This window comes from Microtus oregoni, unplaced genomic scaffold, assembly GCF_018167655.1.
Source record: "Microtus oregoni isolate MIOR12 unplaced genomic scaffold, Mior012 000018F_ref0000195, whole genome shotgun sequence".
NCBI lineage: Eukaryota > Metazoa > Chordata > Mammalia > Rodentia > Cricetidae > Microtus > Microtus oregoni.
In genome coordinates this window covers 41137012-41281190 of record NW_024543077.1, presented here as the reverse complement: position 1 = coordinate 41281190, position 144179 = coordinate 41137012, and the positions used below count along the sequence as shown (strand labels likewise).

The 144179-nt window shown below is 37.0% G+C and overlaps 11 protein-coding genes and 1 pseudogene across 11 annotated transcripts in view; 6 read left to right on the top strand and 6 right to left on the bottom strand.

The window, feature by feature from the left end:
• LOC121458863 (olfactory receptor 5W2-like) overlaps positions 1–1209 on the bottom strand; it is a 2422-nt gene extending 1213 nt beyond the window's left edge. Inside the window, exon 1 of the mRNA XM_041668187.1 lies at positions 1196–1209. The gene's annotated coding sequence lies outside the window, so the exon portion shown is untranslated. The remainder of the gene's footprint in view (positions 1–1195) is intronic.
• Positions 1210–6272: 5063 nt separating this feature from the next.
• Positions 6273–7205, bottom strand: LOC121458857 (olfactory receptor 5W2-like). Its single transcript, XM_041668182.1, has one exon. The coding sequence runs from the start codon at positions 7203–7205 to the stop codon at positions 6273–6275; it is 933 nt and encodes a 310-aa protein (XP_041524116.1).
• Positions 7206–53818: 46613 nt separating this feature from the next.
• Positions 53819–54751, top strand: LOC121458858 (olfactory receptor 5W2-like). The gene has a single exon (XM_041668183.1). The coding sequence runs from the start codon at positions 53819–53821 to the stop codon at positions 54749–54751; it is 933 nt and encodes a 310-aa protein (XP_041524117.1).
• A 5063-nt stretch (positions 54752–59814) lies between these two features.
• Positions 59815–62238, top strand: LOC121458864 (olfactory receptor 5W2-like). Its single transcript, XM_041668188.1, has 2 exons — positions 59815–59828; positions 61305–62238. Exon 2 carries the CDS (start codon positions 61309–61311, stop codon positions 62236–62238), a length of 930 nt encoding a protein of 309 aa, XP_041524122.1. The 5' UTR covers positions 59815–59828; positions 61305–61308.
• Positions 62239–76946: 14708 nt separating this feature from the next.
• On the top strand, positions 76947–77882 carry LOC121458862 (olfactory receptor 5W2-like). The gene has a single exon (XM_041668186.1). The coding sequence runs from the start codon at positions 76950–76952 to the stop codon at positions 77880–77882; it is 933 nt and encodes a 310-aa protein (XP_041524120.1). The 5' UTR covers positions 76947–76949.
• Positions 77883–91811: 13929 nt separating this feature from the next.
• LOC121458853 (olfactory receptor-like protein OLF2) lies at positions 91812–92750 on the top strand. Its single transcript, XM_041668179.1, has one exon. The coding sequence runs from the start codon at positions 91812–91814 to the stop codon at positions 92748–92750; it is 939 nt and encodes a 312-aa protein (XP_041524113.1).
• Positions 92751–93631: 881 nt separating this feature from the next.
• Positions 93632–94431, top strand: LOC121458859 (annotated as a pseudogene).
• Positions 94432–100549: 6118 nt separating this feature from the next.
• Positions 100550–101482, top strand: LOC121459017 (olfactory receptor 5W2-like). Its single transcript, XM_041668487.1, has one exon. It carries the CDS (start codon positions 100556–100558, stop codon positions 101480–101482), a length of 927 nt encoding a protein of 308 aa, XP_041524421.1. The 5' UTR covers positions 100550–100555.
• A 4802-nt stretch (positions 101483–106284) lies between these two features.
• On the bottom strand, positions 106285–107214 carry LOC121459021 (olfactory receptor 5W2-like). The gene has a single exon (XM_041668507.1). The coding sequence runs from the start codon at positions 107212–107214 to the stop codon at positions 106285–106287; it is 930 nt and encodes a 309-aa protein (XP_041524441.1).
• Positions 107215–117347: 10133 nt separating this feature from the next.
• Positions 117348–118292, bottom strand: LOC121459066 (olfactory receptor 10AG1-like). The gene has a single exon (XM_041668576.1). It carries the CDS (start codon positions 118290–118292, stop codon positions 117348–117350), a length of 945 nt encoding a protein of 314 aa, XP_041524510.1.
• Positions 118293–128640: 10348 nt separating this feature from the next.
• On the bottom strand, positions 128641–129612 carry LOC121458852 (olfactory receptor 10AG1-like). Its single transcript, XM_041668178.1, has one exon. It carries the CDS (start codon positions 129610–129612, stop codon positions 128641–128643), a length of 972 nt encoding a protein of 323 aa, XP_041524112.1.
• Positions 129613–137016: 7404 nt separating this feature from the next.
• Positions 137017–137973, bottom strand: LOC121458707 (olfactory receptor 10AG1-like). Its single transcript, XM_041668017.1, has one exon. The coding sequence runs from the start codon at positions 137971–137973 to the stop codon at positions 137017–137019; it is 957 nt and encodes a 318-aa protein (XP_041523951.1).
• Between the last annotated feature and the right edge of the window lie 6206 nt (positions 137974–144179).

Genomic DNA, 144179 nt, shown 5'->3' with positions numbered 1-144179 from the left:
GTCTGTCTGTCTATCTATCTATCTATCTATCATATATATATATATATATATACCCACCTATCTACCTATCTATTTATATTTTTAAGACATGATCTATATGACTTGTCTTTATCTCCATCACTCATCATTCAGTAAAATGTGTGAATAAAAAATCCTCATTTATGATCTCACGTAGTGTGAAGAAAGTGAAAAAATTACAGACAAATTTAACATAAGATATATTTTATACAGTCTTATTATAGTCATAATCAGTATCATATTTTTATTACAAATTTTATATGTATCTATACATATTAGCAGACAAAAGATTAAGAGATTTGGGGTACTATTTCAGTTTTTTAGGTGTTTACATAAAGATGAAAAACAATTTCTTATTACCTATCAATCATCACTAACTACTGTCTTTCTAAACTTTTTTATTTACTTAAATATGCTCAGATGACAAAACCTTTCACAAATAAACCAGAACTTGCAAGAAGTGGCAACAGTTGCTTATAGCAAATATTTTTGCTCAATTTAACTCTTAACTTGACTTTAAGATTTAGATGTAAATGCAAGTTAATTAGAAAAATTGTACAAACAAAATCTTTATATATTTAGTGTTTACTTGAGCAGTTCTATGTGAATTTTCTGGTTATTTTTGTGTTTTATTATTTTTATACAAAAAGTGGACAGAGGAGAGTGAGAGAGGACACATGGAAAAAGAATGAATCATAGAATAACAGTTTAAAGAGATACTTGATATTCTTTATATAGAACAAAGGAAGAAACAAATTCATTAACATATAATAATAAAATGTTGCTTGTAGATACTAAGTAGAATTTACCTAACTACCTAAGCAGAAATAAAGCTACTTATTTATTTTCTCTTGTACTTTAGATCATGTCCAGGAAAGACTATAATACTTTTTTCTTGTATTTTTTTACAAATAACCACTTAACCCACCTGTGACAAGAGAGTCTTCCTAGCCTTCCTGTTGTACTTGAAGATAAGTTCATCACATTTATATTCATCTGAGACTGTTGAGATTTAATTCTCCTGAGGCTCTGACTCTTCTGAGTTATTCCAATGTGATTAATTACACTCATCTCTCAGTGCTTTTCTTGCGAATATACAACCAATGCACCCATAGTTATCATATTCACTGCTTATCCTTGTCTGCATTTTTAGAGTGACATATTAATGGTGACAGACTTTTTTTTTAGAAATTTTAGTGAAATCAGTCACTCAATGAAACTGAAATTGAACTTTAAGCAATGGTGTCTACATTCTTCCTTATTTGTTTCGATTCTTCCATGTCCACGGCAATTTCACCCACAACCTACTTTAAAATGTGCTAATGTAAACTGTGAAAATAGTAACATTCCCACCTCTTCCTTCCTCCCTTCAAGCATTATTTCTATGTATCTCCTTCATTCTCTTTAAAAGTAATAGCCTGTTTTTTTAATTATTGTTACACACATGCACACATATGCAGACACATGCACCTGCATGTGCACATGTGTGAGAGCACACAGTTTTGAATCCATTCCATTTTGACTAAAGGTCAGAGAATTCAAACCTATTCTTGCTCCTCAAGGACAGATAGCAGGATATTTGGCCAACAGTGCGACTACTGGATGTCTTGCTACTCAAAGATTAAACAACAGGACTTAGGGCATGGTTACTAGGCGTTTTGAGATGTAAAGAGCTAATTAAGCTTGTTTCTTTCTTGTATTATGGGAAGGAGTCTTTTGCCTTCCCCTTTTAATTGGGGAACATAAGGACTATCAGTAATAAACCTGACGGTGTTACAGTATTCCCTGAAAGCCCTTCCAACTCTTACCTTCTGTCCCTTATATTTCTTTCCTCAATCCTCACTCCCCTTTTCAGGAACATGTGAAAAAGTTGGCCAGTCCAACACAAAGGCATGCTTGAATACAAAAATTGCATCTGCTCTCTCTGCATACCATTATTTGTATGCCTATTTTCAGGACTGAATATTTGGTACAGGGTAGCTAATTGTGTATTCTTTCCTGAGGAAAACTAATTTTTCCACTCTCAAGATTCTTTGTTTGTTTGTTTGTTGTCCAAGGTTTCTGTCCTGTCCAGTTCCTACAGTCGTTAAATTTCTAAGAAATCACACAGAGGTCCACATTACCTATAAACTGATTGGTCCATTAGCTCAGGCTTCTATTAACTCTTATAACTTATATTAGTCCATTATTCTTGTCTATGTTAGCCACGTGACTTGGTACATTTTTCAGCATGATAGTCACATCTTGCTTGCTCTGTGGCTGGATCAGGACTGCAGACTAGGACTTCCTTTTTCCCAGAATTCTCCTGTTCTCATTGACCTACCTCTACTTCCTGTCTGGTTGTCCTGCTGGGCTACTGGCCAATTAGCATTTATTTAAAGTATAATTGACAGAGTACAGACCATTGTCTCACATGATTTGTTTGTTTTCATATTTTGTTTTTTCGAGAAAGGATTTCTCTGTAGCTTTGGAGCTTGTCTTGCAACTTGCACTGTTGACCAGACTGGCTTCAAACTCATAGACATCTACTTATCTCTGTCTCCCAAGTATACACTCTCAGCATTCTTTAATTACATGTGTTTCTTTGTTTAGTGATGATGCCTCTTGTGATACCCCTGTCAATATTTGCATGTCTACTGGTGTATTCTTTGTTCAGGTCATGTTTATCCTGTCATGTCAGTGACATTTTATGAATATAGGTCCTGACATTCTCGGAGATCCAATGACAAAGTCAAATCATTTTTTCCTTTGACTTTTACAATCTTTCCACCCCTCTTTCACAATGGTTTCTGAGTCTGAGGTGCAGGAGATGTATTGTGGTTGATTCAGTTGAGATAAGCTGACACAATTCTCCATTTTGATTTTTTATAATTTTCTATAATTGGCTCTGCTACAAAGATAATTTACCTTTTAAAAAAATCAAGTTTCTGATTTTTACTCTTAATGTTCTCTGTCCAAGAAACCAAACATTTTGATTGATTGTAATAGTATCAAAGAGTTCCACAGTACTCTGGATTGGTTTATTTATTTAGGGATAAACTCACAGTAAGGATAGCAATCTGCAGTCTTCTGTATGAGCTGGGAACTTTAAGTGAATCCAGCAGAAAAAGGGGCATACTTTTCATCTGAACTTTTAGTACATGAGACCATACCCAAAATGGGCTAGTATCTTAAAAACTATTGACAGAAGGAGTTCCCACAACAGTCAGTAGTCCTTTACCAGTGCTGATGGTATAAGAAAACCCTACAGTGTGCCTGATCATGGTTCACTGTGGAAACCTGAAAGACATTGAGTATCATACCCAGACATGAAGAGTGCATCCATAGATATGCTCACACAAGAATAAAAGTACCATACGCGCACGCCTATATCAGTATCTTTTTTGACTCCAATTTCCTTTCATAGGGACACCCAGAGCAATGGATAACACCATTTATATTCTGAAGGGGTTGTACAATACCTTCTACTAAGCAGCCTCCCATATGACAATATCCTCTGGAATGCTGGCCAAACACATACATAACTGTTTCCATAGGCTTTAGTTGTCTAAGAACAGTCAAATTGAAAGCCAATTGCCAATATCATATTTTATTGAGGAAATAAATTTAAAAAGCCATTTCTCGCCCCTCACCAGAAGAACTTTACCAGTGAGCATGAAATAACAATTTTAAAGAATAATTACTTCAATGTGGAAAAAATTGCACATCATCACTAATTAACCAACCTTTGTATTTGAGCGATAAATCAAAGAAAAAGAAGTGACATTACATGGAAAATAACAAATTATCCTTTAGATCTCCAGAAATTAAATTGATGCTTTCTATTTCTACTATTCACTATTTACATATTATTCCCAAAGAATGGAGTTGTAGTCCACTATTTGGACATAAAAAATTATTCATCTGGTACAAATATTTTTGATACAATAATGGGATATCAAAATATTGGAATATCAATTTGTAGATAGATTATATAGTGCACAGAAAATCCAAAAACACTTAATACTTATTTTCTATGCTTTGTAAAATAAAATTAGAGTAGACTGTGATGCATATCACATATGTCCAAACAGATCATAACATTTAATTCTTCATAACATTTCATCTTCAGCAACAAGAATGAAGGACAAAAGTCATATGTACAAACACAATTAAAAAATTTTAAGGCCAACACCCTAAGTGTATTTAATGACTTGACACTTCTACTGTCTTTATGACACATATAAGAGATGTTATTTTAGAAATTAAGTGTGGAAGGAAATAATGAGAGGAAAAAATTGAAGACATAAAAAGAGTGATTTTAGGTACAACAAAGTATGTAATATTCTGTCTCATTAGAACAGCATCTGTCAGAGTTTCCATGTCAGGCTTTAATTTCCTAAAGTATTCCACCAAGCAATATATTTATCAAAATAACAAATTCAGAAAGATGATTTCATAAGTCAGATATGTTTTGTTTTACAGTTTGAAGTCTCTCTTCACTTATTCCACAATCATTGTAATGTCTAATTTTGACTGCCAGTTTGACGGCTTTGAAATCAAGTAAAACTAAAGCAGCCAGGTTTATCTGCAGGAGATAGTTTCAATAACGTCATGTAAGGTATGAAGGCTCACCCTAAATTTGGGACATACATTCTGGGGACATCCCACCTAAAATGGCAATGATGAAGGTAGATACATGCCCGATTTCTCTTACTTCTAAAGGCAAGTTCATCTATCTTGTTCCTGAGGCATTCCTTCACTGGCAGCCAAACCTGCTTCTTCAGATGCAAATGGAGAATGAAGACCAGCTGAATCATTCAGCTGTGTAGATTAAACAAATACCAGATTCTTTCAGTCAGACACACCCATTGTTGAACTAGTTGCACCACAACCTGTATGTCAGTATAATAATTCCCTTTTGGAATAAATACGTGCATACATACATACATACGTTCTCTCTGTTATTTTCCTCTTCCTCTAAGGAAGTCTGACTAATGCAATCACTTTAACAGATAAATGGCTACACCTATGTGGATACAAGTATGGTTTACATGCCTTAATAAATAGGATATGTTGTAGTATGAGGGGCGGGGCTGCGTCCCCAACACCCCAGCCGCCTGCTCGGCTAGCTTATGTCCGAAATAATTACATGGAAACTTGTATTCATTTAATCACTGCTTGGCCCATTTCTATCTAGCCTCTTCTAGGCTAATTCTCACATATTAATTTAGCCCATTTCTAATCATCTGTGTAGCACCCCTAGGTGCGCTTACCGGGAAGATTCTAGCCTATGTCCATCCTGGGTCGGAGCTTCATGCGTCTGCCTGGGAGTTGGGAGCATGGCATCTCTCTGAGGTGTCTGCTCCTGAGAGGAGAGCTGTCGAGTCTGACCTCACTTCCTCTTCCTCCCAGCGTTCTGTTCTGTTCATTCCTCCCACAGGGCCAAGCAGTTTCTTTATTGCTTAACCAATGAAATCAACAGATTGATATATGACACTCCCACATCAATATGTTTATAGAATAAGGCTTATTTCCATGAATACAACATCTTCTAAGTTAGTGACGATAACTTGCCACACCATTTGTTATTTTAATGTATTCCTCTGAATGAATTCTGCCAAGAATGTCAATTGTCTCCACATCTTTCTGACTTTTTTACAGAAAATGGCATACTTGAGGTCAAGGTCGCTTTTCAGAGGTAGATCACAGTTCTGGAAGATGGTAATCTAAAGTCAGTGATCTGCACATGGTGTCAGGAGAAAGCCTGGAATTTGGTTCATAGATTTACCATTTCTTAGTGTCCTCATTTGGTATGAGACACCAAGAGTCTTTGATTTTATAGAGGAGCACAAATTTCTTCGCTAGAGGATACCTTCATGATTTTTATCACTTCCTATAGTTCTTGCATGCCAATATCATAGTTAAGTGGATTGATTGTCAACACAGGAAATTTAATATGAGTTTTGGTTAAACAAATCATATTAACGGTTAATGGTTATGTTAATAGTCTAATGGAAACAAGTCCTTCACTACTAATTATTAATTCATCAGGGTTTTTAAAAATTCTACCTTGATACCTTTTTTAAAATAGAGTACTCTATATTCTGAAAGTAAATAAATGAGTAAGACACATACATTGGTCTCAACCTGCTTCTTATTATTAAACTTCAGCACACATACTTAGTAAATTAAAAAACTGATATTATCAATTTTGTTTTGTACAGTAGAAAGCCAATAGACATGATACATTTCTGTGTAGTCAATAAATTCCCTTAGAACCACATTTTATTTCTGAGCCTGACCAGGGCTTCTTTCACATCCTTGTTCCTCAAGCTGTAAATCAGAGGGTTTATTGTGGGAATAATGAGGAGGTAAAAGACTGATGTCATTTTGTCTTGGTCTAGAGAGTAGGCAGAACTAGGTCTGAAATACATGAAGAGCATGGTCCCCTGGAAAATCCCAACTGCAGTCAGGTGAGAGGCACAGGTAGAGAAAGCCTTGGAACGACCCCCAGCAGAGCTGATCTTTAAAACTGAGGAGATAATGTAGCAGTAGGAGATAAGGACCCCTGAAATGGTGCTCAGTTCAATGAAACCAAAAAGGGTGAACAATACCAGTTCATTGACCTGTGTATCAGAACAGGAAAGTAATAAAACAGCAGGAAAATCACAGAAGAATTGATTAATATATGTAGAGCCACAGAAACATAAGCTGAATGTCAATGAAGTATGTATCAAGCCATCTATAGTTCCCAACAGATAAATTCCAGTTAAGAACTGGTAACAAACTCTACTGGACATGTCCACAGCATACATCAGAGGGTTGCTGATGGCTTTGTACCTATCAAAGGCCATCACTGCCAGAAGCATGCACTCAATATCTATAAAGATACATACTAATAAGAATTGCAGGAAGCAGGCTACAAAGGAGATTGGATTATTCTCTGCGAGAAGGTCCAACAGCATCTTTGGTCCCACTGCGGTGGAATAGGATAAGTCAGAGAAGGCCAGGTGGCTGAGGAAGAAGTACATTGGTGTATGAAGCTGGGAATCCATTCTGATCAAAATGATCATTCCAACATTTGACAGCAGAATAATAATATAAACAATAAGAAACACAAGAAATAAAACCCCTTTCATGTCAGGGTTACTGGAAATTCCCAGGAGGAAAAAGTCGGGTAATAAAGAGCAGTTTTCCATTTCCATTCTTCATTTTTCGCGGTCTAAATGATTACAGAAATTTTCAGTGTCATGATATATTAGACTTTTTATTTCTCAATATGGTATTGTATAATAAACTCAGGAAAATGTAATATAATTGCTAAATGGAATGATATGTTGAGATATTTGTGTATGATGTACACTAAGAAAACTGGCTCAGTACATAGCAGCATTTTCATTAACAAAAAACCCACTAAATTAGGTACATAATCAACATTCTTTGAAATATATACATATATTTCATTTTCTTTCTGACTTGCCTAGAAATCTGACACTCATTTTTAGGCAATGTATTTGAAATAAATAGGATATTATACAGATTTAATATAATAGAATATTTAATGACCAATAAAGCCATACAGAACATCTCGTCACTTAATCAAAAGCATCATTGTCATTATATTTGCTGCATTCACTATTCTATTTGTTACAAGTTAGTTATGAAACAAAATCAACTTTTCAGGGAGTCATAAAACCAAATTAATGTGGAATTGTGTTAAAATTCTACTTATTTGATTAATATTTAAACATGACCAGCTACTCCCTTTCACTGGAAAAACCAATCTTTCCAACTTTTCAAATTCTATGTAAGTCAAATAAAAGTAGCAGAATATACTAAACACTCACTAGAACATGTCCCTGATTATTAGGATACAGATTTTATGACACTACAGAATCAGAATAATCTATGTGTTTTTTATTCCTCAACTGACTTCCTCATATGTTCAATAAAAGCAAAATTTTATTTTTATTCTGTCTTAAGCCATAAGTGTACCTGAAATAAGGCAGTCTTGCTGTCATTTCTCTAGTGCAGATGGACCAGGTTGATCACATTTATTTTCAATAATACTATTGCAATTAAATTCTCTTGAGGTTCTTTCTTCCCATCATCATATAAACCTAACATGACTAATTAGTGTCTGGGCTCAGGAGATTTTTTTTTTCCTGGGCATCCTGAGACAACCATCCCTATGGCTGTTATTTCAACTCCTCACGCGTCAATCAATTTGATAATTTATGTTGACCAGAATTTTTAGTAGAATGAGACACATAATAAAACTAAAATTGACCTTTTATTAGCAATTTCCATATTCTTTATTATTTATCACAACTTGTCCATTTCTTAGACTACTTCCCCAAAATTCAATTTTGAAAAATTAACAACCTTATAGACTCTTTACTTTATTTGATTTTCATTGTATATTCTTTTCATATAATATTTTATCAGGATTTCCTCTCCCAGAAATCCTTCGAGGTCCTTCCCACCTCTTCAGCCATGCAATTCTATGTTCTTTCCTTCTTTTTCTCATTAGAATACAAACAAGCAAAAAGTTAAAATAACAGATTCTTTAAAAACCAAAGAAACACACAAATACAAGCAAAAACCATATGAAAAAAAATAATATAAAAGTGAAAGAGCAACAAGACCCTCCCCAACAAGAAAGATCAAACAAAGCAGTATGTAACAAAAGATCTCCAATAATATCATTGAATTAATTTTGTTTCGTCCATCTACTGCTGGGAATAGGGTCAACTCTTAAGAGGATTTAATATAACCAGTGAGACTCTATTGGAGAAAGCTATTTTCTTTTTTGCAAGCAAGTTTCAATTGCACACAGATTCTTGGTGAAGGGCGGAAGCCCATGTATATTTCCTCCTGTCAGAGTTTGAACATCATCTGGTTTGAACCTGTGCCTGATGCCACATTTTCTGTGAGTTCAGATGTGTATCAGTCATTTTGTGTCTAAAAGACACTGTTTCCTTTGAGGCACCCATCCTGCAGAGGCTCTCAAGCTCCTAAGGGGAGAAATTTGATAAAGACTTCTTGTTTACGACAGAGTTTTCTAAAATCTCCCAGTCTCTAAACCTTGTCCAATTGTGTGTATCTGTGTTAGTTTCCATCTACTCTTAGAGGAAACTTCTCTGATGATGGCTGAGGGAGGCACTGATCCTCTCTCTCTCTCTCTCTCTCTCTCTCTCTCTCTCTCTCTCTCTATATATATATATATATATATATATATATGTGTGTGTGTGTATGTGTGTGTGTGTGTGTGTGTGTGTGTGTGTGTGTGATTAAGAGTCATTTTATTGCTATGTTTCTTTAGCAGAACAAAAGTATTTGGTTTCACCCTAGGCCCCTGGACTATCTAGTCTAAAGGCTGATAGCTTCACAGTGTCACAGACAGTATCAGATATTTTAGCCTAATTCTTGACACTATTTGTGTGTACATTTCTCTCACAGTTATGTATTCCACTTCTCCCTAGTATATCTGTTAAGTTTTGTTTCTAGGATGTTAGGGTTTTTAATACTTCAGTTAGTTGTGTGTTTTCCATTATCTACATGCCTTTTTTTAATTTATTTATTTATTAAAGATTTCTGTCTCTTCCCAGCCACCGCCTCCCATTTCCCTCCCCCTCCCCTAATTAAGTCCCCCCCCTCAGCCCGAAAAGCAATCAGGGTTCCCTGTCCTGTGGGAAGTCCAAGGAACCCCCCACCTCTATCCAGGTCTAGTAAGTTGAGCATCCAAACTGCCTAGGCTCCCACAAAGCCAGTACGTGCAGTAGGATCAGAAACCCAGTGCCATTGTTCTTGAGTTCTCAGTAGTCCTCATTGTCCGTTATGTTCAGAGAGTCCGGTTTTATCCCAGGCTTTTCCAGACCCAGGCCAGCTGGTCTTGGTGAGTTCCCAGTAGAACATCCCCATTGTCTCAGTGTGTGGGTGCACCCCTCATGGTCCTGAGTTCCTTGCTCGTGCTCTCTCTCCTTCTGCTCCTGATTTGGACCTTGAGAATTCAGTCCTGTGCTCCAATGTGGGTCTCTGTCTCTGTCTCCTTTCATCGCTTGCTGAAGGTTAATATTCAGGAGGATGCCTATATGTTTTTCTTTGGGTTCTCCTTATTTAGCTTCTCTAGGATCACTAATTATAGGCTCAATGCCCTTGGTTTATGGCTAGAAACCAAATATGAGTGAGTACATCCCATGTTCCTCTTTTTGTGTCTGGCTTACCTCACTCAGGATAGTGTTTTCTATTTCCATCCATTTGTATGCAAAATTCAAGAAGTCCTTGTTTCTTACTGCTGAATAATACTCTAATATGTATATATTCCATACTTTCTTCATCCATTCTTCCGTTGAAGGGCATCTAGGTTGTTTCCAGGTTCTGGCTATGACAAACAATGCTGCTATGAACATAGTAGAGCATATACTTTTGTTGTATGATAAGGCCTCTCTTGGGTATATTCCCAAGAGTGGTATTGCGGGGTCCAGGGGTAAGTTGATCCCAAATTTCCTGAGAAACCGCCACACTGCTTTCCAAAGTGGTTGCACAAGTTTGCATTCCCACCAGCAATGGATGAGTGTACCCCTTTCTCCACAACCTCTCCAACAAAGGCTATCATTGGTGTTTTTGATTTTCGCCATTCTGACAGGTGTAAGATGGTATCTTAAAGTTGTCTTGATTTGCATTTCCCTGATCGCTAAGGAAGTTGAGCATGACCTTAAGTGTCTTTTGGCCATTTGAAGTTCTTCTGTTGAGAATTCTCTGTTCAGCTCAATGCCCCATTTTATAATTGGGTTGGTTAGCCTTTTACAGTCTAGTTTCTTGAGTTCTTTATATATTTTGGAGATCAGACCTTTGTCAGTTGCGGGGTTGGTGAAGATCTTCTCCCAGTTAGTGGGTTGCCTTTGTGTCTTAGCGACAGTGTCCTTTGCTTTACAGAAGCTTCTCAGTCTCAGGAGGTCCCATTTATTAAATGAGGTCCTTAATGTCTGTGCTGCTGGGGTTGTATGTAAGAAGTGGTCTCCTGTGCCCATGTGTTGTAGAGTACTTCCCACTTTCTCAATAATCAACTTTATATGGAAAAACAAAAAACCCAGGATAGCCAAAACAATCTTATACAACAAAGGATCATCTGGAGGCATTACCATCCCTGACTTCAAACTCTACTACAGAGCTACAGTATTGAAAACAGCTTGGTATTGGCATAAAAACAGAGAAGTCGACCAATGGAATCGAATAGAAGACCCTGACATTAACCCACAACCCTATGAACACCTGATTTTTGATAAAGGAGCTAAAAGTATACAATGGAAAAAAGAGAGCATCTTCAACAAATTGTGCTGGCAAAACTGGATGTCAACCTGTAGAAGAATGAAAATAGATCCATATCTATCACCATGCACAAAACTCAAGTCCAAATGGATTAAAGACCTCAATATCAGTCTGAACACACTAAACCTGATAGGCACCAGACCTCATTACAGATGGTTGTGAGCCACCATGTCATTGCTGGGAATTGAACTCAGGACCTCTGGAAGAGCAGGCAATGCTCTTAACCTCTGAGCCATCTCTCCAGCCCATGGGGTGGCTTTTGAACTAACCAAGATGACTGGTTCCATATCTGGCAGAGAGGCAGGTGGATCTCTGGGAGTTTGAGGCCAGCTCTTTGTTGACAAGAGCTAGTTCCAAAGACAGGCTCCAAAGCAACAGAGAAATCCTGCCTTGGAAATCAAAACAAGAACACAAACCAAAAAAAAAAAAATAATAATAAAACATAAATTAAATGAGAGAGAGAGAGAGAGAGAGAGAGAGAGAGAGAGAGAAGAAATGTTGATTTGTCGATTTACAGACAAGAAATAAGAAAAAACAAAACCATAATACAAAACCATAATGTTACCAAGATGACAGCCTGGTTTATATAATGAGTTAAAGGTATTATACAGAGAAACCCTGCACCAAAAAAATAATAATAATAAAAGAAGAAAACAGAAAAAAAAACAAAGGAAGAAAAAAAACAAGGAAAAAGGATGGAAGGAAGGAAGGAAGAAAAAACAGGTGTTTTCCTTTTTTTTTCTTTGTTTATCTCAGGTTATTTTATTTTAATTTTTTTTTAATTGCAGCAGCAGCAGTATATTTTGGGCAGCTGCCTAGCTGGGTAATGGTGGCAGCACATTTCTTTATTCTCAGCCCTCAGAAATCAGGAGAGGCAGAGGCAGGCAGATCGCTGTGAGTTTGAGGCCACCTTGTTCTGCAGTGTGAGTTTCAGGACAGGCAAAAGGACAGACACAGAGAAACCCTGTCTTGGGGGAAAAAAGTGTGTTTAGTGCAGGCCTTTAATTCCGGCACTAGGAAGCAGAGGTAGAGGCAGGGGCAGCTAGATCTCTGTGAGTCTGAGGCCAGCCTTGTCTACAAAGTGAGTTCCAGGGCAAACACAGGGAACCTCTATGTAGAAAAAACCACAAATAAACTAATAATAATAATAATAATAATCTAAGAGCTCAATTAATTGACTTCACCCACAATTCAAAAATAAAAAAAAAGAGTGTGTCTGACTGATCAGTGAAAGGACTATGTGGGCCAAGGGGCTGCCACAATTATGGCTTGGTGAGAGGGAGGAACTGAGAGAGGGAGGGAGGGAGGGAGGCCTGCTTTCTTGGGGTTCTTTTTTGGTAGTTGTGTTTGTACAACCCCACACCCCACTTCTCATACTAAATACCGAGTCTGAGAAAATTAAAACAGCCGTGGAAAAATTCCCACTTGGATATCTGTTCCTGCCCTGTAAAACAAGAACCACAACAAAAATATCCATATCTAAGCAGACGAATTAAGTTGTAGCCTCACCCTTTAAAGGTTTAGCAAGGAGTTCTAGCTGTTGGGAAGGGCTGGTGACCTTGAACTTTACTAGTCTCTTAAATCTGCCCTCTCACTTTTACCAGGTGCCCTCAGGGGACAGGAGTGGAGGCCAGGGCCCTTGCTACAGGAGATTTCCTAGATCACCTACAGGCGCTTAGGATTCCTGGGTCTGCTTAGAGAAAGACACACGATACAGGAGACACAGAGAAAAAAAAATTTTTTTTTTTTTTTTTTTTTCTGAGACAAGGATTCTCTGTAGCTTTGGCACCTGTCCTGGAACTGTAGACGACCAGGCTGGCCTCAAACTCACAGAGATCTGCCTGCCTCTGTCTGCCACAGAGAAAATTACAACAGCCATGGAATAATATGAAAAATTCTGATTTATGCCAGGCGGTGGTGGCGCACGCCTTTAATCCCAGCACTTGGGAGGCAGAGGCAGGCAGATCTCTGTGAGTTCGAGACCAGCCTGGTCTACAAGAGCTAGTTCCAGGACAGTCTCCAAAACCACAGAGAAACCCTGTCTCAAAAAACCAAAATAAATAAATAAATAAATAAATATAATAAAAATAAAATAAAATGTTAAAAAAAAATCTGACTTTGATATCATTTCCAGGAATACTGATGCAGTGAATTATTTGGAGCATTTTCACTTCAGACAGAAAAAAATAAAAATGTCATTTTATTGATTTCTTTTAGAGGGTCTCTTTCCCACCAGGATGGTTTGCACTTGCTGGGTTTTGAAGATGATCTCCTGATCCTTGTATTCCCAGTTCCTGAGTGCTGCCGGCAGGACAGACATGGGCTCACTATACATTCGAGTTTTTGATGCAGTACTGAGAACCTGGAGCCCAAAGGACAAGGCTTCAGCTTCCCCTGCCCCTCTGACATAAGCCAGATACATAAATGATTACCCAGATTTTATTTAAATCTCTCAGTGTGGCTTGTGTATGTGGGGGAGACAGGGAAGGTATCACATTTCAAAACATTTTCATAACTGCACTTAGCACTGCATTCTTTTCCGTTTATTTTACTTTTATTTGAGAGTGTTTCCAATTGTGTAGGACTTAGTTAAATTTCTTAAGGAATTTTTTATGATTTATTTAACTTTATTTTATGTGCAATGGTCTGAAGATGTCAGATCACCCAGAAACTACTGAATTTACAATCACTATGAGCTGTCATGCAGGTGCTGGGAATTGAACCCAATTTCTCTGGACGAGCCACGAAACTAGCTCTCCGGGCTCTTAATTTAAAAGTTTATTCATGTGTCTCTGGATGTGCCTGTGCCTGTGTTTGGTTTGTGTGTGTGTTGTGGGGGTGGGGGTGGGGGGTGGCTTTTGACCTCACCAGACAAAGGCATTCAAGAGCACTGGCTCCATATTTAGCAGAAATAGGATCTCTGGGAGTTTTAGGACAGCCTGGTCTACAAGAAAGGAGCTAGTTTTAAGAACAGTCTCCAAAGCAGCAGAGAAACCCTGTCTCATAAAGCAAAACACAAAACCAAATATACATAAATATAGATAGATAGATAGATAGATAGATAGATAGATAGATAGATGACAGCTAGGGCTGTTACACAGAGAGACCATGCCTCAAGAATTAACTATTAAAAGAAGGAAAAAAAAAGCAAGAGAGCAAGAAAGCAAAAAATCAAGTAAGCAAGATGATAAAACACCTCCAAGATCAGGGAGACCAAAGCAGGCAGATCACTGTGAGTTTAAGGCTACTTTGTTCTGCACATTGAGATTCAGGTTAGGCAAAGTGACACAGAGAAACCCTGTTTTCAAAAAAAAAATGTGTTTAGTGTACGCCTTTAATGCCAGCACTAGAAGGCAGAGGCAGGCGGATCTCTGTTAGTCTGAGGCCAGTCTTGTTTACAAAGTGAGTTCCAGGGCACACAAGGATACACAAGGAAACCGCGTGTTGCAAAACCACAAATAAACAAACAAATAAAGAGATAATAACAATAAAAATATTTGAGAGTTCAAATAATTGACCTCATCCACAATAAAAAAATATAAAAATAAAAATATCAAAAGCTCTTGAATGGGGGCTGGAGAGATGGCTCAGCGGTTAAGAGCATTGCCTGCTCTTCCAAAGGTCCTGAGTTCAATTCCCAGCAACCACATGGTGGCTCACAACCATCTGTAATGGGGTCTGGTGCTCTCTTCTGGCCTTCAGACATACACAGAGAAAGAATATTGTATACATAATAAATAAATATTTATTTAAAAAATGCATTTGAACGCATCGGCACAGGAGACCGCTTCCTAAATCTAACTCCAGTACAGAATATCGTCACTAACCCCACATCAGACAGAGGTCTGATCTCCAAAATATACAAAGAACTCAAGACATTGGTCATTTCAAGAACAAATAATCCAATTCACAAAATGGAGGTACAGACCTAAACAGAGAACTCTCAACCGAGAAATCTAAAATGGCTGAAAGACACTTAAGGAAATGTTCAACATCCTTAGTCATCAGAGATAGGTAAATCAAAACAGCTCTGAGATTCCACTTTATACCTGTAAGGATGGCCAAGATCAAAAACACTGATGACAACTTATGCTGGAGAGGATGTGGGGAAAAGGGAACACTGCTGCATTGCTGGTGGGAATGCAAGCTGGTACAGCCCCCTTTGGATGTCAGTGTGGCGATTTCTCAGAAAATTAGGAAACAACCTTCCTCAAGACCCAGCAATACCACTTTTAGGTATATATGTAAAGGATGCTCAATTGTGCCACAAGGACATGGGCTCAACTATGTTCATAGCAGCATTGTTTGTCATAGCCAGAACCTGGAAGTAGCCTAAATGCCCTCTGACTGAAGAATGGATGAGGAAAATGTGGTATACTTACACAATGGAGTACTTACTACACAGCAGAAAAGAATAATGACATCTTGAATTTTGCAGGCAAATGGATGAAGCTAGGAAACATCATTTTGAGGAAAGTAACCCAGACCCTAAAAGACAATTACCACATATACTCACTCATAAGTGATTTTTAAACATAAAGCTCACAAATCACAATCCCGGAGAACCTAGACAACAATGAGGACCCTAAGAGAGACATACATAGATCTAAAATACATGAGTAGTAGAAAAAGACAAGATCTCCTGAGAGCATGGGAACCTTGGGAGAGGGTGGAAGGGGAGACATGGAAGAGAGCAAAGAAAAATGTAGAGCTTAACAAAAATAAATATAAGAAACAAAGGCGGGTGGTGGTGGCACATTCTTTTAATCCCAGCACTTGGGAGGCAAAGGCAGGTGGATCTTTGTGAATTTGAGGCCAGCCTGGTCTACAAGGGTTAGTTCCAAAGCTACAGAGAAACCCTGTCGTGAAAAACCAAAAATAAATAAATAAATAGGCATGGATTTTTTTAAAAAAAATCAAACGCAGGGGGCTGGAGAGATGGCTCAGTGGTTAAGAGCATTGCCTGCTCTTCCAAAGGTCCTGAGTTCAATTCCCGGCAACCACATGGTGGCTCACAACCATCTGTAATGAGATCTGGTGCCCTCTTCTGGCCTGCAGGCATACACACGGACAGAATATTGTATACATAATAAATAAATATTTAAAAAAAAAAAAAATCAAACGCAAACTAAGTAGAAATAACTACTTTCGGTATGCCATTCAAGAATTAGGGAACCCTTTATGGGAGACACATGGGAGACACAGGCAGAAGGACATCTGTGAGTTAAAATCCAGACTCATCTACCAAGTGAGATCACAAGACTCGTGCACTGTCTTATAGGTCCTAAACTCCCATGGTCCAGTTTCTAGGACCAAGGAGACAGTTGATAATGTCTCCTTCTTCTTTCTTTCCTTCCTTTTTTTTTTTTTTTTTTTGTGTGTGTGGGGGGGTGTGTTTGGTTAAACTTTTATATATTTTTTTTTATTTGGGTTGGGGGCCTCTCTATAAAGCCTGGAAATTCACAGATGTGCACCACAATAACCAGGGTCAGTTTCTTGTAGATTTAGTTTAATTTCAAATTTTGTTTGTATCTCTTGGTCTGCACCAAGTGTGTCCCTGTGGGGGTGGGGGGCAGGGAAGTTGTCCTATTTTAGAACATTTTATTTTACTTTTATTTGAGACAGTCTTTCTGGTTGTGTAGAACTTATTTTAATTTCAAATTTTTAAAGAATTTTTTTATGATTTATTTAACTTTATTTTATGTGCAGTCGTGTGAAACTGGATTTACAATCACTTATGAGCTGCTGCCTTGTGGGGGTTACATCTCAGGAGCACAAGAACCCAAATCTGTGCTGTACTCCCTGTCACCAAAAGAGGTCACTAGATCCCCACCATGTGGTTTCTGGACATTCCAGAAATTCCATCTCTCCAGTTCTCATTCTTTCATTGTTCCTCCTGCATGCCTGCATCTAGTGAGAGAGTGGGCAACTTTCCTCCCTGCTTCTCTGTGTCTGTGTCTGTCACATCCTGGATAGCCAGAGTGCCCGCCATCTCTGCCTGAGATAGATGTGGCTGGCAGCCCTGGGGCTGGGGGAAAGGGAGAGAGTGGGTTCCCTGGAGAGCCTTGGGCAGAGGCTCTGTGGATTCCCTGCCGGAGGCCTCACTGCCTCTGAGGAGCCCGTGGGGGAGGGGGAAAGGGAAGGTCAACCAGAGAGTCCTGCCTGGCTTTTGCTTTGCTTTGTTTTTGTTTTTGTTTGTTTGTTTGTTTATTTTATTTTCAGGTACAGCTGTGACCAGGTCTGGATCCAGGACAGACTCAAAAGCTAGAGAGAAATCCTGTCTCAGAAAACAAAAATAAATAAATACATAAATAAACACATAAACAAATACATAAACTAATAAATGAATGGATAGATAGATAGCCAGACAGAGAGAGAGAGATGATAAAACACCTTCAAGATCAGGGAGACCAAGGCTGGCAGATCACTGTAAGTTTAAAGCTACCTTGTTCTGCAGATTGAGATTCAGGACAGGCAAAGTGACACAGAGAAACCCTGTTTTCAAAAAAAAGGTGGGGGCTGGAGAGATGGCTCTGCGGTTAAGAGTGCTGACTGCTCTTCCAGAGGACCCAGGTTCAATTCCTACCACCCACATGGCAGTCAACAGCTGTCTGTAACTCCAAGATCTGACACCCTCAGATAGACATACATGCAGGCAAAACACCAATGCCGATAAAATAAATTATTAGGAAAATAAATATATAAAAAAGGTTGTTTAGCCTTTAATCCCAGCATTAGGAGGCAGAGGCAGATGGCTCTCTGTGAGTCTGAGGCCAGTTTTGTCTACAAAGTGAGTCCCAGGGCATACGCATACAAGGGCACACAACGAAATCCTATGTTGAACAACCACAAATAAACAAACAAATAAAGAGATAATAACAATAAAAATATTTGAGAGTTCAAATAATTGACTTCATCCACAATAAAAGAATATAAAAATAAAAATATCAAACGCATTTGAACGCATCAGCACAGGAGACCGCTTCCTAAATAGAACCCCAGTAGCACAGACACTGAGAGAAACAATTAATAAGTGAGAGAGACCTCCTGAAACTGAAAAGCTTCTGTAAAGCAAAGAACACGGCCAACAAGACAAAATGACGGCCTTACAGAATGGAAAAAGATCTTCACTAACCCCACATCAGACAGAGGTCTGTCTGATCTCCAAAACATACAAAGAACACAAGACATTGGTCATCTCAAGAACAAATAATCTAACTCACAAAATGGAGTACAGACTTAAACAGAGAACTCTCAACCGAGGAATCTAAAATGGCTGAAAGACACTTAAGGAAATGTTCAACATGCTTAGTCATCAGAGAAATGCAAATCAAAACAAGTTTCTAGAAACAAGGAGACAGTTCATAATGTTTCTTTCTTCTTTTCTTCCTTCTTTTTTTTTTTGGTTGAACTTTTATATATATATATATATATATATATTTTTTTTTTTTTTTTTTTTTTTTTTAATTTGGGATGGGAGCCTCTCTCCAAAACCTGGGAATTCACAGAGGTACACCTGTCTCTGTCTCTTGGATGATAGAATAAAAGATGTGCACCACAGTGACAATCCAACTAAGTTTTTAGTATCTCATTCTATTAATTTCATGTACATTTAGTTTCATTTCAAATTTTGTTTGTATCTCTTGGTCTGCACCCAAGTGTGTCCTTGGTGGGGGGGGGGGGCATGGAAGGTGCCCTATTTCAGAACATTTTATTTAACTTTTATTTGAGACAGTCTTTCCAGTTGTGTAGAACTTAGTTTTCATTTCAAATTTTTAATGACCAGGAAGGATGAAAGCATTCAAAAGGACTGGTTCCATATCTGGCAGAGAGGCAGGTGGATCTCTGGGAGTTTGAGGCCAGCCTGGTCGACGAGAGCTAGTTCCAAAGACAGGCTCCAAAGCAACAGAGAAAACCCTGCCTTGAAAATCAAAACAAAAACACAAACAAAAATAAAAAACATAAATTAAATCTCTCTGTGTGTGTGTGTGTGTGTGTGTGAGAGAGAGAGAGAGAGAGAGAGAGAGAGAGAGAGAGAGAGAGAGAGAAATGATTAAACAGGAAATAAGAAAAAAACCAAAACCATAATGTCACCAAGATTACAGCCTGGTTTATATAGTGAGTTAAAGGTATTATACAGAGAAACCCTGTACCAAAAAAATAATAAAAGAAGAAAACAGAAAAAAAAACAAGGAAGGAAGAAAAGAAGGAAAAAAGGAAAGAAGGAAGAAAAACTGGTGTTTTCCTTTTTTTCTTTGTTTATCTCAGGTTATTTTTTTTTTATTGCTGCCGCAGCAGCAGTATATTTTGGGCAGCTGCCTAGCTGGGTAATGGTGGCAGCACATTTCTTTATTCTCAGTTCTCAGCCCTCAGAGATCAGGAGAGGCAGAGGCAGGCAGATCGCTGTGAGTTTGAGGCTACCTTGTTCTGCAGGCAAAGCGACGACAGACACAGAGAAACTAAAAGTGTGTTTAGTACAGGCCTTTTATTCCGGCACTAGGAGGCAGAGGTAGAGGTAGATCTCTGTGAGTCTGAGGCCAGCCTTGTCTACAAAGTGAGTTCCAGGGCAAACAAGCATACAAAGGGAATCCCTATGTGGAAAAACCACAAATAAACAAATAATAATAATGATGATGATGATAATAATCTAAGAGCTCAATTAATTGACTTCACCCACAATTCAAAAATTAAAAAATAAAACAAAAGCCGGGCGGTGGTGGCGCACGCCTTTAATCCCAGCACTCGGGAGGCAGAGGCAGGCGGATCTTTGTGAGTTCGAGACCAGCCTGGTCTACAGAGCTAGTTCCAGGATAGGCTCCAAAGCCACAGAGAAACCCTGTCTCGAAAAACCAAAAAAAAAAAAAAAAAAAAAAAAAAAAAAAAAAAATAAAACAAAGAGTGTGTCTGACCGATCAGTGAAAGGACTATGTGGGCCAAGGGGCTGCCACAATTATGGCTTGGTGAGAGGGAGGAAAGGAGGGAGGCAGCAAGGGCAGTTCCCAGTCACCTAAATGCCTTTCAAAGACATTTCACCATGGCAACCACTCGCTTGCTTTCTTGGGGTTTCTTTTCTTCAGTAGTTGTGTTTGTACAACCTACCCCACACCCCACTTCTCATACTAAATACAGAGTCTGAGAAAATTAAAGCAGCTGTGGAAAAATTCCCACTTGGATATCTTTTCCTGCCCAGTAAAACAAAAACGACTATAACAGGGCTGGAGAGATGGCTCAGAGGTTAAGAGCACTGACTGCTTTTCCAGAGGTCCTGAGTTCAATTCCCAGCAACCACATGGTGGCTTACAACCATCTATAATGAGACCTGGTGCCCCCTTCTGGCTTGCAGGCACACGTGGAAGGAATGCTATACACATAATATAATAAATAAATTTAAAAAAAAAACGACTATAACAAAAATATGCATATCTAAAAAAAACAATAAAATAAAATAAAAAAAATACATATCTAAGCAGACCAATCAAGTTGTAGCCTCACCCTTTATTTTATTTATTTATTTATTTATTTATTTATTTATTTATTTATTGGCTTTTCAAGACAAGTTTTCTCTGTAGCTTTGGTGCCTGTCCTGGAACTCCCAGAGATTTGCCTGCCTCTGCCTCCAGAGTGCTGGGATTAAAGGCGTGCACCACCACTGCCCGCCTTAGACTCACCCTTTAATGGTTCAGCAAGGAGTTCTAGCTGTTAGGAAGGGCTGGTGACCTTGAACTTTACTAGTCTCTGAAATCTGCCTTCTCACTTTTACCAGGTGCCCTCAGGGACAGGAGTGGAGGCCAGGGCCTGTAGCTTTGGCTTGTACATTTACTTCAATTTTAATTTTTTTGTCTTGTTTTTCGAAACAGGGTTTCCCTGGGTAACAGTCCTAGCTAATCTGGAACTAGCTCTTGTAGACCAGGCTGGCTTCCAACTCCCAAGAAATTCACCTGCCTCTGCCCCCTGTGTGCTGGGAATAAAGGCATGTGCCACCACCACATTTATTTAAACCTCTCTCTCGGTGTGCCTGTGTATGTGGGGGAGACAGGGAAGGTGTCATATTTCCAAACATTTTCATAACTGCACTTAGCACTGCATGCACTCTTTTACATTTTATTTTACTTTTAGTTGAGACAGTGTTTCCAGTTGTGTAGTTTAATTTCAATTTCTTAAAGAATTTTTTTTATGATTTATTTTATTTAACCATGCAGGTGCTGGGAATTGAACCCAATTTCTCAGGAAGAGCCAAGAAACTAGCTCTCCAGGCTCTTAATTTAAAAGTTTATTTATGTGTCTCTGGGTGTGCCTGTGCCTGTGCCTGTGTTTGTGTTTGGTGTGTGTGTGGGGGGGTATATTTTGACCTCACCAGATGAAGGCATTCAAGAGCACTGGCTCCATATCTGGCAGAGGCAGGATCTCTGGGAGTTTTAGGCCAGCCTGGTCTACAAGAAAGGAGCTAGTTCCAAGAACAGTCTCCAAATCAGCAGAGAAACCCTGTCTCATAAAGTAAAACACAAAACCAAACAAGAAATTAATAAATTGAGAGAGAGAGAGAGAGAGAGAGAGAGAAAGCGAGAGAGAGAGAGATAGAGAAAGAGAGAGAAAGAGAGAGAGAGAGAGAGAGAGAGAGAGAGAGAGAGAAGAAATGTGGATTTACAGATAGGAAATAAGAATAAAAAGAGAACGTTACCAACAAGACAGCCTGGTCTATAAACTGAGTTCCAGGACAGCTAGGGCTGTTACACAGAGAAACCGTGCCTCAAAAAATACTAAAAGAAGAGAAAAAAAAAGCAAGCAAGCAAGAAAATGCAGGGTTTTTCCCCCCTTTTTTGTCTTTGTTAATTCCAGGCCATTCATTTTAATTTTACTTTTTCTTTTAAGATTATATTTTCAGGGGCTGTAGAGATGGCTCAGAGGTTAAGAGCACTGACTGTTCTTCCAAAGGTCCTGAGTTCAATTCAAGCAACAATATGGTGGCTCACAACCATCTGTAATGGGGTCTTCTGGCCTGCAGTCATGCATGGAAGGAATGCTGTATACATAATAAATAATTAATTAAAAAAAAAAGATTGTATTTGCAGCATAAGTGTTCAGAAAGAAGAAGTCCTGGGCCATGTAGTAAAATAGTTTGTCTGAAACACAAATAAAAAGACAGGTCCTGTCTCAAAAAAAAAAAAAATCAAATTAAAATGTGAAATAAAACAAAGAAGGGACTTTTTGTTTTGTTTTGTTTTCTATGAAACCTGAAAATGGCTGAATTCAACAATTATCCAACTTCAGCAAGAAGGTACTGTTTCCCAGCTTCAACCAGAAAACAGCAAATATGCACATCTAGGCCCTGTCAACAGAAGAGGGCACTAGATTTCCACCATGTGGTTTCTGGAAAGTCCAGAAATTCCATCTCTCCATTTCTGATTCTTTCAATCACTGCAGGCAGGCCTGCATTTAATGAGAGAGTGGACACCACTCCTCGTTCCTTCCTGTTTCTCACGTGTTCATGTCTCACGTGTTCATGTCATAAACACGCGCACATGTGTTTATGGGGTGGCTTTTGAACTAACCAAGATGACTGGTTCCATATCTGGCAGAGAGGCAGTTGGATCTCTGGGAGTTTGAGGACAGCCTGGTCGACAAGAGCTAGTTCTAAGACAACAGAGAAACCATGCCTTGAAAATCAAAACCAAAACACAAACAAAAATAAATAAATAAATAAATAAATGAATAAATAAATACATAAAATAAAACATGAATTAAATGAGAAAGAGAGAGGGAGAAGAAATGTCAATTTGTCAATTTTCAGACCAGAAATAAGAAAAAACAAAACCATAATGTCACCAAGATGACAGCCTGGTTTATATAGTGAGTTAAAGGTATTATACAGAGAAACCAAAAATAAAAAATAATAAAAGAAGAAAACAGGAAGGAAGGAAGGAAGGAAGGAAAAATAGGTGCTTTCCTTTTTTTCTTTGTTTATCTCAGGTTATTTATTTTTATTTAATTTTTTTCTAAAATTGCAGCAGCAGCAGTATATTTTGGGCAGCTGACTACTACCATGGAAGCGTTCAGAAAGAAGTCCTGGGCCATGTAGTGAGATAGATTGTCTGGAGCATAAATAAAAAGCCAATTCCTGTCTCAAAAAAAGAAAAAAAAATCAAGTTAAAATGTGAAATAATAAAATAAATAAGGGTGGGGTTTTTTTTGTTTCTTTCTTGTTTTTTTTTTTTTTTTTTTTTTGCAATGAGTGAATTCAAGTCAACAACTTTCAATTTCCCAACTCCAACAGGAAAGGCTGCAGATATCCATATCAAAGAGGTCCAGTGGAGCTGTAGCCACACCCTTTAATGCTTGTGTCCCCAGGACACAGAGTTTAGGAAAGAAATGATCTTGATCTTTTTTTCAGGAGATCTGAAAACTCAAAACAGCAACCAAACACACACCAAGTAGGAAGAAATGACAGAGAGGCAGGGGGAGTTCAAGGCCAGCCTCACCTACCAAGGACATTCCAGGACTGTTCCTAGATAAACCCTGTCCTCACAAAACCAAACACACACACACACACACACACACACACACACACACACACACACACACACACAAAACCCAGAAGAATAAGGAAAGTGTTCCTGAAACACCACAAACCAGCTAGATTGCACTTAATAGCAATCAAAAGTGGGTGAAACATAAAATGGAGAGAAATTCTTTGATGAAATACAACCCTCTTTCTTGGTCAAAGCTGTACAGCCAATAGAACTAGAGGGAGGGAACATGTGTCCATCTCTCAATAAAAAAAGAAAAATGGCTAGAATCTCACTGTGAGCGTAAAAGATGAAAATCTTACAGCTGACACCATCCAGTCTCAAGTTAGAAAAACTTGAAACGATGCTACAGGAGACAGACAGTTTCCCAATGAACTCTTGCTATTCTCCTGGGGAAGTTTTGTTCCTGAGGGTTTTTTTTTTTTTTTTTGATTTTTCGAGACAGGGTTTCTCTGTAGCTTTGGAGCCTGTCCTGGCACTAGCTCTTCTAGACCAGGCTGGCCTCGAACTCACAGAGATCCACCTGCCTCTGCCTCCCAAGTGCTGGGATTAAAGGCGTGCGCCACCACCGCCCGGCTCTGAGGGTTTTTGGAACAACTAAAATCCCTCTTATCTTTTTGTTTTGTTTTGTTTTGTTTTGTTTTCCATGCCCCCTCAGAGGACACCTGGATGTTTTTTAAGGATTTGGTTTTATTTTATTTAAGTATTTTGTTCCTCAGACATAACTCTGAAAACACTAATACGTAATAGCCAGTTTCTATTCAGTTCAGTTCAGATTTTTACCAAAACCTCCTGTCTGGCATGTCTCTGTCTTTGTTGAGTTCCTGTACTTACAGAAGCCAAGAGATAGCTGGCAGCCATCCATAGAAAATGCCCTCTCCCTTTGAACACGGCCCTCCTTTGGTCTGAGTTTCTCACACAGCTCTGATGATGCAGGAGGATGCCAAGGGCCCAGTTGGTGCCTCAGCCCGATGCCTGCATCTGTGCCTTGGCAGCAGCTATTCATGTCTTGCCACTCAGAGTCAAATTCCCTTAAGTTTAGCCTTCCCTAAGTGCTTGTTCACTTCAGAGGACTCAACCCTCATCTTCCGTGTCCTCCTGGCCTAATTTCTCATATTACTGATTTACTGAGTATGAATCAGTAATATGAGATGTTCCGGAGAGGGAGGAAGGGACATTCATGAAAAAAGTGAGTGTTCAACTAACTAACTCCCCATGGGTGAAGGAAGTAGTGAAAAGATTTTAATGAAGCAGAGAGAAATTTCTGGTTTTGGAAGGAGGAAATCCTGAATGGCTCCCTCTGTGTCGCAGGAGAGACTCCTGGAAAGGAAACCTCAGGTTTCCGGTCAGTCGGTCGGTTGGTCAGTTCGGGGAGAAATATTAGCAACGAGGTAAAGGCCGTGCCTCACGACATCAGCAGTCCCTTCTCTGGAAATTCTACGGTATCCCGGAGAGCTCTCGGAATTTTGTGATGTCACTCGTGTCCTAGAAACGCCAAGTGCCCTCAAGATACACTCTCTCGGTGCCTATAAGACTCAGTTCTAGACATGTTGTCTAGAGAATGGAGATCATGGAGAGGCCAGAGGGAGGAAGAAGAAAGCTGACCTCAGATCTCAGAGGAAAACACGGAGAAATAATTAGTGGTCCTGGGGAAGACGAAGTGAGTTCACCACTAGCAGGGACTAGAGAGATTTCTGGATGTGATGGCTTTGAGACTTCCAGGGCTAGGGCTCAGGAACTGGGAGGTTTCTGGAATGAAATAGGTCTGTCTTGTTTCTCTGAGTTCCTAAAGGGCCAACCCACATCAAAGATTCACGATAGTTGATTTGACAAAGTCGGGAATTGACAAGGAGTGCGGAAGGAGTCAGTGAGATTTCAATACCAGCACTGCACATCACCCCCCCCCCCCCCCCCCCCCCCCCGGTCCTTTTCGTTGTGTAGCAATAATAATAGAGAAAGGGGAGTAGCGCTCTGCCTACTTTTTGTACATCAGGCCATGAATTCGTAGGGAATGGGCTCCAGCAGCTCAGGCTCCTTCCTCGCGAAGTGTGCTTCTCTGGGTTCGCTTGAGCTGAACCCAGGTGCCCTTCTCTTTGTCTTCCTTTTCCTTCTGGTCGTTCTCCTTCACCCGCTTCAGAAAGCTGTCTCTGCTCTTCGAGTGCTTGATGTGTTCAATCCGCACATTAATTCTCTTGGCAAGAATCTTGCCCTTAACCGCTTGTTTACAATGATGCCCACAGCATGCTGGCTGACATTGTAGACTCTTCCGGTTTTGCCGTGGTAACATTTATGGGGCATTCCTTTTTGAACAGTGCCCATTCCCTTGATGTCTATAATATCGCCCTTCTTGTAGATTCGTGGCCAAAGGAACAACTCCATGTTTCCTAAAGGGCCTAGAGAACATATAGCGAGTGCCCCTCCACTTTCCCTTTGTGTTTGTCATTTTGGCGAGTTACTGAAAGATGGCTACCGCGCCCGAAAGGCCCAAAGCCCATATTTTACCATGCCTTATATTACAGCCATTAGCAGGGTTGAGGCATCAAGTGCTGCAGTCAGTCTGACTCCTGTGATCCCCTAAGGTTTCTAGCTTCCCAGTTATGAATGACACCCTGGTCTCCAGTTCAGCTTGAGAGCTCTTTTTTTTTTTTTAATTTCATTTATTTATTTATTATGTGTACAATATTCTGTCTTGTGTGTATGGCTGAAGGCCAGAAGAGGGCACCAGACCTCTTTACAGATGGTTGTGAGCCACCATGTGGTTGCCGGGAATTGAACTCAGGACCTTTGGTAGAGCAGGCAATGCTCTTAACCACTGAGCCATCTCTCCAGCCCAGCTTGAGAGCTCTTTAAGAGCCAATGGATGAGAGAGTGGGAAGAGACTGCCTTTTTTTTTTCTTTTTCCATTTCTTTCTTTCTTTCTTTTGCTGTTTTGTTTTGTTTTTCAAGAAAGGGTTTCTTTGTGTATCTTGGGCTGTCCTAAAACTCACTCTGTAAATCAGGCCATCTTTGAATTCACAGAGATCTGTGTGTGTGCTGTGATTAAAGGCATGCACACACCACAGCCCGGCTGAGACTGCAATTTCTTGTTAGCTCTGGGTAAGTGACAATGGCTCTGTGTTGTGAATCTCTGTGAATCCAGACTATGTTATGTCCTTCAATGACATGAGTCTGAAGCATCAAGCACCCATCCCTATACTCCCTGAGGTCTCTGAAGTCACGGTGCATCCTTAAAGGCTTAGAAAGCTTTTCCCTGGTTCACCTTTGTGTGTGTGTGTGTGTGTGTGTGTGTGTGTGTGTGTGTTTTGTTCTATCTAGGAGAAGCACCATAGCAGTTGCATAGTGACTGAGAAATTTGATTTTTAGGAAATGATTTTTCATATCTGTGAGTGGTCTCTCCATAGCCACTCATCTTTTCTTAAACTTGAGTATAGGAATGAATGAATGATCCCTCCCTCCCTCCCTCTCTCTTCATGGGAACGAGTATCTGGTCTTGCATTGAGGGCTCCCCAGTTCTCAGCATCTCCAGCCCAACCTGTCACAAGCTGATCACACATTTGCAAACTTGGGATATATTCTGCTGAATTTTTGGGATAATGAATTTCATCAACTATGGGACTAACTTTGTTCTGACAGGACACTCACAATCTCTCCTCATCACACCCACATAGTGTAACAACTTTGTGGTTCCTCCATAATGTGCTTATTTCTGTCAGGGAACTGAAAGCCAGCCAGCCAGCCGGCCAGCCAGCCAGCCAGCCAGCCAGCCAGCCAGCCAGCCAACACTATCTTTCCTTGTTTCTCAGTTTGTTCTTATATTCTGTCTCCCCCCCCCCACGTTTAAAAAATTTATTTATTTTTATCTTAAGTGCATTTGTGTTTTTGCCATGGCTCTCGGGCTCCTGGATTACAGACAGCTGTGAGCTGCCATGTAGATGCTGGGAATTGAACCTAAACTATCTCTTCAGCCCGACATGGAGCATCTCTCTCTATAGCCCTGCCTGGAAAACTTTCAGAGTTCACTCTGCCCCCTGAGTAAAGGTGTTATGCTTCCTTTTATTGTATATTTAGTGTTTGTGTTTGTGTGTGTGTGTGTGTGTGTGTGTGTGTGTGAGAGAGAGAGAGAGAGAGAGAGAGATTCATTATGAAATAAAAGGCAGTCAACAACAGCAAATTTTGTATTTATTTGTTCATCCATCCACGTATTTGCTTACTTACATACTTTATTTATTTATTTACAGTGGAAGACTTAATTCAGTAAGAATGATCAGAAGGGTAGGTAGGGTATCCTTGGGAAAAGAGTAAGATATCACGATGACTTTCCCTTCCGAGAGGGAGCTTTCTGGGTAGACGTGAAACTGCAGTTTCAAGCACCTGCTTTCCACAAGACCTTTTCCAAGGTCAGGCATTTCTTAGGTAAGCAAGGATCTCAGTCAGTTCCCTTTGAGGAACTCAACGTTAACGTCTGACTGGTGCCTATTGTCAAGGCCAATGGGACACTCCTCAGCCCCTCCCTGACCTGACGTGACCTGAGAAGCCACACCCCACCCCAGTTCACAGGCCCCTCTTAATCTAACTAACTGTACAGCATAAAACGTGGAATCTCTTCTTAATGAAATGCTGTTGTCAGCCATTCGAAGACTTTATTCTCATCTCAGATCAGATGATCCTGTCCAGCAGGGATGTCTTCTTTCCGTGTTTCTTCTTCTTTTGTATGTTGCAGTCAGTTCAGATGTGCTGGTATATGGTGAGAGAGAGAGAGAGAGAGAGAGAGAGAGAGAATTGCTTTTTATTTATTTGAAGAGTTTTAATGATTCAGCTATTTCCAGCCTTATTTACCAGCACCTTTATTATTACCAGCGAGCACCTTCCTCTGAAAACATTGGAACCCCCCCATCTGTACATGTCATGCACGTGCGTGTGTGCGTATGTATGTATGTATGTATGTGCGAGCGCGTGTGTATCCCATCTATCTATCCCTTCATCAATTTCCATTTTAGGAGCTGCTTTGCTGACACTCACCCAGAACCAGTGACATGGAGGCCACCATTTTCTTAGCCAGTGACAGTCAGGAGACAGAAAGAAAGAAAGAAAGAAAGAAAGAAAGAAAGAAAGGATGTACATTCCCAAAGAAAGAAAAAAATTAAGTAAATTGTAAAAAGTAAAAAAAAAAAATCAAGAAAGTAAGTAAATACATACATAAAAATAGACAAATAAAGAATGAATAAATAATAATTGAAACATTCAATAAGTAAATAAGTGAGTCATGCTAAATCAGCAGATAAACAGATATATGAAAGAAGGAAGTGAAGGAATGAATGAACAAGTAAGTAAATAGGTGGGTCATTTTTTAAAGAAGTAAGTAAATGAGATGGGCTGAACAGATAGATAAGTAAGCAAGCAAAGAAATACACAAGAAGCAAGCAATCGTGAAAAAAAAAATGAGACACATCCATTCAATCCATAAAAGACAAAACATGGAAATAAACATGTAAACTGGTCGACCCACCCACGTTCACTCAGCTGCCCCACCCAAAGCAGGAGGGAGGTCTCTGTCCAGCAGGGCCGTCTTCTTTCCAAGTTGCAGTCAGTCAGATCTCTGGGAAAACAGAAAAGAAAGCAATTGTTTTCTACTTGAACAGTTTTTAATATTATTCGAACGAATTAATAATCAGCTATTCAGGGGCTGGAGAGATGGCTCAGTGGTTAAGAGCATTACCTGCTCTTCCAAAAGTCCTGAGTTCAATTCCCAGCAACCACATGGTGGCTCACAACCATCTGTAATGAGATCTGATGCCCCTTTCTGGCCTGCAGGCATACACACAGACAGAATATTGCATACATAATAAATAAATATTTAAAAAAAAATAATAATCAGCTATTCATTCCCAGCCTTATTTACAACTAGATGACCACCACCGAGCACCTTCCTCTCACAGCTAGCCCCTTCTCCCCCTGCCCCATCTTGATGGATGGATGGATGATAGATAGATAAATAAATAAATAGATAGAAAAGATAGATAGAGAGATAGGTAAATAAATGAATGAATAATAAATAAATAAATAAGTGCTTGACGAGTAGGACGGGCTGGGATAGAGAAAAAAAACAAAAAACAAGCCACCAACACATTAAAAACTGACATCAGTCAATCAAGACATGGAGAAAGACAACTGGTCGACCCACATTCACAAGGCCAACTCGTCGACCTCGGTACTTAGCATTTGAAGGCCAAACATTTTATCGGACAACTGGTCGACCCGCTTTCCTAGTCTGAAAAAAACAAGTGCACAGACAGACAGACAACTGGTCGACCCGTCCGGTCTAGGAAGAGATATCTATATAGATATATATATATATATATTAAAAAAAAAAAAAAAAAAAAAAAAAAAAAAAAAAAAAGAGTCCAGCGGGACATCTGGTCGACCCGCCGCATCCCCGGGGAAAAATGGCCGCCCGGCGGGAGGGACTACTGGTCTACCCCGATCCTTTGGAGAAGGAGGTGGAGAAGGGAGGAAAAAAAAAGTGCGCCCACCCTCCTCCGCCTCCCCGACAGACGCGCCGCGGCGCCACGGCGCGCGAGCGGAGGTCGGCGGCGAGAGGGGGCCCGGGACGCGGCCAGACCCTCGCCCATCCTCCCCCGGGAAGAGGGATGGAGAGAGAGAAAGGCGCGCGCCCGGGCAAGGCGCCCGAGTCGAGCGGGAAAGAGAGGAGATATCCTCCTTCCTCTCACACCCCCCCCACACCCCAGGGGAGAGCGAGCACCTCGAGCCCAAACGGGACGGGCGCGTGCCGAGGCACGCGCGCGAGGCCCGCCATCGCGCGCGGACGCCGCCGCCGACACCGACGCCTCCCCCAACGCCGTACCCACCCGCGGCTTGGCCAAGGCCCGGATGGGGGGGCGCGACGGAGAACGGAACGGGGCCGGCGGGCGCCGCCAACGCCGCGGAGCCGAGGCGCTTCCCCGGAGGAGCGGAAGAAAGAACGGAGGAGCCCGCCGTCGGGAGACGGGCAGAGAGAGACCTCGGCCGACCGACCGACCGGGCGGCCATTTTTCCCCGGGGATGCGGCGGGTCGACCAGATGTCCCGCTGGACTCTTTTTTTTTTTTTTTTTTTTTTTTTTTTTTTTTTTTAATATATATATATATATATCTATATAGATATCTCTTCCTAGACCGGACGGGTCGACCAGTTGTCTGTCTGTCTGTGCACTTGTTTTTTTCAGACTAGGAAAGCGGGTCGACCAGTTGTCCGATAAAATGTTTGGCCTTCAAATGCTAAGTACCGAGGTCGACGAGTTGGCCTTGTGAATGTGGGTCGACCAGTTGTCTTTCTCCATGTCTTGATTGACTGATGTCAGTTTTTAATGTGTTGGTGGCTTGTTTTTTGTTTTTTTTCTCTATCCCAGCCCGTCCTACTCGTCAAGCACTTATTTATTTATTTATTATTCATTCATTTATTTACCTATCTCTCTATCTATCTTTTCTATCTATTTATTTATTTATCTATCTATCATCCATCCATCCATCAAGATGGGGCAGGGGGAGAAGGGGCTAGCTGTGAGAGGAAGGTGCTCGGTGGTGGTCATCTAGTTGTAAATAAGGCTGGGAATGAATAGCTGATTATTATTTTTTTTTAAATATTTATTTATTATGTATGCAATATTCTGTCTGTGTGTATGCCTGCAGGCCAGAAAGGGGCATCAGATCTCATTACAGATGGTTGTGAGCCACCATGTGGTTGCTGGGAATTGAACTCAGGACTTTTGGAAGAGCAGGTAATGCTCTTAACCACTGAGCCATCTCTCCAGCCCCTGAATAGCTGATTATTAATTCGTTCGAATAATATTAAAAACTGTTCAAGTAGAAAACAATTGCTTTCTTTTCTGTTTTCCCAGAGATCTGACTGACTGCAACTTGGAAAGAAGACGGCCCTGCTGGACAGAGACCTCCCTCCTGCTTTGGGTGGGGCAGCTGAGTGAACGTGGGTGGGTCGACCAGTTTACATGTTTATTTCCATGTTTTGTCTTTTATGGATTGAATGGATGTGTCTCATTTTTTTTTTCACGATTGCTTGCTTCTTGTGTATTTCTTTGCTTGCTTACTTATCTATCTGTTCAGCCCATCTCATTTACTTACTTCTTTAAAAAATGACCCACCTATTTACTTACTTGTTCATTCATTCCTTCACTTCCTTCTTTCATATATCTGTTTATCTGCTGATTTAGCATGACTCACTTATTTACTTATTGAATGTTTCAATTATTATTTATTCATTCTTTATTTGTCTATTTTTATGTATGTATTTACTTACTTTCTTGATTTTTTTTTTTTACTTTTTACAATTTACTTAATTTTTTTCTTTCTTTGGGAATGTACATCCTTTCTTTCTTTCTTTCTTTCTTTCTTTCTTTCTTTCTTTCTGTCTCCTGACTGTCACTGGCTAAGAAAATGGTGGCCTCCATGTCACTGGTTCTGGGTGAGTGTCAGCAAAGCAGCTCCTAAAATGGAAATTGATGAAGGGATAGATAGATGGGATACACACGCGCTCGCACATACATACATACATACATACGCACACACGCACGTGCATGACATGTACAGATGGGGGGGTTCCAATGTTTTCAGAGGAAGGTGCTCGCTGGTAATAATAAAGGTGCTGGTAAATAAGGCTGGAAATAGCTGAATCATTAAAACTCTTCAAATAAATAAAAAGCAATTCTCTCTCTCTCTCTCTCTCTCTCTCTCTCTCACCATATACCAGCACATCTGAACTGACTGCAACATACAAAAGAAGAAGAAACACGGAAAGAAGACATCCCTGCTGGACAGGATCATCTGATCTGAGATGAGAATAAAGTCTTCGAATGGCTGACAACAGCATTTCATTAAGAAGAGATTCCACGTTTTATGCTGTACAGTTAGTTAGATTAAGAGGGGCCTGTGAACTGGGGTGGGGTGTGGCTTCTCAGGTCACGTCAGGTCAGGGAGGGGCTGAGGAGTGTCCCATTGGCCTTGACAATAGGCACCAGTCAGACGTTAACGTTGAGTTCCTCAAAGGGAACTGACTGAGATCCTTGCTTACCTAAGAAATGCCTGACCTTGGAAAAGGTCTTGTGGAAAGCAGGTGCTTGAAACTGCAGTTTCACGTCTACCCAGAAAGCTCCCTCTCGGAAGGGAAAGTCATCGTGATATCTTACTCTTTTCCCAAGGATACCCTACCTACCCTTCTGATCATTCTTACTGAATTAAGTCTTCCACTGTAAATAAATAAATAAAGTATGTAAGTAAGCAAATACGTGGATGGATGAACAAATAAATACAAAATTTGCTGTTGTTGACTGCCTTTTATTTCATAATGAATCTCTCTCTCTCTCTCTCTCTCTCTCTCTCTCTCACACACACACACACACACACACACAAACACAAACACTAAATATACAATAAAAGGAAGCATAACACCTTTACTCAGGGGGCAGAGTGAACTCTGAAAGTTTTCCAGGCAGGGCTATAGAGAGAGATGCTCCATGTCGGGCTGAAGAGATAGTTTAGGTTCAATTCCCAGCATCTACATGGCAGCTCACAGCTGTCTGTAATCCAGGAGCCCGAGAGCCATGGCAAAAACACAAATGCACTTAAGATAAAAATAAATAAATTTTTTAAACGTGGGGGGGGGGAGACAGAATATAAGAACAAACTGAGAAACAAGGAAAGATAGTGTTGGCTGGCTGGCTGGCTGGCTGGCTGGCTGGCTGGCTGGCCGGCTGGCTGGCTGGCTTTCAGTTCCCTGACAGAAATAAGCACATTATGGAGGAACCACAAAGTTGTTACACTATGTGGGTGTGATGAGGAGAGATTGTGAGTGTCCTGTCAGAACAAAGTTAGTCCCATAGTTGATGAAATTCATTATCCCAAAAATTCAGCAGAATATATCCCAAGTTTGCAAATGTGTGATCAGCTTGTGACAGGTTGGGCTGGAGATGCTGAGAACTGGGGAGCCCTCAATGCAAGACCAGATACTCGTTCCCATGAAGAGAGAGGGAGGGAGGGAGGGATCATTCATTCATTCCTATACTCAAGTTTAAGAAAAGATGAGTGGCTATGGAGAGACCACTCACAGATATGAAAAATCATTTCCTAAAAATCAAATTTCTCAGTCACTATGCAACTGCTATGGTGCTTCTCCTAGATAGAACAAAACACACACACACACACACACACACACACACACACACACACACACACAAAGGTGAACCAGGGAAAAGCTTTCTAAGCCTTTAAGGATGCACCGTGACTTCAGAGACCTCAGGGAGTATAGGGATGGGTGCTTGATGCTTCAGACTCATGTCATTGAAGGACATAACATAGTCTGGATTCACAGAGATTCACAACACAGAGCCATTGTCACTTACCCAGAGCTAACAAGAAATTGCAGTCTCAGCCGGGCTGTGGTGTGTGCATGCCTTTAATCACAGCACACACACAGATCTCTGTGAATTCAAAGATGGCCTGATTTACAGAGTGAGTTTTAGGACAGCCCAAGATACACAAAGAAACCCTTTCTTGAAAAACAAAACAAAACAGCAAAAGAAAGAAAGAAAGAAATGGAAAAAGAAAAAAAAAAGGCAGTCTCTTCCCACTCTCTCATCCATTGGCTCTTAAAGAGCTCTCAAGCTGGGCTGGAGAGATGGCTCAGTGGTTAAGAGCATTGCCTGCTCTACCAAAGGTCCTGAGTTCAATTCCCGGCAACCACATGGTGGCTCACAACCATCTGTAAAGAGGTCTGGTGCCCTCTTCTGGCCTTCAGCCATACACACAAGACAGAATATTGTACACATAATAAATAAATAAATGAAATTAAAAAAAAAAAAAGAGCTCTCAAGCTGAACTGGAGACCAGGGTGTCATTCATAACTGGGAAGCTAGAAACCTTAGGGGATCACAGGAGTCAGACTGACTGCAGCACTTGATGCCTCAACCCTGCTAATGGCTGTAATATAAGGCATGGTAAAATATGGGCTTTGGGCCTTTCGGGCGCGGTAGCCATCTTTCAGTAACTCGCCAAAATGACAAACACAAAGGGAAAGTGGAGGGGCACTCGCTATATGTTCTCTAGGCCCTTTAGGAAACATGGAGTTGTTCCTTTGGCCACGAATCTACAAGAAGGGCGATATTATAGACATCAAGGGAATGGGCACTGTTCAAAAAGGAATGCCCCATAAATGTTACCACGGCAAAACCGGAAGAGTCTACAATGTCAGCCAGCATGCTGTGGGCATCATTGTAAACAAGCGGTTAAGGGCAAGATTCTTGCCAAGAGAATTAATGTGCGGATTGAACACATCAAGCACTCGAAGAGCAGAGACAGCTTTCTGAAGCGGGTGAAGGAGAACGACCAGAAGGAAAAGGAAGACAAAGAGAAGGGCACCTGGGTTCAGCTCAAGCGAACCCAGAGAAGCACACTTCGCGAGGAAGGAGCCTGAGCTGCTGGAGCCCATTCCCTACGAATTCATGGCCTGATGTACAAAAAGTAGGCAGAGCGCTACTCCCCTTTCTCTATTATTATTGCTACACAACGAAAAGGACCGGGGGGGGGGGGGGGGGGGGGGGGGGTGATGTGCAGTGCTGGTATTGAAATCTCACTGACTCCTTCCGCACTCCTTGTCAATTCCCGACTTTGTCAAATCAACTATCGTGAATCTTTGATGTGGGTTGGCCCTTTAGGAACTCAGAGAAACAAGACAGACCTATTTCATTCCAGAAACCTCCCAGTTCCTGAGCCCTAGCCCTGGAAGTCTCAAAGCCATCACATCCAGAAATCTCTCTAGTCCCTGCTAGTGGTGAACTCACTTCGTCTTCCCCAGGACCACTAATTATTTCTCCGTGTTTTCCTCTGAGATCTGAGGTCAGCTTTCTTCTTCCTCCCTCTGGCCTCTCCATGATCTCCATTCTCTAGACAACATGTCTAGAACTGAGTCTTATAGGCACCGAGAGAGTGTATCTTGAGGGCACTTGGCGTTTCTAGGACACGAGTGACATCACAAAATTCCGAGAGCTCTCCGGGATACCGTAGAATTTCCAGAGAAGGGACTGCTGATGTCGTGAGGCACGGCCTTTACCTCGTTGCTAATATTTCTCCCCGAACTGACCAACCGACCGACTGACCGGAAACCTGAGGTTTCCTTTCCAGGAGTCTCTCCTGCGACACAGAGGGAGCCATTCAGGATTTCCTCCTTCCAAAACCAGAAATTTCTCTCTGCTTCATTAAAATCTTTTCACTACTTCCTTCACCCATGGGGAGTTAGTTAGTTGAACACTCACTTTTTTCATGAATGTCCCTTCCTCCCTCTCCGGAACATCTCATATTACTGATTCATACTCAGTAAATCAGTAATATGAGAAATTAGGCCAGGAGGACACGGAAGATGAGGGTTGAGTCCTCTGAAGTGAACAAGCACTTAGGGAAGGCTAAACTTAAGGGAATTTGACTCTGAGTGGCAAGACATGAATAGCTGCTGCCAAGGCACAGATGCAGGCATCGGGCTGAGGCACCAACTGGGCCCTTGGCATCCTCCTGCATCATCAGAGCTGTGTGAGAAACTCAGACCAAAGGAGGGCCGTGTTCAAAGGGAGAGGGCATTTTCTATGGATGGCTGCCAGCTATCTCTTGGCTTCTGTAAGTACAGGAACTCAACAAAGACAGAGACATGCCAGACAGGAGGTTTTGGTAAAAATCTGAACTGAACTGAATAGAAACTGGCTATTACGTATTAGTGTTTTCAGAGTTATGTCTGAGGAACAAAATACTTAAATAAAATAAAACCAAATCCTTAAAAAACATCCAGGTGTCCTCTGAGGGGGCATGGAAAACAAAACAAAACAAAACAAAACAAAAAGATAAGAGGGATTTTAGTTGTTCCAAAAACCCTCAGAGCCGGGCGGTGGTGGCGCACGCCTTTAATCCCAGCACTTGGGAGGCAGAGGCAGGTGGATCTCTGTGAGTTCGAGGCCAGCCTGGTCTAGAAGAGCTAGTGCCAGGACAGGCTCCAAAGCTACAGAGAAACCCTGTCTCGAAAAATCAAAAAAAAAAAAAAAAACCCTCAGGAACAAAACTTCCCCAGGAGAATAGCAAGAGTTCATTGGGAAACTGTCTGTCTCCTGTAGCATCGTTTCAAGTTTTTCTAACTTGAGACTGGATGGTGTCAGCTGTAAGATTTTCATCTTTTACGCTCACAGTGAGATTCTAGCCATTTTTCTTTTTTTATTGAGAGATGGACACATGTTCCCTCCCTCTAGTTCTATTGGCTGTACAGCTTTGACCAAGAAAGAGGGTTGTATTTCATCAAAGAATTTCTCTCCATTTTATGTTTCACCCACTTTTGATTGCTATTAAGTGCAATCTAGCTGGTTTGTGGTGTTTCAGGAACACTTTCCTTATTCTTCTGGGTTGTGTGTGTGTGTGTGTGTGTGTGTGTGTGTGTGTGTGTGTGTGTGTGTGTGTTTGGTTTTGTGAGGACAGGGTTTATCTAGGAACAGTCCTGGAATGTCCTTGGTAGGTGAGGCTGGCCTTGAACTCCCCCTGCCTCTCTGTCATTTCTTCCTACTTGGTGTGTGTTTGGTTGCTGTTTTGAGTTTTCAGATCTCCTGAAAAAAAGATCAAGATCATTTCTTTCCTAAACTCTGTGTCCTGGGGACACAAGCATTAAAGGGTGTGGCTACAGCTCCACTGGACCTCTTTGATATGGATATCTGCAGCCTTTCCTGTTGGAGTTGGGAAATTGAAAGTTGTTGACTTGAATTCACTCATTGCAAAAAAAAAAAAAAAAAAAAACAAGAAAGAAACAAAAAAAACCCCACCCTTATTTATTTTATTATTTCACATTTTAACTTGATTTTTTTTTCTTTTTTTGAGACAGGAATTGGCTTTTTATTTATGCTCCAGACAATCTATCTCACTACATGGCCCAGGACTTCTTTCTGAACGCTTCCATGGTAGTAGTCAGCTGCCCAAAATATACTGCTGCTGCTGCAATTTTAGAAAAAAATTAAATAAAAATAAATAACCTGAGATAAACAAAGAAAAAAAGGAAAGCACCTATTTTTCCTTCCTTCCTTCCTTCCTTCCTGTTTTCTTCTTTTATTATTTTTTATTTTTGGTTTCTCTGTATAATACCTTTAACTCACTATATAAACCAGGCTGTCATCTTGGTGACATTATGGTTTTGTTTTTTCTTATTTCTGGTCTGAAAATTGACAAATTGACATTTCTTCTCCCTCTCTCTTTCTCATTTAATTCATGTTTTATTTTATGTATTTATTTATTCATTTATTTATTTATTTATTTATTTTTGTTTGTGTTTTGGTTTTGATTTTCAAGGCATGGTTTCTCTGTTGTCTTAGAACTAGCTCTTGTCGACCAGGCTGTCCTCAAACTCCCAGAGATCCAACTGCCTCTCTGCCAGATATGGAACCAGTCATCTTGGTTAGTTCAAAAGCCACCCCATAAACACATGTGCGCGTGTTTATGACATGAACACGTGAGACATGAACACGTGAGAAACAGGAAGGAACGAGGAGTGGTGTCCACTCTCTCATTAAATGCAGGCCTGCCTGCAGTGATTGAAAGAATCAGAAATGGAGAGATGGAATTTCTGGACTTTCCAGAAACCACATGGTGGAAATCTAGTGCCCTCTTCTGTTGACAGGGCCTAGATGTGCATATTTGCTGTTTTCTGGTTGAAGCTGGGAAACAGTACCTTCTTGCTGAAGTTGGATAATTGTTGAATTCAGCCATTTTCAGGTTTCATAGAAAACAAAACAAAACAAAAAGTCCCTTCTTTGTTTTATTTCACATTTTAATTTGATTTTTTTTTTTTTTGAGACAGGACCTGTCTTTTTATTTGTGTTTCAGACAAACTATTTTACTACATGGCCCAGGACTTCTTCTTTCTGAACACTTATGCTGCAAATACAATCTTTTTTTTTTAATTAATTATTTATTATGTATACAGCATTCCTTCCATGCATGACTGCAGGCCAGAAGACCCCATTACAGATGGTTGTGAGCCACCATATTGTTGCTTGAATTGAACTCAGGACCTTTGGAAGAACAGTCAGTGCTCTTAACCTCTGAGCCATCTCTACAGCCCCTGAAAATATAATCTTAAAAGAAAAAGTAAAATTAAAATGAATGGCCTGGAATTAACAAAGACAAAAAAGGGGGGAAAAACCCTGCATTTTCTTGCTTGCTTGCTTTTTTTTTCTCTTCTTTTAGTATTTTTTGAGGCACGGTTTCTCTGTGTAACAGCCCTAGCTGTCCTGGAACTCAGTTTATAGACCAGGCTGTCTTGTTGGTAACGTTCTCTTTTTATTCTTATTTCCTATCTGTAAATCCACATTTCTCTCTCTCTCTCTCTCTCTCTCTCTCTCTCTCTCTCTCTCTTTCTCTCTCTTTCTCTATCTCTCTCTCTCTCGCTTTCTCTCTCTCTCTCTCTCTCTCTCTCAATTTATTAATTTCTTGTTTGGTTTTGTGTTTTACTTTATGAGACAGGGTTTCTCTGCTGATTTGGAGACTGTTCTTGGAACTAGCTCCTTTCTTGTAGACCAGGCTGGCCTAAAACTCCCAGAGATCCTGCCTCTGCCAGATATGGAGCCAGTGCTCTTGAATGCCTTCATCTGGTGAGGTCAAAATATACCCCCCCACACACACACCAAACACAAACACAGGCACAGGCACAGGCACACCCAGAGACACATAAATAAACTTTTAAATTAAGAGCCTGGAGAGCTAGTTTCTTGGCTCTTCCTGAGAAATTGGGTTCAATTCCCAGCACCTGCATGGTTAAATAAAATAAATCATAAAAAAAATTCTTTAAGAAATTGAAATTAAACTACACAACTGGAAACACTGTCTCAACTAAAAGTAAAATAAAATGTAAAAGAGTGCATGCAGTGCTAAGTGCAGTTATGAAAATGTTTGGAAATATGACACCTTCCCTGTCTCCCCCACATACACAGGCACACCGAGAGAGAGGTTTAAATAAATGTGGTGGTGGCACATGCCTTTATTCCCAGCACACAGGGGGCAGAGGCAGGTGAATTTCTTGGGAGTTGGAAGCCAGCCTGGTCTACAAGAGCTAGTTCCAGATTAGCTAGGACTGTTACCCAGGGAAACCCTGTTTCGAAAAACAAGACAAAAAAATTAAAATTGAAGTAAATGTACAAGCCAAAGCTACAGGCCCTGGCCTCCACTCCTGTCCCTGAGGGCACCTGGTAAAAGTGAGAAGGCAGATTTCAGAGACTAGTAAAGTTCAAGGTCACCAGCCCTTCCTAACAGCTAGAACTCCTTGCTGAACCATTAAAGGGTGAGTCTAAGGCGGGCAGTGGTGGTGCACGCCTTTAATCCCAGCACTCTGGAGGCAGAGGCAGGCAAATCTCTGGGAGTTCCAGGACAGGCACCAAAGCTACAGAGAAAACTTGTCTTGAAAAGCCAATAAATAAATAAATAAATAAATAAATAAATAAATAAATAAATAAAATAAAGGGTGAGGCTACAACTTGATTGGTCTGCTTAGATATGTATTTTTTTTATTTTATTTTATTGTTTTTTTTAGATATGCATATTTTTGTTATAGTCGTTTTTTTTTTAAATTTATTTATTATATTATGTGTATAGCATTCCTTCCACGTGTGCCTGCAAGCCAGAAGGGGGCACCAGGTCTCATTATAGATGGTTGTAAGCCACCATGTGGTTGCTGGGAATTGAACTCAGGACCTCTGGAAAAGCAGTCAGTGCTCTTAACCTCTGAGCCATCTCTCCAGCCCTGTTATAGTCGTTTTTGTTTTACTGGGCAGGAAAAGATATCCAAGTGGGAATTTTTCCACAGCTGCTTTAATTTTCTCAGACTCTGTATTTAGTATGAGAAGTGGGGTGTGGGGTAGGTTGTACAAACACAACTACTGAAGAAAAGAAACCCCAAGAAAGCAAGCGAGTGGTTGCCATGGTGAAATGTCTTTGAAAGGCATTTAGGTGACTGGGAACTGCCCTTGCTGCCTCCCTCCTTTCCTCCCTCTCACCAAGCCATAATTGTGGCAGCCCCTTGGCCCACATAGTCCTTTCACTGATCGGTCAGACACACTCTTTGTTTTATTTTTTAATTTTTGAATTGTGGGTGAAGTCAATTAATTGAGCTCTTAGATTATTATCATCATCATCATTATTATTATTTGTTTATTTGTGGTTTTTCCACATAGGGATTCCCTTTGTATGCTTGTTTGCCCTGGAACTCACTTTGTAGACAAGGCTGGCCTCAGACTCACAGAGATCTACCTCTACCTCTGCCTCCTAGTGCCGGAATAAAAGGCCTGTACTAAACACACTTTTAGTTTCTCTGTGTCTGTCGTCGCTTTGCCTGCAGAACAAGGTAGCCTCAAACTCACAGCGATCTGCCTGCCTCTGCCTCTCCTGATCTCTGAGGGCTGAGAACTGAGAATAAAGAAATGTGCTGCCACCATTACCCAGCTAGGCAGCTGCCCAAAATATACTGCTGCTGCGGCAGCAATAAAAAAAAAATAACCTGAGATAAACAAAGAAAAAAAGGAAAACACCAGTTTTTCTTCCTTCTTTCCTTTTTTCCTTCTTTTCTTCCTTCCTTGTTTTTTTTTCTGTTTTCTTCTTTTATTATTTTTTTGGTACAGGGTTTCTCTGTATAATACCTTTAACTCACTATATAAACCAGGCTGTAATCTTGGTGACATTATGGTTTTGGTTTTTTTCTTATTTCCTGTTTAATCATTTCTCTCTCTCTCTCTCTCTCTCTCTCTCTCTCTCTCTCTCTCTCACACACACACACACACACACACAGAGAGATTTAATTTATGTTTTTTATTTTTGTTTGTGTTTTTGTTTTGATTTTCAAGGCAGGGTTTTCTCTGTTGCTTTGGAGCCTGTCTTTGGAACTAGCTCTCGTCGACCAGGCTGGCCTCAAACTCCCAGAGATCCACCTGCCTCTCTGCCAGATATGGAACCAGTCCTTTTGAATGCTTTCATCCTTCCTGGTCATTAAAAATTTGAAATGAAAACTAAGTTCTACACAACTGGAAAGACTGTCTCAAATAAAAGTTAAATAAAATGTTCTGAAATAGGGCACCTTCCATGCCCCCCCCCCCCCCCCCACCAAGGACACACTTGGGTGCAGACCAAGAGATACAAACAAAATTTGAAATGAAACTAAATGTACATGAAATTAATAGAATGAGATACTAAAAACTTAGTTGGATTGTCACTGTGGTGCACATCTTTTATTCTATCATCCAAGAGACAGAGACAGGTGTACCTCTGTGAATTCCCAGGTTTTGGAGAGAGGCTCCCATCCCAAATTAAAAAAAAAAAAAAAAAAAAAAAAATATATATATATATATATATATAAAAGTTCAACCAAAAAAAAAAAGAAGGAAGAAAAGAAGAAAGAAACATTATGAACTGTCTCCTTGTTTCTAGAAACTTGTTTTGATTTGCATTTCTCTGATGACTAAGCATGTTGAACATTTCCTTAAGTGTCTTTCAGCCATTTTAGATTCCTCGGTTGAGAGTTCTCTGTTTAAGTCTGTACTCCATTTTGTGAGTTAGATTATTTGTTCTTGAGATGACCAATGTCTTGTGTTCTTTGTATGTTTTGGAGATCAGACAGACCTCTGTCTGATGTGGGGTTAGTGAAGATCTTTTTCCATTCTGTAAGGCCGTCATTTTGTCTTGTTGGCCGTGTTCTTTGCTTTACAGAAGCTTTTCAGTTTCAGGAGGTCTCTCTCACTTATTAATTGTTTCTCTCAGTGTCTGTGCTACTGGGGTTCTATTTAGGAAGCGGTCTCCTGTGCTGATGCGTTCAAATGCGTTTGATATTTTTATTTTTATATTCTTTTATTGTGGATGAAGTCAATTATTTGAACTCTCAAATATTTTTATTGTTATTATCTCTTTATTTGTTTGTTTATTTGTGGTTGTTCAACATAGGATTTCGTTGTGTGCCCTTGTATGCGTATGCCCTGGGACTCACTTTGTAGACAAAACTGGCCTCAGACTCACAGAGAGCCATCTGCCTCTGCCTCCTAATGCTGGGATTAAAGGCTAAACAACCTTTTTTATATATTTATTTTCCTAATAATTTATTTTATCGGCATTGGTGTTTTGCCTGCATGTATGTCTATCTGAGGGTGTCAGATCTTGGAGTTACAGACAGCTGTTGACTGCCATGTGGGTGGTAGGAATTGAACCTGGGTCCTCTGGAAGAGCAGTCAGCACTCTTAACCGCAGAGCCATCTCTCCAGCCCCCACCTTTTTTTTGAAAACAGGGTTTCTCTGTGTCACTTTGCCTGTCCTGAATCTCAATCTGCAGAACAAGGTAGCTTTAAACTTACAGTGATCTGCCAGCCTTGGTCTCCCTGATCTTGAAGGTGTTTTATCATCTCTCTCTCTCTGTCTGGCTATCTATCTATCCATTCATTTATTAGTTTATGTATTTGTTTATGTGTTTATTTATGTATTTATTTATTTTTGTTTTCTGAGACAGGATTTCTCTCTAGCTTTTGAGTCTGTCCTGGATCCAGACCTGGTCACAGCTGTACCTGAAAATAAAATAAACAAACAAACAAACAAAAACAAAAACAAAGCAAAGCAAAAGCCAGGCAGGACTCTCTGGTTGACCTTCCCTTTCCCCCTCCCCCACGGGCTCCTCAGAGGCAGTGAGGCCTCCGGCAGGGAATCCACAGAGCCTCTGCCCAAGGCTCTCCAGGGAACCCACTCTCTCCCTTTCCCCCAGCCCCAGGGCTGCCAGCCACATCTATCTCAGGCAGAGATGGCGGGCACTCTGGCTATCCAGGATGTGACAGACACAGACACAGAGAAGCAGGGAGGAAAGTTGCCCACTCTCTCACTAGATGCAGGCATGCAGGAGGAACAATGAAAGAATGAGAACTGGAGAGATGGAATTTCTGGAATGTCCAGAAACCACATGGTGGGGATCTAGTGACCTCTTTTGGTGACAGGGAGTACAGCACAGATTTGGGTTCTTGTGCTCCTGAGATGTAACCCCCACAAGGCAGCAGCTCATAAGTGATTGTAAATCCAGTTTCACACGACTGCACATAAAATAAAGTTAAATAAATCATAAAAAAATTCTTTAAAAATTTGAAATTAAAATAAGTTCTACACAACCAGAAAGACTGTCTCAAATAAAAGTAAAATAAAATGTTCTAAAATAGGACAACTTCCCTGCCCCCCACCCCCACAGGGACACACTTGGTGCAGACCAAGAGATACAAACAAAATTTGAAATTAAACTAAATCTACAAGAAACTGACCCTGGTTATTGTGGTGCACATCTGTGAATTTCCAGGCTTTATAGAGAGGCCCCCAACCCAAATAAAAAAAAATATATAAAAGTTTAACCAAACACACCCCCCCACACACACAAAAAAAAAAAAAAAAAAAGGAAGGAAAGAAAGAAGAAGGAGACATTATCAACTGTCTCCTTGGTCCTAGAAACTGGACCATGGGAGTTTAGGACCTATAAGACAGTGCACGAGTCTTGTGATCTCACTTGGTAGATGAGTCTGGATTTTAACTCACAGATGTCCTTCTGCCTGTGTCTCCCATGTGTCTCCCATAAAGGGTTCCCTAATTCTTGAATGGCATACCGAAAGTAGTTATTTCTACTTAGTTTGCGTTTGATTTTTTTTTTTTTTAAATATTTATTTATTATGTATACAATATTCTGTCCGTGTGTATGCCTGCAGGCCAGAAGAGGGCACCAGATCTCATTACAGATGGTTGTGAGCCACCATGTGGTTGCCGGGAATTGAACTCAGGACCTTTGGAAGAGCAGGCAATGCTCTTAACCACTGAGCCATCTCTCCAGCCCCCTGCGTTTGATTTTTTTTAAAAAAATCCATGCCTATTTATTTATTTATTTTTGGTTTTTCACGACAGGGTTTCTCTGTAGCTTTGGAACTAACCCTTGTAGACCAGGCTGGCCTCAAATTCACAAAGATCCACCTGCCTTTGCCTCCCAAGTGCTGGGATTAAAAGAATGTGCCACCACCACCCGCCTTTGTTTCTTATATTTATTTTTGTTAAGCTCTACATTTTTCTTTGCTCTCTTCCATGTCTCCCCTTCCACCCTCTCCCAAGGTTCCCATGCTCTCAGGAGATCTTGTCTTTTTCTACTACTCATGTATTTTAGATCTATGTATGTCTCTCTTAGGGTCCTCATTGTTGTCTAGGTTCTCCGGGATTGTGATTTGTGAGCTTTATGTTTAAAAATCACTTATGAGTGAGTATATGTGGTAATTGTCTTTTAGGGTCTGGGTTACTTTCCTCAAAATGATGTTTCCTAGCTTCATCCATTTGCCTGCAAAATTCAAGATGTCATTATTCTTTTCTGCTGTGTAGTAAGTACTCCATTGTGTAAGTATACCACATTTTCCTCATCCATTCTTCAGTCAGAGGGCATTTAGGCTACTTCCAGGTTCTGGCTATGACAAACAATGCTGCTATGAACATAGTTGAGCCCATGTCCTTGTGGCACAATTGAGCATCCTTTACATATATACCTAAAAGTGGTATTGCTGGGTCTTGAGGAAGGTTGTTTCCTAATTTTCTGAGAAATCGCCACACTGACATCCAAAGGGGGCTGTACCAGCTTGCATTCCCACCAGCAATGCAGCAGTGTTCCCTTTTCCCCACATCCTCTCCAGCATAAGTTGTCATCAGTGTTTTTGATCTTGGCCATCCTTACAGGTATAAAGTGGAATCTCAGAGCTGTTTTGATTTACCTATCTCTGATGACTAAGGATGTTGAACATTTCCTTAAGTGTCTTTCAGCCATTTTAGATTTCTCGGTTGAGAGTTCTCTGTTTAGGTCTGTACCTCCATTTTGTGAATTGGATTATTTGTTCTTGAAATGACCAATGTCTTGAGTTCTTTGTATATTTTGGAGATCAGACCTCTGTCTGATGTGGGGTTAGTGACGATATTCTGTACTGGAGTTAGATTTAGGAAGCGGTCTCCTGTGCCGATGCGTTCAAATGCATTTTTTAAATAAATATTTATTTATTATGTATACAATATTCTTTCTCTGTGTATGTCTGAAGGCCAGAAGAGAGCACCAGACCCCATTACAGATGGTTGTGAGCCACCATGTGGTTGCTGGGAATTGAACTCAGGACCTTTGGAAGAGCAGGCAATGCTCTTAACCGCTGAGCCATCTCTCCAGCCCCCATTCAAGAGCTTTTGATATTTTTATTTTTATATTTTTTTATTGTGGATGAGGTCAATTATTTGAACTCTCAAATATTTTTATTGTTATTATCTCTTTATTTGTTTGTTTATTTGTGGTTTTGCAACACGCGGTTTCCTTGTGTATCCTTGTGTGCCCTGGAACTCACTTTGTAAACAAGACTGGCCTCAGACTAACAGAGATCCGCCTGCCTCTGCCTTCTAGTGCTGGCATTAAAGGCGTACACTAAACACATTTTTTTTTTGAAAACAGGGTTTCTCTGTGTCACTTTGCCTAACCTGAATCTCAATGTGCAGAACAAAGTAGCCTTAAACTCACAGTGATCTGCCTGCTTTGGTCTCCCTGATCTTGGAGGTGTTTTATCATCTTGCTTACTTGATTTTTTGCTTTCTTGCTCTCTTGCTTTTTTTTTCCTTCTTTTAATAGTTAATTCTTGAGGCATGGTCTCTCTGTGTAACAGCCCTAGCTGTCATCTATCTATCTATCTATCTATCTATCTATCTATCTATCTATATTTATGTATATTTGGTTTTGTGTTTTGCTTTATGAGACAGGGTTTCTCTGCTGCTTTGGAGACTGTTCTTAAAACTAGCTCCTTTCTTGTAGACCAGGCTGTCCTAAAACTCCCAGAGATCCTATTTCTGCTAAATATGGAGCCAGTGCTCTTGAATGCCTTTGTCTGGTGAGGTCAAAAGCCACCCCCCACCCCCACCCCCACAACACACACACAAACCAAACACAGGCACAGGCACATCCAGAGACACATGAATAAACTTTTAAATTAAGAGCCCGGAGAGCTAGTTTCGTGGCTCGTCCAGAGAAATTGGGTTCAATTCCCAGCACCTGCATGACAGCTCATAGTGATTGTAAATTCAGTAGTTTCTGGGTGATCTGACATCTTCAGACCATTGCACATAAAATAAAGTTAAATAAATCATAAAAAATTCCTTAAGAAATTTAACTAAGTCCTACACAATTGGAAACACTCTCAAATAAAAGTAAAATAAACGGAAAAGAATGCAGTGCTAAGTGCAGTTATGAAAATGTTTTGAAATGTGATACCTTCCCTGTCTCCCCCACATACACAAGCCACACTGAGAGATTTAAATAAAATCTGGGTAATCATTTATGTATCTGGCTTATGTCAGAGGGGCAGGGGAAGCTGAAGCCTTGTCCTTTGGGCTCCAGGTTCTCAGTACTGCATCAAAAACTCGAATGTATAGTGAGCCCATGTCTGTCCTGCCGGCAGCACTCAGGAACTGGGAATACAAGGATCAGGAGATCATCTTCAAAACCCAGCAAGTGCAAACCATCCTGGTGGGAAAGAGACCCTCTAAAAGAAATCAATAAAATGACATTTTTATTTTTTTCTGTCTGAAGTGAAAATGCTCCAAATAATTCACTGCATCAGTATTCCTGGAAATGATATCAAAGTCAGATTTTTTTTTAACATTTTATTTTATTTTTATTATATTTATTTATTTATTTATTTATTTTGGTTTTTTGAGACAGGGTTTCTCTGTGGTTTTGGAGACTGTCCTGGAACTAGCTCTTGTAGACCAGGCTGGTCTCGAACTCACAGAGATCTGCCTGCCTCTGCCTCCCAAGTGCTGGGATTAAAGGCGTGCGCCACCACCGCCTGGCATAAATCAGAATTTTTCATATTATTCCATGGCTGTTGTAATTTTCTCTGTGGCAGACAGAGGCAGGCAGATCTCTGTGAGTTTGAGGCCAGCCTGGTCGTCTACAGTTCCAGGACAGGTGCCAAAGCTACAGAGAATCCTTGTCTCAGAAAAAAAAAAAAAAAAAAAAATTTTTTTTTCTCTGTGTCTCCTGTATCGTGTGTCTTTCTCTAAGCAGACCCAGGAATCCTAAGCGCCTGTAGGTGATCTAGGAAATCTCCTGTAGCAAGGGCCCTGGCCTCCACTCCTGTCCCCTGAGGGCACCTGGTAAAAGTGAGAGGGCAGATTTAAGAGACTAGTAAAGTTCAAGGTCACCAGCCCTTCCCAACAGCTAGAACTCCTTGCTAAACCTTTAAAGGGTGAGGCTACAACTTAATTCGTCTGCTTAGATATGGATATTTTTGTTGTGGTTCTTGTTTTACAGGGCAGGAACAGATATCCAAGTGGGAATTTTTCCACGGCTGTTTTAATTTTCTCAGACTCGGTATTTAGTATGAGAAGTGGGGTGTGGGGTTGTACAAACACAACTACCAAAAAAGAACCCCAAGAAAGCAGGCCTCCCTCCCTCCCTCCCTCTCTCAGTTCCTCCCTCTCACCAAGCCATAATTGTGGCAGCCCCTTGGCCCACATAGTCCTTTCACTGATCAGTCAGACACACTCTTTTTTTTTATTTTTGAATTGTGGGTGAAGTCAATTAATTGAGCTCTTAGATTATTATTATTATTATTATTATTAGTTTATTTGTGGTTTTTTCTACATAGAGGTTCCCTGTGTTTGCCCTGGAACTCACTTTGTAGACAAGGCTGGCCTCAGACTCACAGAGATCTAGCTGCCCCTGCCTCTACCTCTGCTTCCTAGTGCCGGAATTAAAGGCCTGCACTAAACACACTTTTTTCCCCCAAGACAGGGTTTCTCTGTGTCTGTCCTTTTGCCTGTCCTGAAACTCACACTGCAGAACAAGGTGGCCTCAAACTCACAGCGATCTGCCTGCCTCTGCCTCTCCTGATTTCTGAGGGCTGAGAATAAAGAAATGTGCTGCCACCATTACCCAGCTAGGCAGCTGCCCAAAATATACTGCTGCTGCTGCAATTAAAAAAAAATTAAAATAAAATAACCTGAGATAAACAAAGAAAAAAAAAGGAAAACACCTGTTTTTTCTTCCTTCCTTCCTTCCATCCTTTTTCCTTGTTTTTTTTCTTCCTTTGTTTTTTTTTCTGTTTTCTTCTTTTATTATTATTATTTTTTTGGTGCAGGGTTTCTCTGTATAATACCTTTAACTCATTATATAAACCAGGCTGTCATCTTGGTAACATTATGGTTTTGTATTATGGTTTTGTTTTTTCTTATTTCTTGTCTGTAAATCGACAAATCAACATTTCTTTCTCTCTCTCTCTCTCTCTCTCTCTCTCTCTCTCTCTCTCTCATTTAATTTATGTTTTATTATTATTTTTTTTTTTTTGGTTTGTGTTCTTGTTTTGATTTCCAAGGCAGGATTTCTCTGTTGCTTTGGAGCCTGTCTTTGGAACTAGCTCTTGTCAACAAAGAGCTGGCCTCAAACTCCCAGAGATCCACCTGCCTCTCTGCCAGATATGGAACCAGTCATCTTGGTTAGTTCAAAAGCCACCCCATGGGCTGGAGAGATGGCTCAGAGGTTAAGAGCATTGCCTGCTCTTCCAGAGGTCCTGAGTTCAATTCCCAGCAATGACATGGTGGCTCACAACCATCTGTAATGAGGTCTGGTGCCTATCAGGTTTAGTGTGTTCAGACTGATATTGAGGTCTTTAATCCATTTGGACTTGAGTTTTGTGCATGGTGATAGATATGGATCTATTTTCATTCTTCTACAGGTTGACATCCAGTTTTGCCAGCACAATTTGTTGAAGATGCTCTCTTTTTTCCATTGTATACTTTTAGCTCCTTTATCAAAAATCAGGTGTTCATAGGGTTGTGGGTTAATGTCAGGGTCTTCTATTCGATTCCATTGGTCGACTTCTCTGTTTTTATGCCAATACCAAGCTGTTTTCAATACTGTAGCTCTGTAGTAGAGTTTGAAGTCAGGGATGGTAATGCCTCCAGATGATCCTTTGTTGTATAAGATTGTTTTGGCTATCCTGGGTTTTTTGTTTTTCCATATAAAGTTGATTATTGAGAAAGTGGGAAGTACTCTACAACACATGGGCACAGGAGACCACTTCTTACATACAACCCCAGCAGCACAGACATTAAGGACCTCATTTAATAAATGGGACCTCCTGAGACTGAGAAGCTTCTGTAAAGCAAAGGACACTGTCGCTAAGACACAAAGGCAACCCACTAACTGGGAGAAGATCTTCACCAACCCCGCAACTGACAAAGGTCTGATCTCCAAAATATATAAAGAACTCAAGAAACTAGACTGTAAAAGGCTAACCAACCCAATTATAAAATGGGGCATTGAGCTGAACAGAGAATTCTCAACAGAAGAACTTCAAATGGCCAAAAGACACTTAAGGTCATGCTCAACTTCCTTAGCGATCAGGGAAATGCAAATCAAGACAACTTTAAGATACCATCTTACACCTGTCAGAATGGCGAAAATCAAAAACACCAATGATAGCCTTTGTTGGAGAGGTTGTGGAGAAAGGGGTACACTCATCCATTGCTGGTGGGAATGCAAACTTGTGCAACCACTTTGGAAAGCAGTGTGGCGGTTTCTCAGGAAATTTGGGATCAACTTACCCCTGGACCCCGCAATACCACTCTTGGGAATATACCCAAGAGAGGCCTTATCATACAACAAAAGTATATGCTCTACTATGTTCATAGCAGCATTGTTTGTCATAGCCAGAACCTGGAAACAACCTAGATGCCCTTCAACGGAAGAATGGATGAAGAAAGTATGGAATATATACATATTAGAGTATTATTCAGCAGTAAGAAACAAGGACTTCTTGAATTTTGCATACAAATGGATGGAAATAGAAAACACTATCCTGAGTGAGGTAAGCCAGACACAAAAAGAGGAACATGGGATGTACTCACTCATATTTGGTTTCTAGCCATAAACCAAGGGCATTGAGCCTATAATTAGTGATCCTAGAGAAGCTAAATAAGGAGAACCCAAAGAAAAACATATAGGCATCCTCCTGAATATTAACCTTCAGCAAGCGATGAAAGGAGACAGAGACAGAGACCCACATTGGAGCACAGGACTGAATTCTCAAGGTCCAAATCAGGAGCAGAAGGAGAGAGAGCACGAGCAAGGAACTCAGGACCATGAGGGGTGCACCCACACACTGAGACAATGGGGATGTTCTACTGGGAACTCACCAAGACCAGCTGGCCTGGGTCTGGAAAAGCCTGGGATAAAACCGGACTCTCTGAACATAACGGACAATGAGGACTACTGAGAACTCAAGAACAATGGCACTGGGTTTCTGATCCTACTGCACGTACTGGCTTTGTGGGAGCCTAGGCAGTTTGGATGCTCAACTTACTAGACCTGGATAGAGGTGGGGGGTTCCTTGGACTTCCCACAGGACAGGGAACCCTGATTGCTTTTCGGGCTGAGGGGGGGGACTTAATTAGGGGAGGGGGAGGGAAATGGGAGGCGGTGGCTGGGAAGAGACAGAAATCTTTAATAAATAAATAAATTAAAAAAAGGCATGTAGATAATGGAAAACACACAACTAACTGAAGTATTAAAAACCCTAACATCCTAGAAACAAAACTTAACAGATATACTAGGGAGAAGTGGAATACATAACTGTGAGAGAAATGTACACACAAATAGTGTCAAGAATTAGGCTAAAATATCTGATACTGTCTGTGACACTGTGAAGCTATCAGCCTTTAGACTAGATAGTCCAGGGGCCTAGGGTGAAACCAAATACTTTTGTTCTGCTAAAGAAACATAGCAATAAAATGACTCTTAATCACACACACACACACACACACACACACACACACACACACATACACACACACACATATATATATATATATATATATATATATATATATATATAGAGAGAGAGAGAGAGAGAGAGGGATCAGTGCCTCCCTCAGCCATCATCAGAGAAGTTTCCTCTAAGAGTAGATGGAAACTAACACAGATACACACAATTGGACAAGGTTTAGAGACTGGGAGATTTTAGAAAACTCTGTCGTAAACAAGAAGTCTTTATCAAATTTCTCCCCTTAGGAGCTTGAGAGCCTCTGCAGGATGGGTGCCTCAAAGGAAACAGTGTCTTTTAGACACAAAATGACTGATACACATCTGAACTCACAGAAAATGTGGCATCAGGCACAGGTTCAAACCAGATGATGTTCAAACTCTGACAGGAGGAAATATACATGGGCTTCCGCCCTTCACCAAGAATCTGTGTGCAATTGAAACTTGCTTGCAAAAAAGAAAATAGCTTTCTCCAATAGAGTCTCACTGGTTATATTAAATCCTCTTAAGAGTTGACCCTATTCCCAGCAGTAGATGGACGAAACAAAATTAATTCAATGATATTATTGGAGATCTTTTGTTACATACTGCTTTGTTTGATCTTTCTTGTTGGGGAGGGTCTTGTTGCTCTTTCACTTTTATATTATTTTTTTTCATATGGTTTTTGCTTGTATTTGTGTGTTTCTTTGGTTTTTAAAGAATCTGTTATTTTAACTTTTTGCTTGTTTGTATTCTAATGAGAAAAAGAAGGAAAGAACATAGAATTGCATGGCTGAAGAGGTGGGAAGGACCTCGAAGGATTTCTGGGAGAGGAAATCCTGATAAAATATTATATGAAAAGAATATACAATGAAAATCAAATAAAGTAAAGAGTCTATAAGGTTGTTAATTTTTCAAAATTGAATTTTGGGGAAGTAGTCTAAGAAATGGACAAGTTGTGATAAATAATAAAGAATATGGAAATTGCTAATAAAAGGTCAATTTTAGTTTTATTATGTGTCTCATTCTACTAAAAATTCTGGTCAACATAAATTATCAAATTGATTGACGCGTGAGGAGTTGAAATAACAGCCATAGGGATGGTTGTCTCAGGATGCCCAGGAAAAAAAAAATCTCCTGAGCCCAGACACTAATTAGTCATGTTAGGTTTATATGATGATGGGAAGAAAGAACCTCAAGAGAATTTAATTGCAATAGTATTATTGAAAATAAATGTGATCAACCTGGTCCATCTGCACTAGAGAAATGACAGCAAGACTGCCTTATTTCAGGTACACTTATGGCTTAAGACAGAATAAAAATAAAATTTTGCTTTTATTGAACATATGAGGAAGTCAGTTGAGGAATAAAAAACACATAGATTATTCTGATTCTGTAGTGTCATAAAATCTGTATCCTAATAATCAGGGACATGTTCTAGTGAGTGTTTAGTATATTCTGCTACTTTTATTTGACTTACATAGAATTTGAAAAGTTGGAAAGATTGGTTTTTCCAGTGAAAGGGAGTAGCTGGTCATGTTTAAATATTAATCAAATAAGTAGAATTTTAACACAATTCCACATTAATTTGGTTTTATGACTCCCTGAAAAGTTGATTTTGTTTCATAACTAACTTGTAACAAATAGAATAGTGAATGCAGCAAATATAATGACAATGATGCTTTTGATTAAGTGACGAGATGTTCTGTATGGCTTTATTGGTCATTAAATATTCTATTATATTAAATCTGTATAATATCCTATTTATTTCAAATACATTGCCTAAAAATGAGTGTCAGATTTCTAGGCAAGTCAGAAAGAAAATGAAATATATGTATATATTTCAAAGAATGTTGATTATGTACCTAATTTAGTGGGTTTTTTGTTAATGAAAATGCTGCTATGTACTGAGCCAGTTTTCTTAGTGTACATCATACACAAATATCTCAACATATCATTCCATTTAGCAATTATATTACATTTTCCTGAGTTTATTATACAATACCATATTGAGAAATAAAAAGTCTAATATATCATGACACTGAAAATTTCTGTAATCATTTAGACCGCGAAAAATGAAGAATGGAAATGGAAAACTGCTCTTTATTACCCGACTTTTTCCTCCTGGGAATTTCCAGTAACCCTGACATGAAAGGGGTTTTATTTCTTGTGTTTCTTATTGTTTATATTATTATTCTGCTGTCAAATGTTGGAATGATCATTTTGATCAGAATGGATTCCCAGCTTCATACACCAATGTACTTCTTCCTCAGCCACCTGGCCTTCTCTGACTTATCCTATTCCACCGCAGTGGGACCAAAGATGCTGTTGGACCTTCTCGCAGAGAATAATCCAATCTCCTTTGTAGCCTGCTTCCTGCAATTCTTATTAGTATGTATCTTTATAGATATTGAGTGCATGCTTCTGGCAGTGATGGCCTTTGATAGGTACAAAGCCATCAGCAACCCTCTGATGTATGCTGTGGACATGTCCAGTAGAGTTTGTTACCAGTTCTTAACTGGAATTTATCTGTTGGGAACTATAGATGGCTTGATACATACTTCATTGACATTCAGCTTATGTTTCTGTGGCTCTACATATATTAATCAATTCTTCTGTGATTTTCCTGCTGTTTTATTACTTTCCTGTTCTGATACACAGGTCAATGAACTGGTATTGTTCACCCTTTTTGGTTTCATTGAACTGAGCACCATTTCAGGGGTCCTTATCTCCTACTGCTACATTATCTCCTCAGTTTTAAAGATCAGCTCTGCTGGGGGTCGTTCCAAGGCTTTCTCTACCTGTGCCTCTCACCTGACTGCAGTTGGGATTTTCCAGGGGACCATGCTCTTCATGTATTTCAGACCTAGTTCTGCCTACTCTCTAGACCAAGACAAAATGACATCAGTCTTTTACCTCCTCATTATTCCCACAATAAACCCTCTGATTTACAGCTTGAGGAACAAGGATGTGAAAGAAGCCCTGGTCAGGCTCAGAAATAAAATGTGGTTCTAAGGGAATTTATTGACTACACAGAAATGTATCATGTCTATTGGCTTTCTACTGTACAAAACAAAATTGATAATATCAGTTTTTTAATTTACTAAGTATGTGTGCTGAAGTTTAATAATAAGAAGCAGGTTGAGACCAATGTATGTGTCTTACTCATTTATTTACTTTCAGAATATAGAGTACTCTATTTTAAAAAAGGTATCAAGGTAGAATTTTTAAAAACCCTGATGAATTAATAATTAGTAGTGAAGGACTTGTTTCCATTAGACTATTAACATAACCATTAACCGTTAATATGATTTGTTTAACCAAAACTCATATTAAATTTCCTGTGTTGACAATCAATCCACTTAACTATGATATTGGCATGCAAGAACTATAGGAAGTGATAAAAATCATGAAGGTATCCTCTAGCGAAGAAATTTGTGCTCCTCTATAAAATCAAAGACTCTTGGTGTCTCATACCAAATGAGGACACTAAGAAATGGTAAATCTATGAACCAAATTCCAGGCTTTCTCCTGACACCATGTGCAGATCACTGACTTTAGATTACCATCTTCCAGAACTGTGATCTACCTCTGAAAAGCGACCTTGACCTCAAGTATGCCATTTTCTGTAAAAAAGTCAGAAAGATGTGGAGACAATTGACATTCTTGGCAGAATTCATTCAGAGGAATACATTAAAATAACAAATGGTGTGGCAAGTTATCGTCACTAACTTAGAAGATGTTGTATTCATGGAAATAAGCCTTATTCTATAAACATATTGATGTGGGAGTGTCATATATCAATCTGTTGATTTCATTGGTTAAGCAATAAAGAAACTGCTTGGCCCTGTGGGAGGAATGAACAGAACAGAACGCTGGGAGGAAGAGGAAGTGAGGTCAGACTCGACAGCTCTCCTCTCAGGAGCAGACACCTCAGAGAGATGCCATGCTCCCAACTCCCAGGCAGACGCATGAAGCTCCGACCCAGGATGGACATAGGCTAGAATCTTCCCGGTAAGCGCACCTAGGGGTGCTACACAGATGATTAGAAATGGGCTAAATTAATATGTGAGAATTAGCCTAGAAGAGGCTAGATAGAAATGGGCCAAGCAGTGATTAAATGAATACAAGTTTCCATGTAATTATTTCGGACATAAGCTAGCCGAGCAGGCGGCTGGGGTGTTGGGGACGCAGCCCCGCCCCTCATACTACAACATATCCTATTTATTAAGGCATGTAAACCATACTTGTATCCACATAGGTGTAGCCATTTATCTGTTAAAGTGATTGCATTAGTCAGACTTCCTTAGAGGAAGAGGAAAATAACAGAGAGAACGTATGTATGTATGTATGCACGTATTTATTCCAAAAGGGAATTATTATACTGACATACAGGTTGTGGTGCAACTAGTTCAACAATGGGTGTGTCTGACTGAAAGAATCTGGTATTTGTTTAATCTACACAGCTGAATGATTCAGCTGGTCTTCATTCTCCATTTGCATCTGAAGAAGCAGGTTTGGCTGCCAGTGAAGGAATGCCTCAGGAACAAGATAGATGAACTTGCCTTTAGAAGTAAGAGAAATCGGGCATGTATCTACCTTCATCATTGCCATTTTAGGTGGGATGTCCCCAGAATGTATGTCCCAAATTTAGGGTGAGCCTTCATACCTTACATGACGTTATTGAAACTATCTCCTGCAGATAAACCTGGCTGCTTTAGTTTTACTTGATTTCAAAGCTGTCAAACTGGCAGTCAAAATTAGACATTACAATGATTGTGGAATAAGTGAAGAGAGACTTCAAACTGTAAAACAAAACATATCTGACTTATGAAATCATCTTTCTGAATTTGTTATTTTGATAAATATATTGCTTGGTGGAATACTTTAGGAAATTAAAGCCTGACATGGAAACTCTGACAGATGCTGTTCTAATGAGACAGAATATTACATACTTTGTTGTACCTAAAATCACTCTTTTTATGTCTTCAATTTTTTCCTCTCATTATTTCCTTCCACACTTAATTTCTAAAATAACATCTCTTATATGTGTCATAAAGACAGTAGAAGTGTCAAGTCATTAAATACACTTAGGGTGTTGGCCTTAAAATTTTTTAATTGTGTTTGTACATATGACTTTTGTCCTTCATTCTTGTTGCTGAAGATGAAATGTTATGAAGAATTAAATGTTATGATCTGTTTGGACATATGTGATATGCATCACAGTCTACTCTAATTTTATTTTACAAAGCATAGAAAATAAGTATTAAGTGTTTTTGGATTTTCTGTGCACTATATAATCTATCTACAAATTGATATTCCAATATTTTGATATCCCATTATTGTATCAAAAATATTTGTACCAGATGAATAATTTTTTATGTCCAAATAGTGGACTACAACTCCATTCTTTGGGAATAATATGTAAATAGTGAATAGTAGAAATAGAAAGCATCAATTTAATTTCTGGAGATCTAAAGGATAATTTGTTATTTTCCATGTAATGTCACTTCTTTTTCTTTGATTTATCGCTCAAATACAAAGGTTGGTTAATTAGTGATGATGTGCAATTTTTTCCACATTGAAGTAATTATTCTTTAAAATTGTTATTTCATGCTCACTGGTAAAGTTCTTCTGGTGAGGGGCGAGAAATGGCTTTTTAAATTTATTTCCTCAATAAAATATGATATTGGCAATTGGCTTTCAATTTGACTGTTCTTAGACAACTAAAGCCTATGGAAACAGTTATGTATGTGTTTGGCCAGCATTCCAGAGGATATTGTCATATGGGAGGCTGCTTAGTAGAAGGTATTGTACAACCCCTTCAGAATATAAATGGTGTTATCCATTGCTCTGGGTGTCCCTATGAAAGGAAATTGGAGTCAAAAAAGATACTGATATAGGCGTGCGCGTATGGTACTTTTATTCTTGTGTGAGCATATCTATGGATGCACTCTTCATGTCTGGGTATGATACTCAATGTCTTTCAGGTTTCCACAGTGAACCATGATCAGGCACACTGTAGGGTTTTCTTATACCATCAGCACTGGTAAAGGACTACTGACTGTTGTGGGAACTCCTTCTGTCAATAGTTTTTAAGATACTAGCCCATTTTGGGTATGGTCTCATGTACTAAAAGTTCAGATGAAAAGTATGCCCCTTTTTCTGCTGGATTCACTTAAAGTTCCCAGCTCATACAGAAGACTGCAGATTGCTATCCTTACTGTGAGTTTATCCCTAAATAAATAAACCAATCCAGAGTACTGTGGAACTCTTTGATACTATTACAATCAATCAAAATGTTTGGTTTCTTGGACAGAGAACATTAAGAGTAAAAATCAGAAACTTGATTTTTTTAAAAGGTAAATTATCTTTGTAGCAGAGCCAATTATAGAAAATTATAAAAAATCAAAATGGAGAATTGTGTCAGCTTATCTCAACTGAATCAACCACAATACATCTCCTGCACCTCAGACTCAGAAACCATTGTGAAAGAGGGGTGGAAAGATTGTAAAAGTCAAAGGAAAAAATGATTTGACTTTGTCATTGGATCTCCGAGAATGTCAGGACCTATATTCATAAAATGTCACTGACATGACAGGATAAACATGACCTGAACAAAGAATACACCAGTAGACATGCAAATATTGACAGGGGTATCACAAGAGGCATCATCACTAAACAAAGAAACACATGTAATTAAAGAATGCTGAGAGTGTATACTTGGGAGACAGAGATAAGTAGATGTCTATGAGTTTGAAGCCAGTCTGGTCAACAGTGCAAGTTGCAAGACAAGCTCCAAAGCTACAGAGAAATCCTTTCTCGAAAAAACAAAATATGAAAACAAACAAATCATGTGAGACAATGGTCTGTACTCTGTCAATTATACTTTAAATAAATGCTAATTGGCCAGTAGCCCAGCAGGACAACCAGACAGGAAGTAGAGGTAGGTCAATGAGAACAGGAGAATTCTGGGAAAAAGGAAGTCCTAGTCTGCAGTCCTGATCCAGCCACAGAGCAAGCAAGATGTGACTATCATGCTGAAAAATGTACCAAGTCACGTGGCTAACATAGACAAGAATAATGGACTAATATAAGTTATAAGAGTTAATAGAAGCCTGAGCTAATGGACCAATCAGTTTATAGGTAATGTGGACCTCTGTGTGATTTCTTAGAAATTTAACGACTGTAGGAACTGGACAGGACAGAAACCTTGGACAACAAACAAACAAACAAAGAATCTTGAGAGTGGAAAAATTAGTTTTCCTCAGGAAAGAATACACAATTAGCTACCCTGTACCAAATATTCAGTCCTGAAAATAGGCATACAAATAATGGTATGCAGAGAGAGCAGATGCAATTTTTGTATTCAAGCATGCCTTTGTGTTGGACTGGCCAACTTTTTCACATGTTCCTGAAAAGGGGAGTGAGGATTGAGGAAAGAAATATAAGGGACAGAAGGTAAGAGTTGGAAGGGCTTTCAGGGAATACTGTAACACCGTCAGGTTTATTACTGATAGTCCTTATGTTCCCCAATTAAAAGGGGAAGGCAAAAGACTCCTTCCCATAATACAAGAAAGAAACAAGCTTAATTAGCTCTTTACATCTCAAAACGCCTAGTAACCATGCCCTAAGTCCTGTTGTTTAATCTTTGAGTAGCAAGACATCCAGTAGTCGCACTGTTGGCCAAATATCCTGCTATCTGTCCTTGAGGAGCAAGAATAGGTTTGAATTCTCTGACCTTTAGTCAAAATGGAATGGATTCAAAACTGTGTGCTCTCACACATGTGCACATGCAGGTGCATGTGTCTGCATATGTGTGCATGTGTGTAACAATAATTAAAAAAACAGGCTATTACTTTTAAAGAGAATGAAGGAGATACATAGAAATAATGCTTGAAGGGAGGAAGGAAGAGGTGGGAATGTTACTATTTTCACAGTTTACATTAGCACATTTTAAAGTAGGTTGTGGGTGAAATTGCCGTGGACATGGAAGAATCGAAACAAATAAGGAAGAATGTAGACACCATTGCTTAAAGTTCAATTTCAGTTTCATTGAGTGACTGATTTCACTAAAATTTCTAAAAAAAAAGTCTGTCACCATTAATATGTCACTCTAAAAATGCAGACAAGGATAAGCAGTGAATATGATAACTATGGGTGCATTGGTTGTATATTCGCAAGAAAAGCACTGAGAGATGAGTGTAATTAATCACATTGGAATAACTCAGAAGAGTCAGAGCCTCAGGAGAATTAAATCTCAACAGTCTCAGATGAATATAAATGTGATGAACTTATCTTCAAGTACAACAGGAAGGCTAGGAAGACTCTCTTGTCACAGGTGGGTTAAGTGGTTATTTGTAAAAAAATACAAGAAAAAAGTATTATAGTCTTTCCTGGACATGATCTAAAGTACAAGAGAAAATAAATAAGTAGCTTTATTTCTGCTTAGGTAGTTAGGTAAATTCTACTTAGTATCTACAAGCAACATTTTATTATTATATGTTAATGAATTTGTTTCTTCCTTTGTTCTATATAAAGAATATCAAGTATCTCTTTAAACTGTTATTCTATGATTCATTCTTTTTCCATGTGTCCTCTCTCACTCTCCTCTGTCCACTTTTTGTATAAAAATAATAAAACACAAAAATAACCAGAAAATTCACATAGAACTGCTCAAGTAAACACTAAATATATAAAGATTTTGTTTGTACAATTTTTCTAATTAACTTGCATTTACATCTAAATCTTAAAGTCAAGTTAAGAGTTAAATTGAGCAAAAATATTTGCTATAAGCAACTGTTGCCACTTCTTGCAAGTTCTGGTTTATTTGTGAAAGGTTTTGTCATCTGAGCATATTTAAGTAAATAAAAAAGTTTAGAAAGACAGTAGTTAGTGATGATTGATAGGTACTAAGAAATTGTTTTTCATCTTTATGTAAACACCTAAAAAACTGAAATAGTACCCCAAATCTCTTAATCTTTTGTCTGCTAATATGTATAGATACATATAAAATTTGTAATAAAAATATGATACTGATTATGACTATAATAAGACTGTATAAAATATATCTTATGTTAAATTTGTCTGTAATTTTTTCACTTTCTTCACACTACGTGAGATCATAAATGAGGATTTTTTATTCACACATTTTACTGAATGATGAGTGATGGAGATAAAGACAAGTCATATAGATCATGTCTTAAAAATATAAATAGATAGGTAGATAGGTGGGTATATATATATATATATATATATGATAGATAGATAGATAGATAGACAGACAGACAGATAGATAGATAGATAGATAGATAGATGGATGTAGACATAAATGTAAAAGTAAACATAATGATTCTCCTCTATGATGACTTTTCAATGATCATACTATATTACTGCTGCATTTTATGTTAGCTGTTTTCTTAGTGTGCTTGTGCACCTGGTGTATGCCTAAGAATGTGAATATTTTCTGCATTAAAATCTGTATACAAAAGAAAACAAAACCCTAAAACAAAACCCTAAAAATCCATTATCTTAATGAGTTTTGTAACTATTTAGATCATGCATAAAGAAGAATGGACAAGAGAAACTGCTCATCTGCACCTGAATTTCTTCTGTTGGGGATTACCAACAAGCCAGAGATGAAAGTAACTTTGTTCATAGTATTTCTGATTGTTTACCTTACTATTCTTCTGACAAATCTAGGAATGATCACATTAATCAGAATGGATCCTCAGCTTCACACACCAATGTACTTCTTCCTCAGCCATCTCTCTTTGTCTGACCTCTGCTATTCCACTGCAGTTGGCCCCAAGATGCTGGTAGTCCTTCTTGGAGAAAATTCAATTTCATTTATTGGCTGTTTTCTCCAACTCTTGATTGTCTCTATTTTTATAGATGTTGAGTGCATGCTTCTGGCAGTGATGGCCTTTGATAGGTACAAAGCAATCAGCAACCCTCTGATGTATGCTATTGACATGTCTAGTAAAGTTTGTTGTCAGTTCTTAACTGGAATTTACCTTATAGGAACTGTAGATGGTTTGATACATACCTCATTGGCATTCAGCTTATGTTTCTGTGACTCTACTCAGATTAATCACTTCTTTTGTGATTTACCTCCTGTCTTACTTCTTTCCTGCTCTGACACACAGCTCAATGAACTTGTATTGTTCGCTCTTTTTGGTTTTATTGAACTGAGCACCATCTCAGGAGTCCTCATTTCTTACTGCTACATCATCTCATCTGTGGTAAAGATCAGCTCTTCTGGGGGATGGTTCAAGGCTTTCTCTACCTGTGCCTCCCACCTGACTGCAGTTGGGATTTTCCAGGGGACCATGCTCTTCATGTATTTTAGACCTAGCTCTGCCTACTCTCTAGATCAAGACAAAATGACATCAGTCTTTTACCTCCTCATTATTCCCATGATAAACCCTCTGATTTACAGTTTGAGGAACAAGGATGTAAAAGAAGCTTTGAGCAGACTCAGAAATAAAAGATTACTTTAAGAAAATGCCTTATAGCCGGGCGGTGGTGGCGCACGCCTTTAATCCCAGCACTCGGGAGGCAGAGGCAGGCGGATCTCTGTGAGTTCGAGGCCAGCCTGGGCTACAAGAGCTAGTTCCAGGACAGGAACCAAAAGCTACGGAGAAACCCAGTCTCGAAAAATCCAAAAAAAAAAAAAAAAAAAAAAAAGAAAATGCCTTATATTTACACAAGCATATTTATGATAGTTGAGGTTTTATATTCTACCATTCATATGAATCAATAACATCAGTTTGTTAAAGATTATGAAGTGTTTGTAGCATATTATAATATCTAAATAATTGTTTTAGACTCTAAATATATTTTACTATAATAATGTATTTCACTAATGTTTAATTTTCATGTTATGAAACTTTTATTATCAATCAATTCTGATTCTTCTATTTTATTATTTAGACTTAAATGTACTATTATATGATTTTGATGGAGGAAGGTTGTAGTATTAGGAGGCAGCGGGGCGCTGCATTCCCAGCACCCTGGCCACCTGCTCGGCTAGCTTATGCCCTGAAATAACAACACACAAACTGTATTCATTTAAACACCGCTTGGCCCATTTCTATCTAGCCTCTTCTAGGCTAGCTCTCGCACCTAGACTAGGCCATTTCTAATAATCTGCTGTAGCCCACGAGCTGGCTTACCAGGAATGATCTTAACCTGCATCTGCTTGGAGTGGGAGAACCATGGCGACTCCTGACTCAGCTTCTTTCTCCCAGCATTCTGCTCTGTTTACTCCACCCACCTAAGGGTCGGCCTATCAAATGGGCCTAGCAGTTTCTTTATTGCTTAATCAATGAAATCAACAGATTGATATATGACACTCCCCCATCAGAAGGTCATTGGTTAAAAAATAAAGAAACTGCCTTGGCCCATTTTATTGGTTAGAACATAGGTGGGTGGAATAAACAGAACAGAATGCTGGGAGAAAGAGGAAGTGAGCTCAGAGACGCCATGCTCCCCTCTCCCGAGCAGACGCGATAGCTCTGCTCTCTGAGGCAGACACATGAAGCTCAGACCCAGGATGGATGTAGGCTAGAAACTTTCCCAGTAAGATTGATGCAACACATATTATTAGAGATGGGTTGATTGGGATATGAGAATTAGCCTGTAAGGGCTAGAGTTAATGGGCCAAGCAGTGTTTAAAAGAATACAGTTTTTGTGTTGTTATTTCTGGTGTAAAGCTAGCCATGCAGGAGCCAAGCGGGACGAAAAGCAGGCCTGCAGCTCTTATTACAACAGAATGGCGCCCAGGCGTGTGGACAACTGAATCCACTGAAAGCCTGAGAAAGCTTGGGAAAGAGAAAAGCATGTTTTCTTGGTAGCAACAATTTCTCGGGTCTACTCTGCTTGCTAGAGGCAAGCAAGCACTCTCATCTAAGAGAGGCTTCCTGACTCAGTTTTAGATGCAAAACCCTGCAGCTCATTAAGAGTTCCTGACACAAAACACTGACGAAAAGCTGAACACATGCTTTTTGGTTTTCAGCCATAGCAGGAAAAAAGCTGTGCCATTTAAAAATGCCGGCTTTCTGACTCTTTTATGCAGGTGGTTCATGCGGTTTGCAAGCATAGGCTGCTGTAGCTCCCTTGCTGGCAGGGACCTTGAAATGCCATAGAGTTGTGGCAATAAACATGGCAACAGCTTGTATCTCCGCCATGAGGCTGGATCCAGCCGCCAAAGCAACAGCTTTAGTCCTACCAATATTGCTTGGTAAATTAAAGACTCATGTGGTCAAAAAAGAGACATATACAATAAAAGAAAGATTCAAAGTCAAATAAAATGTTTAAATGATTTACAGAGTGTTAAAAATATATGCAAATTAAACGTTAGAGTTCTTAAAAGTAAAAAATGAAAGAAAGAGAGTAGTTGGGTGTAGTAGTACACATCTTTAATCCCAACACTTGGGAGGCAGAGGGAGATTGACCTCTGTGACTTCAAGGTGTGGTAGCACATGCCTTTAATCCCAGTGCCTAGAAGGGGGGGACAAACAGATCTCTGTGAGTTCAAGTTGTAGTAGTGTACACCTTTAATCCCAATGCCTGGGAGGCAGAGACAGGCGGATCTCTGAGAGTTCAAGGGCAGCCTGGTCTACAGAATTATTCCAGGTCAAAGATACAGAGAACCTGTTTCAAAAAGCAAAAAATAAAAGTAAATATAAACAAAATAGAGGTTAAAGTGCACAAAGATGGAAAATAGACAGAGAATTTTGATACTGTATGCTATTATGCTCTCTTTGAATTGTTTGAATGCTGAGGAAGGAGCAACAGCTGCTAAAAGGTATTTGTTTATAAATGCTGCTGAACTAATCCAACATAGAAATTTTGAAAATACTTTGACTTTAGAATTTGGATCTGATACTTTGGAAAGGGGTTTCTTCTTTTGTTTTCAAAGAAGATGAGACCCTGTGGATTTCTTCTATTCCAATATGGTATGATGGACTATGCCCTCCTAAAGGGTTGCTGTGAACACCTTCAGAAAATTGCTTGGCTCAACTGCCAACTGAGATGAAACTAGCACACAGGTTATACCATGAAAGACCTAACTAACGATGCCCCCATTCAGCAGGAAGCAGCTTGGAGAGAAAAAAACTGTGCCCATATTCCCAAATATTGTTTATCAATCTTCTTTTACATTTAAAGGAGGATGTGATATAGATATGAATATTTTACATTGATATGGATTTTGCTTTAGTGATTTAAATTTGTCAATTTTGTTATATGTATATGTGTTTCTGATATTGATTAAGGTATTGTGATTGTATAGTTCATTTAAACATGTAATGTATATAGGTTGTTAATAGATAATCATAATAGTCAAGTTTGTAGTCATGTTAGTTAAGATTTTCTAGATGTACATAGATATATTTTAGATAGGCATTCTTCATATCTTTCAAAGATTATAGAATATGGCATTTAAAATGTTTTAATAACTAAGGGTCTTTCATGACAATGAGACACTCTGCTCCTGGCAGCACCAATCTACTTCAGGAAGAAGATGGGCATCGAAGAAGATCCTTATGGAGTTTGATAGCCATTTGGGCAAGAAACTGCTCTTGTCTTGACTATTGCATAAATTGGACACAGAGAACCCGCAGAGAGAGGACTACTGAACTTGCCTAAAGGTGAGATGATCTTTCAGGGTTCCTGATTCATGAAGGAATCTGTAAGACATTCTTCAGGACACAACAGATAGTGACTGAACTGCCTTTGAAATTTCCTGCTTCATTGAAATGTCTGCTGGAAACTATGGGCCTGTAGGCCGAAGATGGATGCCCCAATGGTACAGAGGAACTTTGGATGACTGTCCAGGCAGCAAGATGTCTCTGTGATTTCTAGAGTTTTGTAAGTTGCTTACTTCTTGTTTGATTAGGTAATATTATATCTTTCTGGAGTCTTTGACGGAGTTGAAGAATAGTTAGTTACATAGTTTTCCTTAGTTATGACAAAAGATAAAGTAGATGTAAATATTGTAACTGTAATTCTTGCTTTATAACTTTTATTATATGTAATTTTGCTATGTTAAAGTTAAAGCCTTTCCTTTTTTGTTTAAACAGAAAAAGGGAAAATGATAGAGGAAGGTCATTGGTTAAAAAATAAAGAAAATGCCTTGGCCCACTTTATTGGTTAGAACATAGGTGGGTGGAATAAACAGAACAGAATGCTGGGAGAAAGAGGAAGTGAGCTCAGAGACGCCATGCTCCCCTCTCCCGGGCAGACGCGATAGCTCTGCTCTCTGAGGCAGATGCATGAAGCTCAGACCCAGGATGGATGTAGGCTAGAATCTTTCCCGGTAAGACTGATGTTACACATATTATTAGAGATGGGTTGATTGGGATATGAGAATTAGCCTGTAAGGGCTAGAGTTAACGGGTCAAGCAGTGTTTAAAAGAATACAGTTTGTGTGTTGTTGTTTCTGGTGTAAAGCTAGCCATATGGGAGCTGGGTGGGATTAAAAGCAGGCCCGCAGCTCTTATTACAACATCATTTATTTCATTTTTCTACATTTTTGTGCTCTGAATTTCTTTACAAACAAACAATGTTATTCAAGAATGAGTATATGCCAGTGGAATTAAACTGAGTACTCTAAACTTTGTTTATGATCAGGTGAATCCAAAATTGAAAAAGACACAGAGACACAGGAACTAATCTTCAGGAAAATAAATAATATATCCACATGGGCAGCTCATTGACTTTGGGCTGAATTATTTCTTCTTATATCTCAATATCTGCCTGTGTGGTAGAGGAAGGAAATGTATCATAGAGTTTATTATTAAAGAAATTATTTAGATGTGAACAAGTCCATACTAGTTAGAATTTAAAGAACTTTGACATAAGTTGCTTTAAAAAAGCTATTTAAAGGATTCTGCTATAAAATTCTTCTATGCTGGAGTTATAAACTGTCAAGCCCTCCACTTTTCTTCTGTCCTCTCTATTTCAATCACAGTGATATGTTCTCTTGTACAAAAGATTTGCATCCTCAATCAAGTATTTACTGTTATTCACTTTCTTAAATATGTACCTGCAATATAAACTGTAAAGATGTTATCAATCTCAGAATACCAACTATGTTATCCAAAGGACTTCAGTTGTATCTGAGACACAAAGAGGAAAAAATAAATAAGCCTTTCATTTTCTTTTTCATCTTTATGTATCAGGTTACTGAAGCACTAAAGAAGCAAATCAGGTTCCTTTGGACATGTGGTTCTTACATTGAATGTTGCCATAAGACAGGGTGACATCATTTTCCATTACAATTTATTCTTTTTTTGTTGAAAATATACTTTTATATTATATATGTTGATTATGTTTTCCCCTTCCATTATTCTTCTAAGGTCCTCGTCACCACCCCTCCTTTTAGCATCTACATGTTTCATGTTTCTCATTAGAAAACAAACAGGAAATTCACAATGATAACTCCAGCTAAGACTCCTAACAATAGTAGAATGGGTGCCAAAACTGCCCTTCTCCTGCAATACAATTGGTGACAACCCTAATTGCAGTCAGAGAAACTTCATCCACTGGACCAAGCTCATCTGGGAGTTCTTTTGAAGAGAGGGAGGAGGGATTGTAAAAGCCAGGGGGTGTCAAGGTCAGAGGAGGGTAACCCACAGAGAGAACTGACTGGAGCTCTTGGGAGCTCAATGACTCTGAACCCACAGCTTGGAACCCTGCATGGGACAGACATAGGATCTCTGCATGGGTGTGACAGTTGTGTAGATTGATCCTTTTGTGGGTCTCCTAACAGTGGGATCAGGACCTGTCCCTGGCACTTAACCTGGCTTTTGGGAACTTATTTTCCATGCTGGGATGCTTTGCACAGCCTTGATGCAAAGCGGGGAGCTTGGTGCTACTTCAATGTGATGTGGTGTGCTTTGTTGACTCCCAAGGGAAGCCTGTACATTTCTGAAAGGAGACTGAGGTGGAAGAGGAGTGGATGCTGGGAGATGGGGGTGAAGGACTAGATAGGAGACTGGGGTAGAGAACAGGAGAAGAGGAGGTAGGAGAAACTGTGGTTAGTATGTAAAATAAATGAAAAAAAAACAGGCTTCTAAGGTATAAAAATAAAATATACTAAAATAAATAAAAAACAAAAAATCAAAAAAGGAATAAAAAATATATAGTCTCAGAGATCCACCAGTCTGCACACAGGAATTCCAATAAACACTAAACTGAAAAGCATATAAGCAAAAGTCCTGAAAAGAGGGAGTGAGGAAGAAAGAGAAGGAGGGATGGAGGGAGATAAGAAGGGAGAGAGAAAGAGAGAGAGAGAGAATGATAAAATTTTTAAAAAATGAAAGCAAATACAGAAAAAAAACTTTAACGGACATGATGAGACAAGGATTGACTAATTTCCAAAGAAGCCTTTGAATCAATTTTTAGTTAGACATCTACTGATGGGAATTCAGCCTTCCTTTAAGAGTATTCTCTTTCCCTAGTGAGGCTCACTTGGAGAAAATAACTTTTCATCTGCAAGTAGATATCACTTGGTAATAAATTTTTGGTTTGTGGTAAGTCCATGTGTCCACTTCTTTCTGCTCTAGCACAGCATCTGCTTAAGACCTGTGCTATTCCTCTGCAAGACATGTCAGTCTCTGTGTGTCCTTATGTATATTTGTTGCTCCCTATAGGAGCCCTTACCAGTTGGGAGGAGTGGATGGGAGGTGGACTTGGAGGGGAGGCAAATGGGAGGAGAGGTAGGAGAGAGAACTGTGGATGGAATGTAAAACGAAATTTAAAGACAAAAAGATTTTTAAAAGGCATTCTATATAGGAGAAAATGATAAAAGAAAAAAACTTATTTTTTTTATTTTTCCATTCAAATATTTACGATTCCTTCCCTCCTCCCAATCCCCTCCCGCTCCCCACTCCCCCTCCTCCCAATCCCCTCCTGCTCCTCCACTCCCCCTCCTCCTTCTCCCTTCCTGCTTGAGAGAGGGCAGGGAACCCTGCCCTGTGGGAATTCCAAGGTCCTCCCCCCTACATCCAGCCCTAGGGAGTTGTGCATCCATATAGACTAGGGTCCCAAAAAGTCAGAGCATGCCATAAAAAAGTCCCAGTGTCTTTATCAATGGCTTCTCAATCAGCCCCCATTGTCAGCCACAATCAGAGAGTCCGGTTTGATCACATGCTCATTCAGCTGGATTTGGTGAGGTCCCATTAGAACAGGCACACTGTCTCAGTTGGTGGACCAACCCCACCAGGCCCTGAGTTCCTTGCTCGTCTTCTCCCTCCTTCTGCCCTTCAACTCGACCTTGGGATCCCAGTCCCTTGCTCTGATGAGGGTCTCTGTCTCTATCTCCGAGATAATCATCAGTGTGATAGTGGGGCAAGGCCAGTTCAGGCACCCTCTCTTCTGCTGTCCAAGGACCTAGCTAGGGAGCTCCCAGTGGACACCTGGGATCCCCTCTAGAGCCAAGTCCCTTGCCAAACCTAAAATGGATTCCTTAATGTAGGTATCTTCTTCCCTGCTCCTATATCTGCCCTTCCTCCATCTACACCCTCCCACTCCCCTAAACTCTTACCAGTCCTCCCCTCACCCCACCTCTGTTCCCACTCCCATGCTCACAACTTTCGCTCTGCAATCTTGTTTGCTTCCAATTTCCAGGAGTATCTATATATGTTTTTCTTTGAGTTCACCTTGTTATTTGGCTTCTCTAGGCTTGTGAACTATAAGCTTAATGCCCTTGGTTTATGGCTAGCGTCCACAAATGAGTGAGTACATACCATATTCATCCTTTTGGGTCTGGGTTATCTCACTCAGGATAGTATTTTCTATTTCCATTCATTTGCATGTAAAATTCAAGATGTTATTGTTTTTTACTGCTGCGTAGTACTCTAATGTGTATATATTCCACACTTTCTTTATCCATTCTTCCATTGAGGGGCATCTAAGTTGTTTCCAGGTTCTAGCTATTACAAATAATGCTGCTCTGAACATAGTTGAACAAATGCTTTTGTAGTATGATTCGGCATCTCTTGGGTATATTCCCAAGAGTGGTAATGCTGGATCCTGAGGTAGGTTGGTTCCCAATTTCCCAAGAAACTGCCACACTGATTTCCAAAGTGCTTGCCCAAGTTTGCATTTTCACCAGCAATGAGTGTTCCCCTTATTGTACATCCTCTCCAGCATAGGCTATCATTGTTGTTTTTGATTTTAGACATTCTGACAGGTGTAAGATGGTATCTCAAAATTGTTTTGATTTGCATTTCCTTAATCACTAAGGAAGTTGAGCATGACCATAAGTGTCTCTTGGTGATTGGAACTTCCTCTGTTGAGAATTCTCTGTTCAGTTCAGTACCCCATTATTTCAATTGTGTTAATTAGAGTTTGAAAATTTAGTTTCTTGAGTTCTTTATATATCTTGGAGATCAGACCTTTGTCTGATGTGGGGTTGTTGACTTTAAGGCTTTGACGAAAAACTTATTTTTTTATAAAGATTTCTATTTATTTGTTTTCTTTTACATCCTGACCAAAGCTTCCACTTCCTCCTGTCCACCCAGTCCCTCTTCCACCACCTCCATCTACTGTTGTGGGAGCTGAGGGCCTCATTCCTGCCACCCCAGCTCCTGGTCACCTGGCTAGCTTATGCCCCGAAATAACAACACACAAATTGTATTCTTTTAAACACTGCCTGGCCCATTAGTTTCAACCTCTTAACCCATTTCTAAAAATCAATGTAGCACCACTAGGTGTGCTTACCGGGAAAGATTCAGCATGTCTGACCTGGCAGCTTGCTTCATCGTGTCTGTCCCAGAGAGGGGAAGCATAGCATCTGTCTGAGGTGTCTTACCTCACTTCCTCTTCCTCCCAGCATTCTGTTCTGTTTACTCCACCCACCTATGTTCTAACCTATGAGGGCCAAGCAGTTTCTTTATTATAATTAACCAATGACCTTCCTCCATCATTTCCCCTTTTTCTGTTTAAACAAACAAAAAAAATGGAAGGCTTTCACTTAACATAGCAAAATTACATATAACAAAACAGTAATCAAGTAAAAATTACAATAATCTTTATCATAACTAAGGAAAACTATAACTATAACTAACTATTCCTCAACTCCATCAAAGACTCCAGAAAGATACAATATTACCTAAGCAAACAAGAAATAAGCAACTTCCAAACTCTAGAAATGACAGAGACATCTTGCTACCCAGACATTCACCCAAAGTTTCTCTGTACCATTGGGGCATCCATCTTCAGCCTACAGGCCCATAGTTTCCAGCAGACATTTCCATAAAGCAGGAAAATTCAAAGGCAGTTCAGTCACTATCTGTTGTGTCCCGAAGAATGTCTCACAGACTATTTCATGAATCAGGAACCCTGAAAGATTATCTCACCTTTAGGCAAGTTCAGCAGTCCTCTCTCTGTGGGTTCTCTGTGTCCAGTTTATGCAATATTCAAGGCAAGAGCAGTTTCTTGCTCAAATGGCTATCAAACACCATAAGGATCCTCTTCGATGCCCCTCTTCTTCTTGAAGATGATTGGTGCTGCTAGGAGCAGATATGTCTCATTGTCATGAAAAATCCTAAGTTATTGAAACATTAAATAGCATATTCCGTAGTCTTTGAAAAATATGAAGAATGCCGATCTAACTGAAATATATCTCTATATATCTAAAAAATCTAATTAACATGGCTACAAAGTTGACTATTATTAATGATTATCCATTAACAACCTATATACATTACATTTTTAAATGAACTACACAATCACAATACCTTAATCAAGATTGGAAACAAATATACATATAACAAAATTGACCTTAAATTTAAATCACTAAAGCAAAATCCATATCAATGTAAATTATTCATACCTATATCATATCCCCCTTTAAATGTTAAAGAACATTTATAAACAATATTTGGGAATATGGGCACAGTTAATTCTCTCCAAACTGCTTCCTGCTGTATGGGGGAGCTGTTATTCAGGTCTATGGTATTACCTGTGTGCTAGATTCATCTCAGTCAGCAGTCAAGTGAAGTAATTTTTTGAAGGTGTTCACAGCAACCCTTCAGGAGGGCGTGGTCCACCATACCATATTGTAATAGAAGAAATCCACAGGGTCTCATCTTCTGTGAAAACAAAAGAAGAATCTCTTTTCCAAAGTATTGTATTCTTAGATCCAAATTCTAAAGTCAAGGTATTTTCAAAATATCTATGTTAGATTAGTTCAGAAGCATTTATAAACAAATATCTTTTGGCATCTGTTGCTCCTTCCTCAGCATTCAAACAATTCAAAGAGAGCATAATAGCATTCAGTATAAAAATTCTCTGTGTACTTTCCATCTTTGTGTGGCTTTATTTTAATCTCTATTTTGTTTATTTTTACTTTTATTTTATATTCTTTGTATATCTTTGTCCTGGAATAACTCTGTAGACCAGGCTGTCCTTGAACTCTCAGAGATCCGCCTGTCTCTGCCTCCCAGGCATTGGGATTAAAGGTGTATGCTACCACACCTTGAAGTCACAGAGTTCAACTCTGAGGTCAATCTACCTACCTCTGCCTCCCAAGTGTTGGGATTAAATGTGTGTACTACCACACCCAATGACTTTCTTTCTTCCTTTTTTTTTTTTACTTTTCAGAACTTTAACTTTTAGCCTGCATATATTTTTAAAACACTGTATATCTTTTAGAGATTTTCTTTGTCTTTGAATCTCTCTTTACTCTATATCTCTATTTTTGTGACCAAATGAGTCTTAAATTATGGAGTAATATGGGTAGGATTAAAGCCGTGGCTTTGGCAGCTAGATCGAGCCCATTCCTTAGCTTTCCAGCCTCATGGCGGATGTACTGGTTGTAGCAATGTTTATTGCCACAAGTCTATGGCGTTTCAAGGTCCCTGCCAGCAAGCGAGCTTCAGCAGCCTTTGCTTGCAAACTGCACAAACTGCCTGCATAAAAGAGTCAGAGTTTGCCCTGGCAGAACAGCCCAGAAAGCCAGTTTTTTTCCTGCTATGGCTGAAAACCGAAAAGCATGCGTTCAGCTTTTTGTCAACACCATTTAAGTGTTTCGTTGCAGGACCTCTTCATGAGCTGCCGGGTTTTGCAGCTAAAGGTGAGTCAGGTAGCCTCTCTTAGATGAGAGCACTTGATTGCCTCTAGCAAGCTGAGTAGACCCAAGAAATTGTTGCTACCAAGAAAACATGCTTTACTCTTTCCCAAGCTTTCTCAGGCTTTCAGTGGATTCAGTTGTCCACACGTCTGGGTGCCATTCTGTTGTGGGAGCTGCGGGGCACGTTCCTGCTGCCCCAGCTCCTGGTTGCCTGGCTAGCTTATGCCCTAAAATAACAACACACAAATTGTATTCTTTTAAACACTGCCTGGCCCATTAGTTTCAACCTCTTAACTCATTTCTAAAAATCTATGTAGCACCACTAGGTGTGCTTACCGGGAAAGATTCAGCATGTCTGACCTGGCGGCTTGTTTCATTGTGTCTGGCCCAGAGAGGGGACGCATAGTGTCTGTCTGAGGTGCCTTACCTCACTTCCTCTTCCTCCCAGAATTCTGTTCTGTTTATTCCACCCACTTATGTTCTAACCTATGAAGGCCAAGCAGTTTCTTTATTATAATTAACCAATGACCTTCCTCCATCAATCTACCCTCATCTACTCCTTCTTCTGTTTCTCTTCAGAATAGTGTAGATCTCCCAATGATATCATTCTGCCATGGTAAATGAAGCTCCAGTGAGATTAGGTACTTCCTCTTCTATTAAGGCTAGATGAGGCAATCTGGTAGAAGAAATTGGTCCCAAAGCAGGTAACAGAGTCAGAGACAGCCCTTGCTCCCACTGTTAGGAGTTCCAGAAGAACACCAAGTTATCCATCTGTAATTTATATCCCAAGGGCCTATGTCAGTCGTATGCAGACTCCCTGGTTGTTAGTTCAGTCTCCTTGAGCCCTTGTGAGCCCAGGCTAGTTGGTTCTGAGTTTTCTTGTTGTGTTCTTGACCCTTGATTCCACTGACTCCTGCAAAATCCTTACTCCCCTTCTTTTTCTGGATTCCTTGTATTCCACCAAATGTCTGGCTGTGGGTGTCTGTATTTGTTGCTGGGTGAAGCCTCTCTAATGACAGTTGGGTTGGATACCCATCTATGAGCACAGCAGAATATCATTAGGAATCATTTTATTGACTTTTTTTTTTTGCCATTTGTGTATGGTTCTTTCCTAGTTCTCTGAGCTGCTTAGTCTCTGGGTATGGGTCTCAAGCTGGGCCATCCTGTGATCATTCCCACAATTTTGGTGCCACCTTACTCCAGCATATATTGTAGGCAAGACAAATTGTAGTGCAAAGGTATTATGGCTGGGTTGGTGTCACAATACCTCCACTTTAAGTCTTGTCTAGTTACAGGAGATGTCCAGTTTAGTGTCTCCCTATTTCCCATGGCAAGTAGTTTTAGCTAAGGTCACCCTTATAGATTGCTGGGAGGTTCCATTGCATGATATCACTAGTTCATCCCAGAGAGGCCTGAAGATTCCAGTTGCCTCTATCAATCCCTTCATCCTTCCCATACTTGGTCCTTTCTATCCCAATCCCCAACCCTCAAGCCCCCATACAAAGGAAATATCTATTTTATTTCCCCTTCACAGTGAGATTCATGTATTGACCCACCACCACCATCCCTTCAGCCCTCCTTGTTATGTACCTTTTCTAGGTCTGTGGATTGTACCCTGGTTATCCTAAAAAATTACATAACAAAATATGAATGTAGTATTAACTCTCCATCCAATTTAAGAATGCAATAACTTATATGTTAAAATGTTAAGTCAATATTGGGGGTGTTACGTCTGAAATAGCAATTGCAGAGTACATTTTTGAATACCTAGAAATCACTTCTGATTTCTACTAATTTCCAAACTATTATTTGAAGTAAAAGCACATGTAAGCATGTACTGGCCTAGCCTGTTTGGATGCTCACCTTCCTAGATCTATATGTAGGGGGAAGACCTTGGACTTCCCAGAGGGCAGGGAACCCTGACTGGTCTTCGGACTGGAGAGGGAGGGAGAGAGGGGTGGGGGAAGGTGGAAGGAAATGGGAGGAGGAAATTTTTAATAATAAAAAAACAATAACATATGTAAGTTATTTGTCAAATGATTAACATTGAACATTTTTCTTTAATGTATTATGAGCATACATTTTAAATGAAAATTTATCATTTTATCTCACAAAATTTTTATTCTTATTATTAAAACCATTCACCAGTGTATCTATCTGAAAATATTTAACATGGAACCTTTACTATCCATTCTTCCAACAGAACTCTGTAGAGACGTAAGTACAAGTCATGAAGAGAAAAATGAAAAGGGATCCCTTACCCCTACTAACCATAACGTAACCATACAAGGATTAGAGAATACAGCGAAATAGTTTTATAGACATATAGATGATGTTTTGTGTGGAGTTGTGAGAGAATAGACAATGCTTAATGGAAAAAGCATTGCTTGGGATCACCAGGGTTGAGGAGTTTCAGAAAGTAAAGAAACAATATAGAAAAAACTTGGGCATCATTAGGAGAGAGTCTTCTTAAATTTCAATAGATGGCGTATTCTACTAGATAATACAAATCCTATGCATAAGCTCAAAATGTGTTAGGGATCCCTGTGGTGACAAGGGTACAGAATTAAAAGTTCAACCTTGATCAAATCTGTTGCTATATTCCTCAGGGAAAAAACTGAGATGGAAATTTAATTATTCCCACTTACATACAGAGACTCTAACATATTTATAAACCAATAGTACCTCAGGAAATAATATGATATGCACATTGCTCAGATGCTGGACATAGAGATAGAATATCTGAGGTATGTTTCCACTTTATATTTAAACAATACAGAAGAAAGTAATGCCTTTTTCTTTTTCTTGTCCTAAGTAGTGAATCAAAAATAATAGTATACCTTGATGTCAGTTAAGTACAGATTAAAAATTAGTAGTGGCCAATTTATCTTCTTGATATACTTGTATGAATTTAATTGCCGTAATATGGTTTTAATGCAAGTTTATAAAGATTTCTATTACTGATATTAACCAAAATTTCTTTGTTAAATAACTCTGTGATATACATAAATAATTTTATTTTTTCTATTTTGCTATCTAATAAAATGATAACACTATAAATACAAATCTATGTAAATTAAATTCTGCAAGAACCACATATCATAAGGACTTAGTATAGAAAAATCAAATTTAATTTTCAAGGGACATTAGCAAGCATATTTCAACATACACTTTGTCACAGATAAATACAAGAAACAGAAGATGCTCTTCAGAAGGCCCTCATGTTTGCAGGAATTATCATTTTCTTTACAAACCAGTGGAACAGGGGCAATTAATAACAATATTTACACACAGGCTTGTTTTCTTCGTTTTATAAGGACTTGGATTTTGAAGTCTGGTGGATCGAAAGCAAGGAGTGATAGATGAAAAGTGACAGGTGGTTTAAAGAAATAGACCGCATTAAGAAAATGTAGGAAAAACATATCTTAGTAATTTTCACTAATTTATTTGTATTTGATGCTATGATGAGACTTTAAGCTATGGTTCTTTATTAATATGATGAACTTGATCCTTTTCAATTTTATGAAATGTTTTGCTCTTCTCTTCTTTGGACTTCCTATTCATTTTTGTTGTTTCTGATGAATTGTGATCTGACAAAAAATTTTAGACTTCTCAATTCTATAGTCTTAAAATGAGCAATAAAAATCACACAGAAATTATTTATTAGATTAAAATGTTATCTGCCCACTTTAAATATATGAGGGAATTTATGATAATTATGCCACTTTAACAGTGATTTGTGCCAATGGCACTAATAGTGATTTGTGCCTAAGGGTTGTGAACACTTTGGTGGGGGTAGTCGAATGATTTCTTAGCACTGGTAGCATACCAGATATCTTGCATACCAGATATTTAATTTATAATTCATAATAGTAACAAAATTGTAGTTATGAAGTAGCAATGAAATAATTTTATGGTCGGGGTCACCAAATATCAAGAACTATATTAAAGCATCTAAGCATTAGGAAGGTTGAGAACCACTGATCTAGACCATCTCAAGAAACTACAAGATATTTTCTGCATAATGAAACTAGATTATCAATATTGACAACAATATTTTTGGATAGATAAATTACTCTGTCTTTTTTTAATGCTGTTTGCTACCATGAAAACAAAGAACAAAGAAGAATGGATGAAGGAAACTGCTCTTCAATCACACAATTTATTCTATTGGGAATTACTAACAACTCTGCTATGGAAGTGGTTCTATTCATTTTATTTCTTCTCATTTATCTCATTATTCTTCTGACGAATATTGGAATGATTGTCTTAATCAGAATGGATCCCCAGTTTCACACACCAATGTACTTCTTCCTCAGCCACCTCTCTTTCTCAGACCTCTGCTACTCCACTGCAGTTGGACCAAAGATGCTGGTGGACCTAATGGAAAAGCACAAATCTATATCTTTCATTGGCTGTGCCTTGCAGTTTTTCTTCACCTGTATCTTTGTAGATGCGGAGTGCATGCTGCTGGCAGTGATGGCCTTTGATCGGTATAAGGCCATCAGCAATCCGTTGATGTATGGCGTAGAGATGTCCAGTAGGGTTTGTTACCACCTCCTAGCTGGAGTTTATGTAGTAGGAATAATAGATACTGTGATGCATACTATAATGACCTTTGGGTTATGTTTCTGTGGATCTAATGAGATTAATCATTTTTTCTGTGATATCCCTCCCATCTTGTTACTATCTTGCTCAGATACACAGGTCAATGAGTTAATTACTTTTGTTATTTTTGGTCTCATTGAACTGAGCACCATCTCAGGAATCCTTGTTTCTTATTGTTACATTATTGCATCGGTCTTAAAAATCCACTCCACTGAGGGGAGGTTCAAGGTTTTCTCCACCTGTGCCTCTCACTTAACTGCAGTTGTCATTTTCCAGGGGACACTGCTCTTCATGTATTTCCGCCCTGCTTCTGCTTACTCTCTGGATCAAGACAAAATGGCTTCACTGTTTTATACGCTAGTGATCCCCATGCTCAACCCTCTCATTTACAGCCTTAGGAACAAAGATGTAAAAGAGGCACTGCAAAAACTGAAAAATAAAATATTCTTTTAAATAAAGATACACACAAACATATGAATTTGTTCATACATGTAACCCCTTGTTTTATTACAAATATATACTATTTCATAAAGATAGCTAAATATTAAATTGGTTAATGAATACATTTGTAAGTCAGAATATACCTATATTTTATGATTCCTAATATTTTATACCTTATTTCTTTGTCTTCAAAGTTCATGACACTCTACATTAGGAAAAATTCCAAAATTTTAAGTAGATCTAAAATTTTTTTCTTGACTATGGAATAGATTTTACTTGAGTCTTTTACATATTTATCATATGGGATATTGTGTTCAATTTTTTTTGCTAATAGACTCTTCAGTTTATTAGAAATTATAATCTTTTAAAAATATATTTTATAATGAAGTAATTCATTAGTAATCAAAAGGCATATTATTCTAATTGCTAACATAATCTCCCAATCTAGACTATAAAGAAGCCAAGTTCTTTTGGAATGGACACATGTAGTTTGGGAGCTAAAGATTGACAGGCACAGCTTTGAGGAGAAGAAAAGACTCTAGATGCAAGAAGTAACCACTATCTATCCTGAGATAGTCAGAGAATGAATATTCATGGAAAAATTTTCATACATAAGGAACTAGGAGCAAAATGGTACTGTTTCTCCTTTCTCCATTTGTTGATGCTGATCGTGTTCTTGATTATTTTATAAATGTTTTGATTGTACTTTGAGCACGTTCACCCCCATGATGCTCTCTTCACTCTTTTCCCCTCCTACTTACTCCTCTTTGATACCTGAAATGCCTTCCTTATTGGAATATCCATCCAGATATTGGATCAGTTTTTAATAAAATTGTTTACTGCATATTATTATTATTTTCTAACTGATTTGTTTTGATTTCACAATATTCATGATTTATTGGGGTTCTGAATATCATAAAATTGATATGGTCAGAAACTATTCAGGAGAGATGATTTTAAATTTTGAATCATTAACAAAATATTCTTGAGATGTTGGGTAAGGTAACTGTTACAATTTGTTGTTTATATGTTGCATTCATGAGTATTAATTTCATACATATCTCCAATAAGTTCTGCAGCTTTATATGCCAATTAAAGGTAAAATAATATAAAATGTAACAAATTGCCAAGACAAGGTCACAAACATTTCTCAACTAATCCCATCCCTTCAACTTTTTTTCCCTTTTCTTATTACTTTAAAGCCATCATTAATTGTTCACCCTGTGATTCAAAAATAGTACCCTCCTAAGCACATCATTCGGTTTATTAATTGTGTGTGTCAAGCATGTTGCTGAAAAGGGTCTCTATTCAATGATGGTCAGTTTCCCGTCTGTGATCCTATCTCCTGGTTTGTGACTTAGAAACAAAGAGGAAATATAAATAAATTTTTCAAAACCCAAACCAAGTAAGAACATTATGATGTCTTACTAGGTACCTTGTTATAGATAAGTTTAGGGTAATGTATATATTTTGAATATTTTATAGGATCTATGATAGAAGATAGCATTGGTCTGAATTCTTACCATGTAACTATTCATATTACTCATAAAAGATAAAATCATTTATCTTGGGAAGTTATTTAAGATGATGGAAATAAGATCATATCTGAAAGGTTAGAAAATTAAGCCCAAGGCACACTATATTGTTGATCAAAACTGTATCTGCAACTGCATTTCCCATATTAAAATTTTCTGCTGCCATTTTACGGTATCTTGTGCAAAAACATTTCATACTTGTACTAAGTAGCAGGGACTTTTCTGTTTTCAAAGTAACACTTAGGGAATTGTTGAAGAATATCAGAACCATTGTAGAAAACACCTATGGGGAAGAATATTTCTTCTGGAAAAAAATTTGATGTCCATCTAATTGTGTCATCTGTACTAAATGTATCTAGACTTTGAAAAACATTCTATTTTTCTTCTTGCACTTCGCAACCTCCTTCCAGATTATTCTCACTTCCCTACTTGTTCAACTTTATGCTTCTTCTCTTCAAAGTAAAATCAAAAATAAAACTAAGCACAAACACAAAAAAATCAATAGGAAACAAACAAACAAAAAACCACACCAAAGAAAACAAAGAGTGCCCCAAAACATTGATTCTTTTTTTTATGTTAGCCAACTACATCTGAGCATTTGTCTGCCCTGTTTGTGGTTAATATACTCTTTGGAGAAAGCTATTTTCCACTTTCCCAAAAGCTATCAGTTGCCAGTAACTTCTTAGTTATGGGTGGGAATTTGTGTATACTTACTTTTACTCATTGCTGGTATTTTATGTAGTTTGAACCTGTGTAGGTCTCATGTTGTCAGTGTCTCTGTGAGGTCATATGTGTATTGACCCTGTTTCATGTTTGGAAAATATTGTTTTCTGGTGTCACACATCCCCTGACCCCACTCTTTAGGGCTAGAACTAATACACTACTAAAGTAGTCAAGAGTCTGAGACTAGATGTGATATAATACTATCCCCAGAGATCAGTGCATTGACAAATCCTCATCAGAGAAGCTTCTTCGTGCAATAGATGATAACTAACACAACTGGACAATGTGCAAAGAATGAGAGATTTTGGAGTACTTAGCACTGAATGAGATGTCTTTGTGAAATCAATACCCATAGACTCAGGGATCTATGTGAAAGGAGAGAATGAAAGATTGAAAAAAATATTTATTTTTAAGTATGTGCATATGTTTTTTCAGAGTATAAGTATGTACATACGTGAGTGCAGATCCCTATAGAGTCCAAAAGAAGTATCTGATACCTCAAATCTGGAGTTATAGGCATTTGTGAGATGTCTGGCTTGGGTGCTTGGAAGCAAACTCTAGTCCTCTGCAAGGACAGTATGCACTCTTAACCACCAAAGATTTCAAACTTACCCACAATGTTTGCATTAATCTTTCTTGAAAGCAATACACAGTATCAAATCAGAAAACAAGTTAAAATAATACTAGAATCCAAAGTGGACTATCAGTAAATTACTATTTTTCTAAATGTTTAGGATATTATCTTTGTTTAGGGAGATGGGCCAGTCATTTAGTAGATATGAGTTTCATCCTTAGAACTCCCTACTCTCTGGTAAAAATAAAAGTCCTGCATGGTGGTGTGTGGTTTGTGCTTATAATATCAGCACTGGAAAGACAGAAACACAGAATTTATTTATTACTTTGAATCTGCAGCCATTTCAAGTACATCACCATTAAGAGCTTTATTTAGCTAATAGTGCAGATGCATATCCTTGTATAGTAGACATTCAACCTATGATTGAAAAGTAATAAAGTATAACTGTCCTAGACAAAGGTACAAAACACATTTCCATTATTAAAACTCTGCTATCTTTCAGAGCACATTTCCTTTATTAAAACTCTGCTATCTTTCTCTGAAACAGAAATCAAGGAATTTAGCATTTTGTGGGGCAAATTCATTAAAAATAAGCCCATAAGGAAATGCCAGGCCACTTATTCCCTGAACAAAGACTGTTATAAATAGTTGACTGAGATTAGTATATTAAATTTATCAGTGACAACAAACAATATGATGAAATGCAGGCACTTTTTGTCATTTTCATTTTATTTACCATCTTCACTTGTTTGGGTGTGTTTGCTTAAAGTTTATTCCAAGTCTTTACCCATAAGACTAAAACATTAAGGTTCTCGATTAAAACACAGATATCTCAGGGAAATTGATGTGAGCTGTCCATTCTCCACACATTTCTTATTTTGGGGTGAAGAAATATCAAATTTAGTAGCAGATTCACTAACACCTGTGTTTCCAAAACTCATGTGACAAGCACTTGTATATCCCAGTGCTTGAAAAGCAGAAACAGGCAAATTTGTGAGTCTTACAAGCTCGAGAGACTAGATTAGCCAGTGACTTCCAGACTAGAGAGAGAGAGAGACCCTTTTGTCACCTTAGTTGATGTCAAAGTTCCTTGGATAAACAAGTAGAGTGCAGATTGTCCATATAGGGTTAATAATGAGATCACTGGCACCAGAAAGCAAGGTCCAGTCACATTTAGAACTATAGAGTCAGAAAAATTCACATTATACCACTAGAGACACCTGTGCCCACCTGGCCCTGGGAGCCTCGGTGAGAGCTGAAATCAAGACCTTTAGAGAACAGGGGTGATAGTGTGTGGTAGGAGAAAAAAGGAAAGTAACAGGTTTTTTGGAAAAGAGTAGATGAGGAGATGCTTCTGGTTCCCATGGGGAGAACCACAGTGCCAAGAGCAGAAAGGTATTTGGCCTGTAGTTAGGACAGGTTATAGTAGCACTGGCAATTGGGATCATAGCTAAGAGGGGGCATTGTAAGGCAGCACAAAGGAAATACTGGGTGTTATGAGAGGGACTGGTGAAGTTGAGAACACACAGAATTTTTTAATTGATTTGGACACAAAAAGGGGATAAGAGGTGAATGGGAGCATCCAAAAGTAGATGGTAGGATTGGGTGCGGTTTGATTGTGTCGTGTATTTGTGCCGATACACAAATATATCCGAGGAGACACTAATTAGTGGAGTCAGGGGGACCAGCTGGAAGTGGATAACAATTGTTCCTGCAGGTATGGACTAAACTTAAAGCTTACTCTGGATCATAGTAGCCCATCTGTTCTCCCATGGATCTACAAGATATATTAGGAGTTGTACATTATTTCCTTTGTTGGGCTGAGGAAGCCTGGTCCTTAATAGAAATGTGCTAACTTGAGTTTGATACTATGTATCCAGTGAATTCTATGGGAATAGAATGGATTTTCCCTATATTCAGGATAATTATGTCAGCCCCTGGAATTTGAAGGTAAAACAGGAAAATGTTGGGAACTTTTGAACTAGAGTGGGGCTGGATGTGGATCATAACTGGGTTACTGTATCCATTTGTGGGACCAGAGGTCCAACCTATGATTTGAGTAGAATACTTTTGAGTGCTGAGGGGTTTTCTTATTTGGAACTGCAAAATGTTTTTATGGGGGTAGAGGAGAGATGGAAATGGAAAAAAAAAAGATCATCTTGCTTGGGAATAGGGGGCAGCAAAGAACAGGTTATCCTGAGGGAGCAAGGCCCTGTGAGTAAGGTTGAGAATGTGGGTTGAGGTGGAGGGATGGTGTGGGAGGAGGGGAAATAAAGGGTATGAGATGGAATACGTGAATCCAGAATGGTATTCCTCAATGTCTGGCTGCAGTTGGTGCAGGGCAAAAAGGACCAGGAAAATCACAATCTGACCCGAGTTGACCTGGAGACCAGGTCCAAGGAAAACTATCCTGCCCCTGACTTGACCTAGAAACCAGTATTAAGGACTTGAAATATCATCAATCCCTGGACTTGGGCCAGAGTCAGGCTACGGAAACTACCAGTCCCTGAGCACATAATCCCACAAATCTCTGATCTTGACCAAATCAGATACCAAAAGTCCACCAATCCTAGGCCACACTGGAAAGTATCCCCCCATGCAAAGTCCTCTATAAGCCCTGAAATCTTATCAGTTTGCTTTTGCTTTTCACTTAAGCACAGGCAGTCATTCTCCAGGGCATTTCTATTCCAATAATCCCCTTGTGTGAGATTTGTTGTGCATCGTGACATATTTACCAATTTAAAGCTGCAATACTTTTCTTAGGGAATCCCTCCTTTGCTGGAAAACAATTGTTAAACTTGATTTTGAGGGAACTTTCATTTCAAAGCTGCAGAACTTACAGTGAAGTATTGAGCACCATGGTACAAGGCCTCTATCACTTAGATTTTAAGGGAAAGAATAGCAGATTAAGAGGGTCGGGGAGAATTTATCTTCTGGTTGTAGAGTGTAAGCCAGAAGATCTGAAAGTGGCCTCGGAAGAAGGTGTCACAATGTGTGTGGATGAGTAGGAGAAAGATTGCTAAATGGAAGAGTTTGAGTCAGTTTAAGTGTAATCTGAGAGAAAGTTTAGTCAAGGTTTCCTTAGGTGTTCTATTAGTTTGGTCAACGTTTCCAGGAAATTGGGGGTGGTAAGAGATGTGAAAGCACCAGGGAATATAGGACTTGGGTGACTCACTTTCTAGACCAGCCTGGCCTCAAACTCTCAGAGATCCACCTGATTCTATCTCCTGTGTAGAAGGAGTAGCGGGCTGTGTTCCAGCCACCTGGTTCCTGGCTTCCTGGCTAGCTTATGCCCCGAAATAACAACACACAAACTGTATTCATTTAAACACTGCCTGGCCCATTATATCTAGCCTTTTCTTGGCTAACTCTCATATCTTGACTAATCCATTTCTAATAATCTGTGTAGCACCACGAAGTGCTGTATTACCAGGAAGATTCTAGTGTACATCTATCTTGGGCTGGAGCTTCATTGCATCTGGCTCCATAACATCTGACCCAGAGCAGAGAGGCATGGCATCTGGCTCACTTCTCTTCTTCCCAGCATTCTGTTCTGTCTACTCCACCTACCTAATTTTTTGACCTATCAGACCAAGCAGTTTTCTTTATTGATTAACCAAGGAAACAACAGATTGACAAATGACCTTCCCACATCACTCCTGAGTGCTAGGACTAAAGTCATTGACCACCAGCACCTGGCTATAGTGTGGGCTTGGTCAGGTTTGGAAAAGAGTCTGGGTCCTATTAGTCCTCAGACACTAAGCTCACATGTGGCTATAGAGGTCAGATGACCTCAAGGAAGTGGCATCTCAGGGGCAGTCTGAACTCGAGTGACATTCCTGATGCCACTTGGGACAGAAACCTTTAGGTCTATGAGGAGTTGGACAGGCTCAGACCCAGTAGCCCTGCTTTTTACATGTGTCACAATGACCTGGAAGCCCTTCCATTTTAGTACCCCAAATCAGTAGTTTGAATAGCCTTAGCTGGAAGCTGATATTTGTGTCTTTGGATATTTTTACCCATACAGTGGAAGAACTTGAAGTCCAGATTAATGCATTAGCCTGGGGAGTAAAGAGTCTGGTATCCAGACATTTGAGTCTGGCCAAAAATAAGTCATGAGAGCTGTTCGCTGTACAGAGTGTCAGGGTCAAGATTTATGTATTGTATCCAGGCCCTAGTGAGACATTGGAAAAATTTGGAAGGGTTTCAGACTTATCCTTGATTATGTCTTATAATTTTTGAAAATTAGTGGTCTAAAGGGTAGCTCCTGTAAGTCCAGTGAGGACACAAGTGATATCTCTAATTGTAGTCCCAGTCAGAGTCCTATGTCTGCAAGTGCCTCAGTTCTGGTGGGATAAGATATATTTGTCTAGTGTACTTGATCTAAATGATCATGGGCCTTTCCCCAAACTCATCCGTGCTTTTCAAGGAAGAGGTTGTTGGAGAGTATGAGGTAGATATTGTGAGAGGTAATATCATAGGACTGAGTAAGGTATTGGAACTCTTTGATATGTGATGTATGGTCTGAAGTAAAAGACCCAAGGCACATTTAACTTGTGAGAGTTCAGTGAGAGAGAGGGAACAAGGATGGAAACCCTAACACCAACCACCTGATGTAGTGAGGGACCTCACCATGGAAGTGAGTGTGGTGTGGGAAGGGATGTAGCTGGTGGGTGGGTTGAAATTGGGTATCAGAGAGAGTTTGCTTGGGTAAGAGGGTACTAGGGTGGAAGGATAAGAAGTTGGAGAGTTCAGGCTCAGAGGCTGCCTATGAGCAACAAGCCCTCCCTGCTGGGCTGGCTCTGCTGACTGGGCAGGCTGGGGCAGTTTGGGCAGAAGAAACACAGGGAGAGGAGGGGGAGGGTAGGCAATTTGAAGAGGCCAGCATCTGAGAGCTGCCAGTGGGAGGGATTTGTGGGATATTTCCATCACACTGTGATTCTGGAGTTAGCATTTGTATTCATTAACCAAAATAAACCTTGGGTCAGGAGGTGGATCCAGCAACAAATTAATGAAAAGTATCATATATCATAGAGAATCAGAGTGAGTACAGAGTGTATCTATATAGAGATATGTGCAGGAAGTAGTCGGGAAAGACTTTGAAGTTTAAGTGTGTTTTTTTCTTTTTCTTTTTTTTTTCTGGTCTGAGCAGAAGTATCCTCTCTTTTTGTGACACCAGTGAAGAGAGAAGGTCAGCTCATTGCTCTTCAACCTCTCTAAGTTTTTTTCCCCAGTCTCTGAATTCCAGTTTCTATTAATAAATAGAACCATAGAAATTTAGTCAAATCGACATTTGGTTGCAGTCACAGTTGACAGATTCCCTGGACCACTGCCTGAGAAATGGGCCAGTAACCGGAACGCTGCAATTACTACCAGAAACATCAGTAGATTCAGGTTCTGCCAATGTGGCATCCTACACGTGGCACCACTAAACTAACAAAAGTTCATGCCACTGCAGTTGCTGATGCTGGGGATTCCAGAAAGTGGTCTCACACTCAGCAGAAGGAGCTCAAACTCAGCAATGGCCTGCTGCTATGGACAAATAGGAAGTTAGCAGACTTAGTGAAACCCTTTTTAGAATTTTTTAGGAAGCCCTTAAAGAGAATGTTAGATAATATTTTTTAAAAAAATCTTGAATCCTCAGCCATTAGCCAGCAGGTGAGAGAACTCCCCTAGCCTGCACTACCACCATGACCACCACCCACTGGATTCTGTTTACCCAAGACCTACTTCTCCACCCAAACCCATGTACCTGGTCATTCTCCACATGGCCATCCCTGCCCTACAAACCCCAACAGACTACATAGGCACAGGCACATCTCACACCAGCTTAAAAGTACAGCCAAGTGACTGGCCTCCCAACTGAACCCGACTCTAAACCCTAGGGCACTCAGTGTCCCTCTTCATCCCATCTCAGAACCAGCAAGGACAATGGGCTCTGGCACTTACTCCATTACTCTTGTTTAGTCCCAACAACCTGCAGTCAGGAGAGAGACCTGCCTCCATGCTCTATCACCACTGCACTACCCTTCTGGCTTCTGCTCCCCAAAGATACACTCCACCACCCAAACCCATGGACTTGGTCATCTTCCCCTTGGCCAGCCCTCCTCAAAATCTCAGGAGACTACATAGACACAGGTACAATCCATACCCCTTGGAAGAACAGATTAGTAAATATCAGTGTAAGAATACATTCAACAGCAGAAAGGAAAATATGGCACCATCAGAACCCAGTGATCCTATAAGAGCAAGACCTGAATATTCTAGAAAAATGACCTCAAGAATAACTTTATGATAATGATAGAGGCCCTTAAAAAGGAACAAAAAGTTCTGCTAAAGAAATAAAAGGAAAGACAAATAAAAAAATTGGAAGAAATCAGCTAATCTCTTAATGTAGTTAGAGACTGTGCTATTGTTTTCCAGCTGTCCACACCCAAAAAATCACACAGAAACAATCTTAATTACAACATTGTTTGACCGGTAGCTCAGGCTTATTACTATCTAGCTTTTACAGCATAAATTAACCCATTTCTATTGGTCTATGTATTGTCACATGGTCATGACATTACCTCATTTTCTACATGTCTTCTTTCCTAAGTTGCTAACTGGCATCCGATAGACTCTACCTACTCTCCATATATCTCTGTTTGGATTCCCTGTCTGGATTTACTCTCCTAAGTTATTGGCCAAAAAAAAAAAACTTTATTCATCAACTTTTAAGAGCAAAATTTGTACAAAAGGCCATTCTGTATCACCTTAAAGAAAGCCAAGGAATACAAGAAAAAAAAAACTATCAAACCACTGAAGGAAATATTTTAGGACTTTAAAATTCAAATTAAAGCAATAAAGAAAACAAAAACTTAGAAAATCTGGGTAAGTCAACAGGAACCTATGGATGCATGAATCACCAACTAAATAAAGTGTAGCAAAGAAAGAATTTGATTGAAGATACAAGACCTACTGTTGATAAAATTCAAGTTTTTGGAAGACTTACTAATGAAAATGAGAAAAATACTCACACACAGACAGAGGTGTTTGGAAAAAAACCTACCACACCGCTGCAGGAAGAAACTGATTTAGCTCATGCAATATTGGAAACTAGTTCTCAGTTATAAAGGTGAACATGGTGAACAGAGGAAGCTAGGGTCATAAAACAATAAAATGATGCTAATGGGAATTATTTTCTCAAGATCAGCTTCTAGTTGGAGGCTAATATGCTGAATTGCTAAGAGATTTTGAATCTGATGATCACACTGTTTCCCTATGTAGCTAACAGTTTTGAATGCTTAGGACAAAGTTGAAGAATCATGAAAGAGGACTGAGTCAATTATTAATATTAAACAATGCCCAAAAGAAGTCTTCACTGATTTTTTTTATAAAGATTGACTTCAGCTGTAAATAGAATGTATCAGAATCAGAAGTCAGAAAAGTATTAATTAAAACATTGACTTTTGAAAATAATATTTAAAATTTTTTTTTTTTGGGTTTTTCGAGACAGGGTTTCTCTGTGGCTTTGGAGCCTGTCCTGGAACTAGCTCTGTAGACCAGGCTGGTCTCGAACTCACAGAGATCCGCCTGCCTCTGCCTCCCGAGTGCTGGGATTAAAGTCGTGCGCCACCAACGCCCGGCTAATATTTAAAAATTTAAAAGGATGATTTAGCCTTTAATAGCTCAGTCAGCAACAGTAGATGAATAGATTCAATATCAAGGTGATATTGAATCTTACCCTTACGATGCTGTTTTGATAGAAGAAGTAATTTATAAAAATTCTAAGAAAATTCAAAATGCCAAACGTTTGAATTGTGGTAAGCAGGTCATTTGAAAAGGGATTGTAGAGAAGGTGCTCCTAGAAACAATGATTTTTCTAGAGATAATCCTAACATGATCCACCAGCTTTTTGAAGTATGCAGAAGCTATGGCAAAGGCTGGAACTGGATTATTTAATAAAGATCAACACGGGGCAGGCAGGGTAACACTTTGCCATCAGAAAATTGTTTAAGGTGCCTCCTACAGGTATCAGTATCTAATTTGGATCAATTATTCCCTGTCAATATTGGAGAAACTCATCCATGGGACAATTAAAAGACAATGATGGTTGTTAAAACAACACTGATCATAAATATTGTATCCTTTTAGAAACCAGGGAGTTTTGTAAAAATACAAAATAAACCATATAGGCAAAATCAGCTATTACACAGCCTAAGAACAAGTTTGTGCATTCTTGCACTGTATAATTTTTGCTGTATTTATGTTCATATAGAGAGTTTGTGAGCATTGAATAAAGCAAATATGAATCATGTTGTCAAGATAATGTTGATGATCATTACACATTTTCCTGACCACTACACATTTTTTTTTGTCATATCAACCAACAGATCCCATTCAAACATTATCAGCCTGAGGCTATAGTTTCTGTACCATGATTCACTTAAGGAGAATCTGCTTCAATGTAATTGACTTGAGAATATCCTGAATTTAGTAAAACCTCAAGTAGCTAAGATTCTCATTCCTTATTTTTTTCACCTTTGTGTTTAAGACAGAAAGTTTTTTAGGAAATCAGGATATATATTTTTTAATTTATTTATTTATTAAAGATTTCTGTCTCTTCCCCGCCACCGCCTCCCACTTCCCTCCCGTTCCCCCAATCAAGCCCCCCCCCCCCCAGCCCGAAAAGCAATCAGGGTTCCCTGACCTGTGGGAAGTCCAAGGACCACCCACCTCCATCCAGGTCTAGTAAGTTGAGCATCCAAACTGCCTAGGCTCCCACAAAGCCAGTGCGTGCAGTAGGATCAGAAACCCATTGCCGTTGTTCTTGAGTTCTCAGTAGTCCTCATTGTCCGCTATGTTCAGAGAGTCCGGTTTTATCCCAGGCTTTTCCAGATCCAGGCCAGCTGGTCTTGGTGAGTTCCCAGTAGAACATCCCCATTGTCTCAGTGTGTGGGTGAACCCCTCGCGGTCCTGAGTTCCTTGCTTGCGCTCTCTTTCCCTCCGCTCCTGATTTGGACCTTGAGATTTCAGTCCTGTGCTCCAATGTGGGTCTCTGTCTCTGTCTCCTTTCATTGCTTGCTGAAGGTTAATATTCAGGAGGATGCCTATATGTTTTTCTTTGGTATATTTTATTGTATATAAAATATCTCCAACCTCTGTAGATAGGAAAAAAATTAATGCTATATGACAATAATTAGGTTTAATTAATTTAAAAGTGGCCTTAACTAAGAGTGAATATTTATTTATGTTATTTATTAGAATTCACTTTGAGAAAACACTTTGGTGTAATAAGCTATGAATGAGTGATTTAAGACATATTTAAATATTATATGATATGAAAAACTTAATATAAACTATACAAGTACTACTGGAAGCAAAAAATATATTAGTAAGCTGAAATACTTGTTTCTAATAACATTATTTAAATATATGTAAAGTGTGTACATTATGACATCACTTGTTATTTGAAATCTAATGCTTTTATGGGATCCTTGAAAATGTGAATGAGTGGGTCCCTTTCTTCTGTGTCTTCTCTTGTTCTCTTTTCCTTCTGTTTGTTTTAATCAAATTGAAATTTTAGTTTTTCTTTTATCATATTTTATTTTATTATTATCCCTTAGGACCCTGTTTGTTTTCTAATGAGAGACAGAAATGGAGTGGATCACGATGTGAGGGTAGGTGAAGAAAGACTGGGAGGAGTAGAAGAAAGGGAAAGATAACTAGGATAAATTCTGTAAGAAAAACGTATATTTTCAATAAAATGAAAAATTATCTATTGATTCAAAAATAATCACTAGTTATTTTTATACAGTGAACTAATTTATAGTGTTTGTTGCCTTCACTAACAAAATGTGAATGCATTTCTGCAAGTGTATGATTTATTAATTTTATTTCATGAGTGTAAATATGTGCAGATGGATGGATATCTATTGGCTCCCTAATTTATAGAATCACAAAATATATAGGGAGTAATGAATAGAAACTAATTAATACAAAAGTAATTGGTATCATTGTGATGTTGCAAACTGTGGTAATTAGTTTCAAAGGAATATTTTAAAACTAATAATAGGAATGCACTTTAATCACCTACTTATATCAAATACACAATGATAAACCATGTTATTATAACTTATTCCTGAGAGACCAAGTTGTAAGCATCCAGGGCCCATGAAGAGAGACTTATATTTAGGGCAATTCCAGAGAGAGTGTTGTGTCTATACAGGTAGAACTACTAACGCTAACATCTCTAACCTGGATAAGGTACAGTAATGTTTGCTGTTTTTCAACTAACTTTTCTTTAATTCTTTTTATTTTTTTATGCTAAATACATGTATGAAAGCAGATATGTAAGAAAGCAAATATCTGTTTTTTGAACACTAAAAATCTTAATGCTGATCGAAAGTAACATGGGAATTAAACGTGTTAAGATGGACTTGGGACGTTGGTAAAAATCATTTATTATTTTAATAATAGATATGTAATTTTATGAATCTTAAATGCTATAATTACTTTAAATAAAATCACTACTTTTTAATGATCTGTATACTGAGAAAAGTACTTAAAACAATATACTCAAGTTTTAGAAATCTGTTATCAATATGATACTTTTTAGATTTTGTATGTGTTTTTTATTACTAGTCATGCCTCAAACATATATAAACATATATATATACATGTATATTATATATTAATTTTATATGTTCATATAACTATGCATAACTAATTAAATGAAATATGTGTTCCTGTAACTGTCAACTTCCATTTATCCATGTAGTTTGTTAGAGTAAAGGAGTGAAAAGGTGCAACATAGATTTTAATTGGAATGACTTTTCAAGAATTATTAGCACAAGTCAATTGATTCAAATGCTGCATAAAAGTCAAAATGAAATAAAGAAAAAATAAGCATTGTTACAAGTTCTGGAGACAGATTTGCTCAGAAACAAATCTGAAAATTGATACAATGAGCATGAGATGGCCTTCTTAAAGCCATGGTGGTTTTATCTATTTTAATTCTGTTATAATGAAAAGACAAAGAGTTTAACTATAAACGCAGAAAACTATAACTGTCACCTTCCGTTTTTTTTTTTTTTATTGAAATCCAAGGGTTTCCAGACTAGAACAATGACACTTGCGAACGTCACCGTGTTTACTGAATTCGTCTTCTTAGGACTCTCTAGCAGACAAGATGTGCAACAGGCCCTCTTTGTCTTCTTCTTCCTAGTTTATGGCCTAACTGTAATTGCTAATCTAGGCATGATCCTGCTGATCAAGCTGGATCCCAAGCTGCACACACCTATGTACTATTTCCTGAGCAATCTGTCCTTCTGTGATGTCTGCTACTCCTCCACAGTCTCTCCCAAGATGCTTGCTGATTTCTTGTCTGAACAGAAGAGGATTACTTATAATTTGTGTGCTGTTCAAATGTATTTTTTTGGAGCGTTTGCAGATGTAGAATGTCTCATGTTGGCTGTCATGGCCTATGACCGTTATGTTGCCATCTGCAATCCACTGCTCTATACGATTGCAATGTCTAAGAAGGTCTGTATCCAGCTCGTGACTGTCGCCTATGTGGTAGGCTTAGTGGACTCAGCAATCCACACATGCTGCACATTCCGACTGTCCTTCTGTAATTCAAATATCATCAACCACTTCTTCTGTGACATTCCACCATTGCTGGCTCTGTCCTGCTCAGATACGTCCATCAATGAGATAGTGATGTTCACCTTCATTGGCTGTGTGGTGGGGTGCAGCATTGTCACTGTCCTTCTCTCCTACTGCTACATCATAGCTACCATCTGCAGGATGAACTCTGCTGAGGGCCGACAGAAAGCATTTTCTACATGCGCCTCCCACCTCACGGCGGTGGCTATTTTTCACGGAACTCTCCTTTTCATGTACTTCCGACATAGCTCAAGTTACTCGATGGGTACCAACAAAATGGCCTCTGTTTTCTACACAGTTGTGATTCCTATGTTAAACCCACTGATCTACAGTTTAAGAAATAAGGATGTGAAAGGGGCTCTGAAGAAAGCAATGAGTATTAACTTGCAGGCTGGATGAAGTTCTGTTTTCCATTTCAAAATGAGTAAAATATTGTCAGACTGAGTTTACAAGCATTAATATAGAATTCCTTGTGTACAACTTTCACAATATTGTCTAAAGAGAATTGGATGTAATGCAAACAACCACTGACCTTAGTGTTTAAATTAATAAACAATAGCTAATTCATCATCCTAAATTTTGCAAAGAGGGTTATATCATACCTTTCCTCATTGATAAATGAGATACAATGAAGCCCAGCAAACTCCTTACAACTAGTACTTCTCAACTTACCCTCTAGTTTTCACTAAATGGGTCTAATAAAAGTAGCTTATGCATTCAAAATGCATTTTAAAAAGAGATTTTTGTTTGGCTTTGTTTTTGCAATATTTCTGAACACTAGTATCACTTTATCTATGTCCATGATACTCTAGTAAATAATTAATAACTAAATAAAAGCACAAGCTAATAAAAGACACCTTCTTTGGACACTCATTCTATGGAGGTAATATTTATACTATTTAGGTTTTGGTATTTTAACATGTCCTATTTTCATGTTTGAATAAAGTTTTCCCATTAAAAAACAGATATTGAATGAATAGGGCTATACACTTTGCAAAAGTAATATATGTGGGTGAATTAAAAATTTAATAACACTTCCTTTTCATTTCATTATAGTAATTTTACCTTGTATTAAATGGTTTCTTGTCTTTGGCTTAGAAATGACATACTGGCCAAAAGGCAATATGTTGTGAGTTCTTCCTCAGTTGTCATCAGCAAAGTCTTCATAATCAACAGCCCCAGGTTTTTATTGTATCTTGAATTCTAACTTTCTTCTCTATACTTCCCTTCTTTCTCTCATAGTTAAGAACTGATATTATAGTCTCCTCCAGCCCGGCAAGATGCCCAAGGGAAAGAAGGCCAAGGGGAAGAAGGTGGCCCCGGCCACCGCCGTCGTGAAGAAGCAGGAGGCAAAGAAGGTGGTGAATCCTTTGTTTGAGAAGAGGCCTAAGAACTTCAGCATTGGGCAGGACATCCAGCACAAGGGAGATCTCACGCGCTTCGTCAAATGGCCCCGCTACATTAGGCTGCAGCGGCAGAGGGCCATCCTCTATAAGCGGCTCAAAGTTCCTCCAGCCATTAACCAGTTCACCCAAGCCCTGGACCGGCAAACAGCTATCCAGTTGCTTAAACTTGCTCACAAGTACAGGCCAGAGACCAAGCAGGAAAAGAAGCAGAGGCTGCTGGCCCGTGCTGAGAAGAAAGCTGCTGGCAAAGGGGATGTCCCGACTAAGAGACCACCTGTCCTTCGAGCGGGCGTCAATACAGTCACCACTTTGGTAGAGAACAAGAAGGCTCAGCTGGTGGTGATTGCCCACGACGTAGACCCCATTGAGCTGGTGGTCTTCCTGCCTGCTCTGTGTCGCAAGATGGGGGTCCCCTACTGCATTATCAAGGGAAAGGCCAGGCTGGGGCGGCTGGTCCATAGGAAGACGTGCACCACTGTTACCTTCACACAGGTTAACTCGGAAGACAAGGGTGCCCTGGCCAAGCTGGTGGAAGCTATTAGGACCAATTACAACGACAGATATGATGAGATCCGCGCCACTGGGGAGGCAACGTCCTGGATCCTAAATCTGTGGCTTGAATTGCCAAGCTGGAAAAGGCAAAGGCCAAAGAACTCGCCACTAAACTGGGTTAAATGTACTGCTGAGTTTTCTGTACATAAATATAAAACTTCCAAAAAAAAAAAAAGAACTGATATTATGTTACTACAGAATGGCGCCCAGACGTGTGGACAACTGAATCCACTGAAAGCCTGAGAAAGCTTGGGAAAGAGTAAAGCATGTTTTCTTGGCAGTAGCGATTTCTCGGGTTTGCTCTGCTTGCTAGAAGCAAGCAAGCATTCTCATCTAAGAGATGATCTTTCGTGGTTCCTGATTCATGAAAGAGTCTGCAAGACATTCTTCGGGACAAGCAGATAGTGACTGCCTTTGAAATTTTCTGTTTCATGAAAATGTCTGCTGGATACTATGGGCCTGTAGGCTGAAGATGGATGCTCCAACGGTACAGAGAAACTTTGGGTGACTGTCCAGGCAGTGAGATGTCTCTGTCATTTCTAGAGTTCTTGTTTGCTTGGGTAATATTATATCCTTCTGGAGTCTTTGATGGAGTTAAAGAATATATAGATAGTTATAGTTTTCCTTAGTTATGAAGAAAGATAAAATAGATGTAAATATTGTAACTTTTCCTTAATAATTGTTTTGTTTTATGTAATATTGCTATGTTAAAATTAAAGCCTTCCTTTTTTTTTGTTTAAACAGAAAAAGGGGAAGTGATGTGGGAATGTCATATAGCAATCTGTTGATTTCATTGGTTAAGCAATAAAGAAACTGCTTGGCCCTGATAGGTTAAAACATAGGTGGGAGGAGTAAACAGAACAGAATGCTGGGAGAAAGAGGAAGTGAGCTCAGAAACGCCATGCTCCCCTCTCCCGGGCAGACGCGATAGCTCTGCTCTCTGAGGCAGACGCATGAAGCTCCAGCCCAGGATGGACGTAGGCTAGAATCTTTCCTGGTAAGACTGATGCTACACAGATTATTAGAAATGGGCTAGTTCAGGTGCAAGAGTTAGTCAAGAAGAGGATAGATATAGTGTTTAAAAGAATACAATTTGTGTGTTGTTATTTCGGGACATAAGCTAGCCAGGTGGCCGGGGTGCTGAGGATGCAGCCCCACCGCTCTTATTACTACATTATTCAGCATAATAGTTGGGCCCATTCCTACTGAATATATGCAGAGTTAGAAGAATTTATCTTGGTCTATCCCAGTGGCACTTTTTCTTTGAGAATAGAAAGGTGCATTTTGAAAACGTATTTCAGGCTTTCTTATGTTTCACAGTTGTGAAGAATGTGACAGATAAAAGAGAATTCATCTTATTTTAGATCTCTGTAATGAAAGAAAAATGCTTTTATAGGGTTTCCCATGACAATACTATTGTATATATCCTTAAATAAAAAAATATTTAATATTACATGCTGAGAAACATCACTGTCATGAACCAATTAATAAAATTGTATTATCTGCTGTATATACATCTTAGGTTATTCGCTGAACAGCATTCAAAATAAATAAATATTGGCTTGACTCTTAAATCTCCATAATCTCTAAGGTCATATATTTTTTTAACAAAATATGTCACACACAAGAACCTTTCTTTCATTGCTATTGTCTTTAAAATTTAAAAGTGTGAAGTTAAAATAAATTTCTGGGACTGAAGAGTTGTCTCAGCTGTTTAGAATAAGTGTTGCTCTTGCAGAGAATTCCTATTTGATTTTTAACACTGCCATGCTGGCTTACAGCTAAGTATATCTCCAGTTGCTGAGGTTCAGATGTCCATAGGCACTAGAAATGCAGGTAGTTCAAAAACAAACCTGTAATCCAAACACTCATATACAGAAAATAAAATAAATAAATATGGAAAAAGAAATAAAAATTAAGATTAACTTTCTGTCTTTCCCATATAATTTATGATTTCTTTTAAATTTGCTGTTTTATTATCTTTGCAAGTTGTTGAAAAAAAGCTAAGAGGAGACAAATCTCACTATCATAAAAAGCTTTAGGTTTTTAAAACATTATTAGTGCCATAATCTGTAGATCTTTGAAATATTTGAAGATCATTTTTCTATCTGAAATATACCTCTGTTTAATCTTAAAAACATATCTAACATGATTACAACTTTGACTATTATAGATGACTAAATACATACCTGTATATTTTAATTATCCTAATAGTTTTCAAGACTAAAATTTTACTTACATTTTAAAATGAGTTTCATACATATTTATTGGTATTTTTTGACCCTATAAGAAAAACAGTGACTTCTCTGGCACATGTAACAATAAAAAAGATAACTATAGATTAGAAAGAATCTATGGACTTTATGATGTATTTTCAATTGAGTTTATATGAAATAAAAGTTTGTTCTCTTTCATCTCAAGATCCTTTCCTCTCTTCTCTTTTGAAATTCTCATTTGTTAATGATCTTTAAGAGTGAATTATTTTTTAAATAAGCATTTTAAGTGTAGCGAAAGTTGCTGTTACCCAAATTTCCAAACCATGAAATATTTCAAAGAGTTATTTTAATTAAAAATTTTTATTGAATATAAATTCTTGTCTCTTACAACACATTCCAACCACAGTTCCCCTCCTTTTCTGCGTCCATGTCCCATCTCTTCCAGACCCACTCACCCTCTATTTCAGCAAAAAAGACAGGCCTTCAAAAGTCTTCAAAAGTTCAAACAGGACAAAAGAAGATACAAGAAGACAAAGAACATCCTTCATATCAAGACTGGTAAAGTTAGCTCAAAATGAGGAAAAGAATCTCAAGAGCATGCAAAAGAGACAGAGATACACTGTGCTGGAGCGAGGCAGAAATACTTCCCATGGAGTCCAGAAAAGAGTTCTGGGTTCCCTATGGCTACAGTAATATTAGGTAGCAAGACTCTGAATTTGTGGAAGAGAAACTGAGCTTACAAGGGCATCATGCAATATTAAGCACTGAGCCATCTCTCCAGTTAAGTAGAATGTAGTTTACAGTATTATAATGTCCTTTTAGTTTTAGCTGAGGTTTCACAATTTAACTTCATCTGTAACACGTTCTTATAACACTTCTGTTATAAAATCTATCAAGTAAGGAAAAAGCCCACAAAATGGTAGAAAATGTAGCCCAATTATACGTATAAAAGAGAAATATTATCTAGATTATATAAAGTACTCACCCCCGTAAACAAAAAAGAAAAATAAAGGAACAACAACAACAACAAAGAAACAAACAAAATCAAAAAGAGAAAGACTTACTACGAGAGGGTCTTCAAAGAAAGAAATGTGGGTAAAAAAATCAAAAAAAGCTTTAGCAGCTTTAGCAATTAGGAAAAGACAAAATGAAACATATACCTATTGCTAAAATAGAGTCAGAAATGATGAATAAAAGGGATGATTATAGTTCTTTCCTAAATGAAAATACAACATAATATAAAATAATAAAAATAGAATAATTAAGGAAGTTATTTCTGACTGGAATGTTATAGTGAATTATTATTTTTATAATCTTAGGTGTCTGCCAGAATATCTATTTTTCTAAAATTGAATAAATAAAAAAATTACCATTTAAGCCATAATTATAAAGCTATTTAATAAGCATTTCACTATTAGATCATTAACATTTATGTATATATATATACATATATATACATATATATACATATATATATATATAAAATGTAGATAGCAGGAGAAATTATGACCTTGATTTTATTTAATTTTCCTCTAAATTCATTACAATATTATATTATATGTAATTAAATATAATGTCTTGTAAGATAAGCCATTCAAGTGATATTACTGCTCATAAAACTAGTTTTAAGCCATATTTTTTATTAAACGTATATAATGTTTTGCTTGTCTTTCATATGTGTACCACATGTATGCCAGATGCACATGAATAGAAGAGGGTATCATATTTCCAAAATTAAAGTTACAGATGGTTATGAAATGTCATGCTTGTGCCGGGCGGTGGTGGCGCACGCCTTTAATCCCAGCACTCGGGAGGCAGAGGCAGGTGGATCTCTGTGAGTTCTAGGCCAGCCTGGTCTAGAAGAGCTAGTTCCAGGACAGGAACCAAAAAGCTACGTAGAAACCCTGTCTCGAAAATCAAAAAAAAAAAAAAATAGAATGTCATGTTTGTGTTAAATTCCTAACCCAGGAAAAGAAATCCTAGTCCAGTCTCTGCAAGAATTAGGTCTGCTCTTAATCACCAAGTCATCATATCTCCAGCCCCCAACTTTACATTATTTTAATATGCTGTATATTTGAAATGGTACATGAGACTTTCTGTCTTTGTTAGACTTTTTAGTACTATAGACACTTTACCATGTGTAGTGGTTGAAAAGATCACTGATGAAATTTCCCGGGAACCTGAAGAGAGCATGGTGGAGGAATCAACATTGTGCATGTGCTAAAAATTTATTCTGGAAGCAGGTGTTGCAAGTAGCATATAGTGTGTAGATACACTAAACATGAGGCAATTGGTTCACCATCAAGTGTAAATTAAATAGTATAGGAATGGTATATCAATAAAATATTCAAAAGTAGTTACAATCACTAAATCAGTGAAGTGTTTCAAAAATGGAGATGAACAGAAATCAAATGTGTTAGATAGGATTTCATGGGGGTAAAGATTTCATTTTCATTAGATTCTGATTCAGTTAAATAATACAGAGATTATGTTTTGCTGTATAAGATAACGTATACAAGTTCTCTATATTTTACAACATAAAATTAAACTGAAATATTTATTCTGACAAATCAACTTCATGACAACAGTAAGAAATTGTAGTGCTATCTTTAATGAGGAACTTCATATACTCACAAGGGAATAAGAGAGCATGAGTAGAGCTAATCACACATTCATACCACCACAGCCTAAAGAGAAGAGGCTGCAGGGACATAATTCCCAAGAGATACAGGATATAATAAAACGCTACCCTCTCATATTCTGCTACCAAAACCAAACTCATCTCAGGTAAGCTCCTGAGATCACAAGTCCAACTATATATGGTTAATATATGGTTATAAATCTCCTTTTCAGAAAGATAAAAGTAATTTTTTATTTAGTCAACAATACAGTTTACTTGGGTAAGTATGTTTAAAATTTAATAAAAACTCTTTATAACCAGAACAGGAGGATTCTGACTGAACTTATTAACATCTATTAAACCATATTTTAATCATTTTCCTTTAGCAGATTATTAGAAACTATTCTTTTTATTTCAAGCTGTTTGTAGACATATATGTGGATTCAAAACCTGTATTTTATTCATCTGCATTTTTGAATTTTATTTTATAAAGCTTTATTAAGATAAATTTTATTTAAATATTATATTAAAAGATAATTTGTAAATTTCAAAACTCTCAGCTACATATGATCATAGTCAAATTCTTTTATAAAGATGTATCATGACTTCCTAATATTCACATACTAACTAAGTCAAACACACTTGATAAAACATAAAAGTTCACATAACTGCACATACACATGAGGCCATATATCATGGTAGTCTTTATCTATTCTAATGTTCTTTCCATTTTAAAATATTAAGTATATAATATCTGTAGTTGTGCATATACACATGTGACTTCATGATGCTTTCACTATTTTTTAAAAATCTTTTTCCATTGAATGAGTAGATTTATTCTTTGGTTTCAAAAGTTCCCCCCAAAATTGTCAAAGAACACAGTGGCTAAATGAGCACATGTATATAGAAGAAGAAGTAACCAGGTATTATTTGTTACTTACCATTTATAAACAGATACGTTGCTCACAGACATTAGAAGATTTTAATGGTTTATTTTTATTAGGAATGTGGTTATTTTAAAATTCACATTTTTATAAAATCTTGATTTCTAGGAATAATTTCATGTATATTTGAATGTTAAGTTTTATGAATTTGTAACATAATATATTTGCATTTATTCTATATAACAAAATAAATTTATTATTTTAAAGATCTTCCTATCAAGGAAGGCTATTTCAGAAAAACAGACATATACAGTTTGGTATATGTCAAAATACCTTCTCAATTACAGATTATGACAACTGGTATGTCAGGTAGATTATTAAAATTAAGTAATAGAAGCTTATTTGAAGATTGAAGTATAATTATACATATTTTGAGGACAAAATAATTTAGAGATATAACACTGTTCTGCATAATAAACGTACTGTGAACATATTTTTTTTTAATTTTTAAGGTTTATCCAAGAAAATGGACAAGAAAAACTGCTCCTCTATTGATGAATTCATTTTCTTGGGAATTACCAATAACACTGACATGAAAATAGCTCTTTTCACTACATTCCTACTTGTCTATCTCATTAATCTTCTGGCAAATCTGGGGATGATCATTCTAATTAGAGTGGACTCTCAGCTCCACACACCCATGTACTTTTTCCTCAGCCACCTTTCTCTCTGTGACCTTACCTATTCCACAGCAATTGGACCCAAGATTCTGGTAGACCTCTTGGCTGAGGAGAAATCAATTCCCATTGTTGGTTGTGCTCTGCAGTTCTTGACATTCTGTGTCTTTGCAGATTCTGAGTGTCTATTGTTAGCAGTGATGGCCTATGATAGGTACCAGGCCATCAGCAACCCCTTGCTCTACACAGTGAACATGTCCAGCAGACTATGCTCCCTGCTTGTGGCTGGGGTTTACCTGGTAGGAACAGCAGATGCATTGATACATACAACCTTGACGTTCCGTTTGTGTTTCTGTGGATCCAATGAGATCAACCATTTCTTCTGTGATGTCCCCCCTCTTCTATTAATATCTTGCTCAAATACAGAAGCCAATGAGTTAGCAATATTCACCATTTTTGGGTTCATCGAGCTGAGCACCATTTCAGGAGTTCTTGTCTCTTATTGCTACATCATCTCATCAGTCTTTAGGATCCACTCTGCTGAGGGGAGGTTCAAGGCTTTCTCTACCTGTGCCTCCCACTTGACTGCAGTTGCAATTTTCCAGGGAACCATGCTTTTTATGTATTTTCGGCCAAGTTCTTCCTACTCCTTAGATCAAGATAAAATGACATCGCTGTTTTACACTCTGGTGATTCCCATGCTGAACCCTCTGATATACAGCCTGTGGAACAAAGATATAAAAACGGCTCTGGAGAAACTGAAGAAAAAAAGGTGATTGATAATTTCTAACATAAACTGAACATTTTTAATTTTAATTCTATCTACACAGCACATATACAAGGCATTATATAGTTACATATTTTCTAAAATATATTCTAAGTTTCACATCTAGTTTTAGGAAAGCTCTGTTAATATCTATGCTCAATTTTTCTCAAACACTATATGATGTTCTCTGTCTGTGGAAATTTTCCTAACAATTTAAATTTTTCTCAAGTTGTATGTGACCTTCCTTTTCCCTCAATGTAAATTTAAATTTGGTGTGGTGGGTATTTACTCATTGCTTTAAACAGATTTAAATATTTTTAAAGGAAGATTAAATAGACTAACCAGTGATGAGCATTATATATAGATGAAATAAGACAACTACTCTATATTCATAATATACGTAGACTTTATTACCATTCTAGAGACAGTGGAACTGGGGAAAATGGAGTCAATAAATGAGAAGGACTAAAATCTCATACAATAGCCAACTTTATTCAGGTCCTCAGACAGTTTATACTCTGAATATTAATAAAAATAACAGGAGTAAAGTTTTTATGAGTTCAAGCTGGGTACATACAACAAGGCCAAGCTATATATGACAAAACGGGTTTTTACCTAGAGGCATATAAAGGGCAGTTTAAACAACTGAATAACTAGCAGTAAGCACTAATGAGTAATCTGAACTAAATTCACTTCTATCTGTCATGACTTTGGAAGACCACAAAAACATATTCCAATAGCAATTCTGTGTTTTGAAGAAACTGAGGTCACAAGACTTTTATCTTATTTTCTTGGAGTATTCTCACAAGCCCTTAGACTTCCTTGCATATGAATCCATTCCTGAAGCATATTCTAGTAAAACTTCAGGGAAATCTTGAGTTTAAACCCCATTGACTCAATTTCAGAGAAGATTGTCTAATCCAGTTTCAGAATAACATCTTTTTGGAAGGTAGTTACTCTGTTTCTATATACAAATGATGCCAATAGGGTAGAAATGGCTATACAGTGATTTTTCCAATTAGAGGGGTCAAGATGTAGGGAAACCTACATTTGGAAGATCAACCATGTTGTTTAAAATAAGTACCAGATTTTGGCAATGTATAACTGATTGGTGGAATTGTAAATTCTCCCATCATTTCCTCCATTGGCTTCTAATTTGTTATTATTACTCTGTCAGCTCTAGTTAAATAATTCTCTTCAATTGATTCTTTTAATTAATTTGCATCTATTTCTGAAATTTCTGTACACATTGAGAACACATAACCATGTATTTGTGCCTGGTCCACAAGAAAGAGTTCCAGGACAGGCTCCAAAGCTACAGAGAATCCCTGTCTCGAAAACAAACAAAAAGAAAAAGCATGTATTTGTTTATATAATGAATTATCTGAGTTATACAAATCCTAGAATCACAGGTGAGAAACACAATGAGACAGCAAACAAATAACACAACAGAACTCCATGTGATATGAAATATGGTAATACTTGCTAACCACTGTTGGGACAATGCTATGTGCAAATTCAATGCACATAACAGACAGTTTAAGGTTTGAATAAAGTATATAAAATGGTTGTATATACAAAACTGAAATTTCTCTAAATAATTAAGTTCATGATATAGGAACAAATGACCTGTGGCTATGTCCTTGCCACACATTTTTAAATACATTATTGATCCATTTTTCTCATAGTTGAACTCTGGAAAATAATTTTGAAAATAATTTGGATATGGACCTATATTTGAAAGTCAGTAAAGCCCATTAATTGGCAGTCACAATGATATGTACTAATTTTCCTGAGTACATTCGTCTTTACTGTTTTAGTATTAATTGATCCTGCATGAAAATATTTCAGAATTGAAGACCAGGTGCTCCTCTGCTTTATGATACTGTCTGGCAAAAATATAAGTTCTCAGAAGAAATTCCTGATAAGGAGTCTTCATTTAGATAAAGACCTGTGTGTACCATGATTTCTCCATCAAATCACTTTCTTTTGGAATGGTGATCAGTGGCCAGAGCTGTGATGTTTCTAAATAAAGGTATAAATAATACCAAAACATTGTGTTTGACTTTCTTGTTATTTTTTGGGGTATTTTGCTTTTTGCTAGTGCGTTTGGCTTGTTTCTTCTTTTTTTGTTTAAAAGAGAGAGAAAAGACAAGGAGTTGGGTAGCTGAGTGGGGAGTATTTGGGAATATGGGGAGAGGAGAAATTCATATTGGAGTATTTTGTGAGATATTTTTCATAAAAGGAATGATAAAAATAATGCTAATATGTAACAAAGATTTTGTGACATGATAAATTCATAAAGACAGAGTGCTCAACGATTGGATTATAAACTAGCCACATAGAAATCAAAAGCTCTCTCTCTCTCCTCTGGCACTAAAAAGAAGTGAAAGGAAGACTATCTATGGTAAAAGAAAAAAAAAAGTGATATCAGCACTCTCCACATTTTATCTTGATTTGGGACTGCTTTTTCCCGGAGTTGTGAGATTTACCAATATGTGATATTTTGTTACCATAACTCAAAAATATAAGAAAACAACATGACTGAAAACATTGTTTCAATTATATCAAAGATTATGCAAAGTGTAGTAGAATTTATTTGGTGATAAATTAAAGGAGGAAAACAGGTCAATGGTTACCTTTATTCTTCTTAATGGATATTTGAATTTTATTATATTTGAACAGCCAGTTCAGATACATATTATTCCTATTGTATTATGTACAACATGTAAACAAAAGAAAAAGAAAATTAAAGTCATCAATGTCTCAAAACACAATTAGCCGATTATTGTTATTATAATGTGCCTCTAAGGTGAAGTTGGAATTCTGACCCTTGGATTCATTTAAAAGAATTTATGACTTCAAATGAAGTTCTCACAGATTAGTTTTTGGTCTGAAGCTTGCACAGGACTGTGGACCACAATTTCAGAGGCTTTGTTGCCTTGAATGGGACTGTCTATTGAAGTGTTTATAGCTTATTTCCCTACTCATCTTTTCTACACAACACCTTCCCTTTTAATGCCAACTGATGACTGTAGGTAAATACTACTGAGTTAGACGCATCAATCTCTACAGTCTACTTGTTGTATGATACAATAAGATCAGAAACTAAGCAGAGTGCATGTAACACACTAATCGAAGATGGGAAATGTTCTAAAAACAAGTGGTGGGAAAGGTGATGTATAAATAATTTTACATGTACTAAAAAAGCCCTTGGGTAAGGCAAAAAAGTTGACATCTTTTCACTTTGCTATTATTTCTAATATGCTAGGCAGTACCTCAGCAATGTTTCCATTAAATTCATCATAGATTTTTCTGCATTGCCACCCAATTAAAACCATTGAAATATACAAAGCATCTTAAGAATCCACTAAAGAAACAATTCATTAATCAGTATTTCTTTCATATTTTAATCTCACACAGTTGTATTTTAAAGGAATCATTCAGCAGTTCAGCGGTAAATGAGTCTATATTTTCAATTTTGCTACAGCTGATAATGCAGCTTGCTTTTATTTCTACTATGCTAGCCACTATCTCAGCAATATTTTAATTTAATTCAGCTTATTTTTGCATTGCCACCAAAAGTCAATAAAATATAAAAAGCAGTTTAAGAATATGAAAAAATAAACAATTCATTAATCCGTATTACTTTCTTATTTTAGTCTCACATGGCTGTATTTTAAAATAATCATCCAACAATTCCCTGGTTACTGAGTCTTTATTTTCAGCTTTGCTGCACGTGAAAACCGTTTCTCCATGCTTGTATGTGGATGAAGCCAATCATTACTTTAGTATGTCATTGGTGATTTTACTTGTTTCCACAAGTCATATCAAATATACAATGCAGTTGCTTAAATAACGAGTGGGACAGACAGTCCTTGAACAAGGATATCCACAATCTCATATTGAAAATTATCTAAGAGAACTGGAGTGATTGTTAACAATGGCTTTGCAAGATAATTATTTATGACCTACCAAAGGGAGCATTTAACCCATAAAATGAAGTGGGCATAGATGGATATAGAAGCTACCAAGAAAGCTGATATCAGCTACAGTTCATGGTTATCTTTATGAAAGCCCTTTCCTTCCTCTTAACCTACTTTGCACATCTTTAATTTTAAAAAAGAGATAAACTAGTAATCTATAAGAGTTTTGCAATTTCCAGATGCTCCGACAAGAATTTGTTCTTTTCTTCAGAAGTGAGCTTTTCTTTAGGTATGAGACCGGGTATCTAAGTCAAGGTTACTGCCAGTCTACATTTAAACATAATTTCGAGAACTTTTCTGTACAGGTTTCATTCTACGGCAATTTTAAAACTGATTAAGCAGTTTGTTTGCTTGATTAATTTATGTCTATTACTTACAATTCATGACAACATTTATGATCATAGATAAAAAGATGATTCACTATCAAAAACCCCATAATACAGAGAATATAATATAGCATAATGTTTATGGTTTATAATCCAGATTCCAATTATGGAGTCTAACCAAACTTTGACACAGAATTCTCTTACCACTTGTTGTAACATTATAGGATTACTGGTAGGTGTCCATGACTTTTGCTTATTAAAATAATGTTTCAGTGAGAGACTTAAGAAAATGAAGAATAAAAATATAAGCAATTGTATAGATGCCTTCACATTGAATTTAATAAAATGTAATGCAAAGACAGGCTATCTGGGATAGTCTAGCATTCTCAGACGTGGGAGACTTGAAGCGAGGGGTTTTCAAGGGCTAGTCTGGAAAACATGGTGAATAACTAAAACTGCATGTGAATGAAGAAAAGTGGTGATAATTCTAAAAAAAATATTTAAAACCATCTATTTATTTTAATTTTCTTCAAAGACTCTTTCACATCCTTGTTCCTCAGACTGTAAATCAGCGGATTCAGCATGGGAATTACAAGGGTGTAAAATAAAGAAGTCATTTTGTCTTGATCCAGGGAGTAAGAAGAGCTTGGACGAAAATAGGTGAAGAGTAGGGTTCCCTGAAAAATAGCAACTGCAGTCAAGTGTGAGGTGCAGGTAGAGAAGGCTTTGAATCTTCCCTCAGTAGAGTGGATTTTTAAGACTGATGAGATGATATAACAATAAGAAACAAGGACCCCTGAGATGGTGCTCAGTTCAAGGAAACCATAAATGGTAAATAATGCCAGCTCATTTTTTTGAGTGTCTGAGCAGGAAAGAAGGTAAAGAGGAGGCAAATCACAGAAGAAATGGTTGATCTCATTGGACCCACAGAAACATAGGCGGAATGCCAAAGTCGTATGTATCAAAGCATCTGATGTTCCCACCAGGTAAACCGCAGCCATGAGCATGGAACACAATCTGCTAGACATGTTTATTGTGTAGAGCAAAGGGTTGCTAATGGCCTGATACCTATCAAAGGCCATCACTGCCAGGAGCACACACTCAGAGTCTGCAAAGGTACAGGAAATGAAGAACTGAGTAGCACAGCCCCAGAAGGGAATTGACTTATTTTTGCCAAAGATATCTACTAGCATCTTGGGGCCAATTGCAGTGGAATAGCAGAGATCACAGAAAGAAAGGTGGCTCAGGAAAAAGTACATCGGTGTGTGAAGCTGTGGATCCATTCTGATCAAAATGATCATACCAAGATTCCCCAAAAGGTTGATGAGATAGATGAGTAGAAATATGGCAAACAGTGTCCCTTTCATCTCAGCATTATTAGTAACTCCCACGAAAATGAATTTATTCAGTGAGCAGTTTCCTATGCCCATTTTTCTTCCTGTCTATACGTTTGAGGAAAGAAATAGAAAATACAAACACATTTTAACCTCTGGGTATCAACAAATAGAACACAATTCAGTTATTTCTCATCCATTTTATAGTATAGAAATGTTAGAGTCCTGATTCTTTCTTAATCTATTTCTTAATGACAAACATTGGCATTATCTGAGATAGACAGGTGAGAAACTGAGATGAGTCTATGCACCACATTAATAATGAAATGAAATAAACACAGATGTTAGAGACACAGATTTTACATGAAGGGACTATTATTTCTGTTCTTTATTGTATTAAAACACAAATTATTTTAGTTATTTGTTTTCTGAACAATCAAATGAGCTTAAAACATGTTATTGATTTATAGTCATTGATAATAACTTTAATAATAGAAATGCAAATCCAAAAAAAAATTAGTAACAACTAAGACAGCTATTTTTTTTGTTTTTTTTTAATGTTTTTAATTGAACTAAAGTTACATGAGTTCCCCTTCCCTTTCTCAAGCTAGCACCATGCAAGTTACCCTCCCTCTCTACCGCATTCCATGCCCAACTCTCTATTTGAGAGCAGCATTTTACTATATTCTTTGTGTGTACAAGTCCATGTGCAAATATACATAAATATAGAATCTATTGACTTTTTTGTTGGTTGTATTTATATAGTCTAAAGACTAGTCATTTTTCTTTGTCTATTCTATTTTATGTTGTAATTTACTGAGACACAAGATAACATTTATTTGATCATTGCTATTAGAATACGTTATGTTTGCAATAGTAGTCCTTATCCATCGTTAGTAGTGGCCTGGTACCAAAGTATAATTCTTTTGACAAGTTAGATGGCTAAAACAAGCAGCATCCAAAAAAATTATCACATAGATCTGGGTTTAGTATTTACATTTTTAACAATTAAAAAAATGCAATCAGAATGGAGCACAATAAATGTTCTAAAATACATCTGCTTTCTAATATGCATATGTGCATTTTCATGTATATTTTTCTTATATGTATATGCATATTTCTATGTTTTTAGTGAGCAATAGAATTCCAAAGACAGATACTTTTGCATTATTCAGATTGTGTAAATAATATGAAGAGTATTTTATTATATATAAACATTGCAAGCATTATTTGTATTTAAGTCACTTAAATCCACATAAATGGCCATAAAAAATAGTAGTAGTTCTGTCTTACGTTGAAAGGTTAGAATAAAATTGTGAAAAATCTATGTTGGTATACTAAAACATTTTAGGAGAAATTTGATTCTGTTTAAAAAATAATATTCATTAATTGGCTTTAATAATCTTCTAAATTAAGCAGGCAATAAAATCATCCCTGAAAAATGTTTCTAACTAAGAAAAATTAAAACTGCTTCATTTTTACCTTGATTCTGAGCATACAGACATGTAGAAACCCACCTGAGAAGAGCAGCACTTAGTTGCCTGAACTCTGCACTATTTTATTATGCCAGCTGTCATGTGGGACTGAAGGCTGTGAAATCATTTCCCCCTGGCTTTGCTGTAACCAATTAATATTTTCTCCTATACTTTCCTCTGAAAATACATCACCATTTTTAGCAAACATGTAGCTTCAAGTGTTCACAACTTTATTTATTTCAGTAAGGATGCTACTAGATACATATATATGTATACAGGCATATGTACAAATGCATATGTGCATATATATTCATATATACGCGCATATGCAATCACAACATGTACATATATATGTACACACTTTTGTTTATGTAGATAAAAGATAGATAGATGATAGATAGATAGATAGATGATAGATAGATAATAGATAGATAGTAAGTATACATGATAAAGTTGTTAATTTTCTACAATCTCAGGATCCATTCCTATGTTTACTTTTGAAAGTACTCCTCTTTGGTTAGTAATAAAGTTAATGATCTTTATGGATAAATTATTTTTGAATAGGTATTTTAATTGTAGTGAATGTCACTGTCACCCAAATTTCATAACCACAAAATATTTTACTTTAAAAAATATTTATTGAAAATAGATTCTTCTCTCATGCAATGCATCCTGAACATTGTTTTCCAGCCCCTCCATTTCTCCTAGTTTCCTCACCTTTCCTCTCTCCCAGACTCCCTCTCCAATTATTTGTCAAAAAAATAACAGACCTTTCAAAGACAATATCAAAGCGGGTCAAGATAATACAGAATAAGACAAGGTAAAGGCCCTCATATTGATACTGGACATGGCAACCAAATAAGAGGAAAAGAGTCTCAAGAGCAGGAAAAAGAGCCAGAGATACATTAAGTTGGAGGGAGACAGAAATAGTACCCTTGGAGTCCAAAAGAAGGTACTGAATTTTCTGTGGTTACACCTAATTTGTTCCCAGGAACTGAACTTGCAAGGGTATCATGTACTCTTAAACACCAAGCCATCTCTCCAGTCAAGTAGGATATATTTTAGGGTGGTATAATTCTCTTCTTTTAATTCTATGTGAAGTTTCACTATTTAACTTCATTTGTAACACATTTTCATTATTTAACTTCATTTGTAACACACCAGTTACAGTTTCCCACAGGCATTTTGTATACTTAATATTATAAAAATGACAACTCTATCAAAACTAGTTTACAGATCCAACACATTTTCAATCAAAATCCTCATTTCAATCTTCAGAGAAAGAAAAAAAATATCTTGGAATAGAAAGAGAATCACAAAAGCCTCAAGATAATTCAGAAATCTTGACTGAAAAGAAAAATGCTGAGACTATTGCCAGTACATATTTCAATATATTTTACAGAGTTAGAATAATAAACAGAATATCATAATACTGTAACAAAATTATAACTGTTAGAATCAAACAGAATACCTAAGCATGAGTCCTTCTAAGTACTATCATCTGATATTTCATAAATAAGTCAAAAACATAAATTAGAGAAATCATAGTATGTTCAGCAAATGGAACAGAAAACCGGGTGTCCACGTGAAGAAGGAAAAAAATCAGTGCTGTCTGTATGGTTGTACAAAAATTAATTCAAATGTTCAAAGACCTGATGGAGGAAGGTCATTGGCTAATAAAGGCACTGCCCTGGCCCATTTTATTGGTTAGAGGATAGGTGGGAGGAGTAGGCAGAACAGGACGCTGGGAGGAAGAGGAAGTGGAGAGGGAAGTGGCCGCTTTTTTAAAGGGAGAGAAACCACGCCCCAGTGGGCTGGTACCTCAGCGGTGATAGGCTGGAGGAGTGGGAGGACCTCCCGCAACAAAGACCTAAATGCAAAACCAGAAATCCTGCATTTGTTATAATAAATAGACAGTGCCCTGCAAGATATACAATAGGAAGAACATTTTATAATGTAGCCTCTGTTTTTGAATTGAGCCCAAATTTACAAACCTGAAATATAATACTATAATTATAAAATCCAAAAATTCTGTTAAGAAAGCAGTCACCCAAGTGAAGAAGAAGCTCACAGAATGGGAGAAATATTAAACCAATAATATACATGGCCAAGATTACTACATGGATAAAAATGGAACCCCAAAGCAAAGTCATGGAGACAAGTGAGCCAGTTACAAATGGGGTCCTGAACCGAGCATTTTCATCCAGAGATATAAATGTAACTAAGAAATAATTCAAAAAGAGATTCATCAGCTTTAGCAATTAGGAAAATGAAAATTAAAACATATTCATTGCTCAACTGTAGACAGACAAAATAGCTTATAGGGATTTTCTTTCTCCTTATTTGAATCAGAAAAGAACGCAATATGTTTGTTTAAAGAAAATAGCATTTCTGACTGAAAGGTGAGTAAATCATTGTTTTAAAATTTGCTACATTCGATATTTTACTAAACTCAAATAAACTAGAAATAGATAAGATCTGATTTAACTGCAATAAAACTATTTAAAGAGCATTGTGTTAATATAAAATTATCATTTATCATTTTTCCTGAAATTAGCAGGAAAAATTGACATCAATTTTAATTCAATTCCATCTACACTAAAAATGATAATATGTATAATTAAATGCATTTTCTCCCATGACAAGCCATTCAAATTGATATTACTTTTTGTTTAATTCTTTATAAGACTTTATGTATTTTTATTTAATGTGGGTCAGTCTTTTGTGTGTCTTTGAGTATGTGTACCACATCTATTCTAAGCACACATAGGGACCAAAAGAGGGCATCTGAATGCCGGGAGTACAGTTACAGATGGCCGTAAGCTCACCAGTTTGTGTTAAAATTCTAACCAGTCCTCTGCTAGAGTTACAAGTGCTCTTAGTCACTCTCAACTTTACACTGCTTTTAACATACTATGTATTTGAAATGATGCATGTGACATTCTGTCTCTCATGGTCTTTTTAGTAACATAGACACTTCACCATTTGAAATGATGAAAAGATCATTTATGAAGTATTCCAGAAACTGAAGGTGGAAAATACAGTGGGGATACAATTTGACATATGCTAAAATTTATTCTAGGAACAGGTACTGTAGATAGCATACATTGTGTGAATCCATCAAGTGCCAATTAAATAGTGTATGAACTGTATACCAATTAAATATTCAAATGGTAATTACAGAGACAAAATCAATGAAGCATTTCAAAACTGGAAGATGAACTGAACATAATTGCATTAGAAACATTTCATCAAGGTAGAATTTTCATTTTCATTAGATTCTGGTTCAGTTAAATAAAATGTAGATTATATTTTGCTGTTAATATATATGTACATATAATTTCTATATATTTTAAAATATAAAATTAATCTGAAATATTCATTTTGACAAATCAAGTTGATGACAATAGTAAGGAATTGTAGTGTCATTTTTAATGAGAAACTTACTTTACCCACAAGGGGATATAAGTCCATGAATAAAATTAATCATGTTTTCATAGCAACAAAGTCTAAGGGGAAAAGATACAGGAATGTAAATCCCAGGTGATGTGATATACAATACAATAAAATGTTGTCATTCATGCTCTCCCACCTCAGATAAGCTCCTGAGATCCCAAATCCAACAATACAAAATTAAAAATTACGTTTTAAGAAGGTGTCTAAATAATTTTTAAATTAATTAAATTTCATAGCCTACTTGGGCAATATGTTTAAAATCTAATAAAAAATGATATTTTACATTCAGAGCAGGAAGATTCTGACTGCACTTAATAGTCCCTATTGAACCATATTTTAATTATTTTCCTTAACAGATTATGTACTGTGTGTAGATGCATATGTAAAATCAAAGGCTATGCTACTTGTCTGTAATTTTCTCTACCATTTTATAAAATTTTTTTGAAATAAAGATTCATACATGTCTCTTTTATGGTCCTCATTGTTGTCTAGGTTATCTGGGATTGTGAATTGTGGGCTGGTTTTCTTTGCTTTATGTCTAAAAGCCACGTATGAGTGAATATATTTGTTGTTTGTCTTCCTGAGTCTGAGTTACCTCACTCAGTATGATGTTTTCTAGATCCATCAATTTGTCTGCAAATCTCAAGATGTTATTTTTTTCAGCTATGTAGTACTCCATTTTGTAAATGTACCACATTTTCCTTATCCATTTTTCAGTTGAGGGGCATTTAGGTTATTTCCAGGTTCTGGCTATGACAAACAATGCTGCTATGAATATAGTTGAGCACATGTCCTTGTGGCACAATTGAGCATCCTTTGGCTATATACCCAAAAGTGGTATTGCTGGGTCTTGAGGAAGGTTGTTTCCTAATTTTCTGAGAAATCATCATATTGATATCCAAAGGGTTGTACCAGTTTGCACTCCAACCAGCAATGCAGAGAGTTTCCTTTACCCACAACCTCTCCAGCATAAGCTGTCATCAGTTTTTTTTTTTGATCTTGGTTAGTCTTATAGGTGTAAGATGGAATCTCAGAGTTGTTACGATCTGCATTTCTGTAATAGCTAAGATTGTTGCATATTTCTTTAAGTACTTTTTCTTTCAGCCGTTTTAGATTCCTCTCTTCAAAGTTCTCTATTTAGGTTACTTGTATCATTTTGTAGCCTTTTCCTTTAAAAGAATAGAAGATTTATTCTTTGGTTTTAATTACTCTCCTAAAATATACAATAAACTTTATGGTCAAAACATCACAGTTTTGAAAACAAAAGTAATCAAAATTGTTTATTTCTTACTATGTACTAATAAGCAGGTACTTTACTGACAAATAGTAGAAGGTGGTAACTCTTTTATTCATTAGTAATATAGTTATCACTTCTAAAATTAAGTTTTTCATAGCATCTTGATATTTTGGAGATAAGTTTACGAATTGCCGAATATTAAATCCAGTGAATTTAAAACTGCAATATCTCACCACTTAGTTTCACTAAAAAACCCTGTCTTGGAAAAAAAAAAAGACAAGTATCAAGAACAGCATAGCCACTAAGCAGACAAATAGTTCATGCACTAATGTATCCCCACAGGCTAGCTTGAGAATGAGAGGTAAGCCACAGAAGTGGTTGATTTTATTAGAATTGCAGAAATATAGAGAGAATAACTGATAGGTTTGACCTATCTGGACTGGAATGCCACTGAGCCAGGAGTCTGTGATCATCTGAATACTCTTTGTTGGGTTCATAACTAGATGGTGGTATAGAGAGTTGCATGCTGTGGGAGAATGTTCTTGTATACTGTAAAGATTTGTCAGTCATATTTGTTTAATAAATTTCTGATTGACCAGTAACCAAGCAGAAAACAGAGGCAGGGTGACCAGTCTAGGAAAATTCTGGGAAGAGGAAAGGAGGAGACAGTCATCACTTTGATGCGGAGGAAGCAAGATGAAAAGGTACCAATTCATGTTGTTAAACATTGAAAAGAATTATATGTTAAGTTACAATAGCTAGTTAGTCTTGTAGCTAAGAGGCATAAGAGTTTATAATTAATATAAGCCTCTGTGTGGTTATTTGGGATTGATGACTATAGGACCAAATGTGACAGAAATTTTTGACTTCAAAATGTGACCTTGAGAAGGGATTCTAGGCACAAAAGAACAAAGCCAACTGTAGTTTCTTTAAAATGGCAGTCTGTTTGCTGGTGGTGATCTGAGGCATGGCTCCCTTAAAATAGGCTTCCTGATTTAGTGTTTGCAGTAAAAACTGTTCAGCTCCTCTAAGAGGCCCTGCCTCTAAAGATGGTGTTTATGGGAAGCTGGCAGGCAGCATATGTCTTGATAGTGAAATGGAACTAGAAATTCCACAAAGTGGTGACAAAAAACCATGGCTCCCTCTGGTACCAATGCCATGAACTAGACTCTCAAAACTAAGGAATGAGGTGGAGGCAACTATCAAAACCATGATTTTAGTCCTAATCATGCTGAATGTCAGGTTAAAGATTCATGTATTCATTTAAATATAGAGATACACAGTAAAGACAGATTCAGATGGCAAAAACCTCTAAATGATTTACAATGTGTTTAGAAGTACATGTAGATTTGGGAGAGAAAAGAAAATGGATAGAGAAAGTCCTTTAACAAGGAAATAGAATAGTTAAGTATGATGGCACATGCCTTTAATCCCAACACTAGGGAGGCAGAGGCAGGCAGATCTCTGAGTCTGAGGCCCTGGATTCTGAGTGATTTTACAAGACAGCTAAAAATATACAGAAAAACCCTGTATATAAGGAAAAAAATAAAAAAATGAAAACAGAAGAAATAGAACAAAAAACGTGTAAAGATGGAAAACTCACAGATAATTTGGATACTGTATGTTGTGTTTTCTTTGAATTGTTTACTGCTGAAGAAGGAACAATAGCTGCTAAAACACACTTGACTATAAATGCTGTTGAATTAATTCAACCTATATATTTTGAAAATACTTTGCCTTCAAAATTTATTTCAAAATATATATTACTTTGGAGAAGAGTATTAGCTTTTGTTTTCATAAGAAATTAGAGGCTGTAAAGTCATTATTGGTTAATAGAAATGTTTGATCAAGGATTACGTCCTGAAAATTTCCCAATGGTAATGGATGGCCCAGATGATCCAACATTTGAGAGCATCTCTCTTGCAGTTTCTTCTGAGTTCTGCATCTAGAAAAGCTTTAAGGCTGCTGGTTGAGATGATCAATAATATTCCTGTCAAGATTTGATCAAAATCCTAAATTTTCCTTGGGTCCCCAAAGTTTTTCAGCTCTCCTAATCAACAAGAAGTATCCTAGTAAACTATGCCCACATTCCTGAAAGGTGATTAGGACTGGAGAGGGAGAGGGAGGGGCAGTGGAGGGAGTGGAAAAGAAATGGGAGGAGGGCAAGAGGTAGAAATAATAAATAAATAAATAAATAATAAAATTGCCATCTTGAAATTCATTCCTAAAAAGCTATCAATGAACTCATTAGTTTATCTTCCAATTAATATTTGCTCTTCAACATTTCCTTTTTCTTCACATTTCCCTACTTTCTAGACTCTACTTCCATTATTTAAACAATTCCATTAGATAGCAAATGTAGTTTTCTATATAATGTTTGAGTCTCTGTAGTCATGAATTGGGAGAATAAGAATTGCAATTTTCAACTTTTATAGAAACTATTGATTATATTATTCTTTCCAGTATTTATATTGACCAGCTGCCATTTTGTTATTTCCCTAAAGAAAAAAGAAACAACATGGCAGCAAAAAGGAGGTTGTCCTCCAGTCATGATTTAAGAGATGTCTATGATTGGTACACAGCTCACAGTCAAAACATTGATGCCAAATGGAAATGAGTTATGATCTTTGAAAACTGTTCATTTCTGACACATTTTATGATGATCAAATGTTAAAAGTATTTCTTAGCCATTTTCTAAATTTTCATATTAAATATTAAAATACTAAATAAATACTATTTAAGATAAAAGAATTTTATTAAAAGTAACCGTCAATGATAACTTAATGTTATATTGTGAAAATATTGCAATTGAGTACACAAAATGAATGAAAATGGCTAAAAAAGACTAATATTACTAAACTATGATTTCAAGGACAAAATCTAAATCACGAGGTTATTTTTAAAAAATAAATTATGAAATATTTAAACTTCCTTTTCAACTATTTAATTAAATATAGTACTTATAGAGACAATTGCTGGAAAAGAAAGAGAAACATTAGTTTAAATTATTTTTATGGTAGAATTAGGAACATTATACATGCTGTATTTGGTTAGATAAATATTGTGTTAAATTATTTTTAAATTGTTTAAAAATAAATTGTTTTTTAACATAAAAGCTGTTGTTCCAGAAGATTGAAATAGTACAAATGTAAAAGCCCTCATGTAATAGATTTCCACACAGAGGTCAAATCACCTTTCCAAAATACTAAAAAGGCATGCAACATTAGTGAGAGTTTTTGTTCATCTATTACTATAAGAATTTTTTTTCATTTGTTTTTGTTCTGTTTTCTTATCGGGTATGGAAAAAAAGTTCCATAGGTAAAAATGAAATGGCTGGTTATTTCATAATATGTATAGTACATCTTTCAACAAAATAAATTTTATTTGTAATTTATTATCATTGTGAAAACAATTATTACATACTTAAATGAGAAGAGTCCTAGAAATGTTATACATACATACATACATAAAACAAATATAAAAAATATCTTCTAACTTTTCACACTCAATTACTGTTAATTCTTTATATTATAATTTCTCAGTATCAATTTTATATCCTTTTTACTTGGGGATAAACATCAGAGTCACAATAGTAACACCACATCTACAAAATGCAATGAGCAGAAGTAGCAAGTTTGGGAATAAATATAGTTTATGGAAGCTTTCAGATAATAGACATGATTTTATTCTAGTAGAAAATTGCTAATGGAAAGGAAAATGACGAATAACACAGAACCAAGGAAGACCACCATCTCATTCAAAAAGATAGCCACACAGAGTAAGTAAATATACAAAGGGAGCGATGTCACAGAAGTGACTGATTTTCTAGAAACCCTAAAATGACAAAGAGAACATTTGCAAGTCTTGCCTGTGCAAACAAGGATTCTGCTGACATAAGAGCCCACCACTAACTGGGTCCATAGACCAGATATTAGCAAAGAGGGCTACAGAATTCCATGTAACTGTAGCTAGGAAGGAGCATTCTGTGGCATCCAGAATAAGGTGTCCCAGTATCACAGCTAGTTACAGAAATTAATTTAGACATTAGTGCACACACGACATTATTTCCTAAGTAACAATTTTCTCAGTGCGGCAATCACGTCCTTGTTCCTAAGACTGTATATCAAGGGATTAAACATGGGAGTCACAATGGTGTAGAATAGAGAGAACAGTTTGTCGGTTCCTGGAGAATGTTTGGACTTTGGTCTCAAGTAAGTAACGGTGGCTGATCCAAAAAATAAAAACACTACAAGCAAATGGGAAGAACAAGTGGAAAAAGCTTTTGCTCTTCCTGTGGCTGTTGGCAGCTTTAGAATGGTAGCAATGATTTTGCTATAAGAAGCAAGTATCAACATAAAAGGTACTGTAGCAATGAGAACAGTCACTAAGTAGACAGACAGTTCATTAACAGAAGTATCTCCACAAGCTAGTTTGAGAATGGGAGGTAAGTCACAGAAGAAGTGGTTAATTCGATTAGAATTGCAAAAATTTAGAGAGAATATCTGACAGGTTTGTGCTACTTGGAATGGCATTCCACCAAGCCAGGAGCCTGCAGCCAGCTGATTGCATTTTACTGGGTTCATGACCAAGGGATAGTGCAGAGGGTTGCAGATGGCCACATAGCGGTCAAAAGACATCACAGCCAGAAGGAAACATTCAGTGGCTCCCAGAATAAGGAAGAAGCATGTTTGTGTGGCACAGGCCAGCTTGGGTATGTTTCTATTCTGAGTACCAATGTTGTACAGAATTCTAGGAAGAGTGACAGATACATAACAGATTTCCAGAGAAGAAAAGTTTGCCAGGAAAAAATACATGGGCTTCTGTAGTGCAGGATCGAGGATGGTTATCACAATTATGGAGCTATTTCCAATTAGGATAATGATGTAAACTAAGGAGAACATTCCAAAGAGAAACCCCTGGAGGTTTGGAAGGTCAGAGAATCCTAGGAGGATGAAATGTGTGACTGTGGAGGCATTGTCCTCTGCTCTGATTTCTGCATGATCCATACTTTCAGATGATTTAGTTCAAAGTGGAAGTCACGTGACTGCATTTGTTTGTTTGTACTGCATATAAATTACAACCCAAACTTCTTAATTTTCTGAAAGAAAATAAGATACAAACACACATCTTATATATTCTGTTAAATGTTGAGAAAGTGTATTTCTTGTTAGTCAGAATATGCAATAAATATTCTCTGAATTTTCTGTTAATTTATACAGTTAGCATTTTGGTTGTTTTCTATTATTATGCATGCCACTTTTACTTTACTTCTCAATGAATCAAGTTCAAAATTTGAGTTAATATTCAGCTTAATAATGATTCAGTCTTTTAATTGACTGTTTATCACTTCCCAAATAATTTGTTTCATGCTTATTATATTGAGATTAATTTCATAAATTATTAAATAATAAACAGGTATTATTCAATACAAGAGTAATCTACCAAAGTATGTAAAATGTTTGAGGGATAATATATATTGACATTTTAATATAATCCTTCTTTTATGGGTTTGATGGTTTTATATATAGGTTCCTTTAGTATACCTGTACCCCAAATATAATACGGAATTTAAAATATTAAACTTTTTTCCAGTATACAGGTTGTGAAAACCAATGTTATAAATTTTATGCATATTGTAATGTTTTTGTCCTTAAATTGGAACTTAGGACAAAATAAAGAATGTTGAGGCCTTTTTATCTCAAGATGCTGAATGGTCAGCAACTGCCCCATCTTCTCCCACCCACCTGCACACATGGTGAAGGAAGTGTAATCTAAGAGGTGCATCTCTCTATTTTGAATAAGTGTGTATTGTAGCAGAACTGTGCCTACCACAGCTCACTTTGGGCTGCTCTAAGTCTTCCATATGTACTCAGATTTGTATGTATACAGCTAGACCACTTGTTCCATTCTTCCATTTTAAGCATTTCAGGGGCTTATGCTTGAGAATCCTGGATGACCTCCTTAATTTTTGTATGATTCATTTACTTCCAGAGAAGTATTTTTCCATTTAAAACTTTTTACCTCCTATTTCTTACTTCTCAAAGCTTCACTATAAAACTTTCCAATTCTTAGAAATTTTTGAATTTGCTACATAATAACAAGCCCAAATATTCCTTTATTCCAAGTATCACAAACACAACTCATTATACCCCTCTCTAATCTTTCATCTACAAATTCTCTATCTACTCATGTATCCATTTATTTATTTTCAATAGTAGATATATTTTCTCTTATTGTGTGCAGCCATTGGACAGTATGTGGGAATAAAAAGATCATCCTCTCTGCCAGATAAACACTAACTGTATTATTCTCCTCATTATATTAACAAATTTTTACATTCAGTCATTTTCAGGAAAGGATGAATAAGGAAAGCCATTGTATAGAGGAATTTGGATTTTAATTTTGTTTTGACAGAGTTATATGTGGCTCGTTCAAAATTTCAGTTCAAATGATAAAGCAAATTGGGAAGGTATAGGGTTTGAAATTAACTTTGAATTCCTAAGGATTTTTTAACATAAGTATGTTAAGTAAAAAAAAATTCTGTTTCCCTCTGTACTCTTCCATATTTCATTTTAATAATAGTGTTAAAGTAGTGATAGATTTGATTCTATTTTGTAAATGTATAGAATTTTATTGAGAAGATTTTAACATAAATATGTGAACTTACTATAACTGAAACTCAAAGTATACAAATACCGTTAGTAAAATGTGGCAGAGCTAAAGTCATTTGAAGATCATAAAAGTATTCCATAAAGTGTCTCTTCTTCATAATCATTTAAGCATATTTCTTCACGTATTTAACTCAGACAAGTATATATGAACGACAATAAAAATACTGTACAGACAGATGATTTTCATGAAGACAAGGATATACTATGTTTCTAGTTATTGCCCTGATAATGTATCATTGTCACAATATAAATAATAAATAACTCTAAAGTGTGCCTTCTGCTTTGGTTTCTGTGTTTGATTATGGGAATGGTATGTACTGTTTTTATATTGTAATCTCTGTTGTGTGACATTCAAAAACATTTTAATGAAAGTATGTTCCTAAATCGAACTATAATATGCCTTAAAATATAGTAGACCAAAGCATTATCTGATGTTTTCTTTTCTATACAGAAATCTTCTTTACAGAAGTCTTTTCTCCTGTGTTAGTGGAAGTATTGTATTTCATTTTGAAGAGAAAGCATCAATAAATGCTGTATTCATGTATGAAATGTATTCTCAACTAATAAATGGTGAAAATAACATTTAAATTGAAAAAGCCATTCATTTTTTCACATTTAATGGATTTTTCAATTTTAAACTACAGGCTAAGCAAATAAATTTATACGTTTGCTTAGAACGTACTTACATTTTATGTTGTTATTATTTTGATGTTTGCAAGCTGAATTCTGGGTCTCGTCCATGCTAGGCAAATGATCAATAATTGGGCTACAAACCTCAGATCCTGCACACATAAACAGCTCCTCACATAAAGCATCCCCAAATTAATCAGCAGATCTTCTATTTTCCTCTTGGAAAACTTTTTATCAATTAATTTTTGGTCAGAAATAGTGCTCAAAGGTGTATATATCGCAATGATATAATTATTCATGTATATAATAATAAAAAGATAAAATTGAATAATTTTAGGCTTTATAGGAAAATATACTCATTTTGATTTGACTAAATATATTAAAGCTTATATAAATCACATACTCTGTTAAACAATGAAATTTTTGGATGTCAATACTGTAATTTGAAATAATGCAATGTCTTAATATGCATATTGCCTGTGTGAGCTTACTGAACTAGTATATGAAATAAAATCAAAGGTAGGGGAAAAGGTAGATAAAATCAAACACATACATGAATGTCTTTATTACAAAAGTGTCTATGCCAAAGTAGAAGGCATGCTAATATGTTTAAAATTAACAACAATTAGGAGTTGTTTCCCCCCCCATAGGCCACATGCACATTTCAATGATTTTTATTCCATATTTTCAAAATTAGTACATGAGTTAGATATTAGGAGACCTGATCTCAAGAACTTATACTTGTAAAAGAGGTAAATACAATAGAAAATAATTTCTTGAAGAAGTAATTAAAACTTAAAAAAATCAATTACTGTGATTCATGATAGCACAGAAGATGATAATGTCTTTAGTGACCTTGACAATATTCTCTCCTACATTAACTTTCACATTTAAAATGATTTCATAATTTGTTCTCAACTGACTTAATAATATAACCTGAAACCTAACCTTAAAAAACCACAGGGAAATATTAACTTGATACATATCCAAAGTAGAATTGCATAGAATAAATTCCTCACCTTTATAAACTGGCATAAGACAAATTATGATGAATAAGTTAGTTTTTCTAATCTTAAGTATTAATTTGTTTAAAAAAAGGTTAATCACCTTGCAATATATACTACAGACTGTACTGTTTAATTAGGACACTGTCTGTTCTGGGAATAAATTCTTTCCCCAAGTCTCTTTCTGAATGAAGGGAATAGGTTTCCCCAAGAATCCAAAAGCTCAACAAAGAAAAACAAAACAAAACAATAAAGAAGATACACTTGAGGAAACTACTCCATTTAAATATCATATTTTTCTATTTTGTGACTATGAGAGCCAGGAATGGGATGTATGAGTGCCAAGCCACCACGGTACTTGGATAGCTGAAGCAGGAAAACTGTATATTTAAAGTCAACTAAGGATTCAGAGTAAGGCTTTGTTTCTAAGTAAATAAGTATAGTAATTAAGTAAGTCAAAGAATATTTTCAGTTCTCAAAAGAAGTAAAAACAATGAGAACATCAGAAATTGATAGTCTTTTTTATTCAAATTTAATCATTTATTTGAATGGTGACTCTTGTTTGTAGTCTGGATGGACTGGAGTTCCCTACGGAGATTTGTCAGGGTTCAGAAGTATGATGATCTGCCTGCTCCGGCTTCCCAGTCATGAGCGTAGTGGAAAGCAGCACTGCACCTCAGTGAAAGGCATTTTATGTATTATATTAAGAAATGATAACAAATTTCCAGATTTACAATGCAGCCATGGAGTGACAGTAAATACACAAGAGGTTCTGCATCATTGGCCAGGACTGAATCCTGCAGCATATCTCCCAGATCTGAACCCTCATTCATCACACTCTCTATGCTCCTGAAATTATAAGAAAAAGAGGAAGAAAAGAAAGGCTCATTTTTCTCCCTAGGTTGTGTGAACTGGGTGTTGTGCATAATGACATCTATGAAGATGAAAAAATATAGTGATACTTCATTCTTTACTACATATAGAAAACTAAGATTACTAATACATTAATCAGCAAGTGTGTTCAGCAGTCCCAACCCAAAATTCCACTTACTTCCTGCTTTTGTTTCCCAACAAGGAACTCTTAAGTTAGATCTTAAAGTAATATAGCTGATTTTGTAGACTCCCCAGATACGTCCTTCAAAATGCATATAGAAGTGTAAAAATATAGTGGAGAAGAATACTAAAAAACAATCATAAGATCCTATACTATTAACACAGACATAATATTTTAAATAAGAGAATTGAAAATAAGGACTTTAGAATAATGAATCTGTATCATATCCCTTGTAGGATTTTATATATTCTTACAGTTTTGTGTAATATCTTTATTTTAATTGTAGCCATTAAAATATTAGTGAAATCCCAAATAATAACTATTATAGTTTACATTCAAAACACTAAACAATGATGATGAGAATTTTTATTTTTTTCAAAAAATACTTTTTATTTATGTATATAATTGCATGCCTGTTACACTATAGATGGCAGAACAGAACACTTGAGTTTCTGAAGATAGAATCACAAGTGGTTGTAAACAGGCATTATCTCGAGAGCAGAAAGATCTGGTAACTGCTTACACAGCACCTTTCCAACTTCTGATAATAAACCAAACCAATGTAATAATAATGATAATTTATTAATAGAAGTGCAAACATAAAAAGAGACATGCAGTTGTAACTTTGGATATCAATATGATGATTTCTCAGAAAATTATGAAACAACCTTCCTCAAGACTCAGGGTAGAGACTAGGGCCATAAGAAGCAAAGACACTGACTCTCATGTTAAATTCTCATTACTCTTTGTAGCACTGCAATTTTGAAACTCCCCACTATTCTGATGAATACTTTTAACTTCACATTTTAAAAGGATTATCATGATCCTAAAATTAGACAATCTTAAATCTTTTACTAAGGTGTTGTGTTTGCTTATCATAATAAATATTCTTCACAGAACTTGGGTTTCATCTATAATTCCTCTGTTTGTCATTAGTGAGATAATAAAATGCATTTCATGATTTTTATTAGTGAGAGGAAAATAAAGTAATATCAAAGTGACACTTATTAAACTGATTCTTTGCTATGTTTCCCTTCTCATTTCTAGATAATTTATTGACTCATTATTTTCTTGGAATGCATCACACTGCTTATTAAAACTTTATTTGATGGTCTTATCAAATTACTTTGCTGAAAACAATTTTCTTTCCAACCTTCTTTCATCAGAATTGGGTTTTTTGTACATTCAGGGTGAGTATTTTTGTACAGCAGAAAAAAATCTCATTCACTGCAGCAGCTAAAATGATACTTTTACAAACCTGATGGATGCTTCCTAACAAATTTCATCTGAGATGGTCTCAGACTATTCATTTGCACCTATTCTCCTTTCATCCCTTCAATACCATGTTTTTGACCTTGTACAGAACAAAAATATGTAGTAAGAACATCACCATGGGGGCTGGAGAGATGGCTCAGAGGTTAAGAGCACTGACTGCTCTTCCAGAGGTCCTCAGTTCAATTCCCAGCAACCACATGGTGGCTCACAGCCATCTGTAATGAGACTTGGTGCCCTTTTCTTGACAACAAGCATATAAACAGACAGAACACTATATACATAATAAATAAATAAATAAATAAATCTAAAAAAAAAAAGAATCACCAACATAGGACAGAGCTCTATTAAGTGTGGCGTAGTTGAATTCTATTCCACTTTCCTCTACTGTGTGAGTTATATACTATAGTAGCATTTGGCCATAATTTGCTAAGCTCTCCAATGACTGCACGATACTAAAACTACTTAAGACTTTCATGTCAATTACATGACTTTGCACAGGAAAACAATAAAACAAATGAACAAACAAACCAACAAACAAAAAACACACTTGACATAGCCAAGTCATATGTATTTCTACAAGTGTTATTTATATTTGTTCTCAAATGCTGCATTTAGTTCTTCATTTTCTAAGTATTTCATTCAAAATATTTAATCATAATTTAGTCAAAATGACATTTTATGAATTCAGCCCTTTGCTTGACATTAATGATGGTAATGAGAGTCATCTACCTTTAAGGAAATTATAAATAGAACCGTTGCAGTCGGTCTTTAGATGCCACACCCAGAAATCTTGTTTACATTTTTTTCTGTTCTACTGCTCTCCTAAATGGGATTCCAATATTTTGACTCCACACGCAAACGTTTTTGTTGAAGTTTTCTCTGTGCTTCAGTACACAAATCCTAAATGATAGGCAAGGATTTTACTACTTCACTTGTGATTTTTCTTTCTTAAATGATCCTATCTGTTGCTCGTTATTTTATTCCGCTGCTAATCTAACAGACTCTGTTTAAAGGAAATTTTCACTCTCAAAGAGGAGAAGATGAGAATTAATTGGGAGGAAAGACAAGGAAAACCTTCCTATAGCATTGTTTTTAAGTGAATATGATTAAAATATTTCATCCCTATAAAGTATTTCTTGACTACTTAAATTTGATTTAATTGTGCAATACCACACCTAATTACTAAATGACATTTGGAGCCATTGGTTTATCTTCAGCTCTTGAGAAGATGAAGCTACGAAGAGGACAAATTCACTCACTGTGCTCTTGATAAAAGATAAATAATAAATAATTTTATATATATCCATATGATGAGTCTTTATTATATTAGATTTTATTCTAAATTATATTTTACATTTTGTTCTTTTCTCTAATGCTTAAAATATCACAGCAGTAAGATGTAATTATTTTAAAAATTACATACAAAATTCTTTTCCATTATTTTAATAATCATCTCCTAATGTTGATATTTAAATATGAGTCAAGCTATTTATGAATTTATTATTTTTCAAGAGTAATTTCTGCCAATCTGTGTAGAATTATAAGAATTATAATTTTACCTGTATTTATCAGCTTAAAATAATAATAACAAATCTGATATATAAAGCTTAAATACTTCCTTTACATAAAATTTTTATGCGTTTATTGTACTGTCAGAACAAGGGTGATGAGTAAGTAGAAAATGGTTTCTCTGGGAATAAGTTTCTTCCCCATACTGCATGCTAATTGAAGAAGAAACCACTTTGTCTTCTTCCTTAAGGAATTAGTCACATGAATATATAAATAAAAAAGAAAAGGGAAAACGAAACTTAACTAAACTACTCCTTTTTATAAATTCAGTTTTGTTTTTCAGTATTGAGATAAAGAAAAAGTGAACACTGAAAGTATCAAAAATTTCCTATTATTTTAATGCGTGAGCATGTGTTGTGTTGTGTGTGTGTGAGTTGTATGTGTACTTATTATGTGTGTGTTTGAGATAGTATCCCTGTATAACTAAATCTGAACTCACTATATAATCCTGCTGGTCTTAAAATTCTATTATCTTCTAAAACCTGGGAACAGTAGCTTGTGATTACCTGGAGTAACCACTGGTTTTTCTTAAGTGAAATAAAGAAAGAATGAGAAGATAAGTATTCTGATATCTATACAATACTAATTGATGACGTTATTTATACTTACATTTGCCATGAATATAAGTAGACATGTGATGTGCCTATCTTTGTACAAATATATTCTTACGTATATAGTTCTGTCCTTTTCACTAATTTTATATAGTTTTTTTATCTTCTCATGAAAAATATTTTATAAACAACTTGTTAATATTCGTTAAAAACTAATTGCTAATATTCCTAAAATATTCCTTCATTTTTATTATTTCAGATTAATAACATTTATTTTATTGAATATAATGATGTAACATACAGAATTATTTACCTATAAACAAACCTGAATCATACTTAATACATATAGTCATCTTTAATGAAACTACAAACTCCAAAATGAGATCTTTAAGGTTTTATCAATGCCTCAAGTAGCACAAAATTTTCTTAGTATGTCTGAGGATCTTGGTGAGAGTCTCAGCACTGAAACATCAAACAGAGTCTCAACACTGAAAAAAATATCAAACAAATAAGAAAACCTTAGGCTTTTACTTATGAACCACATTATTTGACAGTCATTTTTAAACAGAACTAGATACATGTGCAAGTTCAAATTTTTGTGCATATCTTTTATCTTATATCTATTATCTACTGTATTCATCAGCTTTCTGTTGATATGATAGGGACCATAATCCAAAACAGATCATGGAAGAAAATGTTTTATTTAGGTGATGTTCATCTAACATCCTATCAATCAAGAGAGTCTGGTCAAACATTTAAGGAGTAAGCTGGTGAGGCGAGGTTCTTCTAAAAAGAATATTTCCTCTTGTCTTGCTTATAAAGCTATACTGCTATAAAGCTCATGTCCACCAGGCTGAGAATAATACTGTCCAGAGCAGGTTAGGACATCCTACATCAACAAGAAATTAAGGAAATGTCCCACAGACATGAACAGAGTCCAAACTTACTGAACCAACTTCAACCAACTCTTCTACTAGCTACATAACTCTAGATTAGAGCTAGTTTAAAATACAAACTAATAAATCTATACAATTAAAAATAATAAATACCACTAACTTAAATTTATTTTGAAAAAGAAAACAACATGAGTTGTGATGATATAACAGAACATCTACTAGAAGAGTCAAGCCATTCCCAGTATGCATTCCTTCTGCTGCCTGTGGTATGAAAATAGGGCTCTCAGTCACCTGTAACTAAGGATTCTAACTAAATGGAACAATAAGCCAAATTAAATGCCTTTATTTTATAAAAAATATGTACTTTTGAAAGAGAATATTGCACAAAAATGTATGTGTACATTTGGAAGAGCCAGTTATTTGATAGAGCATGGAAAACTTTATCTCAACGTATTTTTCTTGGAAATAATTACAATTGATAATAATTTCTTTATAAGAAACAGATGTCATAAAATTAAACAGAATTTTTTAAATCCTAATACAAGCAAATACAAAGCTGTATCTGCCAATATGTTAAAATGAATTCGAGTTAATTCTTTACATAATAATTTCTTCAGTGTCATTATGACATTCTTGTTACTTGGAGATAATTATGGGAATTCCAAAGTTTACAGAAAAAGAACTTAATAACTAACATAATAACTTCAGAATATGTCAGAAAAAAAGACATTGGCCTAACATATAGTTGATGACAATTTGAACAAACCAACATAATTTTTACTCTAGTGAAATAATATTAAAAGAAAGAGAAGCAAGACAATAACACAAAACAAAGGAAGATCAATTCATTCACAAAACTGTTCACACAAAATGAAGTATCACATAGGATGTCACACAAGTGTCTGATTAGATAGGGAGAAAAATGACAAAGAAATCATTTAGAGAGGCTTAAAAGTTTTTTCCCTCTAAGATTCCATTACAGGGTTCAATTAAAGACACCACGAATAGCTAAAGGGGGGTTAAAAATCTGAGGGTAAAGATCTAAGAGTTAAGAAATCTATTCATAACAGGAATCATCTGTTCATGTTTATTCTTTCTCTGCTTTCTAATTTCTATCAATTCTCCCTTGATCTCTTTTGTTTTAAATTGTTCTTAGTTCTACATTGTTTCTCATTGCCCTACCCATTACAAATGTTCCTAGTTAATTATACCCTTAAAACCAGTACTTGCCGAACCCTATCAGGTGCCAGGGATGGAATTCTTTTGCCCCATAGGAAATTAGATAAAGGTTTTCACACACACACACACACACACACACACACAGAGAGAGAGAGAGAGAGAGAGAGAGAGAGAGAGAGAGAGAGAGGGGGGGGGGAGGGAGGGAGGGAGGGAGGGGGAGGGAGAGAGGGAGGAGAGGGAGGAAGAGAGAGAGAGAGAGAGAGAGAGAGAGCTGCTTAACTGAAAAAGATAGTTAAGAAAGGAATTAAATCATCAGGGAATTTTTAGCAGGGAGGTTAGTGTGATACATTATTATGTGATAGATAAAAGAGCTAAAAGGTTTATTTTCAATAAAATTATGAATAGGGCACAGAATGTTTAAATCAGCAACTCAGTTCTTTGATGCCAGTATTCATAGACGAATAAGTAGTCTGTGGCACTGTGGATAAGATGATCTCTATTTGACAGGGAGATAAATAAACTACTTCAGAAATTAGTACACAAAAGTTTGCTTTTTTTTCCAATTAACAATTTTCTCAGTGCTGCAATCACATCCTTGTTCCTGAGGCTGTATATCAAAGGATTGAACATGGGAGTCACAATGGTGTAGAACAGAGAGAATAGTTTGTCAGTTTCTGGAGAATGTGTGGACTTTGTCCTTGAGTAAGTATCAGCAGCTGATCCAAAAAACAAAAATATCACAAGCAAATGGGAAGAACATGTGGAGAAGGCTTTTGTCTGTCCTGTGGCTGTTGGTAACATCAGAATGGTGGCAATGATTTTGCTATAAGAAGCAAGAATCAACATAAAAGGAAAAGCAGCAAAGAGGATAGCCACTAGGTAAACAGACAACTCATTAATAAATGTGTTTCCACAGGCCAGCTTGAGAATGGGAGGTAAGTCACAGAAGAAGTGGTTGATTTGGTTAGAACTGCAAAAATGAAGAGAGAATATCTGACAAGTTTGTCCTATCTGGACTGGGATGCCGCCGAGCCAGGAGCCTGCTGCTAGCTGAATGCACTTGATTGAGTTCATAACCAGGGGATACTGCAGAGGGTTGCAGATAGCCACATAGCGGTCATAAGACATCACAGCCAGAAGGAAACATTCAGTGGCTCCCAGCATAAGGAAGAAGCATGTTTGTGTGGCACAGGCCAGCTTGGATATGTTTCTATTCTGAGTACGGATGTTGTACAGAATTCTAGGAAGAGTGACTGACACATAACAGATTTCCAGAGAAGAAAAGTTTGCCAGGAAAAAATACATGGGCTTGTGCAGTGCAGGATCAATTCTGGTTATCACAATTATGAAGCCATTTCCAATAAGGATAATTAAGTACATTATGGAAAACATACCAAACAGAAACCCCTGGAGGTTTGGTAGGTCTGAGAATCCCAGAAGGACGAATTGGGTGACTGTGGAAACATTGTTCTCTTTCCTGCTCTCTGTGAGATCCATGCTTAGAGATGATTTGGTTCAAAGCAGAAGTCTCGTTACTGTATTTGGTTTTCTTATATTGCATCTAAGTTACAGGTACAACAATTTAAAACTTCCTAATGTTTCTAAAGGAATAAAAAATAAACATGTACATCGTATATATTTTCTCAAATAATAGGGAAATGTACCACTTGCCATTCAGGAGCAACAGTAAAAACAATCAGGATTTTTTGTTAATTTGTACTGTTTGCAATTTTTGACATCTGGAATAATTATGCTTGCTATTTTACTTTTCTTTTCAATATTTAAAATGCATAATTTGAATTTATATTATTTATCATATAATTCATATTTTCTATCTACCCAATATTTTTTCATGATTATTAGCTTGTGGTTAATTTAAAAAAAATTAAATAATACATAAGTAAGTTTTCAAAAAGGTATAAAAAGTTTAAGGGATAATATATATTATTTCAGCACATCATTTCCCCTTTGGTTAAATTGTTTTTGTTTTCAGGCTATTTAATACAATTAGTAATTAATTGTGCACCAAATATTATATGCGATTTAAAATATTTAATGCAGTTTTTGTTTTTAGTTTATAGAATGTGAAAATCAACCTCATAATTTTTAAACTGCTTTTAAAGTTTCTCTACTTAAATTAGGAAGTGGAAAAATACAAAATATTAAGACATTTCTCTCTCAGTATGCTCAACGTTCAGAAGCTGTCCCACACTTTCCCCACTAGCACACATGGTGTGCAAATGTACTGAAGGGGGTACAACTCTCTATTCTGAATAAATCTAGTGTAGCAACACAGAGTTCACTTCCTATTCTCTAAGTCATTCATATCCACCCTGCATGTATGTATATAACTAGTCTGCTTATTCCACTCTTTCATTACAAGCTTCTGTGGGTTTTGTGCTTGAGAATGCTGCCGTTCATTTCATTTTGTATTTCTTATTTGCCTTTAGAATAATAACTCTTTTTAAACTCTTTTGCCTTGTATCTCTTGCTTTTCAATATTTCATTATAAACCGTCCCAACATTTCCAAACTTTTTGAAGTATTTTAGAACCCTTGAAAATCCAAAATGCTTACATATGGTACTCATTCTACCCTTGTCTTCCACATACAAATCCTCTATCAACTCGTGCATACCTTTAACTGTACTCAGTAGTAGGCACCTTTTCTCTTACTGTATGTGGCCACAGGTGTTATGTGGGATTTACAACCATCATCCACTCTGTCAGAAAATTCTGATTGTCTTATTTGCCTCCATGTGTCAAATAATTTCAGGTTCAGTAATATATACACAAAAAGATAAATCAGCAAAGTTACTGCTAAAGGAATTTGACTTCAAGTTGTGTTTTTGCAGCATTAAATATTTCTGGTGTTCAAATTTCAGTCTCAAAGCCGGGCGCTGGTGGTGCACGCCTTTAATCCCAGCACTCGGGAGGCAGAGGCAGGCGGATCTCTGTGAGTTCGAGACCAGCCTGGTCTACAGAGCTAGTTCCAGGACAGGCTCCAAAGCCACAGAGAAACCCTGTCTCGAAAAACCAAAAAAAAAAAATTCAGTCTCAAATATAGATGCAAATTGGGAAGGTTTGAGCCAAACTTGGACTTCCTGAAGAATTTTTGACAAGAATAGGAATAAGTAAAAAAAAAGAATATAAACTTGTTATAACTGAAACTCAAAATGTACAAAAACTTTTAGTAAAAGTTGGCAGTGCTAAACTGTTATTTAATGGTCATAAAATTTGTTTACAAAGATCTTTTCTTCTTCATTACACCACACAAACACTACATAATTCATTGAGCCATGCTTCCTCACCTAATTTTCACGTAGTACTATATACGTAGACACTGACAAAACCCTACAGCCAGATCATTTTCTTGAAGATCACTATGTATGATATGAGCAAGATCTACTTGACAGATATCGCCATGAAAGGTGCCATTGTCACAAAATAAGAAATGAATAAGATAAAATGTGACTTTTGCTTTGGTTTTATTGTGTTTGATTGTGTGATGTGGGAAGCAGGTGTGGCATACAGAGTCTTTCCATATTGCAATATGTTTTGGGGAATTTCACACCATTGCAATGAAAATGTCTGTTTCTGAATAGAAATACTTTAAAAATATTTAAAAAATACTTGATAAAACAACATTGGCAGATGTTTTGCTTTTCTACTTGTACAGAAATCTTACTTCTGTTTTAATTGGGAAGTATCAATGTTACTTTTGTAAGAGAATATCATCAGTGTATGTTGTATTCATATATAAAATTTCCAACTAACTAATAATTGATATAAATAAATATTTTAAATGAAAAACACATCAATTTTTTCTCATTTATCAAATTTCCCACTTTAATCCAAGGGTTAAATGAGGGAGATTGGAAATTCACATATCTATCCAGACATACTTACAGTTTTCTTTGTAGCTTATTTTGATTATTGCTTGTTGAATCTCTGGTTTAATTCATGCTAGAATAATCAGTTTTTCATTGTACTTTTTTGCCAGTTTCTGCACACACAAGCATCACATCCCACAAAGCATCATTAAAGGATGTAGCAGCCATCCTTTTTTCCTGTTTGAAAATTTTCAAATAATTAACTTCTACTAACAAATGGAGTTCAAAGTGGAAAATATAAAATATTAGCAGTCACACATGAAATATTAAAAAATTTACAAAACTGTTAGACCTAATTTTAGCACTCGGGAGGCAGAGGCAGGTGGATCTCTGTGAGTTTGAGACCAGCCTGGTCTACAAAGCTAGTTCCAGGACATGCTCCAAAGCCACAGTAAAACCCTGTCTCGAAAAACCAAAAAAAAAAAAACTGTTAGACCTTCTTACTAAATACTATAATTTTTGTATTGACTGAAGATATTTAAGCTTTGTAAATAGCATAGCCTGTGAAACCATGAAATTCTTAGATGTTAATATTGTAATACCAAATAATGTAATATCTCAATATGAATAATGCATCCAGAAGCATATTGAGCTGGTAAATTAAATCAACTCAAATATAGGAAACAAAAGTAGAATAGGATAAGTAAATTCAAAAATCATTTTATTGCCAAAATATATAAACTGAAATAGAAAATATGCTAATAGGTCCCAAATAATTTTAGATACTTTTCTCACTGATGTTAATTCTTAATAATCATGCTCTTTTTATAACTTCAAGTCACATGTACAATTCAGTGTTGTTTCTTCAATATTTTGATCATTTATCTATATAGTTAGTTAGATTTTATGATATATGAATTCTAGTTCTTATATTTGTAAAATAGATAATTACATGGGGCACAGACTATCATTACTCTATAAGTAGCTCAATAAAAATCTACTACTACTAGACTCACTAAAGATTGTATTTAAGATGATAATGTGTTTATTGATATTAGCAATATTTTCTGCTATATTAACTTTCATATTTAAAAGGATTGTATAGTTTGCCTTCAAAAGACATAGTAATATCATCTTAAAGCCAACACAAAAAACAACAGAGAACCATTTACTTTGACATGTATCCAAAATAGAACCATGCAAAACATATCTCACCTTTATACATAGGCATGAGACAGACAATGATAAATAAAATTGTTTTTCTAAGTTTCAGTATGAATTTATTTAAAAAGAGTTTAATCAATTTCTAACACATATTTCACAGTGTGCTGTTTAAGTAGCATACAGTCTCTGCTCTGGGAATAAATTCTTTCCCAAGTCACTTTTTAATTGGTGGGAATATGTTTCCCTGTGAATCAAGAAGCCTAACAAAGCAAAATAAAACAAGAAAAAGAACTATTTGAGTAAGCTACTATTTTCTATAGTTTAAATATTATGTTTTTTTATTTGTGATTATGAATACCAGGAATAGAGGAACATTACTACAAAGTGAGCAGTTGGAAAGTTGAGGCAGGAGAACTGTGAGTTGAAGCCATCTAGGGCTTCATAGTAAGGCTTTGTTTCTTAGTAAGTAAATTAATCAATAGATCAATTGATAAATTTTTTTTCACTTCTCAGAAGAGAAATATAAATAATGAAATCCCAGAAATTGATAACTATTTCATTTATTTAATTGTATTAATCCTTTGGGAGGTTAAGTCCTGTCTGTAGTCTGGACTGACTGGTGCTCCCTATGTAGATTCATAAGGCCTCAGCATTGTGATGATCTGCCTGCTTCTGCCTCCCATTTCTTAGATTAGTGGCAAACAGAAAAACACTCTACTATACACACATTTTATATAATAATATTAAGAAATAGTGACAAAATTCTGGATTTATAATGCAGTCTTGTAGATAACACTAAATGCACAAGAGGTCCTTAATCATTGGCCACCACTGAAATCCTCAACATTTCTCCCAGTTCTGAACTGTCATTCATCACGTTCACTTTATTGGTCCAAAAACTATATGAAGGAAGGAAACCTCACTTTTCTCCCTTTAGTGTGTAAACTGGGGAAGTGATACAGACTTTTCCAGGGATAATTACTCCTCTAAAAGGTAGATTGATAATGGCAGCAGTGAAGGTGAGAATAGGAAGTGTCATTTCTTTCTCAATTTATTAATCAGCAATTGTGCTAATATGTACCAACCCAGAATTCTACATGCTTCCCTACTAAGGTCTCCTAAGGTAGATTGTGAAGTACTATTACTGATTTCTGTAGAGTCTTCAGATGCCCCATCAGAACACACATATAGTGGAGGAGAATACTAAAACAACACATAAGATCTTATAATATTAATACAGGCATAATATTTTAGAATAGAAAAATAAAAAGAAGTACTTTAGAATCACAAACATTCAACATGCCCCTTGCACTATTTGATATTTGGTTACAGTTTTGGGGAATAATTCCACTGTAACTATAACCATTAAAATGTTTATGTAATACAAATCATTATTGTTAAAATGTATATTTAATCCACTACATAATGATGACAAGAATCTTCATTTTTTTTTAAAGTTTTACTTTATTTGTGTGTACAAGTGCGTTCCTGCGATGTCTTGGAGGACAGAGGGGGACACTTGAGCACCTGGAGCTGCAGATACATGTGAGTGTATGCTTAAAACACCCATCACTTTGAAGGAAACATCAGCCTGATGAGAACCACTCATAAATTTTTAGTCTTTCAGAAGCAGAGACTAATGCCAAATTCTTCTGTTGGTGCAAACCCTGGTGCTGGTCAGTCAGTACTCTGCGGATAACTGACATCACTGGAGTTTTTTCCGTCATATAAGTATTTGAACTTTTTTCTTGTGGAAACCGTCCTTACTTCTACCCAAACGTTTTCTAGCATGAGAAGAACATTGAAAATAAAGGGATATCTCACTTTCTATTTTATCCCACTCTGTCTGATGTAGCTAAGAAGTGGATTATTTTATGGTTTTCCTTATTATATTGCATTCTTAGTGATAGTATACTCTTGCTGGTACTCATTCTACTACATTTTAGTAGTGTCATTGAGATTATTGATGATTTATTTATTATTAGATTTTGTATCACCTGGAGTAGACTTCATAACATTTGTCATTTGTGTGATTACCATATTTCTGCTGTCTTTATATAGACAAAAAGCAATAACACATTGTGTTTCCAATATATCTTATGGCTCTACAAATAAACATGCTTGGAACTGGCTGATTACACTGATTTACAGAACACATTTAGATAATTTATAAATTACAAAATATATTGGATGCCCAAATCTCATTGTTAGGTCATCATGTATCTGAATTTATTTCATCCTGTTGCAAGAATCTTTTTGTAGGAACAGAATACTAAATAATAAGGTTTAATTGTTAAATATGAAGATAAAAATATCACCAGAAAGTTTTCTAAAATTATCAGAGGATCTATACCCATGGGGTATTTGAAAAATTGCTGCCTAAAGAAGACAACAACAATAAACAAGGAAACATGGAAGGGGAGAGTTTCATTGGGCCTTAAACATAGAAAAAAACCTAGTGGAAACTAATGAATACTGAGTGCATGAGAAAGAGTCTCCTCCAAGAAGAGCAAACATGTTTTTATCCAGTACCATGTGGAAATCATACAAATAAATTTATATTATCTGAACAAGTTGTGCACATACATATAATATATATTATATGCATATGGCATGTGTAATGTATAACAGTTAAAGAAACAGGTGGCAAATTTTAATAATAATCATATATAGAAATGGCTTAGAGAAAGCAAAGAGAAGAAATAATTTAAATATATTATGATTTTAAAATAAATATATTTGAAAAGAATTTATTACTCATACCTTCATTAACAGTGAATTTGAATTTGATATTTCCATTTATTAAAACAATAATTATCAAAAAATCCATCAAGGGGTTATTGCAACTCTAAATATCTAGGCAACAAGCACCAGGTCACCCAAGTTCATAAAAGGAACACTGCTATAGCTACAATCACATAATGGCCTTCACACAACAATATTGGTGACTTCAGTTTTCCATTCTTGACAAGATACAGATCTCTTAGATAAAACCTAAACTGGGAAGTTCTGGAGTTAAATGAAATCATAAACTAAGCAAAACTAAGGATAAGAAGGCAAACATCTCTCCAAACATAGAAGAATATATCTTCTTCATAGCACTTTATAGAACTTTTTCTAAAATGATGTGTGTGTGTGTGTGTGTGCTTGTATGTATGTGTGTTTGTATGTGTGTGTGTGCATGTGGGCATGTATTCATATGTATGAGTGTGTGTGTGTGTGTGTGTGTGTGTGTGTGTGTGTGTGTGTACAGGAACATATATAACCTACCACTTCATAATAGATCATAAGACAACTTGAAATTGTAGATTCCAGACTGGCCTGAAGAGTCTTTCATACTAGAAATTTAGAAACCAAAATGATACTAATGTGTTATTTTAAAAATCATTGTAACTAAATGCATATATGAATTTCAGTAGTTATTATTTCAGAATATGATTAACAATAAAGCTAATTAGATTAGATATTCTTTTGAGAAAGATAGTTCACAATAAATAAAATTTTTAAATGAAGTTTTTTAAAAATTTGATTAGATAAGTAAGTAAGTAATTTGTTTTTATGAGACAGGGTTTCTCTGTGTAGCTTTGGAGTATGTCTAGAACTTAGACTGTAGATGCTGCTGGTCCTTTCCTCACAGGTATCTGCCTGACTCTCCCTCAGGAATTCTGAGATTAAATGCATGCACCACCATTGCTTGATTTAATATGAAGTACTTTAAGTTTGCAAATATACATATAACTTAGCATATGCTTAAACAGATAAATGTCTCTCAATATCACAAAGAAATTTCAGTTTGTATTAATCACTAGTGCAGAAACAGACAAGATACATAGTTAAAGATAGCTATCTCAGCAAACTTAATAACAAACACATAAAAGCCAAATCTGCAATACATATTAGCACATATTATATTTTAGCAAATTGTCTGTAAAAGAATTTTCTCAATGCTACTTTGACATCCTTGTTTCTTAGACTGTATATAATGGGATTAAACATGGGAGTCACAACAGTATAGAAAAGAGAAAGCACTTTGTCAGTTCCACCCGAATGACTAGTATTAGATCTAAAATATGTAACCATACCTGATCCAAAAAATAACATCACAACTGCAAGATGAGATGAACAGGTGGAGAAGGCTTTGGCCTGACTGGTGGCTGATGGCAACTTCAGCACTGTAGAGATGATTTTACTATAGGAAAAGATTATTAACAGGAATGGAACCACACCAAATAACAGAGCACCTAGGAAAACCATCATCTCATTCACAAAGATGTCCCCACAGGCCAGGTGAAGTACTGGGGGCAAGTCACAGAAGAAGTGGTTGATTTGATTGGAACCACAAAACGAAAGAGAAAAAATCTGTGATGTCTGCCCTATCTGTGCTGGAATTCCACTGACCCAGGAGCCAATCACCAGCTGAGAACACACTCTCTGGTTCATGAGTAGAGGATAGTGCAGAGGTTTGCAGATGGCCACGTAACGGTCATAGGCCATGACAGCCAGCAGGAAGCACTCTGCAGGCCCCAGGATAAGAGTGCAGCACATTTGTGTAGCACAGGCAATGAAAGAGATGCTTCTTCTCTGGGTCCCAAGGTTGTAGACCATTCTGGGGAGACTAATTGATACATAACATATCTCTAAAAACGAAAAGTTGCCAAGGAAAAAATACATGGGTGTCTGAAGAGCAGAGTCCAGCCTTGTGATGAGCACAATGGTGCCGTTGCCCAGTAGGATAAAGGAATACATGACAATAAGCAGTCCAAACAGAAACCACTGGAGATGAGGAACATCTGAGAATCCCAGAAGAACAAATTCCTTCAGATTGGTTAGATTTTCTCCTTGTGGTTTTTGATGGTGGTTCATCTGTGAAGTAGATTCAGGCAACATGGCTGTTTACTTTCCCATTGGGGGAAAAAAAAAGGCTTTTATCTTAATATAAATTCACCCAGATTGATCTTTATTATCTGATCAATAGTGTCTACCGTAAAGGAACTTTTGCTCATAATTTTAGTTTTAGCATATTATAACTTTTTCATTATTGCTGTATATTAAAATTTCTTTAAAACTTAATGTTAGACTGCCTAGGTCCATAATTCAGGGTATACTAAACTATGATCTAAACATAGCAGAGACCTCAACATTATTGGAAGCTATTTCTGATAAATACACTAACAGATAGATTTACATTGTCTCTGATAGCATTAGTATATATTCTGAGAAGTGGGCTGGAGTGTGAGCTGAGCAGTTATAAACACTGTTTTTTCCTTATAACTACTCTGGTTTGATTACCTGAACCAAGTTAGCAGCTCAAAACTCTCTGTAACTTCAGCTTAGGCTGGATGATTTGAGATGTATATAACCTATCAAAGAATTTATACATATAATGTGGAACTAAAAAACATTAGAATGAAAATGGTTTTCTATTCTTATGAATTTTGTTAGATTTCTAAAACAAAATATCATTGATATTTTCATAACTTTTAAAATATTTACTATAAATATAAAATAAAATTGTTTTATGTATGTCTCTCTTAGGGTTTGAATTGTTGTCTAGGTTCTCTGAGATTGTTATTTGTGGACTGGCTTTTTTGCTTTATGTTATAAAACCATTTATAAGTGAGTACATGTGATAATTGTCTTTCTGTTTCCTCTCAAACCACATTGTATCTCCAATAGATAGCCACTGGAAAAGAAAAATTAGTTTTCTCCAATGCAGAACTCAGGGCATACAAGCCACTCTTAATACCAAACCTCATGCCCAACAGTACATGGACAACACAAAACTAACCCAGTGATATTTTGGGAGGTTATTTGCTTTTTAATGGTTTGTCTCTCCTTTTTCTTTTTTTTTCTTTTTTTTTCTTTTTGTAAACCTTACAAATCTTTAAATGTATTTTGGATTCTGGTTTTGTGTTTTGTGGAATTTCTGTGTGTGAGAATATATGTGTTTGTATGATATGTTTTTCTTATGTTTTTCTTTTACTCTTTTTTTCTGGTTGTTTGTTTTATTCTATTCCAGTTTGTTTTTATTTTTCATATTTTATTTTCTTATTATGTGCTAGAGGTCTGTTGTTCTCTAATCATATAAAAAAAGGAATGTGTATGTTTTTGGGAGAAACTTCAGGGACAGGAAACCATAATCAGAATATCCCTAATGAAAACAAGAGCTAACATCCATAAAAATATGGACAAATATAAAATTGTACACACCAATGCCTTAAACATATTATTATTTATTTACTTCTTCAAACATTTTATTTTAATAGTCTACAATTAAAAGTTTCAATGTTCTCCCTTTTAGTTAGTTTGATTACTGCTATTTATTTATTTCAAAGATTGCTTTCATTTTATGACTTAATTTGTACATATTTACCTCATTTTTCACTTTATAATGACAAGCAATGTATCAATCATGCCATAAACATTTGACACATCTCCAAAATATATAGAGAACTCAAGAAACTAGACTTTAAAATGCTAATTAACCCAATTAAAAAATGGGGCACTGATCTGAACAGAGACTTCTCAACAGAAGAAGTTCAAATGGCCAAAAGACACTTAAGGTCATGCTCAACTTCCTTAGCAATCAGGGAAATGCAAATAAAAACAACTTTGAGATATCATCTTACACCTGTGAGAATGGCTAAAGTCAAAAACACCAAGGATAACCTTTACTGGAGAGGCTGTGGAGGAACGGGTACCCTCATCCATTGCTGGTGGGAATGCAATCTTGTGCAACCACTATGGAAGTCAGTGTTTCGGTTTCTTAGGAAATTCGGGATCAACCTACCCCTGGACCCAGCAATACCACTCTTGGAAATATAGCCAAGAGATGCCCTATCATATGACAAAAGCATTTGTTCAACTATGTTCATAGCAGTATTATTTGTAATAGCCAGAACATGGAAACAACCTAGATGCCCTTCAATGGAAGAATGGATGAAGAAAGTATGGAATATATACACGCTAGAGTACTACGCTGCGGTAAAAAACAATGACTTCTCGAATTTTGCATGCAAATGGATGGAAATAGAAAACACTATCCTGAGTGAGGTATCCCAGACCCAAAAAGATGAACATGGGATGTACTCACTCATAATTGGTTTCTAACCATAAATAAGGGTCACGGAGTCTACAATAGGTGAATCTAAAGAAGCTAAGTAAGAAGGGGAACCCAAGGAAAAACATATAGTTATCCTCTTGGCTAAGGGAAGTAGACAAAATTGCCGGGGAGAAAATTGGGATCTTGGGGTGGGGTGGGTTGGGGGTAAGGTTAGATGGGGAGAGAAAAGTTAGAAGGGAAGGAGGTCGGGCCTTGGGAAAGCAGGAGGATTGGGATAAAGGAAGGTTGGACAGGGGAGCACGGGACCACAATTCTTAGTTAAGGGAACCACTTTAGGGTTGGCAAGAGACCTGACCCTAGAGGGGCTCCCAGGTGCCCAAGCTGAGGTCCCCAGTTAGTTCCTTGGGCAGTTGAGAATAGGGAACCTGAAATGACCCTATCCTTGAGCAATACTGATGAATATCTTGCATATCATCATAGAACCTTCATCTGGTGATGGATGGAGATAGAGACAGAGACCCACACTGGAGCACTTGACTGAGCTCCCAAAGTCCCAATGAGGAGCAGAAGGAGGGAGAACATGAGCAAAGAAGTCGGGACCACGAGGGATGCACCCACCCACTGAGACAGTGGAGCTGATCTATTGAGAGCTCACCAAGACCGGCTGGACTGTGACTGAAAAAGCATGGGATAAAACTGGACTCTCTGAACATGGCGAACAATGAGGGCTGATGAGACGCAAAGGACAATGGCACGGGGGTTTGATCCTACGTAATGTGATGGCTTTGTGGGAGCCCAGCCAGTTTGGATGTTCACCTTCCTAGATATGGACGGAGGTGGGAGGTCCTAGGTCTTACCACAGGGCAGAAAACCCTGACTGCTCTTTGGACTGGAGAGGGAGGGGGAAAGGAGTGGGGGGAGGGGGAGAAGGGTGGGAGGAGGGGGCGGAGGAGGGGGAGGAGGGGGAGGGAAATGGGAGGCTGGGAGGAGGTGGAAACTTGTTTTTTTTTCTCCTTTTCTCAATAAAAAAAGAAAAAAAAAGAAAAAAAAACATTTGACACATCACGGTTAAAAGAAGCATAACTTTGAATTATAGTAAGTAGTGATTTTAGAAGATCATTCACTTAATTATGCTTATAACACATATCTTAGCAGGATGAAGGTAGGAAAGTCGGTGCGAAGTGTAGAGGGCCCAGGTTTAGAGCCTGGAGTCACATGAAGCAAAGTCATGGACTGTCTGGTTAAACGCTCTGTACACCATCACAATTTTAAAGATCCCCAAGCAAAATATTCAGATAAACATTTTAAAATTCACTTTATAGAAGGATTTATAGTGATCCTAAAATCTGGTAAACTTCAATAATGTTTTATGATTTCTCTTCATAGTAAACTTCCTTCACCGGACTTTAATTTCATTTTTAGCTTTTCTGTTTTTTGTAGGTGAAATAATAAAACCCTCCTTGACCAATTTTATATGTAAGAGTAGAAATTATTGCTTATTAACTCAAAGAGACTATTTGCTATTTTTCTCTACTTAGATAAATATCTAGATATTTTATATTAGTGAACTATTATATTCCAGGAATTCATCACACTACTTACTTAAACCTCATTGATGATCTTATTTATTTAGCTTGCTGAAAATAATTTTTATTCAAATCTTCTTGCTTGAGAGTTAGGTCTTTTGTATGGTCAAAGAGAATATTTTCATGCAGCCACAAAGGGGTCATCATTTATTGTAGGTGCTAATTTTCTACTTTTACAATGGCAAAGAAGACATTTTCTAGGAAATTCCATCTTAGATGGTCTTTGACTCTGCAAAACTATGATTTGGACATTGTCTAGGACTAAAGCTGTAGTAGCAGAATCATTAGTATATAATATGTGTTGTAGCTGAAATTTTATTCCACTTTTTTTCGATTGTGTAACATATATTGCATAATATATAATTACATTTGGCCACAATACATTGAGCTATCCAATGACATAAGGGTTATAAAACTCTTAGGATTATTGTGTGACTCACATAAGTTACTATAGACAAAAAGTAAAAACCACTTGACACAGTCATGTCATTCTTTATTCTACAAATATTATTTATACTACTTTTCAAATACCACATTTAATTCTTCTACATTTTTAATTGTTTTATTCCAAATATTTTAATCACAATCTCATCAAAAAGACAATCTTTGAATCTCTCCCTTTGTTTGAATATTTTTTTGAAATGAGTGTCATTTTCCTACAATAATAAGATTTTAATGAAACCTTTAAAGTGTGTCTGACGGTGATACAGTCATGGGTCTGTTTTTACCTTTTGCCTTTCTTTCACTTCTCTTTAATAGGGTTCCATTATCAGGATTCCACATGAGGGCCTTTTGTGGTTTTCTTTATGCTTTGGTATGAACTTTGACTGATCCTAAAAAAGGTAAGAGGAAAATAATTCACTTCTTCAGTCATCTATATTTTTTATTTGATTGTTCTCAGTTCCATCTGATGCTCATTATGCAGCTCAGCTTTGAATTAAACAGATTCTCTTTAAAGGAAATTCTCATTCTCAATTATAAGAAGCTGATAATACAGAGAAAAAGAACAATAAACTATTCCCATACCATGTTTTCAAGTGGCAATGATTAATATGGCTACTCCTAACAAATATTTCCTGACCTACTTACATTACAATTTAAAGTTATACAATACTAAATCTAGTTACTAAATTACATTCTGGACATGGCTGTGTCTTCTGCTCTCAAGGAGATTAAGCTATAAATAGGTGGAATTTACTCAGTGACCTGTACTCAAATAATATTTATTGTTTAGCAAATGTTTAATTTATAATAAGATTGCAGTAATAAAATTGATTCTAGGGTATTTCTTTTATAAGTCTCTTTTGTCTGAATAAATGAAGACTTAAAAGAAGTTGTAACAGTAATCTCAGTCATTCGAAGGTCAGAAGATTCATAAACTTTTCAGAGTGCATTTGCTAGGCATACATATTATAATTCCTTTCAAGACTTTAACTACATTGAAGCTAAAATACTTTTTTTATTTTATAAAATCCTGATTTTCATGATTTCATTATGATTATCAAATAGGTAAAATCAATTATTCTTTGTATTTCTCAGATTTATAAATCTATTCTATAAGTTAACAAACTTCCTATGAAAATATGATTAAGACCTAAAAAAGAAATATGCATTTTTGTTGTTAATTTGTTAAAATGTGTTGCTTCAAAATAAAGTTTCCTATATAAGCTTTATGTTTATCAAAGTTATCAATGGTGCAAAGTTCTCTTTTTCTGATATGGTTCAACACCTGTGCTTAGTATAACAATTATAATATTAATTGTATTTATTTGATAAAATACATTAAATTTAAATTATTTCTAAAAATATACACAAATTTTGAAATAAATCATATTGAAATACAATGAATATCAAAATAAGATAAGTAATACTTACCTTTTCATGGACATTAATTTTGACTTTTTATCACCATGATTTCGTTATCTCATTTATATCAAGTGGAAACACTTGTGTCATTAAAGCTTTAGAGTTTCCTGTAAAGAATGTCTGTTTCTGACAACCATAAAGTTCTCCTCGAATAAAAGCAGCTCTGTTCCCATGAGAATTCTCTTTATGGATCTAAATTTACACACCAGAGGACCTCTTTGGTGTTTGATTATTTGAAAGTTTTATTTTCTTCCTAGATAATGCTTAATACAATTTGACATGTAAATTGGGCACCCACTGGAATTAAAAGTATGGTGTGGTTTGTTTCCTAGATATGGACAGTTATTGAGCAACACTGTGAGAAATAATACAAAATTGTCACCTAAATAATAATTACCTAATTTTGTAAAATGTATGGCTGTGATATTGTCTATTATGAGAATATTATGTGCAGCTGTAATTGACAGTAAACTGTTTGTAAGCATGTTTTTGTCTCCAGCCAGTATACTATAATAGGTTCTGTGCCCTGGTATGCACAGGGTTGCCTGTGTGAT

Bases quoted from the DNA above. Each gene is read 5' to 3' on its own strand.
- LOC121458857 (XM_041668182.1), bottom strand. From the start codon at position 7,205: ATGGAAATGGAAAACTGCTCTTTATTACCCGACTTTTTCCTCCTGGGA.
- LOC121458858 (XM_041668183.1), top strand. From the start codon at position 53,819: ATGGAAATGGAAAACTGCTCTTTATTACCCGACTTTTTCCTCCTGGGA.
- LOC121458864 (XM_041668188.1), top strand. From the start codon at position 61,309: ATGGACAAGAGAAACTGCTCATCTGCACCTGAATTTCTTCTGTTGGGG.
- LOC121458862 (XM_041668186.1), top strand. From the start codon at position 76,950: ATGGATGAAGGAAACTGCTCTTCAATCACACAATTTATTCTATTGGGA.
- LOC121458853 (XM_041668179.1), top strand. From the start codon at position 91,812: ATGACACTTGCGAACGTCACCGTGTTTACTGAATTCGTCTTCTTAGGA.
- LOC121459017 (XM_041668487.1), top strand. From the start codon at position 100,556: ATGGACAAGAAAAACTGCTCCTCTATTGATGAATTCATTTTCTTGGGA.
- LOC121459021 (XM_041668507.1), bottom strand. From the start codon at position 107,214: ATGGGCATAGGAAACTGCTCACTGAATAAATTCATTTTCGTGGGAGTT.
- LOC121459066 (XM_041668576.1), bottom strand. From the start codon at position 118,292: ATGGATCATGCAGAAATCAGAGCAGAGGACAATGCCTCCACAGTCACA.
- LOC121458852 (XM_041668178.1), bottom strand. From the start codon at position 129,612: ATGGATCTCACAGAGAGCAGGAAAGAGAACAATGTTTCCACAGTCACC.
- LOC121458707 (XM_041668017.1), bottom strand. From the start codon at position 137,973: ATGAACCACCATCAAAAACCACAAGGAGAAAATCTAACCAATCTGAAG.